Source organism: Odocoileus virginianus, chromosome 3, assembly GCF_023699985.2.
Source record: "Odocoileus virginianus isolate 20LAN1187 ecotype Illinois chromosome 3, Ovbor_1.2, whole genome shotgun sequence".
Classification (NCBI taxonomy): Eukaryota; Metazoa; Chordata; class Mammalia; order Artiodactyla; family Cervidae; genus Odocoileus; species Odocoileus virginianus.
Window position 1 is genome coordinate 40,831,593 of NC_069676.1, and position 139,567 is coordinate 40,971,159.

The 139,567-nt window shown below is 54.3% G+C and overlaps 5 protein-coding genes, 2 long non-coding RNA genes and 1 pseudogene across 20 annotated transcripts in view; 4 read left to right on the forward strand and 4 right to left on the reverse strand.

The window, feature by feature from the left end:
* PLK5 (polo like kinase 5 (inactive)) overlaps positions 1-1,168 on the forward strand; it is a 10,315-nt gene extending 9,147 nt beyond the window's left edge. Inside the window, exon 11 of the mRNA XM_070465326.1 lies at positions 1,150-1,168. The gene's annotated coding sequence lies outside the window, so the exon portion shown is untranslated. The remainder of the gene's footprint in view (positions 1-1,149) is intronic.
* A 7,116-nt stretch (positions 1,169-8,284) lies between these two features.
* On the reverse strand, positions 8,285-16,903 carry MEX3D (mex-3 RNA binding family member D). The gene is made up of 2 exons (XM_070465330.1): positions 16,046-16,903; positions 8,285-10,516 (listed from the first exon to the last, which is right to left on the reverse strand). The coding sequence occupies exons 1-2, from the start codon at positions 16,641-16,643 to the stop codon at positions 9,156-9,158; spliced, it is 1,959 nt and encodes a 652-aa protein (XP_070321431.1). The 5' UTR covers positions 16,644-16,903; the 3' UTR covers positions 8,285-9,155.
* A 4,923-nt stretch (positions 16,904-21,826) lies between these two features.
* MBD3 (methyl-CpG binding domain protein 3) lies at positions 21,827-30,566 on the reverse strand. 2 transcript variants are annotated; one of them, XM_020870056.2, is made up of 7 exons: positions 30,307-30,566; positions 25,994-26,153; positions 25,341-25,478; positions 24,370-24,460; positions 23,927-24,104; positions 23,107-23,304; positions 21,827-23,021 (listed from the first exon to the last, which is right to left on the reverse strand). In XM_020870056.2, exons 1-6 carry the CDS (start codon positions 30,414-30,416, stop codon positions 23,112-23,114), a joined length of 870 nt encoding a protein of 289 aa, XP_020725715.2. In that variant the 5' UTR covers positions 30,417-30,566; the 3' UTR covers positions 21,827-23,021; positions 23,107-23,111. The 2 variants fall into 2 exon arrangements, with proteins under 2 accessions (XP_020725715.2, XP_020725723.2); XM_020870064.2 differs by having other exon boundaries at positions 30,403-30,564.
* A 176-nt stretch (positions 30,567-30,742) lies between these two features.
* On the forward strand, positions 30,743-36,666 carry LOC139034386 (uncharacterized). Its single transcript, XR_011486841.1, has 3 exons — positions 30,743-30,968; positions 31,375-31,480; positions 36,368-36,666. It is a non-coding gene; the product is annotated as an uncharacterized lncRNA (long non-coding RNA).
* Positions 36,667-37,623: 957 nt separating this feature from the next.
* UQCR11 (ubiquinol-cytochrome c reductase, complex III subunit XI) lies at positions 37,624-40,719 on the reverse strand. Its single transcript, XM_020870076.2, has 3 exons — positions 40,636-40,719; positions 38,242-38,385; positions 37,624-37,779 (listed from the first exon to the last, which is right to left on the reverse strand). The coding sequence occupies exons 1-2, from the start codon at positions 40,683-40,685 to the stop codon at positions 38,265-38,267; spliced, it is 171 nt and encodes a 56-aa protein (XP_020725735.1). The 5' UTR covers positions 40,686-40,719; the 3' UTR covers positions 37,624-37,779; positions 38,242-38,264.
* Positions 40,720-40,846: 127 nt separating this feature from the next.
* On the forward strand, positions 40,847-48,150 carry LOC110122640 (uncharacterized). Of its 3 annotated transcripts, none has more exons than XR_002309287.2 (4): positions 40,847-41,013; positions 45,355-45,537; positions 46,939-47,025; positions 48,032-48,150. It is a non-coding gene; the product is annotated as an uncharacterized lncRNA (long non-coding RNA). The 3 variants fall into 3 exon arrangements; XR_011486840.1 differs by having other exon boundaries at positions 40,847-40,985; XR_011486839.1 differs by lacking the exon at positions 40,847-41,013 and adding an exon at positions 41,020-41,360.
* On the reverse strand, positions 43,442-74,337 carry TCF3 (transcription factor 3). 11 transcript variants are annotated; one of them, XM_020870085.2, is made up of 18 exons: positions 73,877-74,337; positions 70,674-70,746; positions 58,806-58,879; positions 58,509-58,587; positions 56,099-56,166; positions 54,877-55,006; positions 54,571-54,620; positions 53,254-53,356; positions 53,011-53,174; positions 52,800-52,929; positions 52,430-52,488; positions 52,251-52,329; positions 51,474-51,547; positions 50,960-51,118; positions 50,765-50,867; positions 48,404-48,533; positions 48,013-48,248; positions 43,442-45,721 (listed from the first exon to the last, which is right to left on the reverse strand). In XM_020870085.2, exons 1-18 carry the CDS (start codon positions 74,054-74,056, stop codon positions 45,579-45,581), a joined length of 2,034 nt encoding a protein of 677 aa, XP_020725744.1. In that variant the 5' UTR covers positions 74,057-74,337; the 3' UTR covers positions 43,442-45,578. The 11 variants fall into 11 exon arrangements, with proteins under 11 accessions (XP_020725744.1, XP_020725739.1, XP_020725754.1 ...); XM_020870080.2 differs by having other exon boundaries at positions 50,960-51,121; XM_020870095.2 differs by lacking the exon at positions 48,013-48,248 and adding an exon at positions 45,919-46,142 and having other exon boundaries at positions 50,960-51,121; positions 73,877-74,336.
* A 39,921-nt stretch (positions 74,338-114,258) lies between these two features.
* LOC110122765 (large ribosomal subunit protein eL18 pseudogene) lies at positions 114,259-114,783 on the forward strand (annotated as a pseudogene).
* The last annotated feature ends 24,784 nt before the right edge of the window (positions 114,784-139,567 follow it).

Consider the following 139,567-nt stretch of genomic DNA (forward strand, 5'->3'; position numbering starts at 1 on the left):
TCCTGCCTCTGGGTGGAAAGACCCACCTGGTGATTTTGTGGAAGAATAGGTAAAGGGAGGGAATGAAGGGGCTGGGGGCCCATCAGGGGAGGTCACAGGCCTGAGTGTGGTCAGACCCAGGAAGAGAAATCGTTCTGCATAAAAGAGGGAGAGTTTAGAATCTCCCTGGATTCCCTGGAGAATCCAGAGGAATGGGGTGTGAGCAAAGAAGTACACAAACCATGTGTGAATTGTGTTTTTTTAATCTTTTTTACTTTGCTACTATTATTACTACTGAAGTAACATAACATGAAATTCACCATTTTAATGTGTACAGCTCCATGGCACTGAGTGCATTCAGTGTTGCACAGTCACCACCCCTGTCTAGTTCCAGAACAGTCCATCACTCCAGGAGAACACCTGTCCTCATCAGCAGTCACTCCTCACCCCCTCCACTTCCCCAGCCCCTGACAACCAAGAACCCACTCTCTGTGCCTGTGGATCTGCCTGGAGATCCACATTTCCCATTTTCTGTTCTGAGCATTTCCCATTAACAGAATTACATGCTGTGTGGCCTTTTGTGTTTGACTTCTCTCACCATCATATTTCTTCTTTTTTAATTAAAAAAATATTTATTTGGCCTTGCTGCATAGCATGTGGGATCTTAGGTCCCAGACCAGGGATGGGACCCTTTCCCTCTACAGTGCAAGCCCAAAGTCTTAACCACTGGACCTCCAGGGAAGTCCCGAGCATGGTATTTTCAAAGTCCATCCATGCTGCAGTGTGTCAGAATGTCACTCTTTTTCCTGGCTAATACTCTAATGTATAAATGGATGTTTCAAGTCACTCATTTTGGGGGTGATGCATTACCCAGCAATAGCTAACTAACACACATGCCAAAACATGAAAAGGACCCAGCCCCTTTTCTGCCCAGAACATTTGTTTCTGGGGGGGGGGGGGGGGGAGGCAAAACATCCATGGTCCATTTAACTGTGCATCTTGCAAAATGACCTACCTAGAGTATTTATTTCCATCTGTTTGTGGGCGTAAGAACAGCAACAATCTGTGAGAATCGCCCACACCCTGAGCCTACAATGGTGGTTTATTAAAAATAAACCAACCACGGAATATATTAATTTCATAACCTCCCAGGCCGATTCTTATTTCTAGGTATGAGAACTTCGAGAGATGGCAAAGTGCCCACACCACCCTCACACTGAAAATTTCTGGAATCTTCTTCAGAGAGGTTAACTGTGTGTCGTAAGAAATAAAATTACTAGGAGAATTATTAGCCTCACCTTTTGGGGCATTTACAACGGGCTGGAGCTTCATGAAATGGAAATGAATTCATTCCAGGGATGACCAGGCCGTTTTTGTGTGTTTTTTTTTTTTTTAAAGAAACCACGGAAAGTCTATTTAAACCTGAAGAGTGAGGGAAAATTTGGCTTCACTCAATTCTACCCTTTTCCTCCAATCTAAAGCGTCGGCAGACCCCAGCCTCTGGACTACCTCTTCATTGGTCCGTGGGAGCATGTGTCACGATGCCTCCTCCAATCACCAGCAAGCGAGGCGGGACCAGGGCTGTAGCATCCCGGGCAGGCAGGTTGGTTGGTGCCATGGCAACCTGGTGCGCCATCACAAAGCCTCGCAGGCTCCGGGTCCTGACTGCGGGCACCTGGTTCCCCATCTACTCTAATTCTCAAAGCTCACCTGAGTGCTGGGAGCTTTCCTCTCCCCATTTAACAGATGAGAAAACTGAGGCACATGGATTGCTAGGAGAACAGCTGTAAGTAGGTCAACCTGAATAATATCAGACCGCCTCACTGAAGAGTTTAAAAAATCCTGATGACTCCGGGGAATCATGCTGAGCAAAAAACAAAAACAATGTCAAACATACTTACAGTCTCACATACTGTAAGATTATGCTTATATAGCACTTTTGAAATGATATCCTTTTTGAAATGGAGGACATTTGAGTGGTTGCCAAGGTTAGGGAAATAGGCCACTGTGGTGTGTATACATGTACCTACCCTACTGATAAAACTGTAGACAACTAAATACACACACATACACAAATGCAAGAAAAACTGAGGGACCTGGAAATCTGATTTAGATATAAACGTATCCTGGTTGAGGTACTGACTGTCGTTTTGCAAATGCAAACTTTGGGGGAGACTGGACAGAGAATGTATAAGGGATCAGCATTATTTCTTTTCTTTTTTTTTTTTTTTCAGCATTATTTCTTAAAACTCCAGGGGAATCTACAAGATCTCAATAAAAATTTCAATTAAAAACTCTGTTTCGGACTTCTCTGGCAGTGCAGTGGTTAAGACTCCTCGCTTCCATTGCAGGGGTGCAGGTTTGACCCCTGATCCGGGAACTAAGATCCCACATGCCAGCATAGCTCGACAAAAATTAAAAATAAAACAAACCCAAAAAACTCTGTTCCTTGGTTCCTCAATAAATTAAACATAGAATTACCAAATAATTCAGCAATTTTATTCCTAGGTCTATATGCAACTAAGTCTGTGTGCCTCAACTACTGAAGCCAGGACTTGGCAATGAAGACCTAGCACAGCCAGATTTTTTTCTTTAATTTTTTAACACAAAAACATTTAATTAAAAAATTCATCCCTCAAGGATGAATGGATAACAAAAGGTGTATTCTAATACACTAGAATATTCTTCAATCATAAAAGGAGAGAAACCCTGACACTCCCTACACGGTGGATGAAACTTGAGAACACGATACTCAATGAGGTAAGGAGACACACGAGGACACACAGGGTGTGATTCCACTGATGGAATGTCCAGAGCAGGCCGATCCACAGACACAGATCCTGGTTGTCAGGGGCTGGGGGTGGGGAGTGGCTAATGGAGGTGGGATTTCTTTTTGGAGTGATGAGAATATTCTGGAATGAGATGGGGTGATGGACGGGCCAAATTGTGAATATACTCAATGTACACTTCAAAGTGGTAAATTTTGTTATGCTTACCACAATTGAAAAAGAATCCTGCTGCTCATGTGGCACCCAGACTAATTACAGCATAACTGGGGGGACTCAGGCTTTGATATTTTTTAAACCTCCTCATCCACACTGAGGATCTGTGTTGGGAACCACTGGTTAGAGTACATGAACAAGACATGATAGCCAGATCTGCAGGGAGTACGCGCCGGATGCAGATTGAAACCAACTGACTTGTAAACAATAACAATACACTCACGGAAAGGGAAATGCTGTCCAGAGAGTTACTGTTAAGAAATCAGCCTTACCGTGAGGATTCCCCTGGTGGTCCAGTGACTAAGACTGCACTCCCAATAGAAGGGGCCCAGGTTTGATCCCTGGTCAGGTATCTAGATCCCACATGTCTTAACTTTTTTTTTTTAAGTTATTGTTAACAATTTTAAGTTCTGATGGTGACACTGTGGCTACGTGTGTTACTCAGTAAGCATCCTGGCCTTGTGGACAAATGCAGTTTGCTACAGAGCCTGGTGGGGGTGGGGCAGGTGGAGAGAAACAGCCGAGAATTGCTAGGGAATTTGAGAACTGGTTATTTGCTGAAGCTGGGTCCTTTGGATTGACCCTCTCTGCTTGGATTTACACGTGACGTTTCCAACACTAAAAAGTTTTACGAGTCAAGCATAAGTCATTTTAGCTGGGACATGAATCCATCTTAAGGGTTGCTTGAAATAAACCAAAATCAGATGTTCCAACTCTGCAAGCGGAACCCTCCATGTGGGTGGGTATGTGGGGAGATTCCGGGACACAGCATGTTCAGGGCCAGTTTGGTCCAATCCCTGAGAAATGGGATGAATGGTTCTCACTGGGGGAGGGGAGGTTCCTGCCCCCATTGGAGACTTTAGAATATTTTCATCGTCAGAACTGGGGAAGGGGGGCTCCTGGCATTGAATGAGAGGGCAAGGATGCTGGTCAACCCCCGCAGTGTCCAGGACGCCTCGCAGAGGATGATCCAGGCCCCAAATGACCACAGTGCCTAGGGGAGAACTTACATTAATTATCTGGAAGAATAAACTCCAAGCCCTGCTCACACTGGACACCAGGGTAAATTCCCAATGGTCAGATGGTGTAAAGCAGGTGCCCTCCAGCGTCTGTGTTACCTCCTCTCCCACTCAGGTATGTATTTAAATGTGCGCAGTATCTCAGGACCTCAGGAGGTCAGGCGGTTAGGGATCTGGTTAGGGTAGAGAAAAAACCCTGTTTTATTTGGGTGGGGTGAATCGGTCCCTGTCGTGTATTCAGTCAGCAAACGTTTAGGGAGGGCCCACTGCGTGCCGGCGCTGAGCTGCTGAGCGATGGATGGTGGGCTGTGGAAGGGGACCGGTTTGTGTCCTGAGGAGCCCACAGGCCTGGGCCGAGGGCAGTTACACCCACTTTACTACATAAATAATAAGGAGCGGGCTCTGCAGCTGTATCGGGCAGAGTGTCATGCGCAGCTCTGGCCACACGGTGGCGACAGAGGACAGGCAGTTCTGGTCCCTCCCAGCCGCTGGAGGGGCCCGGCTGGGGATGGCGCAAGGGGTTAATAGCAGCAAAAGTGCTTGGGGCTTTCTGGCTTCCTCCTGGCAAACCCGCTCCTGGAATGGCAAGGATCAAGGCGCTCAGTCCATATCCATAAATGTGTGGGGAATTAATTCTGCTCCAGGTTCATGAACCTGCCAGTCCCCACCCCGTATCCTGGCGCTGTTCAGTCCCTAAGTCGTGTCCCAGCCTCTCGGAACCCATGGACTGCAGCACACCAGGCTCCCCTGTCCCCGGCTACCTCCCTGAGTTTGCTCAAATTTATGTCCAATTGAGTGGTGATGCCATCCAACCATTTCATCCTCTGCTGCCCCCTACTCCTCCTGTCCTCAATCTTTCCCAGCATCAGCGTCTTTTCCAATGAGCTGGCTCTTCACATCAAGTGGCCAAACCAAAGCTTTGACTCTACAGACCTTTGTTAACAAAGTGAGGTCTCTGCTTTTTAATATGTTGTCCACATCCTGTTAGGCTGCTCTGCATCTTTAAAGTCAGAGTGGAATTCAGGAATCACAGGAGGGACCTCTCCAGCATATATGTATTTCCCTGCAAATCAGTGGGTTCTCATTCCCCTTCATACCTCATAGAGTTACCACATGAAGCAAATAAAAACATAGTACATTCTGTTAAATCTGAATTTCAGGTAAATAACTGAATGATCATCAGGTCGAGGGGTGTCCCAGGCAATATTAGAGACAGATTTTGACTAAAAGCATGATCCACTGTGTATTAGAAATTCAAGTTCACTGGGCGTCCTCCATCTTCTAGGATGCATTATTTCAGCTCTGGCATCTGGCTTCGCTGTCCCTTGGATGTGCCCTCATTCTCATGGGGTGTTTTGAGGATGTCTTTACTTTCTGGCACTGCAAGATGTCTAGGCTCATTTCGTAGTTTCCCTGCACAGAACATAGAATCAGCCATTTCTCCACGGTGCTGGGGCAGCTTTTAACACAGCTGTGCGAGTTTCCTATATTGAAACAAAGCACCACACATGTGGGGGCTTAAAGCAACACAAATTTATTCTCCCTAACAGTCCTGGAGGGCAAAAGTCCTCAGATTCACACGTGGGCAGGGCTGTCCCCTCCGGAGTCTCCCGGGGAACACTGGCTCCCCCCTTTTCCAGCTTCTAGAGGCACTGCATCCCTGGTTTGCGGCCCCCTCCCTCCATCATCACAGCCAACAGTGCAAATCTTCCATATCTCTGCCTCTGACCCTCCCCCTCCCTCTTATAAGGACCCTGTGATGACACTGGGCTCCCCCTGGGGAATCCAGGGTTGTCTGCATCTCAGGGGCTTTAATCCCACCTGCAGAGTCCCCTCTGCCGCATGAGGTGACACGGGGACAGGCCCTGGGATCAGGATGTGATGTCTTTGGGATTATTATGCTGCCGACTGCATCAGCCCACAGGTTTTCCCTCCCCCGTGGCTTTGTCACCTTGGGGCCACTCTGATAAGGACCTCCACTCCCTGTTACTCTCATCACAATCTCTGGGCACACTGGCCATCCTGTTTCTCTGCTTTAAAAGAGTCTACATAGTAAACAGCTTCCCTAGATGCTATCTCAATTTAAATTAAAGCCAAACAACATTTAAGATTCAATCTCTTGATTGCACAAGTCATATTTCAGATGCTGGGTCACCCATGTGGCTGATGGCTCCTGTACTGGTCGGTATAGGTCTACAACATTGCCATCATAACAAGATGCCCTATGGGACAATTCTGGACTGGAACATTCCAGAGAGATGTGGCCCACAGAGGAACCTCCGGCCACCTGGGGCTATTTACATTTGAATTCTCTTGGCCAAAGTCCAGTATGGGCTGGTGTGTATTTCTCCTTGTAAAGGGGAAGGTCCAAGGGTGAGGAAGACTGTGGCAAAAATGGGGACCCAATAAAAGTCCTGACACAGGTGGGAGAAATTAAAGGAGGAATTCCAAGGCCTGGCTCCAATTCACCTTTTCAACTCGTCTCCCATTATTCTCACCTGTCCCTCTGATCAACCACTCTATGTTCCCTGGATGTGTCCTGGGATCTCATCACCTCTAAACCTTTGCCATGCTATCTGCACCTGACTGTGCCATCCAGTCAGTCCCTCAATCTAGCCTACCTACCGTATCAGTTTCCCAGGGTGGCTTTAAAAAATTACCTTAAAGTGGGCGGGTTAAGACAATAGGTATATGTTCTTCCTGTTCTGGGAGGCCAGAAGTCAGGGATCAAGGTGTGGCAGGACTGTGATTCCTCTGAAGACTCCAGGGCGGGTGGTGGGCGGTCCTTCCTGCCTCTTCCAGCTTCTGGGGGCTCCAGGCGTCCTGGGCTTGTGATTGCATCAACCCCTGTCTCACCTCCAGTGTCACACAGTTTCTTCCCCCATGTCTGTGATCCTGCTGTGTCTCTTACAAAGACATTAGATTTAGGGCCACCCTAATGCAGGATGAAGGTTTTTCTGATAGCTCAGAGGGTAAAGAATTGATCTGTGATGCAGGAGACACGGGTTCGATCCCTGGGTTGGGAAGATTCCCCTGGAGGAGGAAATGGCAACCCACTCCAGTATTCTTGCCTGGAGAATCCCATGGACAGAGGAGCCTCCAGAGTCACACAGTTTCTCCCCTCATCTGTGACTCCTGCTCTCTTATAAGGACACTCTTACAGGGCCACCCTGATGCAGTATGATCTCAAGATTCTTGACTATAGCTGCAAAGACGGGTCTGTGAGCTCCCACACATAGGTTCCAGGGTCTGTATCTTTTGGGGGCCATGTACCAATGCACTCGAAGACTGGAGCCTCACCAGTGCCAGGAGTGTGGACCTAGGTGTTTCCCCATTTACAGATGGGGACATTCCAGCAGGACTGGACTGGAACCCTGGGTACACAGGGTCTGTCCTGAGACCCACCTGGGTTCCACAGCCTGGGGTGACTAATCCCAACCAGAGGGTCTGAGGTGGCCGCCACGTGCTCTTGGGGGTGCCCTGTCCATCTCTGGCTGCTTCCTCTCTGTCCCTGTTGCCCCTTCAGATAATCCTGTCATCCCAAACTCTCGGCCTTCCCCTGAAAGCCCTCCAGGCTGCTCTGTTCTCCAGGTTCCTCAACGCCTGTTCCCTGAGCCAGCAGCCTGTGGTCGCCTGGCCCCTGGGCTTGTCCCTGGAGCAGTCCTGGGCCCCTCTCTGTCAGCACATCCCATCCTCAACTCACTCCACAGCTTCCTCCCACCTCTGGAGCTCTGGTGGCCCCTGCCAGCTGCCCACAGTCCTATCTGTGGTCCCCCAGTCCTCGCTTCTGGGCCAGTCCCAGTCCTGAGGAAACACGTCTGGCAGCCCTACACCCCATAGTCCTCTGCTCCCAACTAGATGCCTGGGGGACACCTGAGGCTTATCACTCAGATGTTCCTCAGGTCCAGGAGACCTCAGGACCCCTCCTGGGAGGAAGATCTGCTCCTTTTTACAATGTCATCCTGCTGGGCATGGGAGTGCCACAGCGGCAGGCAGGTGCCCCAGGAAGCAACCAATATCACCACTCCCCCACATGGCTCACAGCTGTCCCCATGGTTGGTTGTCCCCTAGGATGTGGGGTCCTGAGGATAAGAGGACCTGGCTGGACTACCTCTCTGTAGAGGCCCGATAAGATGCCAACAGCACCTGGCTTGTGGAAAAGCCTAGACGTGGAATATCCTGAGCCCTAACGCTTTGACCTGGAAGACTAGGTGGGTGGGGCTGGATCTGAGCCCCCACCCCATCCCTCCCCCATGCCCACCCACTCCACACCAGGCCAAGGTCTCACGTGTAGTAAAAAGACTTTATTAAGAAGGCTTTGAAGTCAAAAAATAAAACTCTTGATACAATTTTCTGAACCCTTAGGTCAGCTCAGCAAATATATAATCAGTAATTTAGCTGTGTAAGATTAAAGGTCCGTTACTTTATTTAAAATAAAATATATTTTAGTCTTAAAATTTATTCCATAAAGTACATATTTCCCTATAAATTCCCTACATATACACAAGAGGTAAAAAGTAAAAGGTTTTTTTTCTTTTTTAAAAACAACAAAAATTAAAAACTGTCAACAGAAACCACAGCAGAAAGGGATTAATAATTAAAAAAAAGTTAGAAAGTTCTGGACGCCCCTCGCCCCCCCACCCCCCACCCCCCTCCGGCCTGCACGCCGCTTACAGGGTAACCATATGATCCCCCCAAAGGGAGCCATCCTCCTCCTGGCAGTTTCTGCAGAGGTTGAGACCGTGGGAAAACAAACACTGTCAAATTGATATCCGCTACATACAAAAGAAGTACACCCCAGAGTTGTAAAAATCGTGTTTTGTTTTTTCTTCTTAAAAAGATCACCTTGGGCTGGGGGCGGGGGGTGGGAATAGGGGGTAGGGAGTGTCTTAAATAAAAAGTGCAAGCAGGCAAGCAGGCCTTTTCTCTCTGGTTTATTTTAACCTGTCGACTCAATACTGTCATTTGTTAAGAACTGAGGTGCCGCTTGGCCGCGTAGTCTCCACGCCTGGGACCGGAAGAGTTAAAGCTCATCTGTAAACACTGGCCGCGCAGCCCGCCGCCCCGCCCCCTTCCTCCCCTCCAGGCCCTGCGCACCCACCCTGCGCCCACTGATGGCCCCGGGGGTGGGACCACTGGCGCGCGAGGGGCCCAGCTAGGAAAAGATATGAATGGCCTGGGTGGCGGGTGTGCGGCAGGCCGGGCACTCTGGCTCGCTCTTGCCGCAAATGCGGACGGCGCAGTCCATGCAGAAGAGGTTGTGGCCGCAGGGCACCAGCGCGGCCATCACCTCACCCTCGGCGCATACCACGCACTCCCGCGCCAGGGCCGCAGGCGCTGGGGCCGCAGGGGGCTTACGGCCGCTCTCAGGGGCGCTGGAATCCAGCGCCGAGCACGAGGAGGCCGAGGAGCTGCTGGGCAGCGAGGTGGCTGTGGAGAAGCTGGCGCTGCTTGAGAAGGACGTCAGGGAGCCCTGTGGGGGCCGCCAGGGCAGGGCGCCCACTGGGTCCGGTGTAGGCCGGCGGGCCAGCGGGAGCTCCAGGCCCAGGCCACCGGGCTCGGGCAGCGTGGGTGAGTGGCGTGGTGTGCCGGTCCCGCTGCTGCGTCGGGCACCTGGGGCTGGTGGCGCGGGGGCCCCATTGACTGCCGAGCAGCCGCCGAAGGCCGACAGCGGGGTGGCCCGCTCGAAAGGCGCCCAGATGGTGGTCGCGGTGGGCACGGTCAGGTCCAGCGCCAGGAAGTCGAAGCCAAAGTCGCAGTCCTCGGGGGCGGGTGGCCCCGTGGGGGCCCCGGGACCGTCCCCGCCGAAGGTGAAGCCCCCGTTGCCAGAAGTGCTGTAGGGACTGGCGGGGCCAGCGTCTGGCACCGGCACAGGCACCGGCGGTCCCCCGCGGCTGCCCGCGTAGAAGGACTCAGGGCCTCCCGGGGCGCCCAGCGCAGTGTCCCCACGGAGGCTGGCTGGGGGCCGTCGGCCTGGGTTGGGGGCTTTGGCCCAGAGGCCCGCGGCCGCCCCCAGCAGGTCCAAGCAGACATCTGTGCCGTTGGAGTGGAAGTCGCTGTCGGGGCTGGCGTCGGTGAAGGCCCCCGTGCGCAATGTGATATGGGCCTCGATCTCCTCACGTGCCCGGTCCACGTTCTCGGGCATGCCGGTCACGGCAAACACCGGCTCCTTGTCGCGCCCAGGTGTCACGATGTACGTATGCGTCCGTTGCTGGATGCGCTTGATGGTGGCGCCCTTAGGCCCCACCACCAGCCCCACCACGCGGTAGGGCACGCGCACCTGGATAGTGGTCTGTCCGGGCAGGTTGGGTGGGCCCTGCGCGGTACCCGGCAGCCCGCCTGCCTTGCTCCGCGTGGCCCGGATCACGGAGAAGTGCTCAGCGGCCGACAGGATCTCACGCTTGGCCATCTCCACGTCCTCCTTGCGGCCAGTCACGATAAAGACCGGCTCCTCCCCTCGCACCGGAGTCTTGATGTATGTATTCGTCTTGGCTCGCAGAGCCTTGATCTTGCACCCTGGGGGTGGAGGAGGGGGAGACACGGTGAGGGAGTGGACCCCTCCCTCGGAGAGCCCCTCCAGGGCCACAGCTGCTTGAGACAGCCAGTGACCTGGGTGGGAAGGACCCCACCTTCCAGCTGTAACATTAGACTGCAGCTCTACATGTCCTTCCTCCTCTATAGAGACACTAGTCACTGGATTCAGGGCCACCCCAACCCATCATGACCACACTCTTAACTACATCTGCCAAGACTCTTGCCCAGTAAGGTCACATTCTGACATTCCAGGTGGACATGGATTTGGGGGGACACCTTTCAACCTACAATAGGGCCTCTCTTTGCCTTTTTGACAACCCCCCCCTGCTATGGGGCAGGGATTTGTAGGACCAGAGGGGACACTGAGGCACAAGGATGGAGGGAGGGACACAGAGTGTCCCTGAGAGTACAGCCATGTGAAAAACAGAGCCCAGGGCTGGAGGGAGGTGGCCACAAGCCCCAGGACACCAAAGCTCATGAGCACCACTGGAAGCCAGGAGGCCAGAGAAGACCCTCTCCTGGAACCTCTGGAAGGAGCATGCCCCCCGCCGACACCCCGATTTCAGATTCCCACCCTGCAGAACCGTGAGCATTCAGTTCTAGTTTCAAGCCATTTGGTCCACTGTACCGGACAGAGGATACTAACAGACTATCTGACACCAAGTCCCAGACTGCCTGGAGGGGAACCCGAGGCCTGGGTGGTGGGAACTTCTGATCACATGACCCTCCCCCAACAGCAGATCCTGTGCCCCAGGTCAAAACACCTCCACAGGCCTCCAGTGGTCCCAGCCACTGAGGGGAAGCTGGGGATATGCCCTGGGGGTTCATCACTGCTGCCCAGGTGGGCTGAGGGTTGACCCTGCAGAAAAGGGCCGGGATATCTGTTGAGGAGGGTCAGTCATGCAGGGTCCTTGACTTGGCACCTCACCCAGCATCTAGGCAGCCCTCCCAGGGCTAAGGGGAAGCCACCCACGAGAAATCTAAATGCAAGGTGTGGTTTCACCAGGCCCCTGACACCCCATCCCGACTCCAGGGCCTTCTGAGACATTTTGACCTGGGGCCCAGGAGACTGGGAGACCCCCCACTCTCTAAGCACTGGGAAGCCAGAAGGACACAGGAATATATTGTTTCCATGCGCACAGAGGGCGGCTCTGAGTGGAGTTAACAGTGTGGCTAAGTTCTCAACAAGAAAAGATACAAAGTTAGCCGGCAAGCCTCTGTGCTGATGAAGTCAGACTGATGGAGCCTGGGTCCCAGGCAGGCGCCCCTCACCCACAGCTGAATAAAAGCAGGGCAGGTGAGCAGGCGTCTGCCATCTCTCAGCCTTGTCTCCTGGTCCCTGGCCATTCCCTCCATGCCCACCTGGGGTCCTCCCCTTGGTGGCTGCCCGGCCTTTCTGGCAACTCCAAAGGCACCCTGACCCGTGGCTGCCTCCATGCCTGCCCTGATGTCTCCTTGCCCTTGCACCTGACCTTTCCCATCTGCAACGTTACTCTCATATCCTCTTCCTTCTTTGTATCACATCACAGCCTGGCATGCCCTCCTCCGGGGAAGCCCATCCTGACTATAGTGGGCCAGGCCCCAGTACACACTTCTCAGATCTTATGTCTAACTTTCTGAACTCTCTGAGGCTGGAGGACTGTGATGTAAGGCTGATGCACTGGGGATACCCTGGGCATGTGAGAGACCATTCCATGCCTTGATTTCCTCATCTGTCAAAAGACAGCAGAAACAGACCCAGCCTCACAGGTTTGGGACAGGATCTGATGGGCCAGGGACTGGAGCCTGCCCTTGTGGGGGAGCCTCAAGGGGGGTGGAACCCTGCAGCTTCCTGTTCACGGGACCCCATCCTGTCCTGACCTGAGAGCAGCCTTGGGTGGAGCCCTCAGTGGCCAAACAGAGCCCAGCTCACCACCCACACTTCAGCTGTGACAGCCACTGGTCCCCCAACCCCACCTACACTAAGACCCCTAGAGGTGGCAGAGCTTGGGAGCGTGGGACCGGGGCTCCAGGAGTGACCCTGGGGCCATTGCCAATTGGTGGGCACAGCAGAAATGCAGCTTCCTGGGCCCTGCCCCAACCAGGATTCCAACTCAGAGAACCGCAGAGGGCGGGTGACTTCCCCTGGCCCCAGCAAGCCCCATAGCTGCTGGACTGGCCCTCAGAGAGGCAGGGCCTCGGGTCCCCACAGGCAGCCTAGTTGCAGGCAGTCCTGCTTCCTGTTGCTCACATGAGCCTGGACCAGGATCCAGGCCACCCCTGCACTGAGTGCAGTAGGCATTCAAGGGAGCAGGCCCCAAGGGAGCCCATGCAAGTGACCACAGACCACACTTATCCAGGGAACCTCAAGGCCACGTGGGGGAGACAAGGGCACCACCCCGGGAAGGAGGCTGTGCGCTGGGGGAGCACTCCTGGCTAAGGGGACAGTTGGGACAGCGTTCCACAAGCAGGCGGGTGCTGGGACAACCCAGCGGGGTGCTGTCCCAGAGCAAGGCTGAGTCACAGTTGGATGTCTGGGCTCCCATGTGAAATAGGGACCCGTTGTGCAAGCAGGGAAGGCTGCGACCTCCAACCTGGGCCTGGGGATGGCTCTCTTCCTATGCTCCCCACTTTGGGTGGGTAGATAAGAACATCAAGGCATGGCCCCCCATGACCCTAGGACCATCCCACAGGGATGGGGCCACACACAGGCAGAGAATAGCAAGCAGAGGCCCTTCTCACCAAGGGACAATGGAGGGGACCCTAGGAGGCTGGCAGGTCACTTGTTCCTGACTGTGACCTGGTGTGTTGCAGGCCAGGCCTGGTGCCGAAGACCCAACCCCAACACCCCAGTCATGGCCACAATGCAGACTCTGGCAAGGGGAGCCAGGCAGGAGGGCACTGGGGTGGATGGGGGCGGGTCTCGGAAGGAACTAGGCCAAGGTCAATGGCAGCAGATGTGTGCCATCACTGCCCACTTCTGATGACGGGCTGGGGTGACACCCCCCAACTGGTCCTTCTGAGTTCCCACTTTGTTTGTCGAAAGGGGTCAGCTCCTGATACACCCAACCCTGGAACTAGTTCTCTCCCAGCTCACCTTTTCTCCCCGCAGTGCAAAAAGAGCCCAAGAGACTAGAGTGCAAATTCCGGTCCTACCAGCTGGCTCTGGCTGCACTTCCACTTCTGCCACTTTACCCTCCTGGCCTGGAGGTGGTAGGTCCTCAATAGGGGATACCATGGGGCAGGCTGAGGCCCCCACTCCGTGGGTCCTCTCAGTCCCTCAGGCCTCTCAGCCTCAGAGACCAGGGAGCACCCAGGGGTCACGGTCCCTACCCCTTGCCCAGAAGGTGCACAGACCTAGGGGGGAGAAGACTGAGGCTCACGGAGCAGCATGGGGTTGTCCAGGAAAGGGAGAGCCCAAGTCTGTGGCTCTGGTTGCCAGAGGAGGCTGGACAGATGCACACCCCCTCCATGAACTCCAGGGAAGGGGCGGCCTTGCACCAGGGGTCAGACAAAGGAGTAAGTTCAGGGCAGGCCACAACCCCTGCACTCGAGCCAGAAGAGCAGGAAAAAGGGACAGGCTCCATGTTCAGGGACCCACAGGGCAGACGGGGCGGGGCGGCGGACTGTGACCGGAGAAAGGGCGTAGTGTGTTTTCCAGGCTGTGCTTGGGAACTGGGGAGAGAAGACGGGGTCACAGACACTTCACGAGTGGGGAGCAAGGGCTGCTGAAGCTGCTGACCTGTCCTGGCATGCGTGCTCCACCCCGAGGCCCTACACCTGACTTATTACGGGGCGGCGATGGTGTGCTGGCAGGGACTGGGCGGAGAACCAGCATCTTGCTTGAGAATTTTCACAAAAACCTCCAAAAACCTCTCCCCCCACCCCCCATCACAGAGAGGAGCCACCCTAGATGTGGGGAGAGCTCTGGGGGTCCCTGCCTTGCTGCCTGCCATCAGTGGGAACCCAGGCGGACACCTAGTAAATGGGTTATCAGAGGCACAAGAGACAGGGCAGAGCCTGACGACTCAGCCACCAGACCGCTCAGATGAGACCAGGGCTCAGGGCCCTCTGCCTGCTGCCCACACCCCCAGGTGCTGCTATGTGCATCCACAGGAGCTTGCCCTCATGCTTCACCATCCATGGATCAGCCTAGTGACCTTGGGCGGCATCCCTGGCCTCAGTCTCCACATCTGCCCCCAACGGGCTTCCGGACACTTGGAGTGGGGTGGCTGTCTTCTTCCAGGACCCAGTGTGGTTACAGGGGACCGGGCAGGGAGGGGACAGCACAGGGAGGGGAAGTGTCCAGTTGGGGTCTCTTGGCACCTGCCCATAGCCAAGGACCCCCTGATGGCAGTCCTCCGACCTAGCACCACACCTGGCCGTCCGTGTGTCCACACGTAGGGTGGACAAATGAATGACTGAATGTACCTGCAGCTGAAGCAGCAGGCTTGCTGGCCCCAAGGCCCCACCCACCCGGAACTAGTAGAGGGTGGTGTCCAGGCATCCCTGTAGTCCTCTGCCCGTGGCAGTTAGGGTGACAGGTCATCTCACAACTCAAGCCCCCCACACCCTTCTCTACCTCCTGTGACTGAGGTCCCAGAGGCAGGGTCCCCCAACCCCATCTCAAGCCCCGCCCAGGCCCCACCCCAAGTTCTAGAACCTGGCTGACTAACAGCGAGGCCAAGCCCAGAGGTGCCGGAAAGAGAAAGTTGAGGCTGGTGGGCAGGCAGCTAACAGGGTGGGTGGGTGTGTGCTGGGCTGGGCACTGCCCACCACCCTCCGGCCCGCCCGCCCCGCAGCTCCAGGGCCAATGAGCGGCCGCCGGCCTGATGTCACCCAGCCTGGCTCTCTAACAAAGAGAACAATGGGGAGGCTGCAAAGACCTCCGGCAATGCTGCTTTGGGACCCCCACACCCTTGCCAGAGGAGAGCTGTGGGGCTGGATCCCCCCAAGTGGCTTTGACAGGGGGTCCTTGTGCACACCCCGGATCCCTGACTGGGGGCTGACAGCCGGGAGGGATACTCGCTCACCCTGTCCTGTTCCCCACCCCCAGCAGGGTGCCCAGGCTGGCAAGTCCTGAGGTGTACTCTCTTTGTGCCACCAAATCTCTCTCCTGACCCTGACAGAATGCCCTCGCCCCTAGCCCCCCTCACACGAGAGCGAACCGCCCAGGGCCATTTCTGGGTGTGGAGAGGGCACTGCCCGGCCCGACCCCCTTGACCCCGGGATGGAACCTCCGGGGGCCCAGGCCCCAGGCAGCGAGGGGCACGCAGGGCGCTCTCCAGGCTGGAGGCACCCAGACAAAGGCGGCAGCGGGGCCGGAGCGCCGAGGGGAGGAGCGCGGGGCCGCGCCCAACTTTCTCCCGCGGCCAGCGGCAGGACAAAGGCGCACAGGCGGCCACCGAGGCCCGAGCCCACGCGGGGCGTGGCCGGGGTCTGGTGTCCAGCCGTGGGCTGGGCTGGGCGGCCCCTCCGGGGGCGAGTTGCGCGGGAACCCCTGGGGCGGCGCCCCCGACGGCGGCCACTCACCCTGGCGACCCACGATCTCGGCGACGTGCTCGGAGCTGGGCACGGGCACACACTCGGTCATGTTCACGCTCTTCTTGCGGCTGCCGATCACGCTCATCTGCTCGGCCAGCAGCGTCGGGGGGCCCAGCGCCGCGGGGTGGGGCGCGAAGCCAGCGAACACGTCGGGCGGCGACGGCCGAGGCGGCGGCGGGGGGCTCACGTCCGGCTCCAGCAGCGGCAGCGGACCGGGGGCCACGGCCACCCCGGGCGCCCCCGTCTCAGGCCCGTCGGGGGGCGCCGGCTCCGCCGCGGCCCCGCCGTCTGCGCCCCCAGTCGCTGCACCAGCCCCGTCTCCGCCGCCTGCGGTCGCCCCCTCCTCGTCCTGGTCGCCCGCGCCCCCCAGCCCCAGCCCCGAGAGCTGGTCCAAGGCCAGGCGCAGCGCGGCGGCCGCGTCGTCGGGCTCGGGCGGCGGCCGGGGCGCGGGCGCGGCCTCATCGGCGCCCTCGGGCGGGGGCGGCGGCGGCGGTGGCCCCGGGCTGGGGTCCCCACAGACCGGCGCCCCGGGTCCGCCGCCGCGCGCGCCCCCGCCGCCGTCGGGCTGTCCGGTGGAGATAGGCATGGCGGCGCTAGCGCTCGGGCCCGCGCTCCCGCCTCCCGGCCGCCGGCCGCCCCCGCCGCCGCCGCCGCCCGCGCCGCCGCCCTCCGCCTCTGGGAGCTCGGCCGCCGGCCGCCGGCATCCAGCGGCGGGGCGGGGCGGCGGCGGGGCTGCTCGGGCGCGGGCGGCGGCGGCGCGGCGCGGCTCTGCTTGCTTCTCGGCGGCGGCGGCTAGTCGGCGGCGGCGGCGCGGACGCTCCTTCCCTCCGCCCTCCCGCCGCCTCCCTCGGGCCGCCGGCCGCCCCGCCCCGGCCCCGCCCCCGTGACGCGGCCTCCGCCAACAATGGGGCGCCGGGCAGGGCGCACGCGCGGGGCGGGCGGGGCGGTCACGTGGCGCGGACACCCCTGCCGCGGGCGCTCGGGCGGGCCGGGCTCGCTGGCACGTGCGGGCGCGGCCGCAGGTAGGTGCCCGCGGCGGCGGCCCGGGTGCGCTAGGGCGTCTGGCCTCCTCCTCGCCTCTGCGCCGGGGTCCCGGGCTCCCCACTCCGAGACCCCTTAGCGTCTCGGCCGGGCTGTGTACTCCAGCCCCCTTCCTCCGCGTGCACACCTGGCCTCTGGGCAGCCCCGGGAGGTCACGGGCACCCACATCCCCTAAGTGGTGGTGTTTCCGGGCTTGGGCTAGTTTCCACAGGCCAGAGCCCTCAGACGTGAGCGCCGCTGGGTAAGAGAGCGGCCCCGCGTGCCCACACCTAAAGCCATCCGGTCCTAGTGGCCTCCATCGGCCCTTCAGGGCCTTCTTTTTGCCTTTGGGGCGAAAGAGCCTTCCGGTTTCCCTTTACAGGTAAATAGATGGGCTGGGAGGAGGATTGGCCCGCCGAGTCGCCAAGGGGACCTTGGCCCCAGTCCCTGGCTGGACGGAACCTCAGGACAGTTGCATGGGCTCTTTGGGTGGGAGAGGGGACGGCCTGCCCCTTTGCCCAACACTGGTCTGTCTCTCCCTTGGGTCTCCTGTCATCCTCACCGGACTTGGGTTCCTGCCCTGAATTCCATGGAGTCCCTCAGCCATAGCTGCTCCCATGACTAGATGTCCTTCACCTGGTCTCTTCTCTTCATGGACTCTTGTCTCTCCTGGCAGGTGCCCCCTGCCTCTTGAAGCCCTCAGCTCCCTGCCTTCTCATGCCTTTCCTGACCCCAGGCTGCATTCCACCCAGTTTCTCTCTTGGGGTCTGAGAGGAACTTTTTTCCTTTTCTGTGTTTGAATGCTCTCAGGTATTGATTACTTCATCCTGACTTATGTCTGTCCCTTCCCTCCTAGTACTGGGCTCCTGGAGGCAGGCACTGGAGCTACAGAACTGCTGGGCTCCCAGGAAGCACTCAGTGTGACCCCGGCGCTCCCTCCCATGCCTCCCTCTGTTCCAGCCACAGGCTTTGTCCTGTTTCCTCACCCAAAGTTCTGCTGGCTGTAGCTAGTGTTCAGGGCACAGGGGGACCTGCCCTGGCCCACCTGGCCAGCCTCAAGTCCCCCTGGGGGCGGGGCGGGGCTTGGTGCCTGCTCATCCTTCCCCCTTCCTGGGATCCCACCCAGGGTGGCATGCTGGATCCTGAGAAGGGGGCTCAGGTGGGGTGAGGAGAGGTCAGGAATGGAGGAGACAGTGTTGGAGCTGGGGCAAAGTGGTATCCAGCCCTTACTGGTGACAGATGGGGAACAGGCCAGAGTGGCTTGTCCTGGGTGCACCCCTGTGGGTGGTCGTGCATGCACATACATGTTCTTCAGACAAGCTCAGACTGGTGAGAGTTAACAGCACAGTAGCAGGAGTTCACCATCAGCAGGAACTCTCCCAGAAAGTCAAGCAAAGAGACAAAAGGTGGGGGAAGAGAAAATAGAGGAAAGGGAAAGTGGACGTAAGTTGTCCGGGAAATAATGGAAGGGATAGTGGAGTCAGAGCCTCCAAACAGCTAGGACCTCACAACTTGTTCTGGGGACTCAGGTGTCCTGGGACCACCAAGGGCTTTCATGTCACATTCCAAAGAATCAGGAAGAAAGTCGAGCTCCCTGGGGAAAGTGATGACTGACCCCAAGGTCCCTATCAAGAGGGAGGAGGAGTCAGGATGTTTCAGGCTGGCAGGTCATCACAGATTAGCTTAGTATACTGCAGGATGCACTCCAGCAAAACAAGTGAGTAAGTAAATGAAGAAACAGGTGCTGCCCCAGGAAGGTGAGTAATGTGGGGCTGGATGATCATCTGAGGGGTTTGACCGAGGCCACTGAGGGTATGAGGGGAACCAATCATCAGAAGCAAAGACTGTGATTTTAAAAGAAGGCTGTCAGGCAAAAAATGGACAATAATGAAGAGAGAAAAGGGGGAATGGGGACTCTGGAGCCTTGATTTCAACGTGCAGTTGGAGACACCTGAACAATGACCTGTTGTACGTACATGTGGATTTGTTCACGATGGCCCTGTGGTGATGTGCTTTAAAAGTCCTTTTAATAAAATAAAAATTAAAGAGCTCTACAGTAAAAATAAATAAAAGTCCTTGTAGAATTGCAAACCACCAATCTCTTAAGTGATTTTCATGCTGAAGTATTTAGGGGCAGGGGGTGGTCTCTCCTTCAAAATGTATCAGAAATAAGGTGAAGGGAGGGATGGACAGAAAGGTGGATGGGGGTTGGGGGAAGCTACAAATTAAATGGCAGTCCTGGACCCCTGAGCAGGGTACTCCCCTTGGCACTGTGGACATTTGTGGCTGGGTCTTTCTTGATGGCTCAGGGGTAAAGAATCCACCTGCCAATGCAGATGTGGGTTTGATCTGTGGGTGGGGAAGATCTCCTGGAGGAGATAGCAACCCATCCCAGTATTTTTGTTTGGGAAATTGCATGGACAGAGAATCCTGGAGGGCTATAGTCCATGGGGTCGCAAAGAGTTGAACATGACTGAGCGACTAACCAACAACATCCTCAGGGCATGGGGTGCGCTGTGGGGTATGGAGCAGTCTTCCTGGCCCTACCCACTTTATGCCTGGAGTCACCTCTACTCCCTGGAGTAGTTTTCTGTGGTGCCATCTCTCCAGCTTCCACCCATGAATCACTGTGTTCATCTCCTTGTGTGGCTGTGTCCTCGCTTTTTATGAGGGCACCAGGCCTTGGTTCAGGGTCACTCTACTCTGTGCGACCTCATCTTTATAGTGACATCTGCAAAGATCCTGTTTCCACACAAGGTACTACTCACAGATTTAGGGGCTGGGATCCAGATCTTTTGGGGGGACAGTGCGATGCACCAGACCTCCCTGGGTGCAGAATCACCAAGCAGAGGACCGCTAACCCCCCCACACCCACGCATCTGGCATGGAGGGCCTGGGTGGTCACTTAAAATGCTCTCAACCTTGTTCTTAAAGTCTAGTAAAACATCAGAATATACTGTTGCAAAGGGTCCCTGATGGGTCGGCTGACACCCAAATTGGTGAGGATGTTTTTCTACTCAGTCTACTGAATCAAACGCTCATCTTTTCCAAAAACATCTGTGTAGACACACCCAGAAACGTTTTACCAGCTATCTGGGTGCCCCTCAGCCTGGTCAAGTTGACCCCTAAAATTAACATCACGGTGTGGTTATATCTGGCTTCTCACTGACCAGCGTGTTCTCAGGGCCCATCCACACCCATGGTAGCAAGTGTCAGAGCTTCTCTGTTTTTTGTGGCCGAGTGATGCTCTTGTGTCTGGAGGAGCTGGATTTTTGTATTCACCAGTGGATAGACACTTTGGCCATCATTAAAAAAAAAAAAATTATTTATGGCCATGCTGGCTCTTCACCGCTGCAAAGGCTTTTCTCTAGTTGCAGAGTGGTGGCTACTCTTTAGTTGTGATTCAGGGTTTCTCACTGTGGTGGCTTCTCTTGTGGAACATGGGCTCCAGAACATGCCAGATTCAGTTCTGGTGCAGGGGCTTAGTTGCTGAGGCATGTGGCATCCTGATCCTGAATCAGGGATCAAACCCATGTCTTGCGCATTGGCAGAGGCATTCTTTACCACTGAGCGATCAGGAAAGCCCTGGCAGTCACTTTTTGAAAAGACTTACCTGATCTTAGGGGTGTCACCCCTGACTCCCCCAACCAGAGAATCAGCACCCCTATTTTGGGCAGTGTGAAGATGTTCTCTGTTACTCTGTCCAGTCATGGCCCCCAGTCCCATGTGGCCAGGGCAGCTGAGGAATGCGGTGCCTAAGTTGTCACCGATTTCTATATCCATGGCCACATGTGACTGGTGGGGGTCCCACTGCTTCCTCTGACCAGAAAGTCCCAAACTGTTTCCAGGCATCACTGTCCCAAGTCATCCCCGGCCCATGAACCTGGGGGATCCTGAGGTGATGAGTTTCCAGGGCTTCTGTAACTGTTTATCCCCTGAAGGGACAGCAGCAGCAAAGCCCAAGAGGCTACAGTGAGCTGGGGGAAGCTGAGGTTGCAGGGGCCTGGCCACATGGCCAGGCAGAAGCTGCCTCCACTGAACAGAAAACTTATCTTCAGGGTAATGTCCCCCAAAGTCACCCTGGGGCCTGTGGACACTTTACCTCACAGGGCAGAGAAAACTTTGCAGGAGGGATTAAGCTAAGGCCCCTGAGATGGGGATGATCCTGGATTCCCTGGGGGTCCCAGTGTCATCACAGGGTCCTTATAAGAAGGGGGCAGGAGATGCTGCACTGCTGTGAGGATGGAGGGAGGGAGGGGCTGCAAGCCAGGGACGCGGCACCTCTAAGAGCTGGAAAAGGCAGGAGCTGGTGCTCCCCTGGAGTCTCTGGTGGGACTAGCCCTGCCCACGCCTATAAGGGCCACAGAGTAGGACTGAGGAGGGCTCAGGCCACCAAAGCCCTGACAAGCTGTGGATGCAGACAGCAGCTCTGAGGGTCCAGGCTAAGTGGCCGGGCAGCAGAGGAGCCGGGGTTCTCCCAGCTCCCGAGCCTGGCTTTGGCTCGGGAGAAAAGCCAGCCATGACCACTCCACCAGGGGTGGAAGGGCTGCTGGAGTTGGGTGGGTGGGACCAGCTCTCTCACTCGTACTGCTGGGGCCTGATCATCAGGAGACCCTGTCTAGGGCCATGGGGAAGCCACCCACCATCCTTCCCACTCTCTGGCCTGGGGAGATGATGAATTTGAGGGAGGCTCCCGGCACATGGACACAAAACCCCTGGATTTGGACTGACACAAAGCCCTAGGCCATACTCGCCTGACACGCTTTATTCGAAGCCACCCACAGAGGCCTCCTGGCTCCCCTCAGGGCTGTGGCGGAGGGGCCTTCCTGGGGCCTGTGGCTGCCTGGGCAGTGGTGCTGCAGCCTCCATGGGGCAGTGCCAGTCCTCAAGGCTGTGTGCTTTGACTGAATTTGGGAGGACCGGGTCAGCCAGCCTCCCGGGCTGGTGTCCTCAGAGGGAGCCGGCAGTGTGACCCAGCCCCCGGAGGTTCCCAAAGCCACCACCACCCCGCCAGCAGGCCACCACAGCCCAGGGAGTCCGGACAAATGAGGCAGTGACCCAGGCCTCTCCGGACAGTCATGGCCACAGGTGCGGCAGGCACGGGACAGGTCTGGCGTTCACAAGCCACACCAGCCATGGCTCAAGCCTCCAGGCTGATGGATGGGCTGCGGCAAGGGTGCTGGCCAGGTTCCACTCAGGCAGCAGGGTCTCCCTTCGCCCAGGCCCTCTGGCTGTTGGGAGTGGGGCAACACGACTCTGCTCGCCTTGCTCTGTGGAGGCTGCCACACAGGCTGGCAGGAAATGCACCTGGTGAGACCCAGGCTCGAGGGTGGCGCTACCCTGGAGCCTGGCCCGAGTCTAGCTGTGAGCAGTTCTCCGTCCATGGTGCTGACCATTGGGCTAGGCCAGGTCGGAGACAGCGAGGTCTTCAGGTGCCGAGGCCCGAGTTCCCATCAGTGTGCAGCCAACAGAAGGTTCGCAGCAATGGAGACGTCTGGCCCCCGGGGGACCGTGAGTTTATTGCGGGTGCACTGCGCCCGGCCGGTGGGCCTGGGGAGCCATCCTGCGCTGCCTCTGGGAGCGCTGACATGGGCCCTGGGACATCACCCCTCACGGGCACAAGTCGGAGGTGAGACTGTTCCACACAGGTTTCTCCAGCACTGGGGAGCCTTGCAGGCAGCCTGGTGGCAGCTGTCCTGTGTGCGGAGCTCAGGGCAGTGGCCATGGGGACCAGGCTGGCCTGAGTGCGACGTGGAGCCACCACCTGAGCGGGGGCCTCCCTGCGGACGGGCCGGGCCCTTCAGAGAAGCAGATGTGGGGGGTCCGTCAGGCAAGGGGCCGTCCTTCAGCCGAGCTCCTGTGGCCCAGGGGAGGGGGCACGCCAGGGCAGGGTGAGGGCCGAGTCTGAGGTGGCCCCATGCGGGCGGGCTGGCAGGCGGGGCCCCTGCAGAGACAGATTGGGTGGCGTGAGTGCCTGGCCAGCCCAGCACTGCCGCCACAGGCACAAAAGGGCCCAGGCCTGGTGGCACCTGCTCTAGACATGCTCCATCTCCGGGTCCTGGTCAGGCTCCTCCTCCTCCTCCTCTTCGTCGTCGTCCTCGTCAGCGCCCGCCCTGTCCAACGGTGCCTCACCGTCCCGGGCCAGCTCCTCCACGTGGGCCAGCATGTCGGCCATTAGTGCCTCCTCCAGCCGCTTGCGGACTTGCTGCACCAGCTCTTCCTGCTTCCTGGGGACACAGGGACCCAGTGGCCAGGGTTTCCTGGTCTCAGACAGACCCCAGCCCCACACTGTCCCACCTACAACTGCTGTTGCCCCTCCCCAAACTAGCTCTGCCAAGTGGGCCGCAGTCAACCTGGGCCCTCCCTGCCTCCTCCACGCCTGGCCCCTCTCTACGTGGACAAGACTTTCTACCATTACCAGCCCATCCTCGTGCCCCCACACTAATGGCCAAGAGCGCCCCCTCCAGGCAAGACCAAGGCCACAGTCCCACCTGGGCCCTGTGGTCCCCACCTTGCTGACTCTATTTCTCCAAGTGGTGCTTTAAACGTCACCCAGACTCTCACACAGTTGCGTCTTGACCTATCACTTCTGCCACCTCCTGCCCACTCCCTCCATGTGACGCCTGTGCGTGTGTGGTCTAAGCGGGGTCCCCGCCCTCTCACGGGGCTCCCCTCTCACCAACCCCCAGCACTCCAGGTGCAGCTGCTCTACCGTGCAGTTTCCTGCCCACCCCCCACCCAGGGCCCCTTGAGGGGCTCATAGTCCAGCACAGAGAAGCTACTGCATGGCCAAGAGACCTGGCCTCTCTGGAGCACACAGCCTGTGGGGAAGGAGGAAGGGGCAACTACCTGATGTCCTCATCAGTCACCATAAAGGCCTTGCAGAGCGGCTGGGCTGTGTTGAGCCACACCCCCGGGTTCTTCTCCACAGCAGCTGAGAGCTGCCCGGTGATGGGCGTGGTGCTGGTGTGCAGAGCACTGGCAATGGCCGACAGCAGTGTCTCATCTGTGCAGCCAGGACCCACTCCTGCTGGGCATGGGGGATGGTCACTAGCCTTGCCCCCTCAGCCCTTCTACAGGTTCGTCCCGAACCTCTCTCTGCGGGTGGGCAGCCCGCGGTGACACAGGAGCACAAGCTGCCCTTGCAGTGACAGCAGGGAAACCAGACCCCCAAGGCTTCTCAGGACCAGTGACTGTCCCGTCCCCAGGGTCAAGTGCACCCTGGCTGGCCCCAGGCTGGGGGAGCCAGAGCCTTGTCCCTCCTGTCCCCTGCTCCCCCTGTGGCAGGTCACCTTGCAGACCCTTGGGGAGGTCCATGGTCTTCACCAGCTCCTCTGCGATGTCAAAGGCATTCAGGCCGCTCAGCTTCTTCTCCCAGAACAGCTGCCACCAGACACATATCAGGCGAGGGGATTCCCAGGCCACCCGCCCCCACAGCAGGCAACACAGGGGCTAGGCTGGGGTCTCAGTGTGACCTCTGACCCCACACTTGCTGGGGCTGTTTGCACCCCAGGGCAGAGAAACCCCAACCCCGTTTCTGGCAGGATGAATACCCCAGACATCGGACTTGCTGCTGGTTGGTCTGTGGTTCCTTCACCCCGAGGTTGGAGGTCAGGAGGCCCAGTCTCCACCTGGGCTGAGCCACGGGCCTGAGGCCCTAGGCATGCAGTGAGCGCACACCCTCACGGGCCTGAGGCCCTGGGCATGCAGTGAGCGCGCACCCTCAGGCTTTACCTTGAGACCTGGGAAGGCTGTCTAAGGGGTGAAGACCTAAATGGCAGAGGGGGCACACAGAGGTTTCTGACCTGTTACCTGGAGGGTTGCAGCCCACATGGCACCGAGGGCACTGCCCACAGTGGGACCCCTGCCCTGCGGGTCTCCCAAGCGTCTCCTCTGTGCTAGCCATGGCCTCCCAACCCGGGCCAGCACCCCCACACCTCGCTATCTACCAGACGCTTGTAAACACACGTGAAAATGTGATAAGTCTTGGTTTTTGGAAAACAACTCACAGTACTACATATGTGAAACATCATTGACCTGCTTGTGACAGTGGCAGCCCAGGAGGCCCCTTGTGTGTGTGGGGGGGGGAGGTGGGGAGCCCGCTTCCCGTGGGACTACACTCCATGATGATGGCTCCTGATCACAGTGCTGCGAGCCCTGGGCCCACCAACTGGGCTCTGAAGAGTGGATCGAGCTCCAGAGCCCACCTGACCCAGAGGCAGGCCTGCTGCCGCAAGCAATCAAGGTATGTGTGCGGGCTCACCTGCCGGGGCTGCTCCACAGCCTTCTGGGGGTCACTCTTCACCTTGTTGCTGGGATGGTTGGTGATCTTGGTCACTGGCTGCTTGAAAATGGATGCTGTTTGCCTGACTGGGAGGGCCGTGTTCAGGTCAGGCTTACCCTGTGGAGATGGGATGGGGAGGTCCTCAGAGGGCCTTCTTGTCAGTGAGGAAGCTGTACTTCAGGGCTTCAGGGTCCCCAGCTCCCCTGAACCAGAGGCAATGCTATGCCCAGGCCTGGGCTGATGTGCTGCCCTTGGTGAGCTTGGTTGGAGGCTGTGGACACACATCTGCCCCCTCCTGCCTCATGGTCCCGTTCTCTGCAGAGCACGGGCTGGGCGCCCTTAGCCACCTCTGTCCTGCAATCAGGGCAGGGACAAAGTCCCTGAACGCTTGTTTATTGGAGACTTGTAGACACTCCAGGCGCCAGGTGCCCAAGCACAGACCACAGCTGGGCCTCCCCTGGGCAGGTGACGGGCAGGTCCTGATCTTTCTTCTGCTTTTCCATAGCCGCCGAGTCTCCCCCCAAGGAGCAGCCACGCATCTAACTCCAGGACGAGGGGGGGGGAGGGTGGTGGTGGTGGGGTGAGTTCCCCGCCCCCCCCACCGCCTCCAGCAGCAGCTCCCGCGGGCTCACCTTGACCTGGCTTGGGGAGTCGTAGCGCACCCGCTGCCGGCCCTTGTTCACCTTGCTCATTAGCATCTTGCCTGTGCGGAAGTCAAAGGTGCTCAAGTCCATGGAGCCGCCCAGGTAGCGCGCCAGCTGAGGCTTGCTTCGGAACTTCTTCCCGCTTGGGCTGCGGACACAGAGGGGTCAGCGGAGGCCGGGCACCCACTCCCCCAGCACAGCAAATGCCAAGACCAAGAGCAGGGACAGACATCCCCGCCTATGGCAGGATGGGGCCAGCCCTGGGAGCCTGGCTGACATTTCTGGAACATTCCGGAAGCAGACCATGTTGTTGGGACATCTGAGCCCTGGCTGTGAGGCTCTGCGCCCTGCACAGCCCGTGGACCAGGCCAGGCCTCGCCTCGCCTCGCCTCTCAGAGCTCACACGGCAGGTGACCAGCATGGGACCCTGCACCAGTAGTAAGGACTGGTCACTGGGGACAAGGACAGGTGCAGCCACTTTGAGAGACAGTCCAGCAGTTCCTCTAATGGTTACAGAGCAAGTCCACCTCTAAGTATCCAAGAAGAACCACGACACACGTCCACAAAAACACTGACACCTCGTCACTCACAGAAGCTGACTTACACTGGCCAAGGGAAATAGCCTGGATGTCCCCTGACCAGGGAACCTCACTCAGCCACGAAAATCCCAAGAACTAGTGAGTTGTACACGTGAAGCCTAAAGCAGGCCTGGCACCCATCCAGAACACACTTGCTGCTCTCCATCCCTGCCACTCTCCATCTGAGGCTGATGAGGGCTGCATTTTGTATACCTCCCCTGAAGGCCTTTAGTCTGAGCTCATGCCAGCGCACACCTGCCCCCTCCAGGTGTCCCTGAGTACTGCAGACCAGCGACAAAAGCGGGCAGCACGGAACCCATGCTGAATATCAGCTGGGCAATGCCAGCTCTGCCCTCCACACTTCCCACCCCAGGGTTCCAAGGCCGCCAGGGACTCTTCTGAAAGATCCGCTTTTCCCTTACTCCCTGTGCTGGCTGACGTGAACAGAGTTCACGTCCTGACTCCAGCTTCATGGGCAGAGGCAGGACCTCGACAAGCCCTCGCCCTCACCCACTGCTGTCCTGCTCACACAAGGCCAGGGAAACAGAAACCCAGGCTGCAGATCTAGGGCTGGGGAGCAGGGGTATGGGGCAGAGGTAGTTGAGGTCTAGGGCTGTTTCTGGAAGAGCAGAAGGGTCTAACTCTGACCATGGTGATAGCTGCACTATGTGTGATCTGTATGCTTTACATGGGTGACTGTACACGTCTCCCACCTCAGTAAAGCTGTCACAATAGTGAAAGTGAGGCCAAGTAGGTGGGGGCTGCCAGCAGTTGGAGAGCTAATGGATCAGGTCTCTTCTGGGTGACAAGAACATTCCAGAACTATTGTGGTGATGGCTGCACCATGTGTGTGAATGTCCTAAAAACTGCTCATCTGGACACTTTTAAAAACTGAATTGTGCAAAACATGAACTATATATCCTTTTTAAAAACAGTTTTTGCAGGCTGGTATTGGGACATAAAGATGTCTGAGGTATTTTACCCAATGAAACAAAAAAAATCTTCTAGATTTGGTAAAATCTGACATACAGAACAAGAGTGACCTTTCTATGGAACAAGGCCAGAACGGGCTGCTACCCCAGGGAGCAGATGGACAACCAGAAGCCAGATGGAGGGACCCCTGGGGTGCACTGGGGGAGGAAGCACTGGGGTGTTGTGGGGGTGGGAGCCAGTGCCCAGCGTGGACACAGGGCTGTGGGAGAGGTGAGGAGTGGGCAGCAACCCCAGGCCTAGAAGGGGGCTTGTGACCCAAGATGCCTGGTGAGGCCTTAAGAGCAAGACACAGCTGGATCCAGCCAAGCCGAGGTTGCTGTTCAGGGAAGGGGGCCGACCTGCTGAGCACCACCTGCTTCCCTAAGTGTATTCCCACCTTTAAAATGAGCTCTGAAAGTCCTCTCTGTTCCACTCACCCCAAAGAGTGATGCTAACTGCCAAGTCCTCAACTTCCTGCCTGGACTGTAAATGACATAGCCAGCTGCTTCATCCTCATCTCCCAGTCCTCAGGGCCCGGTTGCCAAGCTGGAGGCGGGTGTGTGTGTATAAGCCCTCCCCAAGTATGTGAGGTGACACCACCTCTCCTGCAAAGAACACACTGTCTCCCCACCACTCTGTGGACCAGGACACTGAGGGCTCATGTGCCTAGGGGCCAGGCTAGGATCCAAGGGCACCTATGTCTGCTATGTCCTGAGAGCTGCCTTCCCTCTGTGAGAAGAGTACCAGGGAAATCCACGTGCTACTGCCCGGGCACTTGGCTCCACATCGGGGGCTGAGAAGGCCAAGGACCCATATCCCAGAGAACACTGAGGGTTTCCTATCACAGCCCCCAGACCTCCCACTTCCTGGGCCCAGGCAGATCACCCAGACAAGAGGCCTGGGAGAGGCACTGGACCCCACACCCCCATCCTGTCTCAGGCCCTCACCTCTCATGGGAGCTGCCCAGTCCCACTCTGGAGGCTTTCCCTACCACCAGATCCCAGTGCTCAGGACCAGGGCCTTGGAGTGGGGTGCCACTGTCGGAGGCCCTGAGAGGCTCCCAGGTAGGGAGCAGGTGGGGACGAGACCTAAGATGATGGCAGTACGGGGCCCTTCAGCCACTCTGACCATGGTTCAGCTCCAGAGCCTCCTCACAGGCTCCTCCCACCGCCTGGACACTCCTCCTGGCTCCAAGGCCTGGCTCAGCTCTGGACCACCTATCCAGACAAGCCCTCACTGACACACCCCCAGCTTGGCTAGGGACCTGTCATTCACCCCTCACAGACCCCTGCATCTCTGCGTATGTCATCACCTGTAACTATGAAAGCAACGGGGCACTTGATGACTGGGGCACCAGCTGTCACCCAGGAGAGGAGACCCAGGTCTCGTTCCCAGCTGAATGGCCAGCAGTTGTTACAGAGGCGTCTACCAAATTAACAATGGATTAGAGGCACAGAGACCTGCCTCAGTCTTTGGATCTAAAAGGAAGAAGCAAGCACACAAGTGTGCTTGGAATTACATGAGGGCACGTGGTTCCTAGCCAGAGGCCACTTCAGGCACCTGGGAGGACAGAACCAGGATTCAAGTTTTCTAAAGAGCCAGCCATGCAGTAGGATACAGTGAAGGGGAATATACATACAGGTCCCTAAGAGATGCTTATCATAACCCCACTATCTCCTGCTTGACCTTTCAAGACGACAGCCAATCACAGTGTACACTGGAGGGCCACCAGCGCTTTTCCGACGCGAGATCCTGAGCTTGTCCCGGGCGAACTGCCATCCCTTTCCTGCTCACTTCCCTCACTCCTCCCAAAAGGCGACCAGCAAAGGCCCAGGACCTGCTGCACACTCCTCACCACCTGGCAGGCATTCAACACGTGGCAGGTGTCCTCCCTGCCTGCCTCCCTTTCGCCAGGGTCCTGAAGCAAAGGGGAGGGAGCCATCAAGGCCGGCTCAGAAACAACGCATCTTCACCAATCAGGAAAAAAAGGAACAGAAAAGCAAACCGCAGGTGGTTGACGGTCTGGGGCTGGGCTTCCAGCCTCTTAAGGATTGTTTCACAGAGGTGTGGGTCCGTTCTACCTCACCCAGGCCAAGGGCAGGTCTCCCTCCAGTTTGGGTATGGAGGGTTCACAAAGGCTGCGTCCCCGCTCTGGCGACCGCAAGGGCCACTACCCACGATGCCCAAGGACAGAAGGGCGGATCTTAAAAGACACGCAGTTTGGAGCCCAGTAGCCCTGGTAAGGGGCCAGGAACCTGCATCCCTAGGCAGCCCTCCCTGGTCCCCCAGAACCAATACTGCTTCCGGAAACCCTGGCTCCCCACCCGCCCAGGCTGCGCCCGGCCCGGGAGAGCCCCACGCGGACCAAAGGGACAGCCCAGCCCCCACCCCCGCCTCCCAGCGGCATCTGGCTCGAGCCGGGGTGCCCCTTGCCCAGACAGCCGCTTCGCTGCGGCCGCCGAACAAAGGCCTCCGCGCGCCCGGGACCGGTTCCAGGGCCATGCGGCCGCGTGGGAAGCGCAAGCGCACTGAGACAGGGCCTCGCCGGCACGCACGCGCACCGGGCTCGGCCCAGCCGGGCACGCACGCGCAATGGGCAAAGCGCCCGCCGCGCGCCGGCACGCACGCACGCATGCACACACAACGCACGCGCGGGGCCCAGGCCGCGGCCCGGGTCCGGGCGCCCAGGCCGCCGCAGAGGCCGCTGGGAGGCGCCCGTTGGGGCCCTGCCCGGCCGGCACGTTCATTCACCTATAGTAAAAGACATCCCTGTGGCCGGCCGACAGCCCCGACCTTCTGGGCACTTCTTCCCTCTCCCAGCCCTGCGGGAGCGCCGGGCACTCCCACCTCTTCCGTTCCATCGCGCCCGGGTCCTCGGCCCGCTGCCGCCGCCGCTGCCGCCCGGACCCCCGCTCGCCGCCGCCGCCTTAGCTGCCTCCGCCGCTGCCGCCGCCACTTGCCGCGGCTGTTCCGGCCCTCAGGCCCCCACCCTCCGCCCCCAGCCGGGCGCGCGCCGGCTTTGCCGCCCTCTCGGCCCCCTCCCCGCGCTCGCCAGCCCCCGCTCGGGGGGCCCGCTCCGCCCACCCGCCCGCGCGCGGGGCCCCGTGCTGCGCAGGCGCCGCGCAAGCCCCGCCCGGACCGCGGCCTCCGGCCCCGCCCCTTAGCGGCGGCTCCAATCAGCGTGCGTCATGGAGGCGGGGCCTGCGGCGGCGCGCGGCTTGTCTGCTATGCGCGTGCGCTTTGGGCGGTCCACGCGTTCCTCTTAGGGCAAGCTCCCCGCTGCTTTGCTGGAGTGGTCTTTTCCCCGAACCTCCTCCGCGGTCCCTCTGGTGTTTCGGGATGCCAGTCCAGTGCCGGATTGCCATCCTTCTGCTCCCCTAGTCTCGTCATTGGCATTCACGTCTAGGCGCATTGTAGGTGACCACCCACCTCCACAACCCAAGGCCCACCCGAGGCTTTAATGACACCTCAGAACCGAGGCGCCAGCCCCTTCTTCCGCCTCCTCCTTGGTCCACCGCTTTCTGTTTCCGTGGGCTCTAGGACCTTCCTCGGAAATCTCCCGTCCTTATGCCCCTCACATTCCTCCTTATTGTCCTCCTCTGCTCCCCCAGGGCTGAACCTGGGCGGTCCAGGTCGGGTATTTCAGAAAAGACTTCCGAGTGAGTGGCCGAAGCTGTGGTCAGTGCCAGGAGTGAGCTGGGCCTCCCGTCAGGCTTTTCCGGGCTTCCGGCCCCTGGGGGATGGGAGGATGCGGGTGGGAAGGGTATGGGCTCCCCCGAGGGCAACCAGCTGGATCCTCACAACCTCAACTCCCTGCAGGTGCAGCCCTGGGTCCCCCGGTCCCTACTCTGGTTGGAGGCGGGGCCTGGGCGGAACCCCAAAGATCGCGGCGGACAGGTGCCACTTGTTTATTTAAAGTCCTCGGGTAAGTGCAACTTACCGTCCCTTTCTCTTCTGGGTTCCCCAAGGCGGGTAACTGGTCTGTTCTCCCACAAACAAAGGGCAAGGTGCCCGGGCAGGCACCCTGATGGGCAAGCACCTTGATGGGCGAGCGGTCATCCCGTTACAAAACTGGTTTCCAGCACTGGATGCTCGTGTGCAGTTCAGGCCCAAACCCAGGCCTCGAGGATCCTGGACTTCCAGGGAGGGCAGTGCTGGTCACTGTTGTATTTTCTCCCAGCGTGTGTGACTTCATTTTTCTTTTTAAAATCGTAGTTGCAAATATAGACACGTGTATTGTAATCCGTGGAAGCACGGGTGAAGACACTTAAAGGAAAAAGTTGTTATCCTCCCTGCCGCAGGAGCCCCCGGCCCTGCTTTTACTTCTCTTGGGTGCACATCAGCTGGAATTACTAGGTCACCTGGTGATCCTGTGTTCTTAATTTTTGAGAAGGGCAAAAACATTGTTTTAAGCTTTTTATTTGTATACGATTTTCAAAGGTTACTTTGCTTTTGCAGTTATTACCAAATATTGGCTGTATTCCCCTTGTTGTGCAGTACATCTTTGAGCCTGTCTATACCCAACAGTTTGTACCCCCCACTCCCCCGCCGGTATATTGCTCCTGCCCCCACTGGCAACCACTAATTTGTTCTCTCTTTATATATGTGAGTCTGCTGCTTTTTAGTTATATTCACTAGTTTGCTGTATTTTTAGATTCCTCCAATGTGAGATAGCATACAGTAACTTTCTTCATCTGACTTAATTTTGTTATTTTTTTATGGCTGAGTAATATTCCATTGTATTGATATACACACAGAGACATCCATATATACCACATCTTCATTATCCATTCATCTGTCAATGGACATTTAGGTTGCTTACATGCCTTGGCTATTGTAAATAGCCAGAGCAGTAAATAGTGCTGCTCTGAACACTGCGGTGCTTGAATATTTTTGAATTACTATTTTTATTTTTGTTTTGTTTTTTGATATATACCCAGGAGTGAAATTGCTGGATCTTATGGTAGTACTATTTTTAGCTTTCAGAGGAACCTCCCTGCTGTTCTCCACAGTGGCCACACCAATTTACATCCCTACCAACAAGGCAGTAGAATTCCCTTTTCTCCACATCCTCACCAGCATCCGTTATTATTGGTATACTTTTTGATGATAACCACTGTGACAGTTGTGAGGTGATACCTCATTGTGGTTTTGATTGGTGTTTATCTGATGATTGGTCATGCTGAGCATTTTTTCATGTGCCTGCTGGCCCTTTGTTTAATTTTTGGAGGAGCAGCCAGGCTCTTGTCCACTGTGGCTGCGCCTTTTCTGTTTCCCACCGGGAGTGAACAAAGGCTTTGATCTTTCCACACCTTCCAGTGTTAGTCTTCAGTCTTTGACAGTCACACCGACTGGTGTGTGGTGTCAGATCACAGCATCTGACATCAAGAACCAGCCCCGCCAGCCTCTTGCCTCTCAGGGAAGCTGACCCCAGAGCATTGATAGTGGGCCTGTGGGTGCTACTTGGCCCAAGCCAGGCCCCTGGGATTGTCTTTGAGGGACTGCCCCAGAGGCCTGACCAGGAGGGTGGCTGACCCAGCGTGCTGGTGGCAGATACAGAGGGGAAAGGCCAGGAACACTGCATGAGAGGGACAGAAGCTGGCCAACTCTTCTTTTGTTGGGTGGGTGCTGGCTCTTTGAAATGAACTCTGTTTGCCTTGGCCTACTGGCCCAGTCCCTAAGCAGATACCCTCTCCTGCCCATCACCATAAGGTGAAAGGTAGAAATCAAACCAGGAGGCTTAAACCACATGAGGACCTGAAAAGCCTCTACTATGGAGGGGCTGTCCCAGGCGCTGTAGGGTATGGAGCAGCATCCCTGCCCCCCCCCCCCGGTCCTGACTCATGCCAGGAGCAGCCTCCAGTCATGACAGCTACAGACATCCCCAGCCAAGGGTTCCTACAAGCTGATACAAGGTATGCGTGGCACTCACCTGAGGGAGAAAAGTTAGTGAGCACCAAAAACATCAAGATTAATGGTGCTTAATGTACTATTTTAACATTTCAAAGTGAAAAAAATCCATGATGAACAAAATGTCAAAATTTTTTCCTGAAGTGTAGTTGATTTATAGTCTTGTGTTTATGTTGCACAGCACAGTTACATGTAGTTATACTGCACACTCAGTTATATGTAGACATATTCTTTTTCATATTCTTTTCCACGATGGTTTATCACAGGATGTTGAATAGAGTTCTCTCTGCTATACAGTAGGATCTTGTTGTTTATACATCTTATATATAATAGTTTGCATCTGCTTGTCACCAGAACTCCCAGCCCTTCCCTCCCCACTCCCTCTCCCCCTCAGCAACCACAAGTCTGTTCTCTATGTTTGGGAGTCTGTTTCAAAGATATGTTCATTTATGTCATATTTTATATTCCACATATTAAGTGACATCATATGGTATTTGTCTTTCTTACTTTGCTTATTATGCTCATCTCTGGTTGCATCCATGTAACTGTGAGTGGTATTACTTCATTCTTTTTGATGACTAATGTTCCATTGTGTGCGTGTGTGTATCATGTCTTCTTTATCCATTCCTCTGTTGATGGACACCTAGATTGCTTCCATGTCTTGGCTGTTGTAAATAGTGCTGCTATGAATTTAGGATGCATGTATCTTTTCAAATTATAGTTTTTGGTATATACCCAGGAGTGGGATTACTGAATTATATGGCAACTCTCTTTTTTTTGGCCACACTATGGGCTTGTGGGATTTTAGATCCCCAACCAGGGATCAGATCTGGGCCCTTGGTAGTGAAAACACAAGAGTCCTAACCACTGGACCACCAGGGAAGTCCCTATTTTTAGTTTTATAAGGAACCTCCATACTGTTTTCCATAGTGGCCACACCAATTTACAATCCCACTGACAGTGTAGGAGGGTTCTTGTTTCTTCACATCCTCTCCAGCATTTATTACCTGTAGACTTTTCTAGTGATGGCCATTCTGACTGGTGTGAGGTGGTACCTCACTGTGGTTGTGATTTTCATTTCTCTAATAACTAGTGATGTTGAACATCTTTTCATGTGCTTATTGGCCATCTTTGGAGGAATATCCATTTAGGACTTCTGCCTATTTTTCAATTGGATTGTTTCTTTTGTTATTGAATTGTAGGAAATGTTTATATACAAAATGTCAAAATTTTAAATAGATTGAACAGTGCTGTTTTAAAGTCTGAGACAAAATGAAGAAGATATGCCCTTTATGTGTTTTTATATAGTTTTTGATGGTTTATTTTCCTCTCCCAGAATATTAAAGTGGTTGAAAAATCTAGCCTAAATATTGTACTTAATCCAAACCTGCATTTATTAGAATTTTACTTTTTTGGCTTTCACAGGAGCAAACTCTGGTATTTTCATTAAAACTATTAACCATGATGAAAATACATAAAAATTCATGTGTGGTGGGTTCACATTTCCTTTTGTCTCAGGCTTTGATGGGGGTCTATGCGACTGTCCACACCTGCAAGTTAGGAATTGTTAAAAAAATTTTTTTAAAAATTAAGTGTAACTTGTCTCACAATCCATCACTTATAGGTACTTAAGTGACATCTGTTAAACACAGAGATTTAGGTGAGGTCTGAAATCACATCACTCCACAGATAGTCATAATGGCAAATGACAGGAACAGAATGTCTCTCATTCTTCTCTCACAGCTCAGTTGGTAGAGTCTGCCTGCAATGCAGGAGATCCTGAATTGATTTCCTGGGTTGGGAAGATCCTCTGGAGAAGGGATAGACTACCCACTCCAGTATTCTTGGGTTTCTCTTGTGGCTCAGCTGGTAAAGAATCTGCCTGCAATGTGGGAAACCTGGGTTTGATTCCTGGGTTGGAAAGACCTCCTGGAGAAGGGAAAGGCTACCCACTCCAGTATTCTGGCCTGGAGAATTCCATGGACGGTATAGTCCATGGGGTCTCAAAGAGTCAGACATATTGAGCGACTTTCACTTTTCACTTCAGTAGACTGGTTGAGCTTCCCAGGTGGCGCTAGTGGTAAAGAACCCACCTGCCAATGCAGGAGACATAAGAGATGCAGGTTTGATCCCTGGGTTGGGAAGATCTCCTGGAGGAGTGCATGGCAACCCACTCCAGTATTCTTGCCTGGAAAATCCTCACGGACAAGGAGCCTGGTGGGCTACAGCCCCTGGGATCACAGAGTGGGACACCACAAAAGCAACTGAATGTGCATGCAGTAGACGCGTTAATAAATGTTGGTACCAGGCAGCTGTTTAAAAACTGAGGATGCGGTGTGGGTTTTAATTGAAGTATAGTTGATTTATAATGTGGTAGTTTCAGGTATATAGCAAAGTGATTCAGTTATACACATGCATGTATATATTCTTTTTCATTATGGTTTATTATAAAATGTTGAATATAGTTCCCTGTGCTATACAGTAGGTCCTTGTTTATTTCATATATAGTAGTGTGTGTATGTTAATCCCAAACTCTTAATTTATTCCTCTCTCCTGCCCTTTCTCTTTTAGTAACCATAAAGTTTGTTTTCAATGTCTGTAAGCCTTTCTTAATAAGTTTGTATCATTTTTTTAAGGATGCCACATATAAGCAATATTATAATTTGTATTTCTCTGTCTTGTTTATTTTACTTAGTATGAAAATCTCTAGGCCCATCCATGTTGCTGCAATACTTCATCCTTTTATGGCTGAGTAATATTCCATTGTATATATAGACCACACTACCCATTCATCTGTTGATGGCCATGTAGGTTGCTTCCATGTCTTGGCTATTGTGAATAGTACTGCTATGAGCATTGGGATCCATGCATCTTTTCAAGTGAGTGTTTTCATCTTTTCCAGATATATGCCCAGGAGTGGGACTGCAGGATCACATGTTAGTTCCACTTGTAGTTTCTTAAGGAACCTCTGTAACTGTTCTCCACTGTGGCTGAGCCAGTTCACATTCCCACCGTCAATGTGGGAGGGTTTTCTCCACACCTCTCCAGTAGCTATTATCTGTAGACTTTCTGATGATGAAGCTGGGTTCCTTCTGAAGCACCCTGGCCTCCAGGAAATAAACAGTAGGTGAAAAAGGCTGGTGCAGAAAAGTATGTAGCACATGCCACTCCTTGTGTTAAAATGTATGAAGTTGCTGTGGACTGAAAGTATGTGTCAGTATGTCTCCCTGAAATGTGTGTGTATACTGACACCCCAACCCCCCAGTGTGGCTGCATCTGCAGACGGGCTCCCAAGAACGCTGTCAAGATTAAATGAGGTCAAAAGGGTTCAGCCCTGATCCCCTAGAAGCAGTGTGTCTGAAGAGTCCCCAGAGAACTCCCCTGCTGTCAGATCAAGGAAAGGCCACATGAAGACCTGGTGAGGAGGCAGCCGAACCAGGAACAAAGCCTCCAGAAGCGAGCTCAGGCTGCAGCCTCCAGAACCAGGAGAGGTTCACTGCAGCCTCAGCGGCTGGGCCTCTGTTCTGTGGTGGCAGAGTCATGAGATGGCTGTTTTCACAGAGAGGATGTTTCTAGCCTCCTCCGGGGCTTGGCAGGTGTTACGCAGTCCATCCTCCTACACCTGCTCATGTTTGTATCTGTGCCTATACAGATGGGTTCTCAGGTGCCTCCCTTCAAGACACAGTCTCCCCCTGAACGAGATGTGGAGGAGATGGCCTGAGACTTCTGAGTGGCTTGTAAAAGGCAACTCCCCCAACCTCACTCACCATGTAGTAAGGAGGCTCAAGTCACACCTGAGAGGCCCACACGGGGAGGAGCCATGTGAGGGGGCCTCGTGGAAGCCCCAATACCTGCCCACCCCCACCCCCACCATGAAGCTGATGCCTCTGCTGCAACTTTGTGAGGGACCCTCAGCCAGCACCCCTCAGACAGATCACTCTGAAACTCTCACTGGGAGGTAAGGTTTGTCTTAAGCTACCAAGTTGAAGTAACGTGTTTAGGCAGCAAGAGATAAAAACACTGTGCAGGTATCACCCACCACACATCTGAAATGATCAAACCATGTCTGCCAGCCCCTGGGAACCCCAGACCTGTGCCGTTCTGGTGCTGAAGGGATCCCGAGGTCACCGCACCCCAGCATGAGCACATGCAGGCAGGCAGGTTTCAGAGTGAAGTTTAATGCTGTGTGTGTCCACACACGAAAGCTATTTCCACCAAAAGAGGAAAGGAACTCGTGCCAGGGACTTCCTAGAGTCCATCCAGAGAGCCTGGGCAGTTCCAGATGCAGACGACAGGAGGCAGTACAGCAGACACCTGGAGGGGGTACAGAGCAGGGTGAGCAGACGCCGCTGCCAGGCTCTAGCCCCAGACCTGGCCTTGCCACCTAGGAGTCTGAAACAGGGATGTACGCACACTCTGGACTGTCCGGTGGACAGCACAGTGAAGGGATTGTCAGCGCTCACGGTAGCACTCCCAGGGAGGCCAGTCTCCGCTTTCCCATCTGTGAGATGGGCATCCCTCCACCCCGACCAGGCCCAGGCAGGCTGAGGCTCCAGGATGGAGCCCCAAGGGGCCATGCCCACTCCATAGACCCAGGCTGCCATCCTGTAGCTCTGTACTACCGGGCAGGGGGCTTGTGCAGGGCCCTGCCCTCAGGTAGGGTTGTCCACGTGAGCTCCCCACACCTGCCGCCCCAGCCCTGGACCTGCAGGCAGTCCTGCTCCTCTGCTGCTCAGGGATCCCAGGCTACCCCCACTGACTGCTGCTGAAACTCACCAGAGGGGCCTGAGGTCGTGAGTTTAGTCATCCTTCTTGAACTTGCCATTGATGTAGGGCACCCAGTCCAGAATCAGCCGCCAGTCAGTGGCCCATACCAGCCCCACGGTACCTACGGCGCCCCATATGCTTGCTGTGGGGACCCTGCAAGGACAGCAGGGGTCAGGCCTCAGCGCCCCTCCCACGCAGCTGTTCATCAGGTGTCCGCCTTGCAGGGACGTGTGGCCCTGCCCCACGTGTGGGAGGAACACATCCTGCTGATGACCCCGAGGCAAGGCCATTCCCATCTGCTTTCATATCAAGATCTGCTAAAGGTTTTATTTGAGGAATTCTGCTAAGAAAAGAAAAGCCCAATTCTAAGCTTGTAACTATAAGGATAGTAAAAGCTTGCAGGCAGGCACATGCCCCATCCCTGAGACAGCCAATGGACTGAGGTGAGAGTTGTCAGGGACCCATCTTACTGATGAGACCATGGCACAGAGAGGGCAAGCCATGTCCCTGAGACACACAGCCCACCGGGTGCAGAGTCAAAGCAGGGGCTCCAAGACCACCACACCCCACATTTACATCCAGCAATGGGCATGGTCAAGGACGTCCCCAAGAGTCCCACCTCCTGGCTTGTATACCCCTCCCTTTGAGTGTCAGCAGGACCGTCACACCTCTAATGAATATAATACGGAGGGGGGGGATTTTATTTTCTTAGGTTCCAAAATCACTGCGGATGGTGACTGCAGGCATGAAATGAAGACACTTGATCCTTGGAAGGAAAGCTATGACAAAACTAGACAGCATATTAAAAAGCAGAGCCCTCACTTTGCTGACAAAGGTCCATATAGTCAAACCTATGGTTTTTCCAGTAGTCATGTATGGATGTGAACGTTAGACCAGAAAGAAGGCTGAGTGCCGAAGAATTGATGCTTTTGAACTGTGGTACTAGAGAAGACTCTTGAGAGTCCCCTGGAATGCAAGGAGATCAAACCAGTCAATTCTAAAGGACATCAACCCTGAACATTCATTGGAAGGACTGCCTCTGGCCATCTGATGTGAAGAGTTGACTCATTGGAAGAGAGCCTGATGCTGGGAAAGGTTGAAGGCAAAAGGAGAAGGGGGCAGCCAAGGATTAGATGGTTTCTTCACCACCTCAATGGACATGAGTTTGATCAAACACCAGAAGACAGTGGAGAATAGAGGAGCCTGGGTGTGCTGCAGTCCATGGGGTTGCAAAGAGTTCATGACTTAGCGACTGAACAACAGAATCAGAGCCACCTGCCCTCGACCCCACCGTCCTGGCCACTTGCCTTGGGGCCTGTGGACGCTCACAGAGGGAGGTGGCAACGAACCTGACCTCCAAAGGGCACCCAAGGTGATGCTGCTGAGAGTCCCTCATGGGCCTTCCTTACACCCTCATCACCTCTCCTCCACTTTTTCAAAGGAAGACACCAGGGCTCTGAGAGGGGCTGAGTGCAGGGTCCCCAGCTGGTGAGCATGTATGCTCCGAATCTGAGACACAACCGCACAGTGCCTCCTGGCGGTGAGTCCTGCTTCCCGGCCTCCGGAAGCCAGTGTAGAGTGCAAGGCTGCACCCATCCCCTTTAATATTTTACATCAATCTCATGTCATGGATCATACCGTTTTAGTTTTTTCTTGTCCAGGGACTACAGCGTCAGCCTGGAAGTTTCCATTTATCGCTGTCTCTGGCACCCAACGCAGTGCTAGGTGAGAGAACACACTGGTGCTCAGTGGGTGCTGCCAACTGAATGAAACCCTGGATGAGGGTGTCGCTGCTCTGATCAAGGCAGACAGGGACAGACAGACGGTGCCCGAGGGCTCGAGCTGCCCCAGAGGAGGGGCGGTAGGGGTCTCAGGTGGTCCCATCCGACGCCAGGGACCGCCTTTCGGCCTGAGTTGCCCCAATTGTAAAGCGCCACTGTCAACTGCCCTCCCGAAGGTCCCTAGCAGCGCCGCCGTCCAGGGACAGTCCCCACTTGTCACTCTCCCTGGCAGAGCTCGAGGACACGACTGCCGAGTACAGGCCCCTGCTTCTCAGCGCCCCACGTTGTGGGTTCCCCAATCCCGCTGCCACGTGGGGCCACACCCATTCCACCCATCTCCCATGGGGAGCAGGGACAGATAGAGATGTCGGCCTCACAGCAACATCAGGCAGAAGCAAAGCCAGAAGCAGCACACAGGGTCAGTTTCCAGGCTCCAGGAGCTGAGCGGGGGCTCTGAGCGCGGACCGGGGGGGGGGGGCACCATCGCGGCCCCCAGGTGGAGCTGGTCGGGGGCCCGCCACACGAGTGTGCGCGGGGAGACCACGCAGCCGTTCCGTGCCTCAGTTTCCCCATCTGGGACCCGGAAGGACAAGGGGCTCGGGGGCGGGGGCTACGTCCTCACCAGTTTCTAGCCAGCTGGCGGTAGCGCGGGCCCAGGAACCTGGTCAGCATGGCGGCACCTTCGTTGCTCAGGGTGACCCCGGCCCTGCCGATTCGGGCGCACCGCGCAGGCGCGCTAGCCGCAGCGCGCAGGCCCGCAGGGAAGCTCCGCCCGGTCCCCTCCCGGGAGGGCTGACAGCGAGACCGTGAGACCGCCGCCGCTGCGCACGCAGATTCGCAAGATATTTACACTAACTTCCGGGAAAGGTCTGAAGAACTCAGACTGGAATGGGCGGGCCCAGGAGGACGGGCCTTGTGATCACGTGATGCGCAAAGCAGGCTCGGCCTTTCGCTGTCAGAGCGTCCGGGAAGGTGCGCAACCTGCAATCCGCGGCGTTTTGTGAGTTTGTGTCTCAGTTAGGTGCTAGAACTTTACTTTTAGTTAAAGAAACAGACCTGAATGGGAAGGGACTCGCCCAGAGTCGCACAGAGGGGAAGGGTGGCCATTTGATTGGAGGAATTGGGCGTTGTCACTGGACTCGCTGCGTGTGACACCTTGGCCAGATGATAGTGCTTCCTCTAGTCTCGGTTTGCTGGCACTAAGTTGTGTGTTGCTCGGAGGCGGGTCCAAAATTGATTGCACGTTTCGTTTGGGAGATATTCCTCATTCCAGCAGTAGAGGGAGGCCTGGCTCCTTGCGCTGTGTGTATTCAGAAGACCACCTTTTAGCTGGTGAACCCAGGACAGGTGAGTCCTCGTCATTCGGGGGCTCCAGTAGCGAATGTATGCTTGGAAATGCGGACTGGACACCGTGGAGTTTGTCTGGCCAGCCCAACTCATCCTCCTGGGATCCTCCCTGGGCACCTTCTGAGACTCTAGCCTCAAACCTGCCCCTAGCCTCTGACCAAAGGGTTGGTTAGAGACCACGGTCTGGGCACAACGGATGTTCCTTGCTACTAAGTTGGACATAGATTCTCTGCCTTTCCAAATGCTGTAGGATTTCTTACGTTGGGATCAGAGAGGACCTGAAATAGGCTCTGTCCTTGATGGAAAACCTAAAAAGTGGGATGGAGGGGCCACCTTGAAGATTGATAATCTGAGACAGAGATTAGAAGCCTGAAAAGATGAGCAGACGTGGGCATAGAGGCCTTGGGGCTGCAGGTCCTGGATCCAGCAGTTTCTGAAGCTCTGCCACGTTGCTCCTTGTGCTTAATGCACTTCAGCTCAGGGGGCAGAATGCTTTTTTATTTCAAGTGATAAACAAAAATCAGATTAAGAGGAAAGAAGTAAGGCATGTTGGGTGGCTTCAGACTCAGCTGCATCCAGGAGTCTAGCAATATCATTACATGTTTTCTCTCCCATCTCTCAACTCCTACTTTCCTCTGTGTTGCCTATACTCTCTGGTGAACTCTCTCTGAGCAGAGGCACTCAGAAACTCCTGGTTGACATAGAACCTCTGAGTTGACATTCCAGCAGCCCTTATAGGAAGATAGCATCTCTTTCCCAATAATCTCAGAAAATGCCCCAAAGCTGGTCCTTACTAGCATGTTGTGGAAACAGAAGAGCCGGCCCCTCTCATTTGAGGATGTGGGCTAAAATTGGAGGAGGATCCCCAAAATAGAATACTAGGATTCTGTGACCAGAGAGATGGTTGATAAGAATGTTGCCCCCCACCCCCACCCCCAGCTGCCCTTGGGTTCCATGTAGGATCCCCATTTGGCCCTCAGGAAACCTAACTCTTTTCTCATGTTAAATTCACATTACATACAGTTAACCATTTTAAAGTGTAGAATTCAGTGGCCTTTAATATATGATTGTGTGCCCACCACCTCTAATTCCGTAACATTATCACCCCCAAAGCAGTCCCATCTCCATCAGTATCCCCCCATCCTCCTTGCCCCCAGCGCTGACAACCAGGACCCCACTCTCTTTAGATCTGTCTGTTCTGGAAGTTTCCCATCAATGGAATCACATCCTGTGTGTCCTTCTGTGTCTTCTCTCACTGAGCATCGTGTTCTCAGGGTCTGTCCATGTAGTACCAAGTGTCAGGGCTTCAGCCCTTTTCAGGACTGAGTGATGCTTCCACGTGTGGAGGGACCACATTGTATGTATCCATCATCTGTTGGATTCTTTTAAAATTTTTTTACAACTTTACTGAGGTATGTTTGGGTCATATATACACTTAAAACATACAACTTGGACCTGTGTATTTACTCATGGACCTACTGAGGTCCAGGTCAGCTTGTGACTCTACTGACCTTACTCACCATCCCCGTCAAACCGGGGTTGAGGGTGGAATTGTGCTCCTGAGGACTTGCTCAAGTCTTGACACCACCCCCCTCCACCTGAGAACAGGACCTTATGTGGAAATAAGGTGTCTGCAGATGTGACTGGTTAAGATGAGGTCATGCTGGAGATTTTGTAGCCCTAATGCAATGGCAGGTAAGAGGGGTACCAGGACACAGACCCACAGGGAGAGGCCACCTGAAAATGGAGGTGGTGATTGGGGTGATGTAGCTGCAAACCAAGGCACACCCTGGGCCCCTGGAAGCTGGTAAGAGGCAGGAAGGACCCTCCTGGGAGGGCCAGGAGGGAGCATGACTGCCACACCTGAAGCCCCCTGTACCCGGCCCCCCCAGGCCCGCGCGGAGGTGTTTCAGCTGCCCTGCGAGCCATGCACACGAACACGGGAAGTGGCGCCATCCCTGGAGCACGTATGCCCAGTGCCATCCTTGGCAGGGTGTGCTCAGGCACCCCAGCACCCCTTCTTCAACCCCCTTTTCATCCGTAAGCACACAACAGCTGAAAGATCAAGGGAGAGCCAAGTATTGTCATAAAATGTCATTTATTGCTACAGTGCTGTTATGTACAGGACAGGTCGCCAAATCGACTCTTAGAGGATCACTATTAAAAATTCCAAAGAATCCAGCCAGCTGTGTTGAGTTGTATAAAATTATTTTACTTAAAATTTTTTCTTTTTCTTTAAAAAAGTCAGTTATCCTGAGGCACTCAGAGCACAATTTTCCTTAACTGTGATTCTTCCCCCTCCCTCAAGGCTTTTTCCCCCAGGCTGGGTTAATCTCATTTTATATATATATAACATATAAAACTTAAATTATATATGTGATAGAGTTCAGAAATCTGTGGGCCTCAGGGAGCTGCAGAGGGAAACTGAGGCAGCTTCCCCAAAGAGATAAGACCCATAGACCAGGGGGGTCACCAAGGAGTGTGACTCAGTCTTGGGGGGAGAGCCCAGGGGAACCCCAAGAGTCCAGAGGCAGGCCCCCCCAAGCTGGGATATCCCACCCATCCTGGTCTTGGAGTTTCCTCAAGATTCTCATGGGATACCCAGCCACAGGGGCATTCCAGTCTTGGGGGCCAGGCCCCCCAGTGCTTGGGGAATGAGGGTGGGAGTCTTAGGGTAGATGCCTGGGATGCTGGTGGTGTGGGGTGCCCACAGCCAGCCTGGGGGTCCATAAGGCCTCTGTGCAGGAAAGAAGGGAGGGCAGGTGAGATCCCACTAGGGCTGACTCCATGCCCAGATGATACACAGAGTGACCATCCTGGACTTTCAGTTTAAGCCTGGGATGGTCCCACCAGTTCAGGTCGAATAGGCCCACTTGAACACAGGTGAGAAGGGTACCTGGGAAGGCTTGGGAGCTGGCACTTAGAGCCTGAGGGCAGCCCACCCTCCAGGGTTGTAGACATGCAGACCAGGGGCCTTTCTAGGCAGGGACCCTGTACAACCTCCCCCCCTCCCCACATCAGGACAACCACTTGGGGAGCGGGGGTTTCTGTGCTAGAGTTCAAAGCAGGGGCTCAGGTCCCCTGGCCAAACAGGTGAAGATGTGCAGGCCCTGAGCCAGGGAATAGTGGTTCTCACAAAGTCCTATCTTGGAGAGGTCCACAGGCTCGGGGCTCAGTGTGGGGCTGGGTGGGGAGGGAGGGACAGAGCTGCTTATAGGGGAGGAACCTTGACCTTCTGATCGGGGATCATCCCTGTCTCCACTGAGATTACCCACCAGGGTTGTCGCCCTTCCTGAGGATGGGGATAGCAGATAGGGAAGGGAGGTCCCCATCAAGGTGAGGCCCACCCACCATTTCACAGAGAGCGTGTTTTAGAGAACAGCACCGCCCACCCCCCACGTTAGAACCGGAACAAGATGGCAGCAACCACCCCCAGGACCAGCAGCTCCCAGAGAGAGGATGGGAGACCTCAGGTCTACATGAGGTCTTTATTTTTTTTGCCATGCTCTACTGCACATGGGATCTTAGTTACCAGACCAGGGATGGAACCTATGTCCCTGAATTGGGAGCATGGAATTTTAACCACTGGACCGCCAGGGAAGTCCTGGGGTCTTTTTAATACAATTTTTAATAATCTGGTTGATAATGAAATGCAATGCTCATTTCTAGAAAGAGCAGCAGAAATAGCGACAAGAGACTTTTATACAAAAAAATTTGTTGCTTACAAAACATATGCAAAAAAGCTTAAAAAAAAAGGCATTCTAATTTCCTTCTATGTTTTATATATATATATAAAAAAATCTCCTAACTAAGGTTCCTTTTATTTTCCTTAAAAACAAAAACGATTAGGCTTAGGCACGATTTGCTGCTGGCTCCGCACAGCTTCTCCCTCCCGTGAGCAGCATGTTTGACCTCACGTTTAACTTAAGGCATCTTGTTTTTCTTTTCTGACAAAGTGTATATATTTCTGGCTTGCTTTCTTGCTTGGTTTCAGGTTCTACTGCCAAAAAACAAACAAAAATGCTCCTTTGGGCCCAGGCCTGGGCAGCAGGGCCTAGACGCAGTTTCAGGATCCATCCGACAGGAGACCTGGTGGCCGGGCCCAGGGCGATGCTGGCTCGAGATTGACCTCGGGCGACGTGGGGTGGGGATCTCGCGTCTGGCGTGACCGTCTCAGGTAAGACCGAGGTGGGGTCACTTATCCGGGCGACATTCCCGTCACAGGTGCCCGGCGGGGTTGTGGGCCTCGCCCAGGCCGGGGTGGGCAGCCGACAGCACCATCTGGGGGTCTCCAACCACGCCCGATACCTTCTCCTCTTCCCGGCGCTTCAAGCAGGCTGCTTTGGGGTTCAGGTTACGCTCTGAGGAGAAGGGAGAGCACTGTGGGAGAGGGTCCCCTGGGGAGCGAGGACGAAGTGCGCCTCCATTTCTCTGCCCGTCCGTATAAGGCTGCGGGGTCGAGGGTCTGCAGTGGGCAGAGCGCGGGGGGGGGGGGGTTCCGCAAAGTGGGCGGAGCGCCACCGATGGGGAGGGCGGGGCGGGGCGGCCGGGCGCCTACCTCGCACCTGCTGCTCCAGGCCCAGGATGACCTGCACGGCCTGTTGCAGGATGAGCAGCTTGGTCTGCGCCTTGTCCGACTTGAGGTGCAGCTGGCACATGCGCCCCAGCTCCCGGAAGGCCTCGTTAATGTCCCGCACGCGCACCCGCTCCCGCGCGTTATTGGCCATGCGCCTCTCCCGGTCCCTCAGGTCTTTCTCCTCCAGGGATAGCACCTCCTCCGTACTGCTGAGTCACAGCACCGGGGGCCCCATTAGTCCCGGGCAGGGTCGTGGGGAGGGCACCCGTTGGCTGTGTGGGCGTACGCCCTGGGCCAAGCTCCAGGGGCGCCCTGTGCCTGGCTGCAGGCAGGGCCTCAACCCCCACCCCAGGGTAGACAGGGAGCTGGGGCACGGTCTTTGCCCCCTGCCTGCTCCCCGTGCCCAGGATGGCCCAGGAAGCAGGGGAGGCCCCGTAACCCCTCCCGGGATGACGACCTTCCCCTTCAGAGCAGTTGTTTGCTGAATGATGGAGCTGGGCCTAGCTGGACCACTCAGGCACAAGGGGCCTGGAACCCCTGAAGGAAGAGGGGTTCACAGCGTTAAGACCCCTCACTCTGGGTCCCCAGAAATGTCTCTCCCCATGTTGGACTCTGCCTGCCTGACAGCCACCCTGAGTCCTGCCCGCAGGCCCCTGGACCCTGGTACTTGCACTGTAAAAGCTGTGTGCTGGATGTGGTGTCGAGCCCTCCCCAGTCTGTAACATCTCAGTCCGCCACTGGGGACCATGGAGTCCACACCCAGCTCAGGCCCCTGCCATGCAGCAGGGGGCGCTGCACAAGCCATCTCTGCCTGCACATCTCTGCCAGCACAGGGCCAGTCTCACTCGACACCTGCCTTGTGGACTGGGGGCCCTATTCTACCTGCCCACCCTGCCCCCTCAGGCCTAAGTGACCCCTGTGGGTGGCGGCGGCGGCCGGAGCCCAGGACAAGCGCGCAGACCAAACTGACAGTCAGGCCTTGGGTCCCCTTTCTTCCCTCAGGTCCTGGCATGCAGGGGCCATGGGGGAAGAAAGGCCTGGGCCATAGCCCTGGCGTCCAGTGCTCCAGTGCTTGGGCGCAAGTGCGAGGTGAGGAGGGCGGCCAGGGGAGGGGGAGCACGGGAGGCAGAGAGCAAAGGGGCAGGCGTGGGGGGCGGGGGACACACACACACACACACACACACACACACAGCATGACACCCACATCGCCATGGAGACGTGGAAACCTCAGAGCTGAGGGGACAGAAGGCAACAGGCCAGGGCCCTAGCTCCAGTCCAAGCGACAGCACTGCAGGAAAGAAAGGGTTAACAGGGCAGCAAGGGTGGGGTGGGGGAGTTAAGAAGGCAGCTGTGGGGGACAGTCACAGGGGGTCCCTTCCTGAGATCCTCGCTCAGCCTTCTGGATGGGGGTGAACCCCCAGGTGGGGTGATGGGCTCTCATGGCCACAGAGTGCCTACTCAGAGTGACAGAGAAGCCTGTGGGACCCAGGCGATGCTAGCTGCTGCCAGCCCAGCTCTGGGCTTCGTGAAAAGGAAGAGCTGGGCAGGTGGGGGGTTCTCTGGGGTCTGGGGACACAATTCTGCACCCAAGTGCCCAGGTCTAGAGGGCTAGGGATTTGGAGTCTGTTCTTCCCATCTCAGAGGGGACAATGAGGCCACGCCAGGCAGAAGGCCAAGATTAGGAGCAGGGTATGGTCACTGGGCGTGTGGTCACCACAGTGACAATCACTTTCAGGGAGGGTGGTCACTGTCCAGGGGTCACTGGGGGCGATGGTCACAGCAGGGAAGTGGTCACTGAGGGAGGGATGGTCACTGCAGGAGAAGGAAAGTCAGCGGGGGGTGATGTCAGCAGCAGAGAAGTCTCTGCAGGGAAGTCACGGGATGACATCACTGCAGGGGGGAGCTCATAGCAAGGGGTGACATCACTGCAGGGGGGAGCTCATAGCAAGGGGTGACATCACTGCAGAGGGAGGTCATAGCATGGAAGGTCAGGGGTGATTAAGGCAGGGGAGGTGGGCTCCAGGAAAGGGGGGGCGAGCGAGGGCAGCGGAGGGGAGGGAGCGCGCCCCCACTGACCTCGCACCTGCTGCTCCAGGTTCAGGATGACCGACACGGCCTGGTGCAGGATGAGCAGTTTGGTCTGGGGCTTCTCACTGTTGAGGTGCAGCTGGCACATGCGCCCCAGCTCCTTAAAAGCCTCATTGATGTCTCGGACCCGCAGCCGCTCCCGTGCGTTATTGGCCACCCGGCGCTCCTTCTCCCGCTCAGCCTTCTGCTCTGGGGGGAGAAGGTCGTCCTCGTCCTCGTCTGGGCTACGGGGCCAGGGGCCAGAGGAAGACAGTGAGGCAAGGCCGGGCGTGGACCCACCGCTGCCATGGGAGCGGGAGTCCCAGGTGTGTGCGCGTGCGCCCCCGGGAGGCCCTGTGCACGTGTGTGGCGGGCCCGTGGGAGTGGGGGAGAGCGGCACCTGGTCCGGGTGCGCGGAGCCTTGAGGTCCTTTTTCTCATCCTCGGCGGTGTCAGCCGCCACGTTCTCTTCGTCCTCTTGCTCTTCCCGCTTGATGTCGGCGGTGCCCGGGGCAGTGCCACGCCCGAGATCTGCAAGAGGCAGGGATCAGCGGGCCATGCAGAAGCCCCCGGAGAGCCGGTCCCCAGCCCCACACGGGCATCCGTTCCCAGACCCTGAGGACCAAAAGGCCCTAGGAATAAAGTGCACGAAAAGGTTATGGCCACTCAGGGCCGGAGAAGTCTCCTAAAACACTAAAGCGCTGTCCTCGAAACAGAAATTGATGAACTTGAATACATCCAACTTTAGAACATCTCATCACCAAGAAAATAAGCAGCTGAGTCACAGAACAGAGACTCCTCACCCACAAGCGGAGAAAGGGAGCAGTTTCAGTGAGGGGAGGGCAGAGCGTCTAGGGAGCAGGCAGGGCACTTGGGCACCGCAGCTGCTCCATCACCCTGAATGGAGGAAACACTGTGGGTCTTAGCACCGGTCCTGGGTGTGACCTCTTGGGAAAACCCTCTGGCCTGACCTGGAAAAAGCGGCAACACACAGACGTGGAAATCCCAACCTACACCAGGAGACACTGCTCAGGAGATTCTGTAAAGTGCCAGCACAAAGGCCCAGGGTGGGGAGGAGCCTAATGGTCTGTGAGGCTGGGGTAGTCCTTGCATGGGTGGGAAGGCCACCCAGCAGGATGGCGACATAAACCAACCTGCAGCTGAGGGTATACAGCTGCTTGAAGCCACTGTGGGTCCCAGGAAGGTCTGGGCTGTCCTGTAGGAAGGGATGACCCCCTGGGAAGAGACTAACTCGGGCCTCTTAGCACTGCTGGCACCAGGCTGGGCGTCCTGGGCCCTGTGGGGGCTGGGTAGCATCCCCGTCAGACACCACCCCTCCTCAGCGTGAGACCCTGGGTGTGGAGAGATGAAATTTAGACATCCATGAAGCACAAATCAGAGCCAGGCTGGTTCTGGGGGTGGGGGTGTGCAGGCAGGCATGAAGGTTGTGTGGTGGGGGCCTGGTCAAGTCTGCATAGCACGCTATGTCACCTGACAACCTGTTTTTCACAAGGTTGCTGAGGGCGGGGTGGGTGGAGCAGCCCCCATGAGATCCAGGACTCCAAGCCCCAGTGGGCAGCCTGCCACAGTTACCCCTTTCTGCTAACAATCTGCGAAGTAGAGGGCTGTCCCCTGGCTGACTGCAGGACACACAGCATGCTGCCACTCCCTCAGTCTTGAAAGAAACCCTCTTGACCTCGCCCCCTCCCACTACTGCTGATTTCTCTGCTTCCCAGAACAATTAACACCCCAGAAATCCACTGACCCTGGCGGGGTCCTCAACTCAGCGTCTGACACAGTGCGCCCTCCTCCACAAGCCTCAGTGCCCGCCCCGATGCACAGATCCAGGATCTGCCCTGTCCACACTCCACCTGGGACCCTCAACTTCACCATGTGCCAAGGACACCTAGATGCCATCTCCAAACTGGAACCCCACCTCATCTTCCATGTCTTCACATCCTTCAGAGCCCCTGGAAGTTGCCCCTCAGGGCCGCTGCCCAGGCTGGTCCCCAGCAGCCACCCACACCCTCTTCCCTGGAGGAGCAGTCTCTTCTGCTCCCAGTCTGTCCTCCCAGCAGCAGTCACCAGAGGGCGCCTGTAAACACCTGAGCAAAATCCCAGGCCCTCCTCTGTCCACAGCCCTCCAGGCTCCCACCTACTCCGAGGTAAAAGCCCAAGTTCTCCCATGGTGCACAAGGCCCTGAACCACCTGCCTTCCCCTCCTCCCTCTCTCCCCCTCCTCACTTGGCTCCAGCTGTTCCTCCAACATGGCAGACACGGTCCTGCCCCAGGGCCTTTGCACGTACTCACCCTGGCACCTGCCTGCTCACTCCTAACTTTAAAACTGCAGACACTGCAGTGCCCCTCTCCCCACCCACCAACTTTCCCCCCAGCCTGTGTCCCAACATGCTCACTTCACCTTCCGACTTCCACACAAGTCACCCCCTTTCTCTGCTCAATCTGTTTTGTTCCCCAGTTCCCGAAGCAGCAGTGCCCCCACCCCAGCTCTGTAGGACCCAAGGACCAGGCCCAGCAGGACTTCTCTGGCGAGGCTGAAGGTGGCACTGATGTGGAGAGTACATTCCTCTGCCCCCTCCTTAGTACCCTGGGGCCTCAGTTTCCTCAACTGGAAATGGGGGTAGACAGTCTTGAGCCCACATGGGACGGTCTGGAGGGTGGTTCTGAGCCCCCTTTTCCAGAGGAGCAGCAAGGGGTCAGCCCACTGATGGGCCCTCAGCACAGGCAATGTTGCTGGGACTCACCGCCATAGGAGTCAGGCGGCCGGGAGAGGTCAGGGAGGGCCACATGGTTGTGCACGAGGCCACTGCTGCCAGACAGGCTGTCCTCCGAATGTCCGCTTCCCACCTGTGGATGAGGGGGGTCATCAGTGCCAGCCTGGCCCGTGCAGCCCACCCACCACCCACCCACCTCCCAGGTCTGCCCTCACCAGCACTTACCAGGCCTGCATGCCGCCCACCCAGTGGCATGACAGGGCCAGTGAAGCCCGAGGTCAGTGCCCCATGGCCAGGTAGCATCCCGTGCGCGTCGCCTGCGGTGCCCACGGCGTGGCTGCGGAGTACATGGATGGCCTCATCCAGGTGATCCTCCACTTTGCTCTGCTGCAAGAAGGGCGGGTGAAGGGCTGGGAACAGCCGCCAGCGACCTTGCTGACCATTGCCTTGGACCTCATCCCCAATAACTTAGCTGACACGTCCATTCTAGTCAAGGAGCACCCGTCCTGTCACACATTCTGCTGTTTCCACACCTGGGGTTCTTATAGGACATGGTTTCCACACCCTGTGAGACGTCATGTGACCACGGCAGAAACGAAATGCTAAGCCAACCTGCCTCCCCCATCAATGGACCTCCTCAGGCACCCACCATCCTTGGAACAGGTGTTCCTGTCTGTCCCTGTGCACCTACCCCACACTCCCACCATGGCGCACCCTCCTCAGACCCCAGGACGCTCACCAGGCCATGGAGACCCCCATCGTAGCTGGGCGATAAGGCACCAGGGGCTCCTGGTCGGGGCCACTGCGATGTCCCTGGAAGGGGCAGGAGACATGCATGTGAATGGGCACAGATTTGAAGTGTGTGCCACGCAGCCTAACACAGGAAGAAGCAGGGCTGGATCGGGAGTCCCAGGCTACAATGCTCAGACTGGCCACATGGGGGCTCCCACGCCCGCAGGTCGGTCTAAGGGCCTGAGCCTGGATCTGGGCCCAGCTGACCTGGCAGCTCCTAATCTGGGGTGTGCACCCAGTGTATAGGTCACCTCTTTGCACCTCAGTTACCACTTCTATGAAACCTATGGGGAAGGAGGCTCCTTCCAGTCCCGCCGCACCTAAGCCCCGAGAACACCGTACAGGCCTATGGGTACTGTTAAAACTGCCCATACACTCCAGAGCCCTTGGTCCGCTCTCCTCGGACCTGAGCCCCGTTCCAGGGCACAGCAGGAGGCACACAGTGGGTGTCTAACTAACAACCATGGGGGTGAATAAACGCCAAAACGCCCATGTCTGCTCTGGCTCTTGGGCACCCCAGGCCTCTGCGGGATTCCCCTGCCTCTGCAGGGCTTGCAGTGCATGGAGCACTCCCTCCTAGCTTTGGCCTGTTTTGTGACCTGAGATCCCCCTCCTCCAGGCTGCCATGGGAACATGAGCTGAGGCAGGTGGTTGGTCCAGCTCCCCACCCAACGGGGGCTGCAGTCACCAGCCCCAGCCCCCTCCCCCAATACCCTGCACAGACCTGCCAGGCCCTGTGGGGAGCCCACGGGGGTGGAGGGGCTGGAGGAGAAGTTATTGCTTGAGTGATCCGGGGAGTAGATCTGTGATGGGACAAGGAGAAACAAAGAGCCACCAGGTGGCTTGTCAGGGCCAGCTTCTCGGGGTCACTGGCTCAGCCACCCACCACATCCCATGCCTCACCGAGGCCAGAGCCTTGCCAAGGGCATCTCCGGAGCTGCTGGATGTGGTCCCACGGGAGCCTGTGAGTGGAGAGATGTGAGGCCCTGGCCGACAGAGACTACCACACAGATGCTCTGGTCAGTTGGGGTCTGCTGCCGTCCAGCACCAGCCTCCACAGGGCTCCGGGGCCAGGTGGGCTGCAGGGCTCTGGTGAGCAGTACCCTTTGGGGGCCTCAGTTTCCCCAGTGGGGCCCCCTAATGAAAAAGCCACTTTGAAACACCTGAGGGGGGCTGAGGAGCCGATGGTAACAATGATAACCAGGACCACAGTGATAATGATACCAACAATGCTAATCTTGAGCCCACGGGGGTGGGGGACAAGGGGCTGTACCCAGGAGGCTGTCGGCTCCGCTAACGGGGGGCGTGTGGCTGGAGATGCTGCTGTAGGTGCCTGCGGGGCCTGAGAAGGTGGATGCGGCTGGAAGCCCACCGTTCACCTCTGCTCCATGCAGCTGGTAGCCCTGCAGGGCAGGAAGGATGGGTCAGAGGGGTCACACCAGGGCGCTGCCCTCCACCTGCCAAGGGCCATCCACATAACTTACCATGCGCTCATGCTGGTGCAGGCTGCCAAACCCACCACTGCCCCCCACAGAGCTGCCGCTGCCTGCTGGGAGGGGCAGGGGGGACGAGCCCCCGCCCAGCATGGGCCCAAAGCCTGCCTGGCCTGGGGCACTCCAGAGCTCGGCTGAGGGGTGAAGGCTGCCATCTGTGGAGAGGGGGATGGTAAGGTGGGTGGGCACAGGGACTCCCGGCCTGCTCCAGGCAGCCTGGGTGAGCCCCCATACCTGCCATGTAGAAGGGGGCGGGGTAGGAGCTGCCGGGCGTCTTGGCGGATGGGTAGGCTGTGGGGTCCCTGCCGTAGTCGTCCCCTGAGCTGGGGGGGTACACCTGCAGGGGCCGCGGGCATGGTCAGACAGGAAGGACTGGGGCTTAACTCTGTCTCCCTTCCACCCCACCCCCTTGTACACTATACAGCTCCAACCCCTCCCTCCAAAACTGGTGGCCAGTGTCTGCGGCTTGCTGGTGTCATCACCTATCTACAGTTCCTTCTTCACCCCACCTTCTGCACACTCTGCAGAGTCCCAGATTCAGACCTGAGGCCTTTGTAGACTAGACCCCTCACCCCTACCCAGACTACCTTTTCCCTCCTTAATCCAACAAACTCCTATTGACCCATCAAAGCCCAGCAGTGTTTTCCCCAGTGTTGGAACCTCCCTCGGACCAGCCCTGATCACAGGAGACCTGGGAGCCTCAGAGGCAGGGCCCCGGGTAAACCTTCTGCCCTAGCTGCTCCAAAGAAGTAAGATGGCAAAGGCCTTCTAGGATGAGCACCAACCCTGACTGGCTGGCACTGTCTGGAGAATGCTGGGATCGACTGGCAAGGTCTGCCCCAGCAGTGGAGCAGAAAGCAGGGAGCAAGTGATGAGTCAGGGGGATGGAGTAGGCTCAGGGGCCTCTCACTCTGATGTTCCAGATGAGACATCATGAGATGAAGCTTAAAACAACCTCTATTTTCCTGCCCCCCACCCCTAGGCTGCAGGATTTCAACCTCAGATGGTAACCCTGAGCCTGGAGTGGGCTGGGTCAGCCTCGGGGGCTGTGCTGGTGGCCAGTGAAGGAGGCAGGCAGAGAGGGCAGTGGCCAATCCAGGGAATCCAGCAAATTGCCTTTTCTCCCAGCGTGATTAAGTCGCGGGAGCTCAGCACTGGGAGCCACTGATGGCTCGGCACCATCTGCTGGGCCTGGCTCTCTGCCAATCACAGGCAGAGGGGCAAGGATGCAGAGTGGCTCCAAGCCAGGCACAGGGAGCGGGAAACCCTCTAAACTGCCCCCATGATGCCCACCTGCTCCTGCTCCCAGGACGGACTCCTGTTCAAGCCCTTTCTGAAGAGCCTCAGCCACAGGAGACCACTTATCTTAAAACACATGGGACCCAGGCTAGACCCAAAGAAGGACTTCCCGACTCCCTCAGAGCTGGGGCCTCAGGGCAGAAGTCCCCCGAGCCCCTGGGGCTTTCACCAGAACCCACGTTGGGCTGGCCCACCCTGGGGGGTTGTCACAGAGGCACTCAACCCATGCGGTCCATCTGTCCCACAACTCACTGAGGACGGGAGGCCAGGCGGCACCTTCCGGACCTTCTTGGGCTGCGAGTCTGTCAGGACAGGAGGAGTGAGAACCCCGGCCCGGCTCCCACCCTCACCCTGGCCCTTCCCACCAGACGGGCCTGTCACCAGGGGTGAGACACAGCCTCCCCCACCACCCACAGCTCAGAGAGGGGACCTGGGGGCTTTTCTCTACTAAGGAACAACGCAAGCCTCTGTCCACACACAGAACCCTGGGGGCAGGCATGTGGACTTCACAGGACTTGACCGCTGGGCCTCAAGGGGACTGCGCCCTGGCCCACTCACCCAGGCTGCTGTCCGTTGCTCTCCGCCGAGAGTGCCCAGAGTAGGAATAATACTGGGACCCGCCCTTGACGCCCGAAGGGGACAGAGGCCCTGGGCTGCTGAGGGCCAGTTCGCTGGGGAGGAAGCCCACCTGCAGGAGGGAGGGAGGGATCACCAGTCAAGCCCCGCCCCCCGGCCAGTTCTGGTTAAAACAATAAGGGCAAAGGCCGAGGCCAGGTCCTTGGGTGATGGCGACCTGGGGAGGAGCTCCCTTCTGGCCAGCACCTGTGGAGTGTCTCTGATCAAGGCGTGAATGCAAAAGACAAACACCGTCAAACGTGAAGATGCCGCGCGGTCTGGGCGCTAACACACAATTAGCTCAGTTTACTTTGTATGTATCTCTCCACTCTGCGTTTTTAAGGCAAACAGTTTAAACTCACAGACACTGGTATAAAACGGGACTCTTCCTTGGAGAGCAGGCATGACTGGGGCTGAAGGCCCACAGCTGCAGCCTCAGCCTTCCAGTCTGTAAAATGGGCATGCCAGCCGCTACACGGCTCAGGAGTCATTGTGGGGACTGACAGGGCCAGGCAAGGTCTCCCCGGGCAGGGGTCCTGGTGCCCAGCAGGCGTCCTGTGGCTGTGATAGCTGCCACGTTGGCTGCAGCCTGGTGTGCACATGGGTGCTGCTGTCTGCAGCAGGGCCTAAGACTAAAGCCCCCAAGGGATGGGGGAGAGGGTCTAGAGAGGTGACCAGGACAGGAAGCCACAGGGGACCGCTATGCTGGGTCCCTGCCCCATCAGCCCTGCAGCAGGGTGGGCAAGGGTGACAACCTTGCCTAGGCTGGAAGCTGTGGGCCGGACCACAGGGCTGGGCTGGCCTCAGGTTCCCTGTCTGCCACTTGGGGCTGGATGGGCGGGTGTCTCTTGAAGCCCCTTCAGCTGTGTAGGGAGCCCGCAGGCTGGACTCAGCCTCTCCTCCACATGCACCTGGCCTGGTCCAGGGCCCTGGCCTGTTTTAGCAGCTGCTGATGAGTGACCAGCACTCGGCTCAGCCAAAGCAGCTTCATAGATCAGGAGGAAGTTGGGATGAATTTGTTTAAAATTAAAACCAAAGAATGTGAGGTGCTGACGAGAGATCAGGTGCCCCCCATCCCCACCCACCCCACCCCGCCACCCCCTCCTGGAGCGTGGGGTTCTCCAGGCTCTGCAGTCCCACACCCTCCCCACAGACACTGCCTCACCTGAGTCAGGCTGCTGACCCCAGCGTCTCTCCCGAAGGCAGCGTATGCGCCCCGCTCACTGCCCTTGCCTGGGGAAAGGAAGGAGGGTCACCTGGAGCTGCCTGCACACAGTAGGGACTCCACAAGTACACAACGCTGAGAAATGTGGTGGGACACTGCTCTCCCTGCAGGGTAGTGAGGGCCCAAGGGACAAGCGGGGGTCCAGCCAGATGCTGTCCCCAGATAACCTGCAGAGTATCCTGCAGACATGCTAGGCCCTCCTCGTCTCACCCCCTAGTTGGGACAGCACCAATTCGCCCCACCCCTGCGAGCTTCGGTTTCCTCTGTTCAAGGTCATGAGGTGTCAACTCCCCAGAATGCTGGGTTCCCAGAGGACAGGCTGGGGTCCCCACTGCTGCCTTAGTTCAGCACCCAGACCCCGGGCTCCTTTACCAGCCTCCAGCCAGGGTTAGCTAATGAGTGAACAAGTGATGTCCCTGGGGACGCTAAGTCAGGTGACTCGGTGAAGGGGCCCTCCCTCTACGTGGGTGGGGAGGCCCCCGCTGTGGGGGGACAACCTGTCAAGACAGCTGCTGGTGTGAACAGATTGTTGCAGCTACACAAACACCTGGATCCAGCCTCGTCTGAAGCAGGTCCCTGGATCAATCAATAGCTGAGCCATTCAAGTCTGTTTCTGGCTTCTGCTGAGCACCAACTCTGACTGAGGGTGGACTGTACCCAGCCCTATTCTAAGTAAGGAATCAGAATGCTTAACTGACTAACATGATTTATTCTCAAATTGCGGGGGGGGGGGGGGAATCTCCCTTTTATTTTAAAAGGACAATTCCAAGTAGACTTCTGGAACAAACATTGTTTAGGGGGCAGGCAGAGGGACCATGCTCCTACCAGTATGTAGATACCCCATAGGCTGCACCCAGCAGCTCAACCTCCCATGACCCCTCCAGGCAGGCAACAATGGGCCCAGGTAGGGATGAACAAACTAAGGCCTGGAGGCCAGAAGGACTTGCCCCACAGTCCAGAGAGTGAACTTCCTTCCTCCCAGGGCGGGTGCCTGTGGGAAGCAGAGCTGGTCAGCCCAGCCAGGGCTCTGGGCGCCTGCCCCTCCACCCCCCATCGAGTATGGGGCAGGCACTAAATAGGGGGTAATCCTGAAATGAAAGATGAGACAAGGAAAGGAAGCAGAGGTTCTGGGATGTGACCTGCAGTGACCAGAGCCCTGTGGGTATATAGCAGGTGCCTAAGCCATGCACCAGGCCCCTGCATTAGGGTAGGACCACCAGGGCTCGTCAAGGAGCCTGACCAGGTTGGGGGCCACACTGGAAGACTGACCCCACTCCCAGGGCCCTGGCACTCACTGCCCACGCCCCACCATGGCCACACCAGCCCTGGTCCACAGCTGAGAAAACCAGGGCCCAGGGAGGTGAGACCTCGCCCACATCGCCACTGGTTCCCTGGGCATGTCCTGGGCTCCCTGCTGCCCTCTCTGAGCTCCTCGGCCACAGGAGCGTGTGGCGGGTGCAGACACAGCTGGGCTCTGGGCCCCGCTGACCAGGCCAGGCCGTGGAAACTGCCCATGTTGGAAGAGGCTGAGGAAGGAACCGCGAGGGGGATCCTCTGTCGCAGCAGGTGCAGAGGTGACCCCAGGCCCCTGGGTCAGGCCCCACCTCCCAGGCTGGGAGATGCACACAGATGCCCGCTGGATACAGCAGGTGCTGGCTGCTGCTTTTGCCACCTCCCTTCCCACAGTTGCACCCAGGCCACATTCACCCATCTGGCTCCTTCAGTATATCCAGCCACACAGGGCTTGACTCCAAAGCCCCCACACCCTGGCTGCCCCCTGGCTGGTCGGCTGGGGACCCCCAGTTCACCCACTTTCCCAGTTACTGCCAATCCTGCCATGACCCTTGGCCTGGAAACCACCACCCACCCCTCAGCCCCTCTCAACCCCCAGAGACGCCAATGCCACCATCAGCCCCAATGCTTCCCTCAGAACAGGGAGACTGGGGCTCATGGGGACAAGGATCCTGGGGGCCGGGTCCTTTTTGGTGAGCAAGATGGGGGTAGGCCTTCGGGTCTGGGGAGCTGCAGAGTAATCACTGCCAGTTTTCGGAAGGCTCTGTGACAACCCCATCCAGAGGGTCAGGAAGCCAGGACTCACGATGCGGGACCCTAGCCCGGATCCTGATCCCCCCCTCAGGACGTGGGCGCTCCAGGGAGGGCAGATGGGCCTCAGCCAGGTCCTGAAGTGGTTAAGACTTCACTTCCCAGCTGCACTTGGAGGGTCCCCACCCATGTCCTCTCTCTGGATGCCCTGGAAGCCCTAGCACTCAATTACACTGACCATCTCCCAGACAAAGTGGGTGTGCGGGGAGGCGCAGGGGGCATGGGTGCCACATGTGCAGACACTCACCTCCGAGCCCGGGACCCAGGAATGTGGAAGAAGGGAGGCTGCTGTGGGACTCGCCAAAGTGGGTGCCATCACTATAGGTCTGCGGGGAGACAGCAGGGGTGAGGGAAGCACCCCCACTTCAGGGCTGGGAGACAGGCTTGGGGAGGGGCCTGGGTCAGGACACGACCCTGAAATGCAGAGCCCAGAGCCCCTGCAGATCAGGCTGGCATCCAGCTTTCACTGCTCTGTGCCCATCTCCCCATGCAACACGACCCCAGGGAGGGAAACCAAGAGTCTTGGCCTCTAGTGGCCCCTCACCCGGCTGGGGTCGAAGGAGGAACTGTCTTGCTCACTGGTGCCCCATGAGCCTGAACTTGGCCGGTCCTCGAGACCTGTAGGGCAGGAAGGCAGGGTCAGGGGCCTCACCTGCCCACTCCACACCAGCCCCCACCCCTGACCAGAGATGAGGGGTGGGGTGGCCCTTACTCAACCCGGGATGCTTTCCAGGCTGTTCTGACCCACCCTGGAGCCTGTCCAGATGTACCCAACCCACTCTGCCCACAGTGACACCACCACTAGTGGCAAGCACCCTGGGTATGCGGGTACCAAGAAGACAAATTCCACCCATCCGGGACTGGCCCCCATCCTGCCAGGACAGATGGAGCCCTTGACCGGTCTCTGGGTCTCTTGGGGGGCAGAGGGGGGTAACAAGGGATGGCCTCTCATCTCCCCTTTCCTGTAGCTGCCAACTCAAAAGATGGGGCTATGCCTTTGTTGAAATGAGGAGCAGCAGCAGCTACCACTGACTCCCCGCCAAGCAGAGGCTGGCGCCTGGGAAGGTGGAATCCAATCTGGAAGGCAGGAGCTTACCCCACTCACCCAGCCCAAGGTGTGGCAGGGGTTAAGCATGGTTGGGACTGGGGACAAGGACCATGGATGGAGGGGTGAGCAGGGTGGGGCCCTTATCTCCCTGAACACTCGCCAGGCACGGCCCAGGACTCTCCCCACCTCATTCAGGGGCAGACAGCGCTTGCTCACGCTTTTCATGGGGGAGGGGTGGGTTGTCTCAACTCTGCCCATGGTGGTGGGGGGGGAAGGGCCTCAGGGCCCAGAAGAGCAAAATTGAGCAGTCCTGGGGCCCCCTCCCACCTGTGTCTCAGTTTCTCTCCTCAGTAAGTGGGGTCATGAACACATCCCACTTTGCAGGACTGGGGGTGTCCACATCTGACACTGAGTCAAAGCTCCCCAAGCTAGACTGGGCGAGAGATGCAGGGAGGGCCGTGCCCAGCACTGTAGGCTGTGCCAGGGGACAACCCCTCCCCCAACCCTGACCCTGCATGGTGGACATCCAGAACACCCTAGTTTCACCCAGCCCTCCTTTGCTCATCTGTACCAGAAACTTACTTCAAACTGCAGCCTCCTATTTTGGTGCCTTTGTGTTGTTAATCATCCCCCCTGGAGAACTGGTGTTTAATTACTGCCTAATTTGCATAATTGTGCATATTAATCTTCGGATCTAATGAACATTCATATAGCTCACTTAAGATTTTGTTTTCTAATCAAAAATTTCCAGTGTGATTATGATGCAGGGCTGAGACCCGCCACGGTGGGCAGGGGGTCACACAGGGAGCTCCCCTGGTCTCCATGAGTCCATCCGACATTAGCTGTCAGGTTTGGGGTGTCCGCTCCCCAAGGTGCTGGGCCTTCACCTGGACCATGGGAACGGGAGCAACTGGTGGTGGGGGGTGACCTCGGGCACGGGGCCAGCACTTGAGCCCCAGTTTCCCTCCACACCCGCTTACCTGTCGTCCCCTTGCCCTCTGGCACAGCCCCTCTCCTAGATGAACTCATTCTGCTCTGGGTCCCCCACTCCTATGGGCATTCACACCAGGCCCCAGGAACTTCAAGCAAGAGCAGGAGGCCAGGTCCAAGGCCACATCCAAGCCTCCCTGCACCCCAAGGCCTGGCAGGGCTGAGGGGCGCTCCTGGGGCCTGACATCCAGGGACCCCGCCAACACAGGCCCCACAAGATTTAGGCAGAGGCAACCAGGCCCTGCTCTTCCCTTTCAGGTAAAAATCTCCTCCCCCAGCCCCAGGCTCCCCACTCCTAGAAACGACAGAAATAGGGATGACCCCTCCCCCACTACTCCCATTAAGTTATTACCCCCCCCCCACTGGTTAATTACACATTTTAATAAACCATCATGAATATTCATAACATTCCCCTTGTTCATGTTCCAGTTAATATGTACTAACAGAATAAGACTTCACAGACTGAGTGTATTTTTTTTTTTTTAAACAATCGCACTCTTTTTTTTAATAAAGCTGGAGATGAAGTGGTAGTGGGGCTGCACCCAGAAAAATCACCCCTCTGCTCACTCCTGGCCCACCACCCTGGCAAGAGGCGAGAGATGGATGGAGCAGAAGGCTGGGGGGTGAGGTGCGGCACAGAGGGACTTGCCCAGCCCACACCTCAGCTGGCTGCCCCCTTGGCCAAGTGACAAGGGAGGAGGGCTGGCTGAGGGGCCTTGGTACCGGATGATTCCTCCACAGCAAGTCTGCAGATTGGGACCTTGGACCAAGTCCAGCCCTTGCCTCCTTTTGTCAATAAAGCTTTATTAGTACAAGGTCACAGGCATTTGTTCCCGCACTGTCTGCAATGGTGTTTGCCATTGTAGATTAGTTGCACATACTGCCTCGCTTTTTATCAGAAAGGTCAGCTGACCCGAGCATGAAGATTCCTGGAGCCAGTGCCCCTGTATAAAGCAGCCAGACTAGCAGACTTTGGTACCTGGAGTGTGGGGAAGATGGTCACGGCACCTGAACAGGGCCCTGCAGCGCCTCCACCTCAAACCTGCAGCTGTACAGCCATGGTCGCTGTCGGGGGTTCTATCCTGCAGCCCCAGGCCTTGGGTCCCAGCCTAAATCCAAGGAGCTATCCTCTCCCCACCTCACTCCAATGCTCACTCTGCAATCCGACCTGGGTTCAGCCAGGGTGTGTCCCCTGGGTCAAGCCACCACCCTGCACCAGTGTCCCCCCAGGTTCCCTGCCCACACACCACCCAGGGCAGGCTGGCTCTCCTCCCTCCCTCCAGCCTCTGCCAGGGCTCCCCACTGCCCTCAGGGTAGAGACCAGACTCCTCCCTGACCACAGTTCTCTCCCATCTCACTCCTCCCTGACCCCCAGCAGGTGAGCAGATCTCAACCCCACCCAAGCTCTGCCCGGGTGGTCCCCACACCTGCTGACCCTTTGTCCCCTGACAGGGAGGTCGCCATGCCGGCCCCCTCTGTCCCCAGCGATGCCTGCACAGGGCTAGCCCCCAAACAACCTCCAGAGACACCTGTGGCCCCCATTGTTGATCCGATAGCTACTGAACCCATCAAAATGTCATCTGCCGTGCCATCCTCCTGCAGTCACATGGGCGACTACCTGCCTGCAATGCGGCCTCCAGGACCGGGAAAAGAGCTCCCACCGCCACCAGGGGCTAATTAACACACACTCAGATGGACATAAGTGGCTAGCGACTGCTGCACTGGACATGTGAACCACCCAAATAAAAACTAAATAATAACGATATAAACCACCACACACCATGATCACACCTGAAAAAAAATTAACAGCACCTAAAGGGCTCCCGCACTGCCCCCAATCAAGGAGATTTCAGGCTAAAGAGAAAGTCAGTGGGGATAACACCCCACCCACTTCCAAACCAAGGCTTCACTTCAACCCAACCTCTCATGAACCCCTGGAGAGGAAACCCCTAACCCAAGGGGCTTCCCCAATGGAAGGAGCTGGCCCTCAGATGGAAGAGGGGGTCCCACAAACAGATGGTAATACAGAGAAATGGGGTCCCTCAGGTGCAGAAGTTGCCCCACCCCTCCTATGAATTTTGGATTCGTGACAAAGCGACAGCAGAAAGACCCCCTTCTGTTCCAGTCTCACAGGCCGGGTGAGAGGGTCTCGACTCCACCCCACCACCAAACCTATGCTCAGAATCCCAGTCAGGAACTCCCTGCAAAAACAGGCACAGGGCAAAACAAAACCAGAACACAGAAGACAGCCATGTTCACGGATTTACGATCAATCCCAGGAAACAGAAGGGTATCTAAGACCACCACTGCCACGCGTGTGCTCCCAAGGAAACTGCAGAGCTTGTGGGGGTGCCCTGGAATGGATGGAAGATAAGGCTTCTGGGAGAGAAGAAACAGGAGAAACTAATAATTTTGCGGCAAATTCGCAAAAGCAGCATCAGAGGCGGGGAGGCAGAAGCGACAATGCAGAAGTGATCAAACACAAGGGTGGGCTCTGGAGATGCCCCCAAACACCAAGGAAGGGGGCATTCTGAGACCCCAGGCGTCCATAGAGAACAAGAGAAAAAACGCCCAAACTCAAAAACACCGAGTCAAAAACAACCTAGGTGCTCAAAGGGAAAAGTGAGGAGCTGGAGGAACGCGCACACCTCTTGGACACCAACCGCTCGTGTCCCCACGCAATAACACAATCCATAGGATTGAAGCTCAGGGAGGTATATAGCGGCCTCCCTGGGGAGTACCAGCCCCAATCCCATCCCCAACCCACTGCCACTCACAGGAGGCAGGTGCCCAGGTGCCGCTCATCAGAAAAGCAGGAGCAAGGTGACATCAGCTGTGGCCCCTCCCTGTAGAAGATCCAGAAGGAAGCGCTCCAGGCAGGAGGGTAATCCCAGCACACGCCACTCAAGTCAGGAGGAAGTGATGAGCTGGCACCTTTGACCCACATGTTAAACAATTTAAGACACTATCCCACCAAGAGTGGGCACCAGAGTGCACAGGTGCTGCACTCCCCGGGGGTCCCCCGTGGTTTCCTCCAAGGAACCCTTGAGCAGCTGCCATCATCCCCACTTCAAAGATGAGGAGACTGTGGCAGAATTAATATAACAAGGACACGTGTTTCCCAGCTGGATACAAACACACAGGACAGGACTTGAAAAGAGAAATGATGTTTTTAAAAAGTGGCAACGTATTCAAACCAAACAGGAGGACCGGGGAAGGTCACTTTCCCGCAGGGCATGAAGATGTGATTTCACTTTTGGGGAGGAAACGGCCTGATCCAGGAGGACCCCAACCAGCAGAGCTGCAAATCAGCACAGGCTGCCAAACTCAACCCAAATAAGCACGCCAGACCCGGATGCACGGAGGAGAAACTACCATCAGTGTGTGAGAAGTGTGAGAGGGACGCAGACTCCACTTTTCTGAAGCCTGAAAAGCGCTCTGGAATGAGTGACTCGGGAAGACGATCAGACGCACACAGACATACCAAGTAACACCAGTGAAACGGAGGGGCCAGAACATTTATACACAAGTCTGAATTCAAGGCTCAAACTCACTGGAATGGAAGGTGGGTTTTTGCTGACAGTGGGTAGGACCCACAGAGAATATCCCACTGTCCTGTGTCCTTGACAGTGGACAAATGAAAAGCCTGACTGCGATGAGCAGGAGACGAAGATCTCAGTCATGGGTCAAAGTGCCCCTCAAGGCCTCGGGAAGAATGACAGAGGGCCATTTCAGGAAAGCAGGAAGACCCTGCACTTCCCCAATAGTGGCAATAGCCCAAGCCGTGGTTACTCATTGAGTCACTGACCCAGAAATGAGCCAATCGAGGAACAAACCCTCCACTCCCCAACCTGGAAAACTGGAAATCTCCGAAAGAACTTGACCAGAAGGGAAATTTTTTAAAAAAATATTATTAAGAATCTACATTGAAAAAATAATGAAAATACATATTATTGAAACCAACGAGATATGGCCAAAGTGGTCCTCGGAAGGAAATTTATAACTCTCAAGAGAACAGAGGTAAACAAGTGAGACTTTGATTCAAAAGTAAAAAGAAAAACTTAACAAAAAAAGAGGACTTAAGACTCCTTGGAAGAAAAGTCAATAAACAGATACAAGGAGATTTCCTTGGTGGTCCAGTGGTCAAGACTATGCCTTCCAATTTGGCAAGACTCTGCCACCAAAGGGAAGGTGGGCTTAATCCCTGGTTAGGGAACAAAGACCCTGTATGCTTCGGGGCAACAAGGCCCACGTGCCACAATTACTGAGCTCATGCACCTCAACTAGAGAGTCTGTTTGCCACAACTACTGAGCCCACATGCCACAACGAAAGATCCCTTGTGCTGCAACTAAGACCTGTAATGCAGCCAAATAAATAAACATTAAAAAAAAAAAGCCTGAACTCCATATGACATGCAAAATGCAAACCTGAGGCTGGCAGATCTGGTCTGGCAGTTAAACAAGGATACAGACCAAACGCGAAATTCAGGATGCTTCAGGGTAAGAAAAACCATTTAATTTCTGGACAGAGTCAGGAGGTGGGGAAGGAGGACAGTAGGGGCCGTTCTGAGATGCCCAACACACCACGATGATGCCAATCACTCATGTGGATAGTTGTATAGGACCAGAAGGAAACACCCGGAACATGATAAACAGAGAGATCTCGAATCAACAGCCAGAATCAGGCCCGGTCCTGCTGACAGAACAGGACACGCCTGTGTGGTTCCAGAAACACTGGCTGATGGGAAAAGGCACATGGCATCCTCACCAGGATGGAGAAGCTGGGTGCCTGCGGGTGCTTTACCTGGAAAGCCAAGCCAAGGGAAGAACCTAATTAGGCGATGTCAGGAGGCAACCAGGTAGAAAATATGATGAAAAAGATCCCCAAACAACAGTTGTTCAGTTGCAAGTCATGTTTGACTCTGTCACACCATGAACTAAAGCACGCCAGGCTTCCCTGTCGTTCACCATCTCCCAGAGTTTGCTCAAACTCACATCCATTGAGTCAGTGATGCCATCCAACCATCTCATCCTCTGTCATCCCCTTCTCCTCCTGCCCTCACTCTTTCCCAGCATCAGGGCTTTTTCCAAGTCAGCTCTCCAACCACAGTATGGAAAGTCCTAAAACATCTAGAAACAATCCTCACTGCAGAAGTATGTGACCAAATTAAGAAAAAAATGAAAATTGTACAGTGATTAAGTGCCTTATAATTTCAGTTTTCAAAGTTTATCTTAGAAACTTAATATTAAGGGTCGAAACTTAAGGGAAAAGACACCAGGTTCTTAAATGTAAAAATGCAACACCATAAAGACAAACAATTCTTCCTAAACTTATCTATGAATTTAACATAAAATCAAAATCCTGACAGGTTTTTTTTTTTTTGAAGGGATGTGGGATGGGAGGAGACATAATTATTCTAAAGATCAAAGAAAAGAATCAGCATATCTCAAAATATGTGGGTGGAGGACCTGGAAAACAAAAATTGAGGTAAGACTATAAAAAACACCAGAAAGCTATAGTAACTAACACTGGGTAGTACTGAAGTAGAATATTTAAAAACATAAGGCAAAAATTCATGGCTAAATGGCAATTTAGGAAATGCTCTGAGGCATATCGAACCACCAAGAAAGATTTTCTTGAGTTTATTCTGTTCTAGAACTTCCTAAATTAAATGCTTACTCCACTTCTATCCATTGTATCTGAAGATTGTCAAAGACTATGATTCCTCTCCAAGTACAGCTTTGGCTGCACCTGTTTGTGTGTGTTTACATTATTGCTGATTTCTGGCTAGCCTGGCTGTGTTTTACTTTCCTCTTTAATGCAAGAGGCAGACAAAAAGGAATTTTGTTATTTCCAAGTAGTTAGGCTTTTTGTTTATTTCTGCATTTTTTTGGTCTTTTGTTTCTAGTTTTACTGCATTGTTCTCAAAGGAATATCAGGAATTATATTTTGGTCACTTTTTTTGGTTACATCCTTTTATTATGTCTGGTATGTGATCAATTTTTATAAGAAGTGTGATCCCTATTTACAGGGCATGGTCTTTGAAGAATAAGTGCTTCTAAATGAAGGTGCCTTTCAGGCCTCACTCCAGGCTTTTCATCAGTATCTCTGGGTCCAGGGCCCAAGAGTGTGTGTTCTGAGCAGTCCCACAGGTCAGCAGGATGTGTGCCACTGGCCAGGAACTGCTCTGTAAGTTCAATTTTGATCACTCCATCATTGAGGTTCTCTACTCCCACTTATTTTTCACTTCTTTGCTCTCACAAAAGCTGTAAAGGCATCCTTTTCTGCCCTCCAACATCTTTTCCTGAATATTCTTCAATTTGATGGAATGAGGAACAGGCACATTCATGACCGTCTCATCTGCCCTGCAGAATGGACTGTCGTCTAATTCTTAAAAATTTCTCAGAAATGGCACCAAGGCTAAAACAAATGGAAAGACTTGACAACATAAAAATGAAACCTGTAAACCACTGAGAGGAATTGAAAATCTACATCATCAACAACAGTTATAAATGAAAACTTATGAAAAAGGCTGCAACACAGATGACAAAAGACTAATATCTTTCCTATAGAAAAAGCTCTTGCAAATCAGTAAGACCAGTATAGGGCAGGGGCACAGGACACTACAAAGAGAATACAGCATTGGGTGGTTAGCTGGGATGGTTACTAAACTCTCGAAGTTTCAGCTTCATCCTAAGTATAATGGGGGAGATAACTGCACCTGTCTCACCACCCCAGGAGGACTGAGGACTCAGAATGAATGATCTAGGGTTGGTTCCCGGAGTACAGCGCTTGAGAAATGCTGATATAAATTGCTGTTAAGTGTTACTATTGCTGTTGTTTAAAAGTTCATCAGGCAGCCATAAAAAGGAACAAACTGTTGATCCAACAACTTGGATGGGTCTCCAAGGAAGTATGCTCAGTGGAAAAAGCTGACCCCAGAAGGCTCCGTGCTGTGTGGTTCCATGTATACAACATCCTCAACACAGCAAAGCTGGGAAGATGGAGAAGAGGAAACCAAGGGTTGCCAGGGTGAGGTGGGGGTGGGGGGTGAGTGGCCGCAGGTGGGAGGTCGTGGGGCGATGGAACAGTCCTGAAGAGACCATGGGAGTGGCTTCATGGTGCTACATGTGGTATACAACTGCACGGAGCTACAGACGCACAAATGGGTGCATGCAGGGCTCATGAATAAACTAAAATACTGAATAAACTGTGTGGCTTGTACCACGGTCAGTCTCCTGATTCTGTGTCATATGAGAGGAGGCTGGGAATGGGTAGGCTAGGGAGGGGCTTGGGGGTGCCCTGCACATTTCTTTGCAACTTCCTGTGAATATATTGTGATTTCAAAATAAAAAGCTGACTAAATCCAAGAAAAAAGGGAGGAAGGCTCAAGACAGTGATTAGAAATTCATCAAAATATAACCCATCTGACCAATAAGGTTTTGGAAAGATAATCACTCATTGAGTTAATGCTCGCTGAAGAGGCAGATTTAGAACAGGTGGGGAAGAGCCAACCCTGGGATGCCAGAGGGACATCCTCACCATGGACACAGGTCCACGGCCAGCAGTTCTGGTCTGGAGCTTAGGCTGAGGCTGTGACCACACATCCGTGCTGACCCAGGGTGGACGCCGCCTTGCCTGCCTGTGAGGTTTATACCAAGAATGTGTTACAAACATTTGGAAACACACAAACCAGGAGAGCTGCAGAGACTGACAACAGAGAAGCCCTTCCTCTGGGGTCAGCCAGCGACTTCTGACGTTTCTGGCTAGGGAGCCCTTGACCCTATAGTTTTTGGCAGAGGAGGTGCTGCCACTGAGACAGCTGTGCTTCGGGGTTTCCCAAAAGGGAGGGGGTGGAAAAACTATTCTCATTCTACAGCCTTCTGATCTAACACAAGCAAGCCTCTGCCTCAGGTTAGTGAGTCTTCAATGCCTCCAACAGCGTCTCTAGACAGAGATGGCACAGACTGGCGGGGCCAGCTGCTCAGCTCACACACTCAGAGACCCCCTCGCTGGAGACCCCTCCCCACGGCCCAGGCAGCTGCTCTTCTGGTGCAAAGCGCTTTTTCGGAGCAGGTCTAGGAAAATGCAAGTGGACTTGAAGGAATTCTAAGCAGACACTGAGCCAGGATGTACACAGCGGGAAGGGAGGACCTGGCTGCAGGACCCCCTGGAGCTCTCATCCCCTTAAGGCGACTCTGCCCGTCTGGAGGGTGGTGACCCAGGCTCAGAAAGCAGGGGGCTTCCCCAAGCCCCATCCTGCAGTTGGACCACCAACACTCATCCCTGGCCTCTTCCTGGGGTCTCCAGCTCCACCAGGGAAGGAGCAGGGGAGAGCCCCCAAAGGGGCCAGTCTCTGTTCCTGGGGCTCTTGTGTCTGGAGCAGGACCCCCCTTCACTATGAGCTCAAGGCAGACATGGAGACAGCCCCACGCCTCAGGTCTTAAAGCACTTTCACGCCCAAGGACTCATCAGATCAGCTGACAGGGAGACTTGTTTTATAGATGAGGAAACTGAGGCATGCAGGAATGTCACCTGGGTCAGGTGACACAGCCTGCCCTGTCTCTGACAGGACAGCGAGGGGGCCCCTGAGCCCAGGTCTTAGGTGTCGTGGCCCCGTGGCCCCTCCCTCACTCCTGGCAGCACTAATGGCTTGAAATGAACTGGGGACCTCTGGGGCTGGTCCAGCCACACCATACCCTTGTGGGCAAGAAAACTTAGCTCTGACATGCAAGGGGTCAAGACCAGACCCCCCCCATCCAACATGGTCAGGTGGGGCTGTAAGTGAAATGGGCCCGCAGGAACCATGGAAAATCAACCTGAAAAACCCACAGGGGGCCCCCCCAGGCTGGGCCAGGTGTGGGGTGTCTTGGAGGACTTTCCTTGGGGTCTCCTGGCCCCAAGTGAACCCTGGAAAAGGGAAGAGAGTCAGGAAGAGACCCGGGGGAAGGTGAGGGAGCCACCTCACCTTCCTGAGGAGGAAGGACAGCACCACCTCCTCCAGGAAGCCTCCCAGAGCCTGGCTTTCTGCTTGAAGCAGGAAAGCAGCAGCACCCCCAGCTCCTGAGGGTTGTTTGGGGGGCAGGGTGGCCGGTGGGGATTTCCACACTTCAGGAGGACGCCAGCCAGCCCTGAGGCCACTTCCTCCGGCGGAGAGGAAGGCCAGTGCCGGGCAGCAGCAGACAACACCACCCCCCCTTCAGGGGGTGGGGGTGAGAGAGTACAAACCACCCTCGAAACCCCCTCCACTTCCAGCCAGCTCCCCTCAGCCACCCCGATGGAATCTGGAGAAGACAGAAACTTCTATCGTGACCCCAGAGACGTGAAAGGACACAGCCTCCACCCTAGGGCCCCAGAAAGAGACTTAAGTCCACACAGAGCGCCAGCCTTCCCAAGGAGACGACCCCCAGCCCTCCTCCCCAACATGCACTGAGCTCTCTCTCTGCCCACAGCCCTCCAGGGCTCCCACATCCCTGGGGGAAAAGCCTGAGTCCTCCCCTGAGCCCACCAGGCCCTGCATGACTTGCCCACCCTTCCTGACTCTGCTCCTCCAGCACCCCAGGAACTGTCCCGCCCCAGGGGCTCAGCATTCACAAGCCTCAGCTCAGACATCTCTCTGGAGAAGGCCCTTCTGCCCGGCTCTGGTAGCTTCCCCCTGGCACTCTGCTGCCTAACCCCTGCTGTAAGCTTCTTGTGGCCTGTCTGTCCTCCCTGTCTACCCTCTGTACTCGGTGCCACAGGGGTGACCAGCTCATCCAGGAGTGCCAGGGACAATCTTGTGTGAACACTCAAACCCCCAGATCTAGAGCACACAGGCCAGTCGCTCACCCCAGAGCCTGGTCTCCTATATAGAAAGTGCCAAATACACACTTGACCAAGAACAGCCAGGAGCTGGGCAGGATGTGGACAGCTGGGGTTCCACACCACACCCCTTCTGGCCTCAGGTTCCCCCCCTGGGGAGGGACTGGAGACCCAGAACCCACTGGGGCCAGGGAGACCTCGGAGGCCCAAGTGCCCACCTTAGCCCGGACAGCAACTCTGCGCTAACCATTTGACTCCCTCCCCTAGCCCCATGGCAGATCACAAGACCTTGACAACGCCTGGTTTTTCAGCTTCCCTCAGGCTCACTGTCGCCCTATCCCACGTCTACTGGGAGCCTGGAAACATTGCCCCAGGCCCCTCATCCCCACACCACCTGGTGGGCCTGAGCACTGCCCCCAAACACTTCCTCCCTTGGTGCCTGGTCCACCAGCCCTACCCCACAGTGGCGGTCCCGGGTTGCCTGGCCCACCCTCCAAACGGCAGTCTCCTCCCTCAAACACAAAGCTGGGAGGCAGTGAACACAAAGCTGGGAGGCAGTGGGGTCCTCCTACCTGAGCTTCCGAACTGGGTCCCGGCCAGGGAGGCGGGCCGGCTCTTCCCGTTGGTCACAGGGAGGGGGAACATCTGCAGGGAGGGAGGGAGAGCGGTAAGTGGGGATCACAGCTCTGCCGGGGTCCTGTCCCAGTGGGACCCCCACCCCCAGGGAGCACCTCCCGGATCACAGTCACCAGTGGGATTTGAAAACTCCTGTTTACTGCTTTCCAGAGATGAATTAACCTATGGAGCAATTAATATAATCCCTACTCTTAGAAGGGATATACTTTTAAGTTCCAGTTTTAAATAAATGAGATCACTTATACCTCAGGTGGATCCCCAGGCATTGGTACTCCAGTCTTAGACCCTGACCTTCCCTGACAAGCCTGGCTCCTACCTCTCCTTGTGTCCCTGACCCTGCGAGTGGCAGGGTGAGGGAAGAACACCCAGGCTCCATCACCGGGACAGGGAGCAGCCCCACGTGCTGGGCTCTGCTTCGAGGCTGTACCCCTCCCTGCCAGTAACTGGGCAGTTCTCCTGAGGGTGGGGGCACCCAATGTGGGAACATCACCCCCCAACCCCCACCAGCCTTCCCACTCACTCACCCAAACCCACGGTGTTAAGTCCCTCAAGATTAAACAGCTTAGCAGCATTAACTGGGAAAACCCAACATCAACAAACCCTTGTGCCACAGAAAAAACAAAACACAGTCCTGCCCTGCCCCAAGGATCCCGTTTAGAGGTTCTTTTTGGGCCCCAAGTGACTCAGACTGGCCTGAATCAGGGCTTAGGACTTAACTGGGGAGCGGCTGATGGCCCCCCAAACCCTCCCTGGCCAACCAGGAGGTGAGGGTATGGGGTCTGTGGGTGTGACTGTTGGGGTTAGCACCACAAGCCTGGGGAGGGACCAGGAAGGTGGCTTCTGCCTGCAAACCCCATTCTACAGAAGGGGAAACTGAGGCCACAGGCTAAGCTGGCAAAGTGAGTGCAGAAGCTCATAGCTCGTGAGCACCCAGGCTGGATGTGGGTTCTTGGGGTTTGTGTCCCCTCTGGGAGTGGTGTGGTGCTCACTGGACCCAGGGGCCTGTCCTCAAGGTGGGCCCCTTTCCCGCTGGGGACCCTAGGCCTGCCCCTCTGGCAGGCCTGGGGGTCATCAGCCAAGCCCCCCCGGAGGAGCAGGGGATCAATTCCGTTTCTGTTTCATCCTCCAGGGTGCTGGGGGCCGCTGACGTGGCACTTGCCACAGGGGGCACTGGGCCGTGTCCTGTAGGCGCTTCAAGTCTTGTGATCAGCCCAGACAGGCCCCACACTGCTCAGAGCCTCAGTGTTTCCTTCTGTGAAACGGGACTCAGGGCTCAGGACGCGTGGGCTATTGTGAAACCCAAGCGCACGTGGGCATACACAGGGCTCAGAGGAGTACAGTCGGAGCACTGTGCCAGCACCTGCCCACAGCTCCCTCCCTGGCCCCGAGTCGTTCCAGGCCATCATCAGGCTGGGGACCACCTCAGGCCCACCTGGGAGACAGCACTCAGAGCCTACTTATGCTCAGGACCACCCATCTAAGAGGAAGCCCCAGATCAGGAGAACATGGATCTTAACAGCTGGGGGCAGCTTTCTTCTCTGGTGTTTAAGTGACAGTTACCTCATTTCCTTCACATGGACCTGCCCCAAAGATACGCTTCCCTTTGAAATCTTTTGTTTTAGTCGAAATTAGGTTGTTTTAAGAAAACAAATTAAGTCAACATCTATGGGGCAGGTGGGAGGCAGAGCTGTGAGCCGCAACCGGGGCTGTCTCTGGGCCTCTCTCCCCATAATGACAAGGAGGGTGAAAAAGATCCAGTTCTGGGTTTCCCCGGAGGATAGACACTGGGCACCTTTCCCACTCCACCTCAGTCTCCTCATCCATGAAGTGGGTTGCTGGCTCTGAGCTGGTGGGGGAGGGGGCAGTCTGGACCCTTCACACAGAAAGGGGAGGTGGCCAAGTGGTTGGGGCTTTCGGGTGGCAGGGGGAAGGGGCCACCCCCTCCCCTGACCCCTAAGCTGGTCTGTTCCAGCCCAATAGTCTGTGACTTGTCAGTTTAACAAAAAAACAACTGAGTAGCACCCCTGGTTACTCACCCGGGGAGGAAAAAATAAAACGGGGCTTAAAAATACCAGCCTGGCCCTTCCGGAGCCGCGGCCGCTCTGTCCCGGGGGCTGTTTTTCCGCAGAGTGGCTTCAGCCTGGGGACTTTTATTTTTGACAGACCTCAGTGGCCTAGGCCTCATACCAGCAGATGATCAAATTCAGACCGAAAGAATCAAACCAAAATGGTGCTCAGTGGGGCAAGGAGAGGGGCAGGATTTAGGAAGTTCACATACAGTTCCCAGGTTTACTTCTGTCACAGGCAGCCCACCTTATAGATGGGCAAACCAAGGCCCCCACTCCTCCAAGGGAAGCTCTAGCTTCCAGCCCCCACCCCCAGGCCTGTCTGAACTACGTGACCTCTGGAAGCCAGCACCCTCTCTGAACCTCCATCCACCTGGCCAGGGAACGGGCTTGGCTGGTGGAGCACACCGCCTGGGAAGTGTAGGGACATCCTCTGCCACACCCCACACTGTCATCCCCTCAGATTCCTATGCATTGCTCTCAAGGTCTCCGGTCACTTGTGGCCCAGCTCCTGGCGACACTGAGCACTGGCTCTCATGTGAGTAAATAAATGAACAATTACACGTCCACTGTGTGTGTCCTCTCTCCACTCACAGAAGGCCCACACCCGGGGCACTGAAGCATTGGGCACTCCCATTTTTTGCACTGACAGTGCTGTGAATAACCCTGATCACACCATCCTATAGGTCAGAAGCAAGATCACTGTCAAGATCACTGCATGCCCAAAGCAAGCTGGGGTCTCAGGGCGGAGCCTCCACAAGGAGGAACTGCAGGCCCTGGGCAGCCCCGCCCTTACTCTGGGCCTTAATTTCCCCATCTGTAAAGGAGTGTGCTGGACCCACTCTGTGCCAAGGCATACAGTTGGGTGACAGGTGCCCTGAAGCTGCACCCGGCGGTAGGGGTGTCAACCCATCCATTGGCAGCTCCCCAAACCCCCCAGCCCCACCTGGGGTCCTTTGACCCAAACAAGTTTGAGGTCCAGATACTGGGGGTGTTTCTGGCAGAGGCTTCTTCCCGTAGTCCTAGGGCCGTGGAGAGCTGGGCGGACAGGAAGGGTGGGTAGGGTCACTCACCATGCTAAAGTCCAGGAGGTCACTGAGCTCCTTGTCCGTGCCTACAGGCGCCATCCTTTGCGACTGGTTCATTCTCCAGCAGCAACGAGGGGCCGGGGTCAGCTCCTTAGGCCTAGAGACAGCCCTGCGTGGTGGCCCACGGGTGCAGGCAAAGGGGAGGAGGAAGGAGAGAAGAGGCATGAGTGAGGATGGCCGAGGTGGACAGATGATGAGGATGTTTAAGAGCCCCTCTAAATGCTCCCAGGGTCTGAGTCCTTCGCAGCCAGGATTCCGGGATTAGGGCCCCTAGAGACCCCTCCCCAGGGCCATGGGGGAGTTTGAACAACGGGGTTCGGGCAGCACAGAGCAGATCCCTTGAACTCCCTCAGCGACCACCAGGGAATCAAGTTGCAAAAGTTACAGGGGATGCGGGGCGGAGTGGTCCCTTCCCAGATCGGTCTGAACCCGCCCCTTTCCCCGCCACCTCTCCTATTTCCTCCCACCCGCACGCTTCCCACCAGCCCTGGCCCCGCCCCCGCGAAGAGGGAGGGGCGACCCGGCCCCGCCTCAAAGGAAACTTGGTGACCCCCCCCCAACAGCTGTCAGAGCACGTTGAAGGCCTGGTCACCCCCAAATTCAAAGCAAAATAAATCCACAAGACTGCGAAGCCCCCTTCCTGTCCCATGACTACACTGGCAGAGGGGGTGCCCCGCGCAGTGACCGACCCACAAAGCTTCCCACCACGAAAAACAACCGAACTCTGAAAAGACAAACACCACCCTAGGTTGTTTTATTGTCACGACGTATCCGGCAATTATTTTTAAGCAACTTTGAAAATATCTCTTGCCCTGGGGGAAGGGGGTCCCAACACCCGAGTCTCCCCCACCCCACAAGGTCCCTAGGGGCTCCATTCTAGAATGAGGGGGAATCCACCTGCCAGGGACCATCCCACACCCAGAAGAGAGAAGAGCACGTCCCCGTCCCACAGTCAGGCAGCGAAGCCCCTCCAGGGTCTCCTCCCGGGCCCCCAGCGGGGCGGGGGCGGCAAGCAGAAACCGTGGGGGCCACGAGGGAAGCTAGGGTTCCGAGGTCGAGGGAGACCCGACTTCAGAAGCGGAGAAACCCCCGCTTTGTTTGCCAACTGGAGACGGGTGTGAAACGGATGCCCCGGCGCACCCCCTCCCCCGCGAAGCTTTTTCTTTTTTGGAGGGCGTGTGAAACTGACTTTTTTTTGAGGAGTACGAAACCGCACTTCTTCGTAGGGTGGCTGAAACCGATTTTAAAGCAGACCTGAGAGGGGGGCTGAAACATGCTTCTCTGGGGGAGCTGAAATACTTCCAGGGTGTCACGAGGACTTTTAGGGGTTCGAAGCCACTTTGCGAGGAAAGGGGCAGGACCGTCGACCTCGGGGCGGGGGGAGGGAGGAGGCCCGGGAAACCAATCCCCACCCCACCCCCCGCAGCCGGTGCGGGCGGCGCGGCGCGGCCCGGGAGCCCTTTGAAGCTCGGGGTGCACCCGCCGCCCGCGCCCACGGAGCGCATAGCAGATGTGTCCCCCGGCCCGGCCTCGGCCCGAGCCCGCAGGCGCGCGGCGCACCTTCCCCGCAGACAAAAGGACGCTCCCTCTCCCTCGCTCTCTCCCCTCCAAACTCCGCCGCCGGCCGGGCCCCCGGGGAAGGGGGCGCCCGCGGCCCCCGCGCCACTGCCCCGCCGCAAAGTTGGACGGCTCCGCGTCACCCCCGCCCAGCTCCGCAAACTTTCCCGAAGTGCCGGTCGGCGGGGGCGCGCGAGCCCGAGCGCGCTCTCCACGTCGTCGGCCCCCTCCGGCGCGCAAAGTTGGAGAACAATGACTCCGGCCGCGCCGCCCCCAGCCCAGCCCGCCCCCGCCCGGCGTCCCCGGGTCCCGGCGTCCCGGCGCCGCGCGAAGAGGCCGGGTCCGCCAGGCACCAAACGGTAGAGGGTCCCAGCGCGCTCACCTGCTCGGTGCGGCCCGGCCCGCAAAGCGCGGGGGGCGGTGGCATGAACGGCCCCCCCGGACAAAGAAGCGTCGCGGCCCCGAGGAGTGCGCGTGGGCGGCGGCGCGTGGCCCGGCTCCCCGCGCGTCCGCCCCACAGGCCCTGCGCGCGGCCCTGGAATTGGCGGAGACGGCGTGCGAGGAGCCCGCGATGCCCTCCTGCCGCGTCGCTGGGCTCGGTCCGGCCCGCTACGCCCGCGGCCGCTGCCTCATCTTCCTGCGGCGGGAGACATGTTCCGCCCCCTGCCCCGCGCCCCGCCCCGCCCCCTCCTGGCCCCGCCCCGAGCGTCCCGCCCCGTCGCTTCTCGCGGATCCCTCCGCCACCGCCCGCTCGCCCGGCCGCCGCCGCCCGCCCATACGCGCACGCTAGACGCGGCTGCGGACCCGCGGAACCCGGAGCCTGGAACGGGAGCGCCGGGGATCTGTCGGCCAACGGCGGGGGCGCGGGGGCAGGAACTAACTTTCAGCGCGGAAGCGCACGAGAGCTGGGCGTATACTTGTGACGCAAGCGGGAAGGCCGTGAGATGGAAAGATAAGGCGGAGAGACTGGGGCCAATCGGAGGTAGCGGAAGCATGATTGGCAAGGCTGCCTGCCGTTCGTGGCAAGGCCCCGCCCTCGCCCCGCCCACTTCGCTCGGCCTAGCGAGGAGGCGGGACTCTCCGAGCTGAAGGCCGCGAGAAGCTGTGGGGGGCGGGGGACAGCTGGTGTTTTATTCTCGGGTTTGCGTGGCCGCCCGCACAGTCTCTTCGGCTTGGTTGTATCTGAGTTTCTAGGTCTGGCCCCTAGTTTTGGGTGTTGCGAGCGGGCATCCTATGCCCGGAGTGAATGAATCTGACCTATTTTACCCTTGTGACCACGGCTGCTAGCTTCGTTTCAGGGTCGGAGAGCTCCGCGTGGAACCCGCTCTATGCTTCTGACTTGCTGGTTGCCTTTGGCTGCCTGAGACTCAATTTACTCATCTGTTAAATGCGATTTGGGCCTGAGTTTGAGCTGTACTGAGACCTCACAGTCTCAGCTGCGGTTCTGGGGTCGCAAAAAGTCGGATACAACTGAGCGACTGAACTGAACTGAACTGAATTGAGACCTCACAAAGCTTTCTGACTCTCTGTGAGTTCACTTGGCTCCCAAGTTCACCCCACAGCCAGGAGATCTTCAGCTTTTGGGAACCGTAGACCCTACAGAATGGAAATAATAATTATTATAAAGGAAAATTAACACACTTTAACACGATTTGTGCCCCCCCCCCCCCCCCGTGTCCGCAGAGATAAAATCACAGTCCCTTCCAAGCTGGGAAGAAGACAATGTCCCCCTGTCCCAAGAGGCTCCAGCCACCGTGGCCCCCAGAACCTTCCAGGCTCACTCTCACCTCCAGGATATTGCCTTGGCTGTGGCCTCTGCCTGGAAGGCTCTTCCACCCCATCTGGAGCCCCAAGTCCCCACAGCTCAGGGCAGTCAGGGAGGCCCTAGATCCAGGGAGCAGGACTGAAAGCAAGGGAGAAAAGCGGGAGCCCTGGGGGAAGGGGAAGGGGAGACGACTCCAGGGCAGGCGGGAAGTTCAGGCAGCTCCTAATAAAGCCTCTGCCTGCTACATGGGGACCGGGCTGCCCCTCACCTTGACCCTCAGAGCCAACGTGGTGCCATGTGCCGCAGGTCTCAGAAGGGGACTGAGGGTTTGGGGGTTCTGGGTTCAAATCCTTCATCCCTCCTGGCATCACTTAGGCAAGCTCTTGCCACTCTCTGGGCCTCAGTTTCCCCATCGGGAAAATGGGAGAGTGTAATGATGGTCTATGTGTAGGTGCCAAGGGCATGTGCCTCCATCCTGTGGTCTCTCCCCACTGGAATACCCAAGTCTCTGCAGTGAGGGCTCCCAGACCACAGCCTTTCCCCAGACCAACATTGATCCCACAAGTCCAGGATCTGCTCTGGCTTGCCCCTAGCCTGAGGGGCTTTCTTGAGGACCAGGCTGGGACTGCAGTCCCTCTGGACCCCCAGCCGACTCAGGGTGGGCCAGTACCCTCTTACCTGACAGTGCTAAGGGTCTAACCTGTACAGACAGAGCTGGCGCCAGTATTCCTGGAGTTGACACACCCCATGAAGGGGGTAAATGATCCATTCATAGGCCATGCAATTATTGAGCACCAACAGTATGCCAGGCTTGGTGTTGGATCACAGTGGTGACTATGACCTGTCTAGTCCCTTTCCTCCAAGGCAAGATGAACTGTCAGAGGCCCCTGTTTTAGTCCCAAATGTGCTTCTTCTCTCCATATGTTCAGCTGTCAGGTCCTCATGCCTGAGTGATTAAACCCATAAACCCATTGTACAGATGAGGAAACTGAGGTTCAGAGAGCTCCTCCCCAGTCCACCCTGGGTCTCACACCTGCCAGGAGGCTTTCCCAGCACCCACAGGCCACCATTGTCTTCCCTGGGGAGGCCAGCCTGGAGCTGAGTCACCGGGTGGAGCAGCCCATGGGGGACCACCACCCCTCCTTGGCTGCCACCTCTGCCCAGCCCTGAGGCCCGGGTGTGACCTACAGAGCACTGGCACAGGGACAGGCAGCCAGCAGCTGGTGCCAGGGGCCCCTCGAGGGCAGCCCACAGCCCGCCCACCCCTGCCTGTCTGACTATGGCCTTTGTTCTTCTCTGGTGCCCGCCAGGGGCCTGGGGCCAGGCAGGAGCAAGGGACCTGCCTCCCCCAGTGGGAGCTTCCTCCCTCCACCCAAGTCACACCTACTGTGTGCTGTCCTAGGCTGTCCCAGTTTTCCGAGGAACCTCAGGAAGAAGATGACCCCATCTGTGGCTGGGAAAATTTAATGCCGAGGACAGAATCCCACTAGTGAGTGGGTTGCTTGGGGACAGAACACAGGAATGGTGATGTAAACTTCCAGAAGACAGTAGATGGGCATGCCTCAGTTAACCATGGATTTAGAACTTGTGGGCCACTCTTCTGACATCATTTTCATTTGTCTCCAGAGTGGGCACCTTCTCCTGGGTGTGAACGGACCCCCCAAACGCACTCTCCCACTCCCACCCCACCCAGCCCCGCCCTGCTGTTTCTTAGCCCAGGAGGAAGGGAGAGGCCCTTATCAGTCAAGCCAGACCCCGCACATAAACCTCGGTTCATGGTCCCTAATTGGGGGGGGATCAAGGTGGGGGACAACTGCCTAGAGCTAGAGTCTTGGTGGGCCATTGGACCCCCTGGAGGGGCCTGGCCCTGGCTTGTCCATGCTCTCCATGACTCCTCCCACACAGATCTGACTGGGGTTCCCTCACTCGTTCATTCATTCATTCATTCTCTCTGGCTTCTGGGAGGGAGGTCTCTGCAGGGTGTGCTGCTTGGGCCTGGGACCAGGGGCTCTCCCTGGATATGGGGTGAGGGGCTTCTTACCCCATGCAGAGGAGGGAGGACGTGCTGGCCATGGAGGGCACAAAGTGGATGATGGACAAAGCAGCAGCTCTGCTGGCCATGCTCCCACCCGCCAGCCTGCCTTCCCTGGTGCTCAGAGCCATGGACATAAGGAGGGGAGGGAACCCAGTGATTGGACCTGGTTTGTCCTGGGGAGTCAGTGGGCCAGGAGGGTGCCTGGAGCCCCAGCCTCATGCTTTCCATTGTCGGGTTATCAGAAGAGGTGAGTTTTGGGGTGAGTTCCCTTTTCTGGTGTGGGTTCCCTGGGGCAACAACACTTGGGTGTGACCAGAAGGATGAATGGTCAGTGGGCAAAGAACAAGGAGCCTGGGGGGCAGGGGATTGTGCGGTGTACTTTAGGACTCCATGAGGCTGGAGCCCAGAGAATTGGAGCAGAGAGGAGCCAAGGTCAGGGGCACCGGGTCTGCATGGCAGGTGCACTATGGAGTCATGGTGGGGGTCTGAGCAGGAGAGGGACGTGATCCCTATGGCTACATCTGGAGGTGGATTCAAAGGGTTGGTCCTAGGGGTAATGAGCTGGGTGGACTGGGGGTACGTTCGAGGGGTGATGGAAGGCTTACCTGGGGGTGGGGGTGAGAAGGCAGTCATCCATGGTTGCTGGGTGTGGGCTGGGGACCTGAGTTTGTAAATAGTGGTGCCTTTTTTGGAGCAGGGGTATCTGAGGGCCAGGGACCAGATGAACAGGGCACAGGAAGTCCACATTCCCACCCTGCCCAGACCCCAGGGGACAGAGTCTTGGCTTGGCCACGAGGGACTTCGTGAGTGAATGAATGAGTGCCTACCCCAATTCTGCTCTGAGCCCCTATTCTAGACTGCACCCTGGGCCCAGGCTGAGCCCCCAACCCTGGACCAAGCCTGACTGCCTTGCACCTCTCCCACCCAGGCACCCCCCTACCCCCTCTCCCTACCCTGTATCCATCCACCCCCAGGGCTGGTGCCACCTGTCCAGGGCAGCCCTTCCCCTTCCTGGCCGGGTGCCCACAGCTCCTGACTCAGGGCCCCCGGGGGCCTGTCCCACCACATTCCGGGGCAGCTTGTGCAAACATGGGGCACCTCCCGACCAGCCCCCGGGCATTATCCGGCCCAGTTCCCCCTGGGGGTTGAAGGGGTGTGGGGGCAGGGCAGGGGACAAGAAACCTTGCCAGATTCCCACTGCCCACTCCTGTGGCCCCTCTGACCTCTGCCTTGGAGGCATGGGGGTTCCTGAGCTTCCTGTGGGAGGTAGTGGGAACCACCCATTGTTCAGACAGGGAAACTAAGGCTCCAGCCGCTGCCTGAGGCGGGCCAGCCTCCTACACCTGGCTCACAAGCCCACCCAAGCTCCTTCACCTGTTCGTGTGTGTGTGTGTGTGTGTGTGTGTGTGTGTGTGTGTGTGTGAGTGAGTGAGTCACTCAGTCATGTCCAACTCTTTGCGACCCCACTGACTGTAGCCTGCCAGGCTCCTCTGTCCATGGAATTCTCCAGGCAAGAATACTGGAGTGGGTTGCCATTTCCTTCTACAGAAGATCTTCCTGACCCAGGGATCAAACCCAGTTCTCCCACATTGCAGGCAGATTCTTCACCACCAGGGAAGCCCTCACCTGTTCCTTGGCGCCTTTCAGAATTAAGAGCGTCCTGGCGATTAGCACTTTGCCACACTAAAGTGTGTGGGTTTTACTCAAGGATTCTGGGGAAAGTCATGGGGGCAATGTGATCTCCTTGGAGACCGAGGAGCTGAACCTGAAATGCTGAGGTGGTCCCAGGCTGGCGAGGGTGCTCAGGAAGAGGGCATGGAGCTGGGGCTGGGAGTGACCCGGGGGGGTCAGAGCCATTCCGTGGTGTGTGCTGGGGCCCTGGAAAGCACTTGGCAGTGAACGGCACTCACTCCAGTCCTGGCCACCCTGTGTGGGGCCAGGACCCTACACTGGTCTCTCCTTCCCCCTTTTCCACCACAAGTTACCAGGCCTTTGCCCTGGCTGTGCCCTCCTTCTGAGTCACCCTTTCTCTCACTGTGCCTGACTCTCTCCTCATCTTTCGGCCCTCAGTTTCCGTGTTGCCTCCTCCAGGAAGCCTCCTTGGCCTGCAGAGCAGGCCAGGCCCCCTTCCCCTCTTATAACTCCTGTCACCATTCATCTTTTGCCATTTCTGTCACCCTATCACTCGAACCAGATCAGGGGTCCCCAAGGGCGAGGCCCAGGCTTTCTTGTTCATTGTTGCCCCATGAGGCCCAGAGCATCCTAGGGACAGCGCAGGCCCAGGGAGTGGCAGAGAGACAGCTGAGGTCCAGTGGGGCTCCTGGTTCTTGGGGATAGACATGGAGTCAGGCAGGTGGATGTCTAGGGGAGCACACAGCCCATGAGCTCTGCTCCCAGCCCCTTGGCCCCAATTGCCAACAGATTCAAGTCCCACCTCCCACCCCCCACCATGAGTCTTGGCTGTAAGACCCTGGGGTGCATGGCTGGACGTGTCATCTTGGAGCTCTGTACCCCAGGACCCTCCGAGGGCTGGGTCCCTAGGTGGGTGTTTACAAGGGGCAGGCCGATGGGGTCACCCATCAACATGATGCAGTTTTTCTGCTGGGCATCTCCTGGGATCCCTACTGGTGCTGCACGGGTGGCAGAGATGTTGGGGGCAGGGGGATCTGTTAATCAGCTGAGCTCCCTGTGCTCCAGGGATGGGAGGAAACTGAAAAGTTTGGCTACCCACTTCCCTTCACCTCCTTGCCTTCCTTAGGGGTGGAAAAGGCACAAAGGAAACAGCTACAAAAAGACAAAAATCTTCAAATGTGACTCGGTAGATATGCTTCTGATATGTAACAAACCCACAGACAAGATGGGACTTCCCAGGTTGTGCAGTGGTGAAGAACCTACCTGCCAATGTGGGAAACACAAGAGATGAGGGTTCCATCCTGGGGTTGGGACGATCCCCTGGAGTAAGAAGTGAAAACCTGCTCTAATATTCTTGCCTGGAAAATTCCATGGACAGGGGAGCCAGCAGGCTACAGTCCATAGAGTCACAAAGAATCAAACATGACCGAGCGACTTGGTGCACACACATGCACTGATGAGATGTGACATATGGAGAGAAACTATTTTCAACCTAGTAACAGAATAAGGATTTATGTCCTTCATATACAAAGAGTTGTTACAAATCAATAAATAAAAACCACCAAAATGAAAAACTGGACAAAGAAAGGAACAATTAGTTCATGTGTGAAGCCACACAAATGGCTGCTGGAGAGACAGTAAAAGAAGCTTAAAGTCACTCATGATGAAAGAAATGTAAACAAATATGCAAATAAGAAACCACATTTTGTTCTGATAGTTGGCAAAATGGTAAAATATTGGTCACATCCTGCAATAGTGAAGGTAAGTGTGGAGGTCCTCTGAGGGGGTGCCTATTAATAAAGAAGCTCTGCATCCCTTTGGACTACCTCTTTAATTCCAGCCCTAACACTCAGAAATCTATTAAAAATGATAGTGCAAGCAGGGGTGTTCATTAGAGTGTGGTTTGTGGCAGCTATTACTCGGAAACAGCACATACCAACCACCAAGGATGAGAGAGAAGATCCCAGCCGTGGCTGAACAGGGAAAACAACTGCTTAATGGGGCAGGGGAGTATTGCATGTGTGTTCTGAGCCAAAGACATCTGAGGTGGACTGTTCAGATTAAATACAAGTTCGAGACCCACAGCACCATTTTGGGAGCACAGTTTGTGTGAAGCAAAAATGTGTGTATTGAAAAAACACAGGAGGAGGAAATGCCCCAAGGGTTCAGCGGTTACTCTGGGTGCAGAGTTGGTGGGGGGGAACTTTCAGTTCTTATTTTATATTTATATTCATGAGGTGGGATGAACTTAGAGGTTGGATTGTGTTTTCGGTGTGAGTGTGTATGTTCTGGCATTTTTTTAATGAAAAGAAAGTTTAATTTGTCAATCCCTGGTTGAGGTTGGGTCTCTGAAGAGCCATGGGAGGGGGTGGGGTGGGTTTCCACTGGGGAGATAGATTCCTTTCAGGAACTGGGTTCACTGAGAGTTCCCTGGAGGGGGCAGGCTTCCAGCTGCCCCTTGGGTTCTCTGGGGAAAACCCCTGGTACTCCGGGGAGGGCCCCCCTGGGTGACCTTGAGCCTGAGCCAAGTACAGGGACCACTGCAGAGAGAGTCTGGCGTGGGTACTTCCTCACTCAAAGCCCAAGTTCTCATCAGTTCAAGGGGACTGGAGATCCCACCACCCACCAGGGGCCAGGTTGGGCCCCCTGGTCTCCCGGCAGGTGCTGGGGGAGCGCTGAGGGGCGGCCCCTTCCCCAGGGGCAGGGACGGCCCCCAGGCAATGCCCAGAGGAACGGGGTCATGCCTGTCACAGAACTGCCCCTTTAAAGGTATCAGTTGTCCCCGCTTTGCGTGGAATCTGGAGAAGCGTGGAGGGCTTGCCTTGGATCCAGAACCACCAGGTTCTTGGTTTCTCATGTTTGGCCTTCCCTTGACCCAGTTGTCTGGGCGAGGCCTGGCCCCTCAGTCCTCCTAGGCTTCTTCCACCCCCTGCCAGCCTAGGTGGCTCCTAACCCCTTGGTGCATCACCTATAAGGTCTGCACACAGGCACAAAGAATAAGAGATTCACTCCCCAGCTCCTAATTCCTTCCCTGCCTGGGGGTCTGGCTGTGTCAGGCTGGCAGCGACACTTGCAGTCAGGGCTGGGGTCCAGGCAGGCCCTGGGGTGGGGGTACAGGAGGAATCCAAAGCAGGAGCAAACTGGGGTCATCTACAGGGTGTGCTCCAGCCAGCTCCCCCCCAGCCCCTCCAGCCATGCTGGCGTCCCCCTCCCTGCTCCTTGGACATCATAATTCATGCTGACCTCAGGGCCTTTGCACGGCTGGCCTCTTGGCCCAGAGCACCTCTCTCCCTCACTCTCTACTCAGCCCATCCATCCCCATGACTGTCAGCTTTGCTTGCTCAATGTCCCTCTTCCAGTTCCTGCAGGGCAAACCCCCCCAATCCCCACCAGGCTGCCCCCAGAGTCCAGCCCACACAGTGGAGAGGCTGGGGAAGACAGTGGTCCCCATTTCACAGGTGAGAAAATTGAGACTCAGAGGGAGAGGCCTGAGGTCAGACAGGGAGAGGCACTTAGAAGCGCCCCCCCAGCCCTTCTCCACCAGGGCAAAGGCATTTCCTTCTGTTCAGGAGGCTGTGGGGTCCTAGGGCAGCTGGTGGGGCGCCTAACGGGTCTTGGGGCCTGTGTGTGTGGCAGCGGCAGCTGGGGCTTCTGGGGCCCAACCCCCACTCGGAGTGCGAGTGGGAGGTGGGGGAGGGGGAGCAGCAGCTGGCGCCTGGCCCTGTGCCAGTTAGGAACCTCCGCGGGGTGGGGCTGCCCTGGGACTGTCTCTCTCTGTCTCTCTCTTTTGGCCTCTGTCTCTATATCTCCCTCTGCCTATCTGCCTCTGTCTCTTCTCGTTCGGTTTCTCTCTTTGCCTCTGTCTCTCCATCTCCCTCTGTGTGTGTTTCTCTTGCTCGGTCTCTGCCTCTCTGTGTTTCTTTGTCTATCTGTCTCTCATCTGAGCTAGGGGACTAGCCCCATTTCAGGTCATTAGGATCTCCCCTTTACCTCCACCTGCTGGATGTGATCACGTGAACAGAAGGACCCCCCCCCCACCTCTGCACCCCCACTGTGGTCTCTATCCCTCCCAAGATGGGGAGACTGGGACACCCCTCTTGTGGGCTGGGGGACCCTGGGCAAGTTTCCCAGCTGCAAAGTCTGTGGCACCCTCTCTGGGCCAGGGGTGGAGTGGGCCACAGCCAGTCTGGGAAGAGACAGTCACTTAAGGAGTCACCCTACAGGCATCTGAACCTATCCTGGGCGGGGGTGGGGGTGGGGTTCCCTTACCTTAGTGAGAGAACTGGGGACTACTTAGAGAGAGTCCCAGGGAGGGGATACAGAGGCCAGGAGTGATCCTGCACGGGGGTGGGGGGTTGGGGAAAGGACCAGCCAATGAAAAGGCCCTGATGCCTGGGGCAACCCTCAGCCAAGTTCCTGGGTCCCCAACCCCAGGTCACGAAGCAGATTGATCTGCCCGTCGCCCCACGTAAAGACCCCTCCCCCATCCCGGAAGTGTGCAGGCAGCCAGGAGGGCACTGGGGGTAAGCAGGGAGCGGGGTGACTGCCTCCTCAGGGCCCTGACTGCCCAGGCTCTACATTCCCCCACGTCAGCCAGTACAGCCATCCCCTGAAACCTCTCTGACAATAGACTCCAACACCTCCGAAATATCCCCAGGGGGCTGTGGCTTGATCACCCCTTGATTTGCATTTTTGCATATTAATGAGGGTAGAGCTGCTAATTCTGCCACGTTGTTTTAAAGGTGCAGAAACGCTGAGGAGTGAGGAGGGGCATTCCTCACCACGAGTGAGGAGGCGGGGGCCTGGGTCCCCAGATACAGGATCCCTGTCCCTCCGTCTAAACCGTTGTCCCTTGGGTCACAGGGCTGGGGTCCCCCAGTCTCTGTGTCTCTGCTCTTGAAATTGGGGCATCAACCTTGGGGGCAGCAGGGCAATAAGGAGCCTGGAATTTTCTGTCGAAGCTCTATCCTGAGCATCCCATGGTGGGAAAGTTGAGAACTGAGGATCAGGCTCTGCCCTAAAATCTTTGGATTCCGTCATAGACTCTGGATCCAGCATCATCTCCATCTCCTGAGTTCACTCCATCTCTTGAGTTCAGGCCGGACCCCCACCCCCCCTCCGCCCGCAGGCCCGATGGCGGGCGTTCTGACCCCACTTGTGGCCCTAGGCTCTTTCAGCCCAGCCTCAGGACTCCTTCCAGTTCCCCTTGCCAAAGTGGGACCTTTGCACATGCTGCTCCCCCGGCCAGGTGCTCCTCCTTTCCCTACAAGTTCACCTCTTCTGTGGCCCTCCAGGCTACCCTGCCCACGCGCCTGTTTAGCCCTGTCACCTCCAGGTCCCCATCCCGAAACCGGGAAACCGAGGCACAGGCTGGCGAGGCCGCGTGCTCGGGGTCACATAGGCTCCCCCCTCAGACCACTCCCCTCCCATTGGCCGCGGGGGTGGGGGCCGGACCATGGGGGCTTGGGGTTCTTGCGGCGGTTCAGGCCAGAGGCGCGCACTTGGGCGCGTGCTGCCACCTGGTGGTGCCCTGAGGTGGGTCTGAGGTTTTCCTCTGGCTTCGGAGCCCCCACTCCAAGGAGCACATCGCGCGCTGGGGGACCCAGGAAATCCCCGGATGCAGGGATACCGAGGCGGGCCAGAGTCCCTGGGCCTGGGGGCGCGGGCAGCAATGGGCAGGATGGAGAGGTTTCAATGATGAGGAAGGAAATGAAGGCCCGACCCGGCTGCCCTGTCCTGACCCTCTCCAGACTCCTCCCGTCGGGCTGTGACTTCCTGTGACTGCTCCAAACCTTCCCGTTCCATTGCCACCCTAATCTGAACATTTTACGTCCACACAGACCCCTGGCCTGACCCGGTGCGGGGTGTGAGCGCGGGGCTGGGGAAACTCCCCTACGCTGCTCGGGACTAATGCAATGGGGTGAGGGGGTGGAAGTGGGGGGTGGGGTGGGAAACGGGACCAGTTTCCACCAGGGGGCGCCCGCCTCCCAGAAACCCGCGGAGGCCTGCTGTGCCCGGTGGCCGTCTGCGCACGCGCGTGCCTGGTGCAGGTGGGCTCTGAGTGCTCGCTGCGCTTGCGATGTCCACGCGTGCCCGGTTGGGATCTCGCACGTGTGAGCGCACTGTGCTCGCGTGTACGCAGCTCCCAGCTGTGCTCACGTGCTCGGTCCTACCTGCACGCTGGCGTGTTCATGTGCTCAAACGTGTTTACGTTGCCCTGCAACAGCTTGGTTGGGTACCGTGTACTCAGGATCTGGCGCGTCCGGGCACAGGCGGGCATAATTTTGTTTGCACTTGTGAGGCCTGTTTGTCCACGCGTGTGCACATGGGATTGCCATAACCAGACGTCCACATTTTCTTTGTGCATCGATCTGTCTGCCTGCCCTCGAGCGGGGTCCTACCTGTACGTCTCCACGTACTGCCCGGCATATCTGCAGATGCGCAAGTCTTGGCAAACATGTGTCCACATATTCTGGCATGTTCATTGCGTGTTTACACATGTGCATGCTCGCGTGTGCACTGTGATGGGGCACGCACATACACACGTGTGCTCGGAGGTGTTAATGTATATCTCCATGTTAGGGCTTCCCTGGTGTCTCAGACAGTAAAAAATCTGCCCGCGGTACATGAGACAAGTGCTAGGGCCTGGTGCACTGGGAAGACCCAGAGGGATCGGGTGGAGAGGGAGGTGGGAGGGGGGACTGGGATGGGGAATACATGTAAATCCATGGCTAATTCATTTCAATGTATAACAAAAACTACTGTAATGATGTAAAGTAATTAGCCTCCAACTAATAAAAATAAATGGAAAAAAAAAAAAAATCTGCCCGCAATGCAGGAGACCTGGATTTGATCCCCGGGTAGGGAAGATCCCCTGGAGGAGAATCCCCATGGAGAATCCCATGGACAGAGGAGCCTAGCGGGCTACAGTCCATGGGGTCACAGAGTCAGACATGAATGAGCAAGTAACACACACATGCATGCACTGGTGCTTACAGCCACAGCCCACACTCAAGTTCCTCCTCAGAGACTGCTCCCAGCAGGACCCCTTCCCACCAGTCAGCTGTCAGAACATCTCTCACAGGTCCTTCCCGAGGTCCTGACGTGCATTTTGTGCCCCCCCCCCCCCGCCCCGCTCTCCTGTTCTTGCCTCTCTGGCCTCCACCCAATCCCCTCCCGCTGGTGGTCACAGGCTCCGTGTCACCTGCAGCTGTCACGTGTCACCTGCAAGGAGACAGGGAGCTTCTGGTTGTGCTGACATCTGGGCCTTTGCTGTGGCTGTTCTTTCTGGCCCCTGCTGACATGTCCACAGCTCAGTGTCACCTCTAGCCAGTGCTGCCCTCCACAGGTCCCCCAACTTGTTTCTTTCCTTTGTTGTCTTAATCTGGCTCTTGGCTATTGCCTGTCCCCCATAAGGAGTCATGCTCTGTCATGTCACCCCTGATTTCTGGCATCCTGAGAAACTGGCAGAAGGACACGACCCACGGTCCCCTTGATTATGGGAATCTGTGCCGTGCTCTGACAAGCCAGCCACTGTCAGCCAGCCCTGGAGAAGCTCCAACATGGTGGAGCCTGCCTGATGTCCAGCAGCCCCCTCGTCCTCTCCACTCAACATCACTCTCCCTTACGGTTTTCTCTTCACTCATCAAACTTCTGTTCATCCTGTAGGGCCCTATTCCATTGGTCCCTCTTCTAGGATGCCTCACCTGGTCTCCTGGGGGTGAATGGACGAGAGGCTGCCATGGAGGCAGGGTGATCACGGGTGGTCCAGGCCAAGTGTACGGACAGAAGCCCATCAGTGGTGCATCAAAAGTGGACCCCAGGGCGGGGTGAATGCCAGTTCCTGGGTGCTCTGCAGCCGTGGCAGAGCTGACAAGCTGCCCAGGAGGTTCTGACATGAGCAGTGTGTCCCTCTACTGAGCTTCTCCCCCGTGCCTCTGTCCCTCCCTCTGCCTGTCTGTCCCCTCCCTTCTATCCCTACCTCCCTCTCCTCCCTCCCTCTGTCCCTTGGTCACCCCTGGCCTGGCCATACCCCCTGCCCCAGGGGGCCATCTCCTTGGCAACAGTGGCCATGGGGTCAGTGACTGGATCAATTTCCTCTCACCCGGGTAGCCCCGGCCCTGGACCCGGAAGGTGACAAGGAAGTGGGGTCAGGCCTGGGGTCTGGGCTGGAGGGATGTTGTGGGGTTAGGACAGGGGTCCCTCAGCCGGGGCAGGGGTGGCAAGGCGTGGAGTGGGAGAGAGGGTCTCTGGTGGTGTGGTCAGCAGAGTAAGAGGTCAAGTGAGCCCTGGGCACATACTGACTCCAAGATTTGCCCAGGCCTATTCTTCCTAGCACTAGTCACTATGTGCAAGGACCTGGAGGAAGGCTCAATCGTTGTCCCAGTTTGCAGCTAATAACAAGGATGCCTGACTGGGCCCTGGTCACAGCTGGCCCTGAAAACCAGGGCCGTGTCCACAGCACGCCGGGCAAGTCCACTTTCCTGAGTTGGCTGCCATCACAGCTTCTGGAAGATTCCATCACTGCTACTGAGCAGTCTGCCATCACTGCTTCTAGAATATTCCCCCCATCACCACATCTAGAATAGCCCACTGTCACAGGTTCTAGAATATCCTACCATTACTGTTTCTAGAATATTCCTCCATCACCACTTCTAGAATAGCCCACTGTCACAGCTTCTAGAATAGCCCACCATCAGTGCTTCTAGAATATACCCCCCTCATCACCACTTCTAGAACATTTTTCCATCACTGTTCTGAAAAGTCTACCCCCCAGGGGCCTTTAGGTTTTTCCCCTTTCGGCTCAGGCCATGGAAGTTTCCCAAACACGCCAGAAGGAATGAGCTCTCTCCCCTCCTCAGCGGCCGTGGGGACAGCTTAGCAGAGCAGCCACAGGGGTGAGGGCCACAGGGGGCCCTGGGCGCAGGTCGATGAACCTGGCCTGTGAGAACATTGATCACTAAATGCGTTTGTATAGATCCTGGGACAGGTAGTTCTGGCCCTGGGGGAAGCGAGGCAGGACCAAAGGAGCCATGGGGGGTGGGGGGCCCTCCACAGGCTGACTGGGGATGCTAGGGGTGCAGTACAGCGCAGAAGACCACCCCATTGGTGTCCTCCTCTTTTCGAGCCTCACCTTCCCCATCCAGGAGGTGAAGACGTGGAGGGGGTTTGCGGTGGGCCTCTTGGGCCCCTCTAGCCAAAGGAGGCACCTCCGGTTCAGAGAGGTCAGGCTGCCGGCCCAGAACCACACAGCCTCAGGGGTGGGGGCTCTGCGACACGCTCTGCTGATGCAAAAGACTTTCTTTACCCAGGGCCTTCCCACCCTGAGGCAGGCACTAGGGGGCAGCTGGGGACCCCCTCCCCGCCGGCCGGGGCTGCTGGCCCTTTAAGAGACTCGTTTTGGCGCGGCCTCGGGGTTATCGATTGCAGCCTTGGAAACACGATTAGATTATCCCGGCTGGGAACGGCAGCCTGGCGGGGCGCGTTGGGGGAAGCAGGCTTCTTGTAAACAGCTCCCCGAAGGGCTCTGGGGCTGGGTCTCCGGGGCTCGATGCTGGGGGCTTCCCGGGTGCCGGCGGCCCTGTGCTCCAGATACTAGGGGTGGATAATCGATTCCTCCGTTTTGTGGGTAGGAAACTGGGGCGCACAGAGGGGTGCGCCTTTGTCCAGCACATTTATTGAGCGCCTCATGTATGCGAGGAGAGTGAATTCAATAGTCACTATATAGAAAAACGTCATTAAGTAGTATTATTTTCATAAATAATCATCCCTGCTGTCCTAGGAAACCTTTATCTGAGTCCACTCTGATCACTGCGACAACTGGTATGGGGTGGGGGAGCCTATGATCCCATCTTGCAGATGGGGAAACTGAGGACTGAGCTTTTGCAAGTCTGAGGGGCTGAGCCAGAACATGCAGCTTCCCCCCTCCCCATGAATTGCCCCCTCCCCCCTCCCCCTCTGATTCCTGGAGCACCTCCCAGGTGAGTCACTTATAAAGGGAAGAGACTGGTTTGTGGGGACAAGCCCTTCCACCAACTGTACTTTGTACTGCAACCCCAAAGGCCTCTGGGAGGCATTTGAGCTTGGTGGGTTGGTCTAAAGGCAGATTTACACCCCCCTCCCCCTGCTGAGCAGGTGGTGAGTGGGGAGGAAAGCGTGGGGAGGCCACTGAGTCTGTGGCTGGGGCGCCACCTTCATCACCAAATTCTGAAGCCTGGGGAGAAAGCTCTACTCATCCAAGCCTGCCCACTTGTGTGAGTAGGAAGCGCGAAAGGCCCACACCTCACACACTCCTCTGTGCACGCCAGACCAGGAGTGACTTCCTTGACCACCTACTATGTGAAAAGGCTTAACCCCCACCCGCCCTCACCTGAGCGCACCTGCAGGACTTGCAGTAAGAGAGGATCCCTGAGTCCACCCACGTTCACCCTGCCCCATTCCAAATGCTCCTACAGTGAACGTTTGTCAATTGACTAAATAATAGTACTTAGCAATAATGGTAACTGTGCTTAGTCACTCAGTCATGTCCAACTGTAGCCCATCAGGCTCTTCTGTCCCTGGGGATTCTCCAAGCAAGAATACTGGAGTGGGTTGCCACACCCTCCTCCAGGGGATCTTCCCAACCGGGGGATCAAGCAGCAAATTAAATAACAACAGTTTAGACAGGATGCAACTTCTTTATAAAAATTTTTATTTAATTATTTGGCTGAGTTGGGTCTTAGTTGCAGCACATGGGATCCAGTTCCCAGGCCCCCTGCATTGGGAGGGTGGCATTTTAGCTGCTGGACCACGGGAAAGTCCTTGGGTGTCACTTCTTGATTACCCTCCCAGCCTCATCATTCCGAAAATCTCTATTATCCAATCATTCCCAGCATTTATTGAGTGCCAAGTGTATGCCCCAGCTACCCCCTTCATTCCCTCAACATCCCTGTGAGGCAGGAAATATGATCAATCTGGTCTACAAAGTAGGAAATGGGGTCAAGGAGGTGGGGGGGCTTTTCATAGAGCTGAGAAGATGAGATCTAAACCCAGATCCATCTGTGTCTGACCCTCAGTTTGTCTCTGAGGAAACGGGTTGATCATCTTGTCCTGAGGTTCTGAATGTGGGGACACTAAGACCCAGAGCCAGGGAGAGCCCCAGGTGTCTCCCAGAGCTTTGAGGAGGAGCCAGGAGACATTTCAGGCAAAAGTGGGATGAGCCAGGTGTGGGCTACAACCAGACAGTGTGACCTTGGGACCACTCACAGGGAAGGGGCCTGATCCTTGTGGGAGGGGTCTCAGGAGAAGGAGGTCCAGGGAAGGGAGCATGCCCCTGCCCTCCCACAGGGGAGGGGACCCCAGACCAGCCAACCAGAAGGGCCCTACACACACACACACACACACACACACACACACACACAGCAGACATTTAATAGATGTAGGTGGGGGACTTCCCTGGTGGTCCCGTGGCTAAGACTCCAAGCTCCCAACGCAGGGGCCCAGTTCCATCCCTGGTGAGGGAACTAGATCCCTAACTAAGACCCAGTGCAGCCAAATAAATAAATAAATATTTTAAAATTATTATTTTTTTTTAATTAGAAATGTAGGGTCAAGGCCCAGGGGTGACCATGGGAAGGACTGCCTTGGGGCTGGGCCACAGGAGGGGTGAGGGGCCCACTTGTCCTCCTGGAGTCACCCCTGCAAAGTGCAGCCTGGGCCTCTCCAGCTGCCTTCCCTGTGCCCTTTCGTTGACCTGTGTCTCTCTGCCTCTCTGTTTCTCCCTGTCCCTCTGCCTCTCTGCCCCTCTCTCTGCTTCCCTGTCTCTGGGCTTGGCTGCAGTCACATCTCCCTACCTCTCAGCTCCGGCTCACCCCCTCCCCAGGCCCTCCCAGGTGCCTCTGGCCGTGGCCTTTCCAGGTGCCCAGCCCCCGGCCATGAAGAGCCTCTGGGGGCAGAAGAGGACAGCCCACAACCTCCTGGCCACAACGAATTGAGAAGCTCCGCAGACACCCCCCGCACCTCCCAGAGCGGGGTCTGAGGCTGCTGGGCCTTGTGGCCTTGGCCCAGCCCCTGCCCTCTCTGGACAGTGTTACCAGGCTGTAAACTCCCAAAGGGTTGAGTTTCCGGGAAGCCAGAGACTGGCTCAGCCCTTGCTCGAATGCAGGCTGGGAGAGTCTGTTGTCTGGCTGTGTCCTTCAGCCCGGGGTCCCAGGCAACCATGGTGAGCAGACACCAGATGGGGGGATAGGAGAGAATGAATGAATCCACCAGTCCCTCAGGTATGATGCCTCCCTCGCGTCCTCCACTCACATCCTGCTGGGGCAGTGGCTGTCAGGGGTGCTGGGTGACCCCTAGCTGCCTCTGGGCCTGGGCTTGGGGCATTTCTACCCCACAGATCCATCAAGCTCCATCCCAGGTGCTGCAGGCTGAGGTGAGCATGGTGGCCTGGGTCTGGAGCGGGCAGCAGTGGGGCAGGAGGTGGGACAAGGAGGGAGACTGTGACACCATCCAGGCTGGGCTGTGGGGACCCTGTGGGCTGTGGGGAGGTCTGCGGTCTTTTTGTTGAGTTCACTGGGGAACCCCAGGAGGCATTAGAGTGATGGAAGGGTGAGGCTGTCTGGGCACCTTATCAGACAGGGGCGCCCAGTTGGGGAGGGAAGGAACCCTGGGGGTAGGAGGAGGCCAGGAGGCTGGGATGAAGCTGTTCTGAGGCCATGTGAATATCTGAACTGAGTAAGGATGGAGAGACAGCACGATCTGCCTTCCTGCCCAGTCCCTGACACCCAGAGGAATGGGGTGCTAGGAAGGAGCCCAGGGCCAGGAAGGGGTGCAGGGCAGTGGCCATGGCCCTGCTGGCCCCTCAGAAGCAGTAATTAAGGGCTCCCGGCGTCCCCGCGGCGTGATGTATGTGCGCCTTAACTAATCATTTATTAGGTCACTGATGGTTCGTCAATATTAATTCATTTATTTAAACAACTCGGCTCCATAATGAAGATGTTGCCTGAGAGGGGACGCCGGTGGGTGGTGGGGCTGGGGTTGCAGGCAAGGGGCTCGGGCCTAGGTCTAGGGGTCTCCGGGAGCTGATGTACAGGTGACATGTCCCAGTAGCTCAGGGTTACACCAACATGCCTGTGCCCAAGAGGAGACCAAGGCTGGAGCAGGAAGGGAGCAGCCTGGAGGTTCTGTAGCGATTGGGGAGGGTGGGGAGAACTCTGGCTGACCCCTCAGGACATGCTGACCCCTCAGGACATGCCACTGCTCTCCAGCCCTCCTTCTGCAGCCCCACCAGCCAGCCATGGGCTAAAATGCTCAAGGCTGGCTTGCTCCTTGTGTGTACTCTGCCCTCTGCCTGGTGCATCCTTTCCTCACTCCTGGCCTGCCTGCAGACTTGGACTTGTTTGGGGAACATTCAAGAACAAAAATGAGATCACACTCCTCTTCTCTCTGCTCAAGAGCAGTCTATGGCTCTCCAGTGCCCTGCAGAGGAAATTCAGATGCATCTGTCTCTGCTGATCCCTGCCGACCCTCCCCACCCAAAGGAGTCCCCGTCACTTCTCTAGCACCCATGATCCTGTCCTGGTGATTTGTTTATCTGTTCATCCTCTCTTTTCCCTGCCAGCCTCACCTCATTGAAGGAAGGGACCTTGTCTGTCCCAGAGTATGGGTGACAGGCAGCAAATGCCACCACCCCCCAACAGCAGACACTTTGGGGGCTCAGGTCGTGGCTCTGGGGCCCCTGTCACTTCAACACAGCTGCAGCTATCTGTCCCCAGTGAGGCTGGGGGCCCCTCTGTGCTCTGGAGGGACCAGAGGTGAGGGGCGATGTCCCTCCACACCCTGATGGATAAATCCTGTCATTTGTCCTTGGCAGTAACCACTCTGGGATGTGTCCCTCCAGCTCCCTCCCAGGAGGCCTCCTGCATAACCTGCCCTCACTCAGCTGGTTTTGGGCTCAGCTTCTGGGGCCCCCCACTCTGAGACACTGTGATTGGAGTCTCTGAAACAGGTCCAGGGACAGGAAGTCCATATCACAAAGCTCTCCAATCCCCTTGCTCCAGACTCTGCCATTGTAAAAAAAAAAAGAAGAAAAGGTAATTATTGAAATCTGCATGGAGATGGCAAAGACACAAGAATGAGGGTGTAGAAGGGTGTACAGACTCCAGGGTACCCATCTTATTACTCATCCCATTCTCTGGCATTCTGGGATCTCAGAATTCTGGGATGCAGGGATTTGGGGATATCAGGATCTCGGGATTCTGTGATTTTCAGGGTTTGCAGCTTTATTCTCTTCCAGGGAGGAGTGGCAGCTGCGGAGGGAGGCGGGCAACTCGCCCCTGAGGAATTTCTAGGTCCCTGCTGGCCTGGGGCAGATTTTAGTCCCTCCCCTTCCACCAAGAGCCTGGTGGTGTGTGTGTGTGTGCTTAGTCGTGTCAGACTCTTTAGTGACCCCATGGACTGCAGCCCACCAGGCTCCTCTGTCCATGGGATTTCCCTGTCAAGAATACTGGAGTGCGTTGCCATTTCCTCCTATAGGGGATCTTCCCTATTGGGGATCGAATTTGGGTCTCCTGCATTGCAGGCAGATTCTTTACCACTGAGCCATCTGGGAAACTCGCCAAACTCACCTGGCTGACCTATTTGGCCAGAAGGACCTGAGTGTGTCATGGACATGATCATTGTCTCCTTTATCCAGAAGGGGACACTGAGGCGCCATGTGACTAGGTTACACAGCAGGTGAGAGTCAAAGCCAGGATTCGAAATCCTGGTCTCCATTTCTCTCACCCAAGATACTTCTTTTTCTTAAAAGATTTACATTTATTTATTTGACTGCACTGGGTCTTAGTTGCAGCATGTGGGCTCTTTTGCTGCAGCATGCAGGATCTAGTTCCCTAACCAAGGATCAAACCCAGGCCCCCTGCAATAGGAGCATGGAGTTCTTAGCCACTGGACCACCAAGGAAGCCTCCCACTCAAGACTTTTCTAACAGTCATTCATCCAGGGCATGCTCCTGCTCTACAACCTCCCTGCTGCCCACAGGGCCATGTCTTGTGGCCTACACCCTCCCTGTCTTGGCACCCGCAGACCCCTTCTGTCTGTTGCTGACTCTGAAGGCTGAGTTCCAGCCCAGCACCCCCTCACCCCACTGCTGAGCCCAGGACTGTGTGAGATTTCAGCTGGTCCCCTCAGTGGGCCTGTCCAAGGGGCCCTGGGGAGGCCAGCCCGCAGCTCCCTCCACCCTCCCAGCTGTGGCCTCTCTCTTGGTTCTGGTCTGGCCTCTGATGGCTGCAGTGCCCATTGTACAGATGGGGAAACTGAGGTTCAGCCAATGCAGCAGGCCTCCCTGGCAGGCACACATGACAACAATAACAATGAGAATATCTCACTGCGGGGGTGTGGTGAGAACTGGTCAGCTTATTCATTCACTCACATCCCCCAGGGTGCAACTCTCTGATCCCTGGGTGACCTGGGGCCCAAGCTGGTGCATCCAGATGGGGTGGAGAGAGAGCTGGACACAGTCATTCCCAGCCCCGTGGAGGTTAGGGTGGGACAGAGAGATCTGGGGGTAGGGCAGGGGGCCAGGGAGGGGCTGAGAGCCAGACCTGGGGGAGGACTTGAAGGATGAATAAGTGAAGAGGAAAGGAATTCCTGGTAGGAAGACCAGCGCTTGCAAAGGTGCAGAGGTCTGGAAAGCCCTCCTTTGCTTAGAAATCTTGCCTGGCTGTGGTAAAATGTGTGCTTGTTCTGTCTCTTCAATCATATCTGACTCTTTGTGACCCCTTGGACCGTAGCCTGCCAGACTCCTCTGTCCATGGGATTCTCCAGGCAAGAATACTGGAGTGGGTTGCCATGCCCTCCTCCAGGGCATCTTCCCAACAGCGAGGCTCAGATTGCAGCCGAGGTTCCAGGACCCATTGAGGGCTCTGCTCTCTTGTAGGAGGAGGGCTTGTGGTGGGGTGGGGGGCTCTCAAGCTGGGGAGAGCATGGCCCCTGAGTTGCCTCCCAGATTTATAACTCCACATGGTGCAAGTGGGAGCTATAAGCTCCATTGAGGATCAGCGACATTGTGAGCATTAATTGAGCACCTACTGTGTACCAGCCTTTGACCTCATGCTCAGAGGTGACAGCACAGGGCTGGAGCAGGCAGGTGGTGGTTCCACCCATATCACATCCAGATGGCTGGGCCTGCCTCCCAGGCCAGCGGAGGCTCCTGTGGTGCACCCAGGAGGGCCTTCACTGCCTTGGTGAACAGCTGGAACAGCTGGGGCTTGCAGGGCCAGGAGCGGAACGGTCATGTGTGGCAGACCAGCACGGGTCCACGTCTGGGGACTCCACGGCACCCGAGGAAACCCCTGGCCACTGGGACAGTGCGCAAGGTGGGCGGTCAGGGCATTAAAGTTAACTTCCTTTTAAACAGACTTAATTAGTGTTCTCCAGTCCCACATAAATTAATCGTGGCCGGCCACGGAGGCTGGAGTGCCCGATCGATGGGCTGCTGGACGGCAGTGAGGAATCCTCTGGCTCATCCGTCAAGTCGCTCTGGCTAATAACGGCTCACGGCTTTATCTTCTCCAACCAGGCCCAGGCGGCCAGGGGAGTCTGGGCGGGGGCGGCCCCTCTCTGGGTCTCCGTTTCCACGTCTGTGAAGTGGGGCGAGGCTCAGATGAGGGGAGGCAGGCAAGGAGCCTGCAAAGGAAGGAGTAAGGTAATAGCAACACCCCAGTGGGCCATGGGACCATCCTGGGGCTAAGTATCACTTAATTTAATCCTGGTGAAGGGCTACAAGACTCCGGTTTTTGAATGTGTCAGCTGAGGGCAGAAGAGGCCATGTAAACTGGGCGTCAAGCTCCAGGATGTAGTTTAACCATGTCTCGAGGTGTCTCCTGCTCCAAGGGCTGGGACTTTGAGGGTGGTCACCTGAGGCATTGATTATGCACCGGTTGTATTGGGACAGGGGCAGGGAGGGTTGGAGAATCCCCCAGGAGACCCTGTATCCCAAACTCAGATGAGGAAAGAGGACACCCCAAGTCTTCTGGAGTCAGTGCTCTTGAATAGGGTGAAGGGATCCTAGGACATGAAGGTGCTGGCAGCTCCTTTGCCCTGCCAAGGCCAAACGGCCAGGCAAGGGTCCCCAGGAGCCCTACATTCCTGCATGTCTACACAAAGGTATCACGAAAACCTCCTGGGCACCAACCTGCCCCCCACCCCTCGCACCCCGGGTCTGGGAGGTGGGAACATTATGGTGAGAATGTGGGAAGTGGCCTCTTTCCGAGATAAAGACAAACAAATGAATGTCTACTTAGAAAACCATGGAGGGTTCAGGGAGGGCTTCCTGGAAATGGGGGCATTGGGCTGAGACCCGGCCGAAGGGCTGAGGAGGAGGGGTGGCTGAGGCCAAATCGCAAATCGCAGGTGGAGACTGTGAGAGGTGTGAAGAGGTTCCAGAAAAACCCTGAACCTGGAGCCATTCTGGAGTTGGGAGGAAGACAGTGAGGTGGGGCATTTGGTGAGGGCCTGGCGTTGCAGCTGGAAACATCCCTGGGGGCTCAGACGGTGAAGTGGTAAAGCTTCTGCCTTCAATGCGGGAGACCCAGGTTAGCCGGAGATTTCGGTTCGGTCCTTGGGTCGGGAAGATTCCCCTGGAGAAGGAAATAGCAACCCACTCCAGTACTCTTGCCTGGAAAATCCCATGGACGGAGGATCCTGGTAGGCTACAGTCCATGGGGCCGCAGAGTCGGACACGACTGAGACTTCACTTTTCACTTGGCTTTACAGCACACCGAATTTACGCGGGGCGTGGCCTCTGTGGGCGTGACCACTATGGGGCGTGGCCTGGCAGGGTCACCCCTGTCCGAGCGCAGTGCTTCGGTAGCAGTATTTCCTAAATGAGGGAGGATTTGGACTAAACTGAGACCCCAGAGACTTGTCTAGAAGTCGGGGAGGCTCGTGGTAGACAGCTGGACACGGGCTGCTAGGCCTGTGGGATAGAGTGGGGCCCGAGGGAGGAACAGGGTGGGGAGGGGATGGAGCCTAAGGGGTATTGGAGGCTCTGCCTGGGGCCAGGGAGGGCTCCCCAAGGAGAGGACTTTTTTTTTTTTGGTGGTGAGGCCAGTGCATATGGAATCTTAATTCCCCAACCAGGGATCGAACCCATACGCCCTGCAATGGAAGCACAGACTCCTAATCACTGGACCACTAGGGAAGTACCGGAAGGGGAGGACTTTGAGGAAGGAGAAGCGATTGGCTGGGTGACAAGCAGCCTCGGTTCTGCATGTGTGCATAAGGCCCTGAGGTGGTACAGCAAAGAAGCTTGCTGTGTGGAGGCAGAGTGGGGGGTGGGGAGCTGAAGACCCCTAAACTCGGGTGGAAAAGTGGGCAGGGCAGTCAAGGATGTGGGTTTTACTGAGAAGGGAGGAAACCAGGAGGACCTCGGGGGCGGGGGGTGGGGGGGCTTTCATCAGGTGAGGGGCTACAATACACTTGTCCTTTTGGAAATCCTTCTAGTTCCCCGTGGAGGTTGTCCCAGGAAGGAGGAAAGAAGTGTGGAGGTGGGGGACTGAGGTCCAGGCAGGAAACAGGGGTGCCATGGCCTATAGGGGTACAAAGGTGGAGAGAGGTGGCCAGATTAGGGTTCGTTCTAAGAGGGGGTTGGAGAATCCCCGAGCAATGCTCCCCGCCCCGGGAGAGGCATGACTTGGCGGGGGGGTGGGGGGGCTGGGGGGCTGCTCCCTGTCCCTACCCCTCACAGCTGCCAGAGCCCAGACAGAAGGCTTCGATCTCAGTGACTGGGGGCTGCCTGGAATTATTATTCATAAACATATTTCAGGCCCAGCCACTGAGCTGGGATCCCAGCCCTGTGTGTCTGCCGGCCACGTCTGCTGTGCTGTGAGCTTGGCCAGGTCTGGAAGCAAGCTGCTTCTCCTGGCCCAGCATCAAACAGCCACCCAGGCAGGCGGGTCCTTCACTTGGCTTGCCTCAATCCATACTTCTGTGCAGTGGGGCTTCACATGGACTGGCCTGGAAAAGAGGTTGTTAATGGGGGCTCTGCCGGCAGGGGAGGGAGGCTGGGAGTGACCCCCCCTGGCCCCCCGCATGAGCTCCACCCTGGGGAGACTGCAGACAAAGTCCCAGCCAGGGGAAGGATCAGCATAGGGAGCCCCCTTCAAGCTTCAGATTCCCCATCTGGATCCGGTTGTTGTTCAGTCACTCAGTCACATCTGACTCTTTGTGACCCCATGGACTGCAGCACGCCAGGCTTCCCTGTCCTTCACCAACTCCTGGAGTTTGCTCAGACTCATGTCCATTGAGCTGGTGATGCCATTCAACCATCTCATCCTCTGTTGCCCCCTTCTCCTGCCTTCAACCTTTCCCAGCGTTAGTCTCTTCCAATGAGCTGGCTCTTTGCATCAGGTGGCCAAAGTCACCAAGTGAACAATACCAATAATAATAATACATGTCTAGTGCAGCTGAGAGGGGCTTCCCAGCAAACTCTGTTACTTGGGTCAACTGCCCTTCCTCTCTGGGCCTGGCGGATAGAGAAAAATGACGCCTTTGGAAAATGATGGTCAAGGTGCAGCTGGTTGAGTGGGGTCCCGGGCAGACACACCCAGTGACAGCCAGCCCTGCATCAACGTCCCACCCGACTGGTCTGCTAGGGGCCTGAGGCCAGCCACTGGGCTCACTGAGCCTCAGTTTCTCCCCCTGTGAAATGGGCATGGTTTGTGGCAAGAGACTGGTTTCTGAAGGCTGGAGCCATGGACTGGGTGTGAGGGACGAGGTGACCCTTGTAAAATGAGCTCCACTTCCATTAGAACCTCACCTCCTGGAGGGGAGGTCAGGTTCCCTCCCTTGGGTGTGTCCCCAGAACCATTAGGCAGGCAGGCAGGGAGGGGCTGCTCCTTCCCTTTGGGGGACCAGCGTCTCTCTAAACTCCCTGAATGTACAGTAGGTCTGTGTACCTGTGAGCCTCAGTCTTCCTAGCTCTGAAATGGTCATGCTGACTGGCCTGCCCCGTTTGAGCTGGGCCCCCGGCTCTGTGCTGCACCCCTAGAAGGGCAGGGAGCTCACCTCCTCCCCGGAGCCTGCAGTGGAAGCTTGATGTGCGTCAGGCTGGGGCCTGGGGACAGGTCTGGGGGAGGCGATTCTGAGAAAAGGTGGAGGCGGTTCTGAGAAACCCCAAGACCCCGAGGGACTCCTCCCCCTTCTCAGAAATGCTCTCCCACCCCGCGGGGAGATGCCTGAGCAGGAGATGCTGGCAGCCAGACGCGGGCAGGGGGCTTGGCCCACTGTGGACGCCGGCCCCTGACAGTCCCCCCTCTCCCCATCTTCCCCATCTCCAGTCATAACCCCCCACCCAGGCCAGGGTCTCCCACCTCCTGCCTGTCCCCAGGGGGCTGCCATCCTTCCCCTCCAGGCCCTGGACCCACCTCCCCTCGGCCCAGTCCTTCAGGGTTCTGAGCTGATGGCCCTCTGCCCTGCCCTCAGCCCCTTCCTCCCTGGGTCCACTCACTGCTTTGGGCTGACAACCCCGTGAGCCCAGAATTCACATCCACTCAGCACAAACCTGGGACTGCTTCTGCCCTGCCTGCCCTGCCCACTGTCTCCTCCCCATCCGGCAGAGGGGGTGGCGCACTGACCTATAGCCCCTCCTCCCCAGTGTTCCCCAGCTGCCCTGGCCCGGGGTCCTGCTAGACACAGGTGACCCTCCAAAGTTCGACCTCTCTGGGTGCCATCCCCAGGAAGCAGACTCAATCCTGGGCCACCCCTCCACCTTGGTGTCTCGTTGGCAGCCCTAGGGTGGCTGGGCCACCCTGATGTCAGGCTGGGAGTGAACGCCACAGGCTCCAGGCTGACCAGCTTGTTTATTGTACACAGTGGGGTCCCTCCCAGGGCCCCCTGGGAGGCGAGATGCTGATCCTTGCCCAAGTACTCACACCTGGGTCCTTACATCTCCCAGGTGGCCCAGAAGGAATGTGGGCCTCTGGTGGGCAGTAGTGGTGGGCTGAGATACAAGGGGGGCCTTGCCCTGGTGTTGGGAGAAACTGGTCAGAAAAGGAGGAAGATTCCTTGGTCGGAGAGCCCTCCCCCCCATCCTCCCATCCCCACCCCCACCTGAAAACCAGTTCTCCTAGGATTCAGAGCACGTGGGTGGAGGGTGGGAGAGGGGATTAGACTCAGGCCCACAGCCCGCCACTCAGGTGTTCCTGAGCCCCACTGGAGGGGTTTCTGTGGGGCAACCCTCTCCATTAAGGCTCTGCCCCCTCTCCCCTCAGGATGTTGTGTCCCTAACTTTTGGGCATGCCAGCACCCCCTTGGAAATTACTGATAGGTCCCTTTAGCTTTCGAAATCCCCAGCCCCCAGTTTCTGTCACAGATATCAAAGGTTTCACATAGATCAGAATGGTTCTAAGAAGCAGACAGGGGGAAAAAAAAGAGAAATAAGTTTTGGAGGCAGAGGACCTGGAGTCCTCAGGCATGGTGGGAGAGGAGGGGAGACAGGGCAGTTGAGGTGGGATCTTTCCCAGATCCCTGGGAAGTTACACAGTCATCGCCCCCTGGCTTTGCGGTCCCACCCCCAGGGCAGCCACAGCCTCAGGTTGCCATTCTGGATTTTTTAAAATCAAGGTAAAATTGACTTCAGGTAAAGCTAACTATTTTATGGTGAACAATTCACTAGTTTTCAGTACATTCACCGTGGTGAGCAAACCCATCACCTCTGGTTCCAGAACATTGCACAACCCCAAAAGAAGGCTGTTCCCATCAGCAGCCACCCCTACCTGCTGCCATCCTAGCCCCTGATGACCACTACTCCTCTGTGTCTGTGGATTGGCCTGTTCTGGACATTTCCTGTCAGTGGAATCATACCCTGTGTGTCTTTCTGTGTCTGCTTCTTTCACTGAGCATTGTGTTCTGAGGCTCTGTCGACGTGGTAGTATCAGGGCTTCTCTCCTTTTGACAGCTGAGGGACCCTCCTGTATATGGAGGGACCACAATTGTTTATCAATTATCTGCTGATGGTCACTTCTGTTGCTTTCACCTTTGGGTGCTATGAACAAAAGTCCCCAAATTTCTGTTTGAGTCCCTGCCTTCAGTTCTTCTGGGTGTACCCCGGGCAGTGGGACTGCTGGATCTCATGGTAATTCTGTTTCTTTTCAGGAACCACCAAGCTGTTTTCTACAGGGGCTGCCTCATCACAGCTCCTGAATTTCACCTTCATCTTCTGGGAAGAAATGGCCACCTGAGAAAGTGGGGCTGTGAAACCAAGAGGGTTGAGAAGGTAGATGCCCAGCTCAGCTCAGCCAGACCATCGTTCAGACCCTCTCACTCCCCCTTTGACCTCAGCTTCCCCATCTGACAAGTGGGCAGATGGGGTCAGACCAGGGCTTCAAATCTTTACATGCAGCAGCAGAACAATGTTTTTTCAGACAATCGCTTTGCAGGAGGCTACCTGGTGGCTCAGAGGGTATAGCATCTGCCTCCAATGCAGCAGACCTTGGTTTGATACCTGGGCCGGGAAGATCCCCTGGAGAACGAAATACCCACTTCAGTATTCTTGCCTGGAGAATCACATGGACAGAGGAGCCTGGTGAGCTATAGTCCATGGGGTCACAAAGAGTCGGACATGATTGAGCGACTAAGACTTTCACACTTTCATTGGTTTGGATGGATGGAAGTGGGGTCATCTATTCCAGGTGGGGCTGCTGCCTGAGGATGTATGAGTTTCCTGTTGTTGCTGTCATAAACACTACAAACTTAGCACTTTAAGCCACATGCATTGATTCAGTCCTGGAGGTCAGAACTCTGACATGGGTCTCACAGGCATGGGCAGGACTGCTCCCTCTGGAGACTCCAAGGGAGCACCGGCTCTGGCCTTTTCTAGCTTCTAGAGGCGCCACATCCCTGGCTCCTGGCCCCTCCCTCCATCCTCACAGCCAGCAGCTCAGCATCTCTCTCTACCTCTGACCCTCCCCCATCCCTCTTATAAGGACCTTGTGATGACACTGGGTCCGCCGGAATCCGGGGTCATCCACATCTCAGGGGCCTTAATTTAATCCCTCATTCAAAGTCCCCTCTGCCCCATGAGGTGACGTGTCCTTAGGGCCTGGTGGTTAGGGGTGGATGGTCTTCAGACCATCACAGAGGACACCCCCTACCCTGCATTCAACCTCCCTCATCCTGTGCCTACCTTGCAACCAGGACACCCTCTGAGACTGCAGGAACATTTTGTGCCCCCAGGATTAGATGATCTCCAACTTCCTCCCATCACTCACATACTCAGTAAGCTGTGTACCAGGGCTCTCCAGCAGGGCCAGCTTTGCAGGCAGAGACCTATGCAATCTCCCAGGCCTCTACGCTTGGTTTAACGCTCTGCTGCCACCATCTTGAGATTCTTGATCATTTGATCTCTGACCTTATGTTTGGTAACTGACGTCTCTGGGGACCATGGAGCAGGGCATGAGCTCAGGACGCACATACGGACCACTAGCCCCCCAGTTCCTGCCGCCCCGCTTGCACCACCAGCCTCTGCAGCATTGGCAGAATATTTTCATATCCAGAAGAAAACACCCAGTGTGAGGTGAAAACACCCAGGTTTGGGGCTGTTTCATCTGTTCTGATGAGAACAAAACATTCACGCACAGTCTGTGAAATCCAGTGTGTCTTTGGTGTGATTCTGGTGTGAAATCCAGTGTGTCTTTGATGTCTTCAGTGTGGTATCTGTAGGTGTGATTCTGCACCTACAGGACACACAATCTGGTATCTATGTGTACGACCCGTGTTGCACACAATATATGGTCATGTTCCTGTTGACCATTCAAACTTGTAATTTTTCTTTACTTAAAAGACACCGACAAGCCACCAAGATTTACTGTATAATACAGGGAACTATAGTCAATATCTTGTAGTAATCTATAATGGAAAATAATTTCAAAAACAATATGTATACGGATATGTATAACTGAATTACCTTGCTGTGCAGCTGAAACACTGTAAGTCAATTATACTTGAATAAAACATATATGTTAAGAAAAAACAAAAATTAAGTAATTATGGATATATTTTTTAAAAAGACACTGAATCGCCAAGTGGAAAAAACCATGACAAGTAGAGATAGAGAGAGAGACTGAGGTAGAAAGGAGAAAGCTATGCGTTTTAGCACCTTGAACAACACTTGATTTCTTGCTTTCAGAATGGGTGGTCCTGCATTTTCATTTTGCAGCAAAGCCCTACCCATTATGTTTTGGGTCCTGCATTCTTGGCCCTGGAGACGGCTGTGAACAGACAGGCATCTAATGGGAGGGACACTCAAGGAATAAGTGAACATTTCCAGTGTAAGTTAGACAAGATAGTGATAGGAGTTGGGGAGAAGAATGGGGAGGAAAGGGAACTGTGGTTATGTATTCGTTACATCTGTGAAATGCCTACTGTGTATTAGTGCTGACGGTAATTTGATTTCAAGTTGTCTGATTAAAAAAGGGTCCCACTTCATTCTCCCAGGCCAGCTGCCCTGCAAGTGTCTCCATGGTGCCAAGCACACAGCCTTCTATTTTCTCAGCAACAGAGGAAAGGATTCCTCCTTACCACCTCTAACTGAAAAATCCCAGCGAAGGACTTTTATTGGCCAGTTTGGGTCACATGCCTATTTCTGGACCAATCAGCACAGTCATGAGGAGGAGACACTACACAATTGGTTGGCTCCAGTGAAGTACTCCCACTAGCCAAGACATGGTTTTAGAAGGTTCCCTGAGATTGGGAGGAAACAAGCCTGGATACAGATATTTGTAGGCCCAGGTGGTAAGGGCTGGGGTGAGGGAGGCCAGAAGAGAAGGTTTGATCAAAAGCTATACTGGGGACCCAGATGAGGATTCACAAAGGATGGGGCACTGGAGCTGGGGCTTTGAGGAAAGAGTCAGAATTTGCCTGGGGATGAAAGTGGAGGGCAGAGGAAATACCATCAGTGAGAAAGAAAGCATGGCTATAAAAGGTGGCAGTGATGGAGGCGGGCTGAAGAGTCTTCCAAGCCAAGTCAACAGAGTGGGACCTTTGCCCCACCAATGACGAGGCAAAGAAAATGCTTAAACCCAGGGTCTAAACTGGATCTATGAGTGAGAAAGAGCCCCCTGAGGTCAGTGTTGGGGGTGGTCTAGACCAAAAATCAGCAAACTATGGCCTGAGTGCCAAATGTGGCCCTTGGCCTGTTTCAATAAAGTTTTGTTGGCACACAGCTATGCCCACTCATTTCTACATCACCTATGGTGCTTTCACTACCAGGGTACAGCTGAGCTGTCCTGACAGAGACTGGCTGACCCGAAAGCTGAACTTATTTACTCTTGGCCCTTTGCAGCCTGCTGCAGGGGAGTGAGAGCAGAGCTGGGGGCCCAGGAAGAGGTGAGGCTGTGGGGAAACTGAAGAGGGGGCCCTTCCCAGGGAGATCAGGAGGCAGGACGGAGGACGTGGGAAGGCCTGAACGTAGAGGTGGAGGAGGCTGAGTGGACAGTGTCTTTAGCTGGGAGGCGGGTGGCCTGCTGGGCTATCGGTGATGGGGACACAGGAAGGACCCTGAGGCTAGTGAAGCTGGCTGAATTGGGGGCCTGGGGCAGTGGAGTTGGCTCTCAGGGGAGGAATGCAGTGGCCTATGGGCCTAGAACCTTCCATGGGGCCCAGAAGGCTTGGGCCAAGTTCCCCGGTGGGCCCCGTGGCCCTGCGGGCTATCTTCAAAGGGGCCCCTGTGTTGCCAGAGGTCACCTGGTGACTGAAGAACAGAAGAAGGCCCCCCAGCCGGAAGTCCAGAGGGTCAGGAGCTGCGCTGCCCACAAGGCAGTCATCCATCACATGTGGAAGTCCTCCTGGTGGCCGCCTGGCTGGTCTAGAGAGAACTGCAGAGTCAGGAAAGTTTTCCCTGAGAGGAAGCCCCAGAGGCCCTGTCCAGGGCATTTCTGGGGTGTGTGGAGACACTGTAAGTGACCAGGGGAGAGCTGTCCACACTGTGAGGGGCAAGAGTGGCCTGGTGACTGAGTCGAGCTCAGAGAGAGCTGTGGAGGACAAGCAGAGGCCTGAGGGCTTCATCCCACACAGAATGGGGCCCTTGAGCCTGCACGAAAGGCCCATTGGCCAGGACAGCACCCTGTGTAGGCCTATGACTGCCGCTGGGCTGGGCCCCTGTGGCTTCCCGTGCTCCCCGGGCCCCCGCCTGGCACAGACCCCGGTGTTCTGAGGATGTCCGGAAGGATGGGCCGTGGGGAAGGCCAGGCGATCAATAGCTCCATCAACGGCGGGGGCGGGAGGAAGCCAGGCCCCGGGCGGCTGCCTGCTGTCCCCCACCCCACCCTCCAGGAAGGCGGATAAAACTTAGGGACCCTCTTGAGCGAAGCCGGGCACCAGCCTGCCACCCGGCACCCCTATCTGCCGCGGAAGGACCCAGTTCCTGAATTGCTTGGATGGGCCGCATCGCAGGCCTCCACCGAAGCCTTTAATAGCCTGGGCCTAATGTTTTATTGTTGGTTTTAAAAGTGTAATTAGTTCAAGTGTAAACAGAAAAAACCTGCTTAATTAAGAATTTTTAAACAGGGGCATAAAAGCACTGGCGGAAACACTGTGAACCCCTAACTGCTTTCATAAAATCGATCGAGAAGAGGCTCCGAGCGCACGGGCCGGGCGGGGCGGGGGCGCGGGGGGCTGTGGGCGAGCCTCCGGACTGATGTCTTTCACCCGACCAGGCGCAGGCCCCAGGGACCTGCTGGTTTACGATCGGGGTCTGGGGACCCGTACCTAATGATTTTTACGCATTAGTGGAGATGAGAGTTGGCTAAGACCGGACTGTTTAAGAAGGCTTTATGGGTGTCATAGAGCAGAGTCCTGTGACCCCAGGGCCGCCTGGATGGTGAGAACCCCCGCCCCCACCATGGAGGCCCTCCTCCTGACCCCTGCTTGGACTGGTGGCCAGTCATCCTCTCCTCGTGGACCACACACAGTACGGTGGACGGGGGAGCTTGGTGGTCACTGGCTCACCTCTCGGCCTATCGGGCCAGTCCCCTGCTTGGGGTTGGGCGACCGAGAATCTTGGGGCCTCTCTTCCTGAAGGACAGGGACCAGGTGGGTCCCCTTTGACCTCCTGACACCTGCCCTCTGCGTCAAGTGTGTGGGCTTACCGCGGGATGCTGGCAGCGCCTGCCTTCCACAGGGGCGGGAGGTGTCCGCAGAGGCGCTTTGGGCTTGAAAGGAGCCAGGGTTCAAGGCGAGATCATCTGGACGTGGCTGCTGGGAAGGGGCTGGATGGGACTGTCACCCTACACCCAGAGGCTATACGGGCCCCAGACTGGGCCCGGCATCTCACCCAGTCCCAGAGTTTGTCTGCTTGAGCATCACATTTGAGAAGCAGGGGGAAATTCCAGACAGCCAAATGGTAGATGGCACCATGCAGAGGTATAGACTGGAGCCTGTGGGCAGGGATCCTGAAGGTCCCGGGACCAGCCTGGCAGGGCATGGAGTGCAGGCTGTGATCCAGCCCCAGTGCTCTCTCTGTGAAGGCGTCCCCTCCTCCCTTACCCTCTCCCCGACAGCAACTTTCTGAGAATAAGAATATGCAGTGATTGCAAAGTGGTTGGCAGGTCTAGGTTGGGATCTGGGACCCACTTCCAGTCTCGGAGCCTTGGATGTGGAGAGGGGTTGGTGGTCTTCATCATCTTTGTGCCCTGAGACCCTCCTTGGTCTGCCCAGTCTTGCTCCCCAGAGATGGAGATGGGGGATCAGAGCCAGCCAGAGCTGAAGACCTCGCTTGTCAGGAGGTGCGCGGATTCTGCTGCTACTGTAGCTCCAACCCATGTGGCCAGAATGCTGCCCCACTGGACTGGCCTGGAGACCCAGGCTGACCCAGCCCCATGTGACCCAGGGGTCAGATCCAGTGATTCCTGGCCTCGATGCCTGAGCTTGGATCTGCTGAGCCACATGGAGACCACCTGGGAGGGTTCAGAAGGAGAACCTCCCTTTCCAGAACAGAGAGGCCACCTGCAGGAGGCCTGGGCTCCGTGTCTCTGGAATCTGGGCAGGAAGGGGCCCTATAGACACCCCTCAGGTGATCAGAGAGGCTGAGATGGTCGCCTAAAGCAGCCCAGCGGCTTGGGGTTGGGCGACCGAGAATCTTGGGGCCTCTCTTCCTGAAGGACAGGGACCAGGTGGGTCCCCTTTGACCTCCTGCCTGCCTGCCCAGTAGTATTGGGGTGTCTGGGCTGAGACCATCAGTCTAGGGTGTACACCGTGTGCATCATAACGATATTGATACACGGAGGGAGGCTGGGCCTAGCACGGAGGCTGCCGCCTGGGGCCTGCCTGCTCACAGCCGCAGCCACAAAGGCAGATCAATAACTGGCGAGGCAGACAGACTGGGGATTTCTCTCCTCTAATTGGGAGGTGTCAGCGGGGGGAGAGGGGGCAGTGCCCAGATGTGCAGGCGTGGCTGGCCCCGCTGTGGCCAGCGCTCAGAGTCTTAGCCCCTCGGCAACTCTCTCATTCGTGAGTCTCTCTCTCTCTCTCTCCCCGTGTCTCTATGTTTCTTTGTCTTCTGTGTCTTCGCATCTCTTTATCTCTCCTTTCTTGTTGGTCTCTGCTTCTCTAGGTAAGTCTTTGTGGGCCTCTTGTCTCTCTTTTATTTTTAAGTATTTATGTATTTATTTTTATTTGTTGGCCATATAGCATGTGGGACCTTAGTTCCCTGACCAGGGATTGAACCCGCACCCCCTGAGCTGAAAGTGCAGAGTCTTAGCCACCTGACCACCAGGGAGGTCCTTCTCGTCTCTGTTTTAATCTTCATTTCTCCGTCTGTCTCTGTCCCTCTCAGTGTCTGTCTCTCCTTGTCCCTCTCTGTCTCTCAATCTCTGTCCTTTTTTATATCTCTCTCCCTTTCTCCCTCTCAGCATCTAAATTAGAATCTGAAATCTCTCCCAGAAAGCACACTCAGGAGCCCTAGTCCAGATTGGGGTGAGTCAGGGTTACCTCCCATGGACCCGGGCCCCCCACTCTGGCCCTGGTTGAATATCCTTCGTCTGCAGAGAGTTTGTTCAAGTTTGAACAAGTTCCCCTCCTGTAAAAGCCATGAGATCTCCATGGGAAAATCCCATTCTGGCCGTGATCTGCACTCCTGGGGATCATCATGGGGCCTGGTACATCATGCCCCATCTGTTTGGACCCTTGTTCTTTACAAGGTGGGGGTCTGTGCTACAGATGAGCAGACTCATCAGCTCCCCATCCTTTCCCCACCTTGTGCATGTTTGAATTTTCCTCTTAGTGGGGCCCTGACTGAGTTCTCAACCCTTTGGAACCTCAGGGCTCTGTCTGCAAACTGGAGGTGAATCTCAGAAAATGACTCCCATTTCCTGTGATGAGCAGGGCTCCCTCAGCAGGCAGATGCTTGTGGGTGTGAGGAAGAGGAAGCTGATTCCAGGGGCACCAATAATAGAACTGTGGAGTGAATCTACAGGCTGAAAGTCAAAGAGGGCAGTTGCAGGTAAGGCTTGATCCAGCAGTACAGCTTGGTTACCAAGATCCCAAAGATGATGGCCAGAAGCCTCTTCCCTCCTTCAAGCTCAGTGGGAGAGAGACAGAGAAAAAGGAAAGGAGAGAGGGAGAGGGAGGGAGGCACATCCCTCTTGGTCCCTGAAGCATTTCAAGGCTTGAATTGAATCATTTAAGTCACAGGACCACCCAGCCTTAATCCCCGGGGATGGAAATAGGGGCCACTGAAAAGGGAGAAGGACAATACAGATGTAAGCAGCCAATGAGGGTGCATAGAAATTCTCCTTCCTCTGGGAGAGGGTGGGGGAGTCGAGGAAGGTGCAGCAGATGCTTGCACAGCTGGGGTTAACCCAGCCCACAGGTCCAACCCACCAGTGGTCAACTCCAACTTCTTTCCACCTCCAGCTCCAGTGCCCCCACCTCCAGGCAGCCTTCCTTGACTGCCCCTCCCTGAATTTCCCCAGATTGAAACCCTGCTTCTGGCCTGGCCCTGAGCTGTGCTTGTTCAGCTCTGTTCTTGTCCCTTATGGCCATGGGTCTCATGGCCTCTGTGCCCCTCTGCCCCTCTGCCCATATTGTCTACTTGTCATTCTAATAAATCCTGCCTCCCTCTGCTTCCCCTGCCCAACCTCAGTTTCCCCTCCTGTAGGAGTATCTTGGGGCTTTTCAGGTGGCACTAGTGGTAAAGAACCTGCCTGCCAATGCAGGAGACATTAGAGATATGGGTCTGATCCCTGGGTCGGGAAGATCCCCTGGAGGAGAGTATGGCAACCCACTCCAGTATTCTTGCCTGGAGAATCCCATGCACAGACGACCTGATGGGCTACAGTCCACGGGGTCGCAAAGAGTCGGACATGACTGAAGCAACTTATCACAGCACAGCACAGAGGAGTATCTTATCAGGGGAGGATCTGGGAAGTGGAACAGGAATGCTGTTAGCCAGCATCTCAGCTAAAGAGGGAAAAAAACACAAATCTCTGGTGAGATTTGAATTTCAGAGAAGCAGCAAACACATTTTTCGTACAAGTTTTAAAACACATTCTTGCCTGCAGGCATGTCCTGGCTGCAGGGGACCACAGGGGCTGTGCCTTCCAGCTCCCCACACGCTGGGGTGGGTGTGGGGAGGCCTCCCCCAGGGCATCTGAGGATGGGGGCCTGGATCCCCGCAGTTGTCATCAGCACTCTGCACCCAAGACCCACTTATGCTAGTCACTGTTCAGCAGAACTTATATGTGACTGGGTCTCCTGATTTTATCTGGGGACCCTGGTTCAGGGGACAGTCTCTGCAGGGCCTGGCTGACCTCTGGAGCATTTATTAAGCACCTACTGTGGGGTTTAGACACCCCCCTCAGAGGTGGGGGCTGGGCTGAGAAACCCGAGGAACCAGTTCCTCGGGGATAGTGTGACCGGGCCTCTGGAAGCCCCCAACCCAGCCAGGCCTGGCCACTGCATCCCTCCCAAGGCTCGATCATGCAGATCGATGTCTTCCCTCACAGTGTGGTGTTTGCAGGAGCTGCAGCCCTGATTGAAGCAGGCAGGGAAGGGGACGGGGAGAGCGGGGAGCAGTGGAGTGGGATGGGGATGGACCAAGCATGTGCACATGTGTGTGTGTGCCCGTAACATGTGCGCAGCTGACGGTGCACGTGTGCCCACATAGAGCATCAGTGTGTCTGCTGGCCAGTGGCTGGTGTAGACATCCAGCCAGCCCGTGCCCCGGTGTGGATGTTGGTGTGGTCTGTGTAGACATGTGTGAACACTTGCATGTGTGTGGTGGACCCTCTGACCCTGTCTTCTGTGCTGGTAGCCTGGTCGTGTTGAAGAGGTCCCCCAGGGCCATGGGTGGTGAGGGTCAGCAGGGACCCTCAGGAAGCCAGAGTCAAGGGTGTCGAGTATCCTGGGTTGATGGCTCTCCCAGGGCGTCCAGCCTTGGCTGCCCACGTGTGGACGCCAGGATGGTGGTTCCAGGTGTCCACCTCCTCTTTCCAGCTGGACAGGAGAGGATGAGACCACCAGGTCCTCTGGGAAGACACTTGGCCGTCATCCCTCTAAAGCCATGTCATAAATTCCCAGTGTGGGAGGGCTGGGGGTCTGGGGGGATCCAGAGACAGAGACAGAGCAGAGAGAAGGGGCAGCGGTGGGGGACAGAAAGGCACTGAGAGACACACAGAGAGTGGCAGTTCACACTCTCTCTCTGTCTGTCAACTTGACTCCCCCAGGCCCGCAGGATAACAGATCCTTACACAGAAACAGGACTAAATGAAGAAGCCCCCTGGGGCACTCGCTGCTGGGGTGATCTGAAGGGCAGAGCTTTCTCCTTCCCTCAGAGGCCCTGGCTGGCATGCTGGCCTGCAGAGCTGGGGGGTCAACATCCCCAAAGCTGGTGGATGGACCCCACCATGGGTGATCTGCCCAGAAGTTTCCCTTCTGCTCACAGCAGCTGGAGGGACTGACATGCCAACTAGCTTGTGCCTCTCTCCTGCTAAGACCCTCACTGACTCCCTATTGCTCTTACGATCAGATGCAGAGTCCTCAAGGTGGCCATGCCAGAGGTGGGTCCTGCTGTCCATCCCCATTTCAGAGAGGTAAATGCTGAGGCTTGGAATGGAAAAGGGACTCAGCCAAACTTCTGAGTTCTGGCTCAGCTGGGAGAGGAACAGAAGCAGTGGCTGGGCCTGAAATGGTACGAGAGGGAGGTTGGACATGAGACAGGAGCCCGAAATGGGGAAGGACCTGCTCAGTCTCCAGAACACAAATGCAGTACCCATAATATCCCAACATGAACACACAGGCATGTTTGTCCAAAAGAGACTCACTCAGGTCCTAGTGACTCTTAGTCACCAACAATTATGACAGAATTCTAGTTCTTGTTTTCAGGCTGCGAGTTCAAGGGGAGATGTATCTGCATGTGCTGAGAAGTAACAGTGAGGGAAGAGGCAAACAGTGTAGATCCAAAGTCAACAAGTGAGGTTCCATACTTAGGGGCTATTAAGTGCAAAAATCAAAAGTACTGCAAAGACCAGCCATCACTCCAGAAAAGCAACCTTCATCTGGACCCTCATTTGCCCAGAAGTCACAATCCATTCCTCAGCTCTGTTTCAACAGAACATCAAATCTGTGATATAGTTTTTTTTTTCTTTCCTTTTTTTTTGGCCACATTGCATGGCTTGCAGGATTTCAGTTCACTGACCAGAGATAGAACCTGGGCCCTGGCAGTGAAAGCTCTGAATCCTAACCACTGGCCACCAGGAAACTCCCTGAGATATCGTTTCATATATTAAAATAATGTAGGATTTATTTTCATTTGTTGTTCAGTCATTCAGTCCTGTTCAACTCTTTGTGACCCCATGGACTGCAGCATGCCAGGCTTCTCTGTCCTTCACTATCTCCTGGAGTTTGCTCAAACTCATGGTCATTGAGTCAGTGATGCCATCCAACCAGCTCATCCTCTGTTGTCCCCTTCTCCTGCCTTCAATGTTTCCCAGCATCAGAGTCTTTTCTAGTGAGTCAGCTCTTTGCATCAGGTGGCCAAAGTATTGGAGTTTCAGCTTCAGCATCAATCCTTCCAGTGAATATTCAGGATTGATTTCCTTTAGGATTGACTGGTTTGATCTCCTTGCAGCCCAAGGGACTCTCAAGAGTCTTCTCCAGCACCACAGTTCAAAGGCATCAATTTTTTGGTGCTCAGTCACTTAAGACAATCCTGATAAAAGGGAGAGACAATGAAAGAAAAGTTGCCTTGTCCATCTGTCACAGGTTGAACATAGCATTGCCGCCCCCCACCCAAATTCATGTTCACCGCAACCTCAGAATCGGACCTTCTTTGGAAATAGGGTCTTTGCGGATGTAATGAGTTAGAGTCTTGAGATGCTTTCCAGACCTGACTGAGGAAGTGCCGTCATGGGGGTTGACATCCACCATAACAAAGACCAAAAGGTTCGTTGCAAGGAGCCCAAGAGCGAGGATGTCTATCAAAGGCTGCTGGTCAAGCTGAACAGGTTTCTGGCCAGACCAAGCACCTCCATTTTCAGTCAAGTTGTACCGAAGAGATTGTTTGTGAACTGCACCAGCCGTCTACCTTGGTCCCTTTTCCAGATGATAGAGAAGATGAAGTTTCCAGGCTGGACAGGCAAAACAGCTGTGGTCGTGGGGGCTGTAATCGATGGTGTGTGTGTCTAGGAGGTGCCCAAACTGAAGGTGTGAGCTCTGTGCCCAGAGTTGCATCCTCAAAGCCGGGGCAAGATCCTCACCTTTGGCCAGCTGGCTGTGGACTCCCCCAGGGGTTATGGCTCTATCTTCCTCTCTGGTCCTCTCCAGGGCTGAGAGGTGTACAGGCATTTCAGCAAGGCCCCAGGAACACCGCATAGACACACCAAACCCTCCATACACTCCAAGGGCCAGAAACTCGAGCACACCAGAGGCTGATGAGCCAGTCTCGGCTACGCAAGCTAACCCCAGATTCTACCTTGTTATTGAACAGGTTTGTGATGCTAAAAAAAAGAAAGAATCTTGAGATGACATCATTCTGGATTTAGGGTGTGACAGAAAAAGACAGAGAAACATACAAGGAACAAGGTGATGTGAAGAGGAGGAGCAGAGACTGGAGTTATGCGGCCACAAGACAAGGGCTGCCAGCATCCCCGGGAGCTGAGGAAAGAGGCTGGGTTTTTCCTGCAGAACTTCCAAAAGGAATCAGCCCTCTGACACCAGGATCTCGGAGTCAGGCCTCCAGAACTGAGAGAGAATCAATAGTATTGCTTTAAGCCACCCAGTTTGTGCGACTTTGGTTACATGGACCCGAGAACACTCACACCTCTTCCTACGGTTGTAGCATCTGCCCTGAAACATTTGTGTGTGACCTTTCACCCTTTTTCCTGTTGATGGGAATCTTTTCTTCCTGTGTGTAGTTCATCCAAGACACTCCTCTCTTGTCAGTTTACAAAAGTATGTGAACGTTTTCCTAAGTAAATACTCAGTAGTTGTCACCTTAAATACTGGGACACAGATATATCATCGTATATTTATTCATTAAAGATTTATTTATTTTTAGCTGTGTTGGGTCTTTGTTGCTGCAGGTGAGTTTTCTCTAGTTTCAGCAACTTGGGGCTACTCTCTGGTTGCACTGATTGGGCTTGTCATTGCAGTGGCTTCTCCTGTTGTGGAGCATGGGGTCTATAGTTGTGGTGCACGGGTTTAATTGCTCCTCTGCATATGGAATCTTCCTGGAGCAGGAATCAAACCTGTGTCCCCTGCATTGGCAGGTGGATTCTTAACCACTGGACCACCAGGGAAGCCCTATCATCATTTGTTGAGCAAATTGTCTTATTTTGAACACTTAGGTGGTTTCCAATTTTTTTCTGTTGGAGACAGGACAGCTGTGAGCATCCTTGAATTTAGACACTTGAACACACCGTGGAGTTTTCCTTTAGGACACTCTCAGTGTAAAGGAGTTGCTTGTCAGAGACCATGAGACAAATATTAAGGCCCCGATGATACATTTTTTCAAATCATCTCCAAAGTACCATTACCAAATGCACATCCTTTAGTTGTATCCCAGCAGGTACATTTGCCATCATCCACGCCAGCCATGGGAGTTGTTATTTTTTAAGCCTTGAAATGCTGAGGTATACATTTCAGTTATTTGTATACTGATCAGCAATTCCACTTCTAGATATACACCCAAAAGAATTGGAAAGAGCTATTGAAACAAGTACACACATATTCACAGCAACAGGATTAACAGGAGCCATAGGTGGGAACAATGTAAGTGTCCACTGATGGATGATGGATAAACACAATGTGGTCCATCTATGGAGTGGAATATTACTCAGCCTTAGAAAAGACAGAGATTCTGACACCTGCTACAACCTGGATGAACCTTGAGGACGTGATGCTCAGTGAGAGAAGCAGACACAGGAAGCTGATTCCACTCACAGGAGGTCCCTGGAGGAGTCAGATCTACAGAGACCGAAGTAGATGGTGGGGCCAGGGGCTGGGGGAACGTAGGAGGAGTCAGTGTTTCATGGAAACAGAGCTTTAGTTTGGGAAGATGATGTTGGGGATGGTTGCATGACAATGTGAATGTGCTTAATGCCACTGAGCCGTGCACTCAAAAATGGCTAAGATGGTGAGTTTTATGTCATGTAGATTTTACTACAATACAAAAACATTTTTAATGGGGAAAAAAATGAGGTAAAATGTATTTGCAGCGAAATGCACAGATCTTGGTCTGCAGTTTGATGCATTTTAACAAATGACCACTCGTTATGTGAACAGAATCCTGCCACATCGGAACGCTGTGGTTCTAATTCGTGAATTCTGGTTTTTTACGTTATTGGTTATTTGCATTTCCTCTTATGGGAATTTCCTCATTGTGGTTTTTGCCCATTGCATCAGGGTGGGCTGCTGCCAAGAACCAAAATAAACCTGAATAGCCTGAGAAAGGAGACTGCTCAGTCTAGACACTGCACATCTCTAAGTGCCCGTGTGAACCAGGGGTCCAGGGAAAATCGTGAAGTAAGAGAGCATCAACCGAGACATGTGTGGGTGACACACATGCTTGCACAATCCCAGCCTGTGTCTGCAAGGAGACCCCTGACCCCAGTAATGCATATCCCTTGGGAGGGAGACTGAGATGGTGGTCTTTTTGCTCTGTTCTATCTGCTGTGGCTGAAAATATCATTTGCCACTGCATATAATAAAGTAAACATGCTCAGAATTTAAAATGTACTGGGACTTCCCTGGCTGTCCAGTGGTTATTCATGCTTTCACTGCAAGGGTCACGGGTTCCATCCCTGGTCGGGAAGCTAAGTCCAACAAGCCACATACAAAAAAAGAAAAGGAGAAAAAAGAAACAAAATGTACTGCTGGTGTGCTATTGTCCCCAAGAGCAGAGCATCTTCCTGAGCCCAGATCTGAAGACTCTTTTCTGGTTGAGACATCCACCTCGTCTCCCCTGTCTCACGCCCACCACTCAGATTCCATCTCCAGGTCTTTGCATCTCATCCTTCCCTGGGCAGAGGACTGAGGGTCCCTTTCCAGCTCTGAGTCACCCCTGCACTGAAGGGCCAGCTAAACATTAATGGGAAGATGGGGAGGCAGACATATGGATGGGGACACAGGTGAGTGGATGGACGGCTCAAAGCATAGAAGGGTGGTGGAGGCTAGATGAGAGAAAACACAGGAAGGTCTTAGAACAGGGCCTGGCACATAGGCAGTCAATTAAGTGTGAATTTGTGATGGGATGGGGAAGGGAATTCACAGGTAGACAGTGGAATGGATGAATATCTAGGGGGTAGGAGGATGGATGGATGAAGGAATGAATGAAGCCATGATGGGCAAGTGAATATGTAGGCAGACTAGGTATGTGAAGAAGTGCTGACATCAATATGGCAACAAATGGTTGGATAGATGGAGGAATGGACAGATGGAAGGATAGGAGGATGATGGATGATGGATGACAGATAAATCTGTGGGCCTAAGGCTAGATGATGGATGATGTATTAATAGATGAATGGATAAATGGACAGATGGCTGGCTGGCTGGCTGGCTGGCTGGCTGAATACAAGAGCATATTATAGATGGTAAAGGTAAGTCTGACTGGCTGGCTGGGTAGATGAATGAATGGATTGATGAGTCTATGGATGGATGAATGAGTGGATGGGCCTATGGATGGATAATGGGTGATGTATTAGTAGATGAATGAATGACTGGATAGAAAAGCATATTATAGATGGTACATATAAGGATGACCGGATGGATGGATGAGTCTATGGATAGATGGAAGAATGGATGGGCCTATGGATGGATGATGGATGATATATTAATAGATGAGTGGATGGATGGGCAGATGGATGGATGGATACAAGAACATATTATAGATGGTGGATGAATAGATGGATAGATAAATGAATGGGTGGATGAGTCTGTGGATGGATGATGGATATTTGGGAGGATGAATGAATGATGGATGGATAACTAGGTGACTGAGTGGATGGATGAAGGAATGAATAAGTCTATGGTTGGGTGGATGGATAAAAGACTGGATAGAGGGATGATTAATGTATGAGCAGTGGATGAATGGATGGATGGATGGTGAATGGATGAATGGTGGATGGATGGTAGATGGATGGATGGATGGATAGTGGATGGATGGATGGATGGTGGATGGATGGATGGATGGATAGTGGATGGATGGTGGATGGATGGATGGATGATAGATGGATGGGTGGTGGATGGATGGATGTTGGATGGATAGATGGATGAATGAGGTAGATGGATGGATGGATAGTGAATGGATGGATGGTGGATAGATGATGGATGGATGGATGGATGGATGGGTGGGGGATGAATGGATGGATGACCATACACATCGATGGATGACCAGATGGACAGATGGCTATGTGGACACTGTCCCCATTGAGTCCCACATCCAACAGGGCTTCAGGCCACTGCTTCCAGGCCTGGTTGGTTCTCAGGGGCTTCACTTTCTGTCTTGGATGTAGCCTTCTGCTACCCTCTGGGCCTCAGTCTCTCCCCACATCTGGGGAAGGGACAGGGGGAGCCCAGAGTCCACTATGCTGCTCCCTCTTCCACTACCCCCATTCCTCCTCCCCAGGAAGGACCGGTCCAGGATCAACGAATGAGGAACAAGATGCAAAAAGGTAATTAATCTATGGGGAGGGGAGGAGTGTTAATACCTTGAAGACACAGGGGACACACTGTCAGCTCCCACCAATTAGTGGCCTAAACCTGTGTGGCTGCTCTCCATGCTGCGGCCGAGTTGATTACTCTAATTAATTTTGCATCGACCCGCATGGATCTGCCGGGGAGCGCTGATTGGCCTGGGAGATGGATGTTGCTGGCTGGCCCATGGCCCCCATGGTCCCCAGCTCCCCACACTCCCTGCCACTTGGCTGGTCCCTCAATGTCCAGTCTGCAAGGTCAAATGCTGCCCTGCCCCCGCACCAGCCTCTAGCATCCAGCCCACCGCCCAGGACACACCCGGATCTGCAGAATAGGGCAGGAGCACAGCCGGGAGCCTGTTGCCCTGTAACAGTGGTTGTGGGGAGCTGGAGGCAACTTCCAGGGCCAATGAGAGACTCCTCAGCTGGCCTGGCCTCTGAAGGCCGCCCAATGGGAGAGTGTATTCGGGGGGTGAGGGGGCTATTTGCAGCTAAGGAAGCTTCTCCCTGCCTTGGCTTAGGGCAAGAGCCAGACTCACCTTTCCCCAAGCCTGGGGCACTTCCTGCAATCCAGGGCTTTAGTTTCTTGTTCCAATGCGCTCAGACGGTAAAGCTTCTGCCTACAATGTGGGAGACCCAGCTTCAATCCCTGGGTCGGGAAGATCTCCTGAAGAAAGAAATGACAACCCACTCCAGTATTCTTGCCTGGAAAATCCCATGGACGGAGGAGCCTGGTAGGCTACAGTCCATGGGACTGCAGAGTCGGACACAACTGAGTGACTTCACTTTCACTTTTTCCCCCCCCAATGCTTAGAACGACGCTCTCCTGGAGGTCAGAGGCCTCACAGGACTAAATCCAGGTGTGGGCAAGGCTGGTCCCTCCAGAGGCTCCTGGGGAGCACCAGCTCCCCCCTTTTCCAGCTTCTAGAGATGCCCACATCCTTGGTTCACGGCCCCTCCTTTCATCACAACCAGCAACCCAGCATCTCCCAACTCTCTCTGCCTCTGACCCTCCCACCTCCCTCTTAAAAGGACCCTGTGATGACACTGGACCCCCAGGAAACCCAGGGTTGTCCCCATCTCAGGGGCCTTAACTTAATCATCCCTGCCAAGTCCCCTCTTCTGTGTGCGGTGACATGTGCACAGATCCTGGGACCAGACAGGAACATCTTTGGGGCCATTATTCTGCAGACCACGGGGAGGTGTCCCAAAGCAGTCCCTGAGCTCTAGTCAGAAGCTGGATACAGCCATACCTGAAGGGGCTGTTTCGTTTTTTTTTTAATATACGTAATTTTATTTATTTACTTTCAGCTGTGCTAGGTCTTTGTTGTTATGTGCAGGCTTTCTCTAGTTGTGGAGAGTGGGTGCTGCTCTCTAGCTGTGGTGCACAGACTTCTCATTGCAGTGGCTTCTCTTGTGGAACACAGGTTCTAGAGCAAAGGCCCAATAGTTGTGATGCATGGGCTTAGTTGCTCCGAAGCATGTGGGATCTTCCCAGACCAGGGACTGAACCCATGTCTCCTGCATTGGCAGGTGGATTTTTAACCACTGAGCCACCAGGGAAGCCCTGAAGGGACTGTCTAAATTGTTGGGATGAACAAAAAGCCAAGACAGGGACATATGTGGCCCAGAGATCTACTCCATGAAACAGAAGACAAATGTTCTGTATAATCTCAAAGAAAACAAAGAAGTCAGTGATTTTATAGAAAAAAGATGAAAGATGAAACACTAAGATGAGAGACTCAGATCAAAAGAAGGCTGGCAGAGCAAAGCTTGTCGATTAATGACAGCACAAAACTATCATCACATGTGGTACAGATCAGAATCAACATTACAGCGATTCAAACTCATGTGGCCACTAGTTTGATCAATTATGCCAGGAGGCAGAGGGGAAAAAATAGATAAGACAGAGCACTGGTGTTCCCAAACAGAACCATATTCCACAATGTAACAGAAGAAAACTTTCCTCAGGTGAAGAAAGGTCTGAATCTATAGCCCCCCCCAAAGGGCTTCCATTTTTGAGGCAAAATTAAAGTAAAATAATCAACCCCAACAATTCTCCAGGGGATATCTGTGCATGTCAAGGCTTAAAGGGAACACAGAAAGATAACTGTCAGGAACTTAAAAGTGCCAAGGATATTAAAGACACCAAGCTGTCACATAGAGGAAATAGTGTTAGAAAGACAAGGAAATAATGGGTAGATGCCTCATAACAGGCTTTAGCCCATCTCTCCTAGTAGTTGTTGAAACGAATACACAGAAAAATAAGGAGGGAAGGATCAGTGTGGTTTAAATGATGAGAACAAGCTAATAGACATATCAGACTCTCCTGGGACAGAGGACAGAATTCTTTTAAAGGCATTGGATCAAAAGCCAGCCACCTACTGGAGGGTGGGGTGGACTGGGAGATTGAGATTGACAGATATACACCGTTGATACTACGTATACAATAGATAACTAATGAGAACCTTATATAGCATAGGAAATTCTACTCAATGCTCTGCGGTGACCAAAAATGGAAAGGAAATCCAAAAAAGGGAATATATGTCTATATACAGCTGACTTTACTTTGCTATACAGTGAAAGAAGAGAGTGAAAAAGTTGGCTTCAAGCTCAACATTCAGAAAACTAAGATCATGGCATCCAGTCCTATCACTTGACGGAAAATAGATGGGGAAACAATGGAAACAGTGGCAGATTTTATTTTTTGGGGGTTCCAAAATCACTGTAGATGGTGACTGCAGCCATGAAATTAAAAGACGCTTACTCCTTGGAAGGAAAGTTATGACCAACATAGACAGCATATTAAAAAGCAGAGACTACTTTGCCCACAATCTAGTCAAGGCTATGGTTTTTCCAGTAGTCATGTATGGATGTGAGAGTTGGACTATAAAGAAGTGAGCACTGAAGAATTGATGCTTTTGAACTGAGGTATTGGAGAAGACTCTTGAGAGTCCCTTGGACTACAAGGAGATCCAACCAGTCCATCCTAAAGGAGATCAGTCCTGAGTGTTCATTGGAAGGACTGATGCTGAAGCTGAAATTCCATTACTTTGGTCACCTGATGCAAAGAACTGACTCATTTGAAAAGACCCTGATGCTGGGAAAGATTGAAGGCAGGAGGAAAAGGGGATGACAGAGAATGAGATGGTTGGATGGCATCACTGACTCAATGGACATGAGTTTGAGTAAACTCTGGGAGTTGGTGATGGACAGGGAGGCCTGCCATGCTGCAGTCCATGGGGTCGCAAAGAGTCGGACATGACTGAGCGACTGAACTGAACTGAAGAGTAGAAACTAGGCTTCCCTGGTGACTCAGATGGTAAGGGGTCTGCCCTACAATGTGAGAGACCTGGATTCAGTCCCTGGGTTGGGAAGAATCCCTGAAGAAGGAAATGGCAACACACTCCAGTGCTCATGCCTGGAAAATACCATGGGCGGAGGAGCCTGGCAGGCTACAGTCCATGGGGTCGCAAAGAGTCAGACACGACCGAGCAACTAACACACAGAAGAAATTAACACATTGTGAAGCGACTGTACTCTGACAAAAATTAATTAAAAAAAACAGTAAGGATGTTGGGCTTCCCTGATGGTCCATTGGTGAGGAATCTGCTTGCCAACGCAGGGGTCATGGGTTCTATTCCTGGTCCGGGAAGATACCGCATGCCGTGAGGCAATTAAGCCCATGCTTGGCGACAAGAGAAGCCATTGCCACAATGAGAAGCCTGCACACTGCAACTAGAGAAAAGTTGCATGTAACATCGAAGACTCAGAGCAGCCAAAAATAAATATAAAGAAAAGCATTTATAAAACTATATTAAGGATGTAGATCTTGTCAAGAAGAGGAAGACAGAGATAACATTCTAGACTAGTGTTTATTTTTGAGTTTATTGAAACTCTTAGACGCTGACATGAAATTATCACCTGATAACCTTCTACAGAAAATACAAAGTTTAAATTTTCACAAACTTGAACTCAGAAGGAATGCAAGGCTCATCTGAAATTCTATAAAGCAAGATACCTATATATGTGTATGTAGGTGTATAAAATGTTAAATATATTCATGTATTTATTTTAAAAAGCCAGGAACCAAAAAAAAATTTTTTTAATAAATAAAAAGCCAGAAACCTAGTGAGCCCTGAAGAAATCCTGATCCATTCCTTGCAGTGGAAAGAATGCTGCCGTATTTGTCAACCACAATAACTATCAGCTAAGCAGCTGTGTCCGACTCTGTGACCCCATGAACTGTAGTCCACCAGGCTCCTCTGTCTGTAGGATTCTCCAGGCAAGAAAACTGGAGTGGGTTGCCGTGCCCTTCTCCAGGGGATCTTCCCGACCCAGGGATTGAACTTGATTCTCCTGTATTGCAGGCAGATTCTTTACAGCCTGAGCCACCAGTACCAAAGCATGAAAAAGTACTAATTTTCTGATCAAAACCATTCAAGTCCTTGAGAAACAATGCTAACAAAACTTGCCTCACCAAAAATCTATGGGTGGTGGCCAGGTACAAATCTACTGCCTTAAATGCTTTCGTAGCTAAAGGAAAAGACAGTGAATGTAAATAAAGCCAGCATCTCAAGAAGGCAACAACCCTAAAACAGAGCTAATGAAAACAGAGGAACAAATTAATAAAGATAAAAGCTGAAATTAATGAGTTAGAAAAGAGGAACACAGCAGAATTAATAAATTAACCCCATGGCTGCTTCCCTGAAAATAAAAAAGAAAAGAAAATGCTCTAAAATAGACAAACCAGCTGGTGGAATCAAGAAAGTCAGAAGAAACACAAATGAGAATTAGGAATGAGAGAAAGGCTATGAAACCATAAATATTGAGGTTATTTGGATGCACAAAGATAAAACAGTGTGGATTCTATGCTAATGAACTTGAAAACTGGGATAAAATGGATAATTTTCTAGAAAAAGCATAAATTACATAAATTGACCCCCAAAACAGCAGAACGTTTAAGGAAAAATATGAGAGAGTTTTGCCTCAAGGTGATGCCATGGGTCTCTACCCAAAATAGTTGAAAAGGAGATGTTCAAACAAATACTCAATCGTGAATGTTTATAGCAGCACAGTTCACACCAAGTGTCCATCCACAGATGATGGATAAATGCCACATGGTCCCTCCACACATGGAAGCATCCGTTAGCCCTGAAAAGGGGAGAAGCCCTGACACTCGCTACCATGTAGATGGACCCTGAGAACACGATGCTCAGTGAGAGAAGCAGACGCAGAAGGACACACAGGGTGTGATTCCACTGATGGGAAACGTCCAGAACAGGCTGACCACAGACACAGAAAGTGGGTTCCTGGTTGTCAAGGGCTGGGGGAGGGGATGGGGTGACTACTGACGGGGACAGAGTTTTTGACTGAGGTATGGTGATATTGAAATTAGTAATAATAAATATGTATTTGGTCTTTGTCTCTGTTCCTGTCACAGAGCTCATCAAATGCTGGAATTTCCTAAGTGACAAGAGATATAAAGGGGTCTTTAGTTATTTGCAATAAGTCCCTTCAAGCACAGTGACAGACTTTATTTTCTTGGGCTCCAAAATCACTGTGAATGGTGACTGCAGCCATGAAATTAAAGGCTGCTTGCTCCTTGGAAGAAAAGCTATGAGAAACCTAGACACTGCATCAAAAAGCAGAGACATCAGTTTGCAACCAAACATCCATATAGTCAAAGCTATGGTTTTTCCAGTAGTCATGTATGGATGTCAGAGCTGGACCATAAAGAAGGCTGAACACCAAAGAACTGATGCCTTCAAACTGTGGTGCTGGGGAAGACAACTGAGAGTCCCTTGGACAGCAAGGAGATCAAACCAGTCATTCCTAAAGGAAATCAACCCTAAATATTCATTGGAAGGACTGATACTGAAGCTCCAATACTATGGCCACCTGATGGAAAAGAAAAGACCCTGATGCTGGGAAAGACTGAAAGCAGGACGAGAAAGGGATGACAGAGGATGAGATGGTTGGATGGCATCACTGACTCAATGGATATGAGTTTGAGCCAACTCTGGAAGATAGTGAAGGACAACATGCATGCAGTCCATGGGGTTGCAAAGAATCAGACATGACTGAGTGACTGAACAACAACCAGCAGACCCCAATATTAAACCTGCCAAAGATAAAATGAAAAAGGAATCCACAGACTGTCCCCCATCTCCATGAAAGCAAAAAGAACAAAATCAAGTCTTATCCAGGTAAATCTAGAGATACTGGAATAAAACAATCCCACCATTATCAATTAAGGCAGGTTCCAGGATGGCAGAAGTTAGTCAGTGTTGGAAAATCTATTCAGATAAAAATAGACTTTGCTGTCCTGATAGATTGGAGCAGATGAACCAAAAGCTCATCAGGAGGTGCTACTAATATTTGCCAAAGATTCTAGGTAAAACAGGAAAATAACACTGTATCTTTTTTTTTTTTTTTGCTTTAATGGAAATTAGGTATTTATTTTACTTTTAAATTTTTATTGGGAGTATTGTTGCTTTACAATGTGTTAACTTCTGCTGTACAGCAAAGTGAATCAGCTGTATGTATACATATATGCCCACCACAGAGCACTGAGTAGAGCTCCTGGTGCCACACAGAAGGCTCTCATAACGTCAATAGTGTGCATGTGTCAACTCCAATCTCCCAATCCAACCAAGCCCCTCTTTCCCCTTGGTGTCCATGTGTTTGTTTCTCTGTGTCTGTGTCTCTATTTCTGCTTTGCAAATAAGTTCATCTATATCATTTTTCTAGATTCCACATTTATGGGTTAGTATATGATATTTTTTTTTCTCTTTCTGACTTAACTTCACTCTATATGACAGTTTCTAGGTCATCTTAGGAAATTCCAACATTTTATGAGCTCTGAATCAGAAACAGAGACGAAGGTCAAGTAACACAATCAACATATCTCTACAAGTGACCCAGTTTTGTTCCTTTTATGGCTGAGTAATAGTCCATTATTATATATGTACCACGTCTTCTTTAACCATTCACCTGCTGATGGACATTCAGGTTGTTCCCATGTCTTAGTTATTGTAAAGAGTGCTGCTATGAACTTAGGGGTGCATGTGTCTTTTTGAATTATATTTGATCCCTGAGTTGGGAAGATCCCCTGGAGAAGGGAAAGGCCACCCACTCCAGTATTCTGGCCTGGAGAATTCCGTGGACTGTATGGTCCATGGGGTCGCAAAGAGTCAGACACGACTGTGTGAATTTCACTCACTCATTCACTTTCTCTGAATATAGGTTCAGGAGTGGGATTGCTGGATCATATGGTAACTATATTTTTAGTTTTAAGGTGACTCTATCTTTAACGTGAATGAATAAATGGATAGGACTTTTGGTATCGTTGTTAAACACATGAAACCTTCAGAGAAGTCTCCAAGAAACAGTGTCCCAGTAGCATCTTCTACCTTTTTCATTGGGGACCCACATGTGCCTTGACCAGGGGCAGGGGTTCCCAGAGGTACAGGGAGATGGGCAGGAGGTCCATACTAAACCCTGGAACCTGCACCAGATCTCCCCACATTTCTGAAGCCTGAGCCTCAAGAGGGCTCAATAGAATGGTGAGGACCTTCAGATGGCTCATGCCCCCTTATCTTTTCCATGAAGACTTCTAGTAAATCCCTTCTATGGGCAGTAATTCATCATCACCAGGGCAGGTTGACCACCCCGTGGAGGTGCTGGCAAGCTCCATAAGGCAGGATAACAAAATAGCCTGGGTTCATAATGGCAGGGCAGGTAGTACTTGAATCCATGCCCACTCTGAAACCCGCTCCAGGTAGAAGTGTTATTCATTCAGTCCTGTCCGACTCTTGGTGACCTATGGACTGTAGCTTGCCAGGCTTCTCTGTCCGTGGGATTCTCGAGGCAAGAATACTGGAGTGGGTTGCCATTTCCTATGCCAGGGGATCTTCCCAACCCAGGAATCGAACCTGGGTCTCCTGCATTGCAGGCAGATTCTTTACCATCTGACCCATCAGAGAAGCTAATGATTAACAGTGGTTTGCAGCCCACAAACATGTAGACCCCAGACTAACTGGACCTGAAGGTTGATGATGCTGACTCCTACTTACCTCACCACCAGCCCATGAGGAGAATGGCCACAAACTGAACATGCCCTCCTTGAACAATGACTATAAAACTTCTCACTACCTTCCCCAAGTGGGAACATGTGATTTTGAGGGCATTAGCCCACTGTGGCCCCCTTTGCCTGGCAAAGTAATAAGGCTATCCTTTTCTACTTCACCCAAAACTCTGTCCTTGAGATTTGATTCGGTACAGGTGTACAGAGAGGTTGAGCTTTCAGTATCAACCGGGACTGTAAAACCAGTGTGATTTCTTAAGCTGAAATGGGAAAGGAATTCACCTGTTGCTGTTTTCAGAGGGTGTCACCGTATCATGGAAACCCCAAGAGAGTTTATGAAGTGTCATCAAGGTGTTCACAACAGTTACAATGTAAATATGCAAAAGCAACAGTAGCTTTCCGTGGATGGGTGACAACACGTGAGAACACAGATTGGGAAAAAAGAATCCATCACGATAGTGTGCGTGCTAAGACATTTCAGTCATGTCTGACTCTTTGTGACCCCACGGACTGTAGTCCACCAGGCTCCTCTGTCCATGGGATTCTCCAGGCAAGCATACTGGAGTGTTTTATCACGCTCTCCTCAGGTGATCTTCCCGACCCAGGGATGGAACCAGTGTCTCTTATATCGCCTGCATTGGCAGACAGGTTTTTTTTTTTTACTACTAGTGCCACCTGGGAAGCCCTATTCACGACAGCAATGAGAACAAAAACTCAAGAAGCTCACAGACACTTCAGACATATGCAGGACTTAAAAAAAAAAACCACACAAACCTATCGAAGGACAATTAACATGGAATATATGAAGAGACGCTCCAATTCTGAAGGAAAAGACCCAATAATATTTAAAAAAAGTCAATTTTCTCCATATCCATCCATACAATGTTATTTCAATACAGATCAAAATTCCAATCAGATTCCTTTCCCCAGGATGAAGGAGAACTGAATAAAATTATTCAAAAGTTCATGTGGCAGAATACAGTGCTGGCTTGGGAGTTGACAGGGTTTTAAGAGCCCAATAGTCAGGTGGGGGGGCGGGGGGACTACATATTTTTGCAAGAAATTGAAATGTATTGTGAAACTACAATACTTACAAAGTCATGCTATCATTGGCCTAAAAGCTGATCAAAGTATATACTGGGCTTCCCAGGTGGCACAGTGGTAAAGAATCCACCTACAATTCAGGAGACACAGGAGACGTGGGTTCGATACTTGGGTCAGGAAGATCCCCTGGAGCAGGGCATGGCACCCCATTCCAGTATTCTTATCTGGAGAATCACATTGACAGAGGAGCCTGGAGGGCTAGTTCATAGGGTTGCAAAGAGTTGGACATGACAGAGCTCCCACGCGTGCATAATTGAGATGCTTTTTCATTTTCGGATACGGAGGCTGCTGTTGGCAGAGCTGTTACACTTACAGATAGAATGATATGGGTTTTCTTTTACCTTTTAAAATGTTTATTTATTCATCTGGCTGCACCAGGTCTTAGTTGTAATATGCGGGGTCTTTAATTGTGTCATGTTAGATCTAGTTCCCTGGCCAGGGATGAAACCCAGGCCCCCTGCTTTGGGAGTACAGAAATTACCCGCTGGACCACCAGGGAGGTCCCATGATATGGGCTTTCTATTCCTCTCCTTACACCAAAGGAAGAGCATTCCTGGGTTAGAAGGGATGGTGTCTAAAACGTCTCATAGCTCTAGAAATAGTTGTAAGATGTTAACTGTAGTGTTCTTTGACTTGTTTTTTACAATTGGAAATAATGTTAATGTCTGCATCAATCTGGCCCCAATCTTCAGTCCTTCCTTGGTGGGAACTTTGCAGTGATGGTGGAGGGGTACATACACCCCTTCATCACAGGGCTCAATCCTTTGACTTGAAGTGGCCATTAGCAACTTCAACCCAAGCAGAGACTTGAAATCACCTTGACAGTGTCTACCTTGTGCTCAGATGTGTAAGTCACCCCTTGCTGGGTGACCAAAGACCCCAAACTTAACAACACCCCTTTTAAAATTTTTAAAAATATTTATTTATTTGTTTGGCTGCACCTCGCAGCATGCAGCTGCTGAGTTTCCCTGACTAGGGGTTGAACCCACATTCAGGGGAGGGGACTGCCCCAGGGTGTGACTCACTGGGGACTGACCTAAGGTATATTAGCAATACCAGGTGACACTCCGGTCCCAGAAATGTGATGAATGAGGGGATGAGTCACTCCAGTTGTCCAGACTATCCCACCTATATCCGCTTGTAGCTAGCCAACTCCAGACAAGATCAGCAAGTGACCTCCCCAATCACACAGAATACACTGTTACATATTGTAGTATACCATACATCACTTTGCCAACAAAAGTCCATATAGTGAAAGCTATGGTTTTCCCAGTAGTCACCTACGGTTGTAAGAGTTGGACCATAAAGAAAGCTGAGCACTGAAGAATTGATGCTTTTGAATTGTGGTACTAGAAAAGACTCTTGAGAGTCCCTTGGGCTGAAAAAGATCAAACAAGTCAGTCCAAAAGAAAATCAACCCTGACTATTCATTGGAAGGACTGATGCTGAAGCTGAAGCTCCAATAGTTTGGCCACCTGATGTGAAGAGCCAACTCATTAGAAAAGACCTTGATGCTGGGAAAGATTGAAGGCAAAAGGAGAAGTGGGTGGCAGAGGATGAGATGGTTAGATAGTATCACTGACTCAATGGACATGTATTTGAGAAAACTCTGGGAGGAAGTGAAGGACGGGGTAGCTTTGCATACTGCAGTCCATGGAGTTGCAAAGAGTTGGACACAATTTAGTGACCTAACAACGGCAACAACTGCTATATCCCAGTGAGGTATTGTGAGTGTTTGTTATGCAGCATCATAGCATTTGATGACTGATACAGCCTCACTAATTAGCTTCTCTGCAGGAGAGGCCTGGAGCAGGCAGACTGAGAACCTGGGACATTCCTAATAAAGAGTGATATTTCATAAATGGATAAATAATGTGGTACATCTATACAGTGGAATATTACTTAACCATAAAAAAATTGGAATTACGTCACTTGCTGCAACATGGATGGACCTAGAGATTTTCACCCTAAGTGATGAAATGCAGAAAGAAAAAGACAAACATGATTTATCACTTATATGTAGAATCTAAAATATGACACATATCATATGATGTTGCTTAAATGTGGAATCTAAAAAATGGTTGCTGTTGTTCAGTTGTGGCACAAAGGAACTTATTTATAAAACAGAAACAGGGCTTCCTGTTAGTCCAGGGGTTAAGAATTCACCTTGCAATGCAGGGAACATGGGTTTGATCCCTGGTCTGGGAAGATTCCACATGCCACAGAACAACCAAGCTGGTGTGCCACAACTACTGAGCCCTTATGCCGCATCTACTGAGGGTGTGTGTTGCAAGTATTTAAACCCACATGCCCTAGAGCCTGAGCTCCACAACAAGAGAAGCACCACAGTGAAAAGCCCATGCACAGCAATTAGAGAGTAGTCCCCACTTGCCACAACTAAAGAAAGCCTGTGTGCAACAACAAAGACCCAGCACAGCCAAAAATAATTTTTTTAAAAAAAGTAGAAACAGTCCAAGTGCCCATCAATGGATGACATATAAACAGTATTGTCCCTCCACGTACCAGAATATTACTTGACCATGAACAAGAGAGAAGCACTGACACTCGCTACACAAAGACAGACCCTGAGAACACGATGCTCGGTGAGAGAAGCAGACACAGAGGGACACACAGGATGTGATCCCACTGACGGGAAATGTCCAGAACAGACCGATCCACAGACACAGATTGGGGTTCATAGCTGTCAGGGGCTGGGGCAATGACTACTCATGGGAAAGGGGTTTCTTCTGAAATTTGATCGTGAACTTAATTGCACAGCTCCTGAATAGGCAAGAAACCATTGGATCGCACACTTCAAAATGTTTAATTTTATGATACGTGAATTTTACCTCAATCTTTAAAACGGGGATAAGAAATTCAGTTATGTTGGCAGGTACAATACAGTTATCAAAACTTATAGAAAAGATGGGTATCTACTGGCCTGAAAATATTCTCAATATTACCATTAAGTGGGGTTGCGGGGGGAGATTAAAAAAAAAACAGCATTTTGATTCCCTGGTTACAAAATGAGTACTTCATATCCACAAGGATATCTGCATGAAAAAACCCTGAACTATTATGGATCAGGATAAGAGAAGTCTAAACCTGATGTGGACTCCTGCATAGGGTTCTGAAACAGAAAAAGGATATTACAAGAAAACTGGTGAAATCCAAACCAAGTCTATAAGACATAAATTAGCATTAATTTCTCACTTGTAACAAACATAATCGGAGACAAGATGTTTCCATGAGGGTAGGGGGTGGGGGTCTCTGTCTTATCGTTCCAACTTTTCTATATGTCTAAAATGACCCTACAATACAAAATCTCATTCTTTGTGTTTGCCAAAACCTGGGAAATTTTTTTAAAGGGAGAGAACAGTTGTTTCAGTTCTAAGGAATGAAAGTACCAATAATTAGCTTTTCTCTGTTATTTTCAATATTTTCTAATTACTCCCACCCTGGCAACATTTTTTTTTTTTTAATCAGAAAGAGGTCCTAATCTTTAGTGCTAGTCACAGTGTACGAAGCCATTCTTGCAAAATTCTTTAATATTTATGTTTCATTAGTTTCCAGGAATGTGTGCAACTGTAATGGAGAAATCTGGGAAGCTTTCTCTCTGGAATGGGGAGATGGATATTTTTGGTAGTGGTGGTGGATGATCTTTATTTGACTACATTTTTGCCACCACAGACTCACAGTGTTTGTGTAATAAAAAATAATAATGGGATTTATTTTTCTACCCACGAACTTCCCCCATGGTCTCCTGTGAATTTTCCCAATGACCTTTCCCAATACCCGCAGTAATTGATTCTCAATCAGATATTCAAATAGGTGCTTGGAGGGAAGACACAGTGATTCGGCAACTTTGATGATAAAGAATTTTTCCTTGGCCCCTCTCCCATCCTGCCAACTGCCACTTGCCTCTTACCCACTCCCACCCCCTCAGCCCCCACTTTCCCAGCTCAGCCCCAACTTTGAGGCCCCTCCACTGCCTTGCAAATATCTTTTGGTTTTAAGAGTTCCCTGGGGAAGCCTTGTTCTAAATGAGGTGTAAAAATCTAAGCGGCACACACACACACACAAAAAAAAAAATAGCGAGAGGTTGGAATCAATACCCTCTTCACAGCTGCATCGATTAACAACCATATTCTTCATTTATTAATTATGAAGGGGGATTTCAGAGCCGCCTTCTCCTTCTCTGACTGTGACATGGCGACCCCCCCATCCCCACTTCTGGTGGCTGCCCCTCCCCCTCAAGGCTGCCCTGGGTCTGGGGGTCTCTGGTCCCCTGACTCTGCATCCCCTAGGCCTGAGAAAAGAGGAGGAAGGCAAACACCTGCCCCCACCTGCGGGTCCAGCCAGAAACCGAGTGCTTGAGAATTAGCCTTGCAGCAAATTATTCTATTCCTTGGCTTCTTTGCTGTTTGTTCTCCTTCTCCCCTGACTAGAACATAAGCTCACTGAGGGACCTCACCAGGTTTGTCCCTGCGCTGTTTCGATAGAAGTTTGCTGAGTGATAATGCAGGTGGAGCCTGAAGAGAGAGGGCTGTTCGGATGGGGACAGTAAGCATCAGTCCTTTGTCTGGGCTGAACCTGATTGTTACACCAGGGCAAGATATCCTTGGTCTGGGAACTCCTGGGACAGAGGCCAGGTCAGACTCACCTTTATCCCTGAGGGGCAGCATCAAGATAATCCAGAAGTGACCACAGAAAATGCCTGTGGTAGACTAACAGAGGGGTGATTTATAAATAGATGGGTGGGTGAGTGGATGGACAGGTGGATGGAAGGGTAGATGAATCAGTGGATAAATAGGAAGGAATGGATGGGGGATGAGTAGGAGGGTTGAGGAATGAATGAGTGTAAATGGATGGTGGGTAGATGGGTAGATAGATGTGTAAATTGGGTGGAAGCTGGATGGATGGGAGGAAGGATAAGTGGATAGCTCAAGGATAGGTAAACGGTGGCATGAATAGATGGATGAATAGATAAATACATGGGTAGGCAGGTGAATGATTTGGTGGATGAATGGATGGATGGATGGTTGGCTAGGTGGGTGAGTGGATGGGCAGATGAATGAATATGCATGTAATGTGTGGGAGAATGGACAGAGAAATGGGGGATGGGTGGATGAGTGAGTGAGTGGATGGACAGAAACACAGGTAAGTGGTTAGATGAATGGGTGGAATATATGGGTGAATTGCTAGGTGGGTGGGTGGATGGATGGATGGGTCAGTGGATGGATGAATGGGTAGGTGAATGGATGGATGGATAAATGGGTGGAATAGATGGGTGAATCAATAGGTAGATAGTTGGATAGATGGATGAATGAATGGATGGATGGATGGATATGACATAGGGTATATTGGTGAATGTATGGATTATTGATTGTATGGGTGGATGGATAAAGAGACAAATAACTGGATGCATTTATGGTTGGATGAGTTGGTGAATGCATGCAAGATGAGTGAAAAGTTTGGTCAATGTGTGGATGGATGAATGGATAGGTGGGTGAATGGATGGGTAGAAGAGCAAATGAGGTGTAAAGTGTGGGAGAATGGATAGACAAATAGGTGGATGGGTAGATGGACAGATGGATGGTTAGAAGAACAGATAAATGGATGGATGAATGGGTACAAGGATGGGTGGGTGAATCAATGACCATGTGGGTGGACGGACTGATGGATGGATAGAAAGATGGAAGAGTCACTGGATGAATGGATACGTTGGTGAACATATGGCTTTTTGACTGTCTGAGTGGATGGATGTTGGATGAATGTCTTGGTAAAAAAGATGGATGGGTGGGTGATTTGAGTAAATCGATGGGCAGGTGGATGGATGAACACTCGGGTGGGCACACGGGTGGATGAACCAAAGTGCTTAGGTGGGATTATTCTGCACAGCTTACTTCCTTTCCAAGTATTTCTTGTACCTGCACAGGTGCCGTGGGAGGAAACCCGTGAGGGCTCAGGAGCAGCCAGCGGTTCTCAGCAGAGGATGGCACAGGGGTCTCGGGGCTGGGGAGACCTACAGGAAAGAGTAACAGGCAGCAGAAGTAGCCACTGCACTTGGAGCTGGCAGCAGGCCAGACCTGGAAGGGGAAGTGCAGGCAGGATTCCAGACAAGGAGGGATGCTCAGAAGGGTGGGGAGCCAGAGACCCAGCCTCTGCTCTTCCAGCCCTGTCCACTTAGTCCTCCTACCGGAGGGACCCCCTGACAACCAGCTGGCACTCCCCGCCCCCCACCTTCCGGGCCCCCCCTCGACTCTGGGCACAGGGCACTTCCCCTTGCTCTGTCTGTGCCCCCCAGCCCTCATCTTCTCCAGGAGATGGTGGCAAGAAAGGGGGCGGTCCTGCGGGGGGTGCTGGGCTGCGGCAGCGGGAGCTAACTGTGGGCACCGGATCGTAGGTAGGGAGGGGCGCGTCTGCCCGAGGTCGATGGGAGTGGGGGGCCCGGGCCAGGGTTTACACTGAATCCACGAAAATCACCGAAGCTTGAAAAGTGCTCAATACTCCATCGATCTCTCTCGGCTGATCGGCGCGGACGCCGCAGCGGGCTGGGAACAGGGGCAAGGTGCGCACACCGCCTCCCAGCTCAGAGTCCCGCACACCGCCCCCACTCGCCCCCAGCCTGGGGAGAACAGCCCCCCAGAGCACATGCACACCCCCAAGTCTTTCCCCGGCTGTTGTGGGTGACACGGAATTAAGACAGAAAACCTGGCTGGTCCACTGCCGGGCCGTGGGACCCTCCTGCGTTTCTGACCAGCCTCTCTGGGCCTCAGTTATACAGTCTCCGTGAAGTGGGTATCGCCACACTTACTCCGGCGGGAATTCTTGGCTTCCTCGCGTCTACCTATGGGTTCTGCATCTCTTCCCATCTTTGGGGTGCATCTCCATTCCTTCTCAGCTCAGGGGAGAGGAAACAGGTAGCGCAAAGGCTTGGAGGCTGGAGGCCATGTGGGGCATTCGGAGAACTGCGAGGACAGGCAACTGGGACCTGTCTCTGGAAGAATGATGGGTGGCCGGTGTTTGTGGAAGATTTGGTGTTCAATCCTGGAGGATGTGGGGTAGCCTGAGTGGTTCAGCATCTTTCCCCTCAAAGCTATGCCTCCATTCTGACATGGCCTCCCCTGCCGCACCCCCAGGGCCCACTGGTCACCTCTTCCTCTCTTGACCCCACACTGGTTCCCTGGGGACATTTCAAGCTCAGCTCTGAAGGCCCCCTCCCCATCGGCACTCGCACATCTCCAAAGCGCAGTCTGTGACCTGTCCTACTTCTCGTCTAGCCCCATGCCAGCCAGCCTGCATTGCTAGGGTCACTTATGCTCTCTCATCCTTCCTGGACTTTGTCCTTCTGCCTGGAGGTGTATCCCCACCCAGTGCACTGGCTAAACCTTTCCTTACCCTCCAAGACCTCACCCCAGGTCTCCCAGGCAGATACCCCTCCCCAACCCTGGGGCCTCCTTTGGACTGTCTGGTTCTGTGACCCGTGGCCATGATTGTGCGGGGTTGCTGGGGGCATTTGTAGCAGAGACTGGGTTGGGGACTTTGGGGACATGAAACCAGAATCTTCCTCCAACAGTCGAGGAAATTGAGTCCCACCTAGGCATCCTGCCCCTTCAACTTCTTCTTGCCTTTGAACCCAATCCCCAGCCCACCTGCTGGGTGAGCCCACACCACTGGTTCCCAAGAAGGAGAGAGAAAAGAGAAAAAAAAGTAGAGAGAAACGTGAAGTGGCTTCCCTCCCCTCACTCCTTCACCAAATGCCCCCCTGTTTTCTGGTCTCTTCCATGAGTTCCCCCCTCATCTTCCCCGAGTCTCAGCACCCCCCAGGACCCCCATCTGACCTCTTCCCACCCCTGCATCCTTCTCCCCAAAGGTCAGGCAGCTAATTTCATTCCTGTGTATCTCTCACACCTTGATGATTAATAATTGAAGAAAATGTATTTCTTCAGGGGCCCAGAATAAATCAGAAATAAGCCTAGCATTCAGATTCTAACTGGAGGGCTAAGGACACCCTGGGGTGGGGGAGGTGGGGAGGAGGAGCTGAGAGAGGGGCTGTGGACTTCTGAGGGCCTAGTAGCCCTGAGAATACTCAACGGTCATCTCAAAACCATCATCATAACAGTATCAACAAGAACCATTCACAGAAAACTTACTCTGCATCCAGAGGCACTGTGCTTGTGAAGGAAAGAAGCTCTTTGTCCCCATTTTACAGGCAAGGAAATGGAGACCCAAACAGGGGTGTGTCTTTTAAAAGATCTTTTTGGGGGGTGTGGACTATTTTAAAGTCTTTATTGAATTTGTTACAGTATTGTCTCTGTGGTTTATGTTCTGGTTTTTAGGTTATGAGGCATGTGGGATCTTAGCTCCCCAACCGGGGCTCGAACCCACACACCCTGCATTGGAAGGCAAAGTCTTAAAACCACTGGACCACCAAGGATGTATCTTGCCCAGAGTCACACTGCTTGGGATTCAGGCTCAGGTGGGTCCTATGCCACACCTGGCGCTCTGTCCAAGACAGGGTGTCTTCCCTTTGACTGGAGTCTGAGGCTTAGGCCCATGTGGGGTTGGCCTGACTCCATATGGGGTCTGTTCACTACCCCAGGACCTGCCATATCGGGACTGAGGTCAAAAGTCACCAAGGTGCACCCATGTTCACAGCACCATGATTCACAGCAGCCAAAAAGTGGAAACATCCAAGTGTCCATCAACAGATGATGGATAAACAAAACGTGGCCCATCCATACAGCAGAACTGTTATGTATTAATGCTACTCAGCCATAATAGAAATGAAGCACTGACACTCACTACAACATGGATGAACCTTGCGGACGTGATGCTCGGTGAGAGAAGCAGACACAGAAAGACAAATACTGTCTGATTCTACTCACAGGAGGTCCCTAGAGGAGTCAGATCCACAGAGACAGGAGGTAGATGGTGGGGCCAGGGGCTGGGAGAGGAGATGGGGAGTCAGTGTTTCATGTGGGCAGAGCTTCAGTTTTACAAGATGAAAAGATTTCTGGAGCTGGATGGTGGGGATGGCTGAACAACAGTGTGAATATACTTAATACCACTGAACTGTGTACTTAAATTGGTCAATTTTGTCATGTATATTTTGCCCGCAATTAAAAATTTTTCTTAGAAAAAGGAACCAAGAGCTAACACACACTACAACATGGCCAAACCTTGAAATTGTGATGCTCAGAGAAAGAAGCTGGACATAAAGGGCCACGTAGTGTGTGATTCCGTGTCTATGAAATGTAGGCAAGTTCACAGACACAGAAAGTAAATGAGTGGTTATCAGGGGCTATGGAACCCCTGGGGGGCTAGAGGGTGAGGGAAGGGTGACGGCTAATGGGGATGGGGTTTTATTTAGGGGTGATGAAAATGTTTCGGAGCAATAAAATTGTAATGACTATACAACAGTGTGTACAAATTAAATACCACTGAGTTAGACACTTTAACATGGTTAATTTCATGTTATAAGAATTTCCCCTCAACAGAAAAGAAGAATATATGGTGAGGGCTGCCCATGCCCACCTCTGAGCATCTGTCTGTTTTAATGACATTGATGCCCTCCCATGAGGTGGAGTAACAAACTTTAAATGTTTTTTATTCAGTTTTAGACATGTGGCAGTGTGTGTCTATGTGAGGTCTCTATTGTCCTTTTTAAAAAATATTTGTTTATTTGGCTCTTCAGGGTCTCAAGTAGTATCGTTCATCTTCATTGTGGCATGCAGGATCTTTAGTTGTGGCATGTGAACTCTTAGTTGCAGCATGTGGGATCTGGTTCCCCACCAGGGATCAAACCTGAGCCCCCTGCATTGAGAGCACAGAGTCTCATCCACTGGAGCACCTGGGAAATCTCTATTAGCCATGTTCTGATCCCCAACTCATTTCAACCAGTTCCACTTACCCTGTGCTATGTTCCCAAAAGAACACATGCTGGGACTAGACTTGCTGCCCAAGGAAAAGGTATTGATAAAGAGATGCCACCTCCTTGGGTGGAATGCTGGGTGGATATTAAAGGTGATGGAGGAGGAGAAATTTTTTTCAAACTTTAAACTTTTTATTTTGTATTGGGGTGTAGCTGATTAACAATGTTGTGGTGGTTTCATGCCAACAGCAAAGGGAGCCATACATATAAATGTATCCATTCTCCCCCTAACCCCCATCCCACTCGGGCTGGCACATAACATTGAGTAGAGTTTCATGTGCTACACAGCAGGTCCTGTTAGTTATCCATTTTGAATATAGCAGTGTGGACATGACTTTCCTAAACTCCCTAACTATCCCTTTCCCCTGGCAACCATAAGTTTGTTCTCTAAGTCTGTAAGTCTCTGTTTTGTAAGTAAGTTCATTTATATCATTTCTTTTTAGATTCTACATAAAAGACATGTCATATGATATTTCTCCTTCTCTGTCTGACTTATTTCACTCAGTATGACACTCTCTAGGTCCATCCATGTTCCTGCAAATGGCATTATTTCATGCTTTTTAATGGCTGAGTAATATTCCATTGTATATATGTACCACATTTTATTTATCCAGTCCTCTCTTAAAGGACATTTAGGTTGTTTCCATGTCTTTGCTATTGTAAACAGTGCTGCAATGAACATTGGGGTGCATGTATCCTTTCGGATCATGTTTTTCTATGAGGAGAAATTTTAATGACATTGGAAGATGGCCAAGTGATGAAATGAAAGACACTGACCACATGACAGCTGGAGGTCACATGAGCCCATTTTGGTAAAACCCTGGGCCTCTGTCAGCATCTCCAGAGCCAGTTGCATGGAGCAAAGTCCTGAGACCGTGGAGAAGGCCACCCCCTCATATCCACTTGCCTCTATGCCCACCTAGTGAATCAAATAATGTCCATCCATAGTTATGTCCACCCAGAACCTTAGAGTGTGGACTTATTTGGAAATACAATCTTTGCAGGTGTAATTAAGATGAGGTTATCCTGAATTAGGGTGGCCCTTAAATCCAATAACTGGGGGTCCTTATGAAAAAAAGGAGAGACACACAGAGACACAGAGAGAAGACAGCCTTGTGAAGACAGAGGCAGAGCCTGGCCAGGGTAGGTGGGGTGACTACAAGCCAAAGGATGCCAAGATTGCCAACAACAGAGACCCTTGGACTGCAAGGAGATCAAACTAGTCAATCCTAAAGGAAACCAACCCTGAATATTCATTGAAAGGACTAATGCTGAAGTTGAAACTCCAATAGTTTGGTCACCTAATGTGAAGAGCAGACTCATTGGAAAAGACCCTGATGCTGGGAAAGATTGAAGGCAAAAAGAGAAGGTGGCAGCAGAGGATGAGATGGTTAG

What these genes read in the sequence shown, in the direction of transcription:
- TCF3 (XM_020870080.2), bottom strand. Translation starts at nt 74,056, where the DNA reads ATGCCTCTTCTCTCCTTCCTCCTCCCCTTTGCCTGCACCCGTGGGCCA. An exon ending in AGCAACGGACAGCAGCCTGG is followed by an intron (nt 54,621 to 54,876) that starts GTGAGTGGGCCA and finishes CTGTCCTGACAG; the next exon opens with ACTCGCAGCCCAAGAAGGTC. An exon ending in CTCCCCACAGGGCCTGGCAG is followed by an intron (nt 51,548 to 52,250) that starts GTCTGTGCAGGG and finishes TGCCCCTTCCAG; the next exon opens with GGACATCGCAGTGGCCCCGA.
- MBD3 (XM_020870056.2), bottom strand. Translation starts at nt 30,416, where the DNA reads ATGGAACGGAAGAGGTGGGAGTGCCCGGCGCTCCCGCAGGGCTGGGAG. An exon ending in AGGGATGTCTTTTACTATAG is followed by an intron (nt 26,154 to 30,306) that starts GTGAATGAACGT and finishes CTGTGTCCGCAG; the next exon opens with CCCAAGCGGGAAGAAGTTCC. An exon ending in ACTCCCCAAGCCAGGTCAAG is followed by an intron (nt 25,479 to 25,993) that starts GTGAGCCCGCGG and finishes CCATCTCCACAG; the next exon opens with GGTAAGCCTGACCTGAACAC.
- UQCR11 (XM_020870076.2), bottom strand. Translation starts at nt 40,685, where the DNA reads ATGCTGACCAGGTTCCTGGGCCCGCGCTACCGCCAGCTGGCTAGAAAC. An exon ending in CGCCAGCTGGCTAGAAACTG is followed by an intron (nt 38,386 to 40,635) that starts GTGAGGACGTAG and finishes CTGTCCTTGCAG; the next exon opens with GGTCCCCACAGCAAGCATAT.
- MEX3D (XM_070465330.1), bottom strand. Translation starts at nt 16,643, where the DNA reads ATGCCTATCTCCACCGGACAGCCCGACGGCGGCGGGGGCGCGCGCGGC. An exon ending in CGAGATCGTGGGTCGCCAGG is followed by an intron (nt 10,517 to 16,045) that starts GTGAGTGGCCGC and finishes CTCCACCCCCAG; the next exon opens with GGTGCAAGATCAAGGCTCTG.